This window comes from Trachurus trachurus (assembly GCF_905171665.1).
Source record: "Trachurus trachurus genome assembly, chromosome: 9".
Classification (NCBI taxonomy): Eukaryota; Metazoa; Chordata; class Actinopteri; order Carangiformes; family Carangidae; genus Trachurus; species Trachurus trachurus.
In genome coordinates this window covers 10,098,852-10,243,030 of record NC_139895.1, presented here as the reverse complement: position 1 = coordinate 10,243,030, position 144,179 = coordinate 10,098,852, and the positions used below count along the sequence as shown (strand labels likewise).

Here is a 144,179-nt window from a genome sequence, read left to right as displayed (position 1 = left end):
AGTTCATTTAGCAATTTAATGTTTCTCCATTGAAAGGTGGAGAAAATCAATGACACGCTAATTACATACACTCCTTTTTTATTGTTTTTGATGTGCTTTTTCTTTCTTTCTTTTCATTTAGAAAGACAAATCCTTTCACACACACACACACACACACACACACACACACACACACACACACACACACACACACACACACACACACACACACACACACACACACACACACACACACAGAAATCTCTTTGGTGCAATCTTTTGATGAATAATTAGCCGGTAATTGTAATTGACAAACACATCTGCAAGAATGCAACGTCAAATTAACCAAATCCACGCTTATGTGCAATAAAGCGTCATGGCACATTTGCCAGCGGTTAACACTTTGAACGCTCACGGGCTCATCACGCCTCTGTCAATAATAGCAGGTGGTGGCTTCGGGGCTTGTAATGAGCTTCCATTGTGTATGGATGGCTGGAGGCTATTAGCACTGTACTGTACCACGTTAGTGCCGCGTAGCCGAGCTATAGCCGAGCAAGAGCCCACCGCGGGGGAGCTACAGTACGACACGCTAACATGCATAATCTGCCTGTATACGGGGAAGGACAGGCACGTATGACGCGTGCCACATGTGTGCTTGTCGAGGCTGAATGGGTGCAGTGGAGGACGCAGGGACCACATGGGGAGCAGGGAACATGCCAAGAGAGCGGACAGCCTGCCAGAGATGAACAATGAAGATGCAAAGGCTCCATCTGCCGAGAGCATAAGTTGGAATTTTTAATTTGTAAGCCTGAAAGTAGCTTCTAATTTTCCTTCTCTGATTTATTTTTTTTCTTCTTTTTTTTTGGCGCCATGATAGCCATTAATTACATGGACAGCTCGCCACGTATGAAAGAGTCCAGTAAAGAATTATTGTTCTAATGTTTCTTGACTTAATATCTCATGCATAACACATGTCAGTATTGGATGCAAGGATGGAAGGTCACCAGATTGAGGCAATCACTGTGGAAATGTGTTTTCTCCTCTTCACGTTCTGTCCACCCGGTCCAGGATGTTGCTCTCTGTTGTCGGGCAGATATATATGGAGAGATAACTGTTTGCATGACTGAGTGGCAGTGTTCATGCGTGTCTGTCTCCACATGCGCGGGATGAGCAGACTGATGATTAATGGCGTTTATATTATTCCAAGCTGCCAAATTGTTCCCACCAGCTCCTAAGCAGACAGAGGTTAGCACAATTTAACCTCTGTTCGGTCTCCTCCCCTCTGGACCAAGTCTGGCCACCAGAAGACTGATTACGCTAAGAAACATGCATAAATCATACTTTGTCAATTGTTAGGCCAACTCATTATATTCCACACCCCACTTGGCACAGCAGATACACTACATTGATTCACCAAGGCAAAGTACAATGCACAATGGGTCTATTTACCCTCAATATTGTCCGAGCAGGTGCCAATTACCGTACCTGGTAGTTTTAACACTTTTCTCTGGTGTGTGTGTATATGTGGAGAGAAAATCCCAGTACTAATACATACTGTATGGATCACAGGGTCATCTTCGCATGGAGGTCTTTACACTTGTATTTGTGTGTCTCCAGACTTAAACACCACTTTGCAGCGCTAACGTCACACTAATGACACAATACACCTCCGCACTTTCTTCTTCCTCCTCCACGCGCCCCTCCTCCTCCTCCTCCTCCTCCTCCTCCTCCTCCGGAGAGGACCAACAAGGGCTGAGATTCCACATCGAGCCAATTAAGCTGATGGGTAGCTGCTGCGCTGGCATGAGCATATGTTTACGATCTCATTATAAACACACTTCCTTGTCCTGATAGAGGCCGCCTCATCATTATTCCACGGCGAGTGTAATTCCCAGGTCCTTAATTTGGCATAGGCAACGCGCTGCAAACAGCCAGCCTCCGCCACCGGTGGAAAAAAAGGTAAATTGAGATTGTTGGAACCTGTGACTCAGAGGTATTGGAAGCAGGTCGTGCTCTCTGGTGGTGGGTGGGGACTGCAGCACTGCAGCATTGTGGGAGATGATTGCTGACTGGCCATCGCTAATTAAAGACGCTTAAAGGTGTGAAATGTGGTGTGAAATAGCTCCACACCTGGATCATGATTCACTTCCCCCGTCTGCCTGCATGTACAGGTATGCATGGTGACTGCCACTCATTGTTTTTGCTCAAATTGGGCCAAAAAAAAAAAAAAAGTGTTGCTATTGCTCTCCTAAAAGTAACAAGGTTCTGCGATTAAATTTAGCCTCACTCCAACATATAGAAAAAATGATAAATAACTAACTGTCGAGAAGAACGGATGAAGAAAAGCTGTGGAGGATGCTGCGATTTTAATATGATGCCAGAACGTTGAATTTATTGTACAGTTCACATAAATCAAAAATGACCACAGCTGCTGTTATTAGTGAATAACAAAAAGATTAAAATAAAAATGTGGAGCTACTGAAAGCAAGTGCAGATCTGCCTTTACTCAAAAGATAGGGGTGGAGTATGACTTTGAGCAACCCTAGGGTTTTATATTAATGCATTTGCCATGTCTCGATGGAGTCACATAATCTGTGACGATGACAGCTATAGCTGCCACCTGGTTCCAATGGTTAGAAGGGAAATGAATGAAAAGAAATTAATTTTCAACAGACAATATGCAGAAGAGAAAAATGTGCTTTTTGGTTCCACAACCTCATAATGTGTTTTTGAGAAACACTTCTAGTGTCTATAAAACTCTGAAACCACAGAGCAGGTATGGCTGTGGGACACGAATAAAACTAAAATTAAAAGACAAATTAGTATAATCGCACAGAAGTTTCTACTTACAGCATACTATAATGTGAAGTGATATCCACAGAGGTGCAGCACAAAGTTCTCTACAGGCGTATAGGATTAAGAAGTCGAAGAAAAAAACAGCACGAGACAAACGAACAAAATTAAGACAATGTTCAATTTTTAATACTTTAGCTGTCCAGCCACAGCAAGAGGTTTCCAAATGGCCGCTATAAGAACTTTGGTCAGCAGGTGGTTGTTATTTAAAGGCTCAATATCTAGAGATTCCCATGTCTTTTCTACATTAATACGGTGCTCAGTCCACAGAGACATACAGTACAGTACACACAGCCTGTTACACAAACGGTGACTCTCTGACTGACCCATGTTCAACAGCTGGGCTTCAAAGATTATTTTGAATATTTGCTACAACCACCAAGATAGTGACTGGACGCTGTCAAGCCAGGAGAAATGGCAGATATACACTTACCTGTGAATAAAAGGAAATCTAGTCCAGGTGAAGCCTATGGGCCCGCACCCTGTGCTTCTATGCTCACCACGACCGGCTCCCATTGCCGGCAGGGGCTGGGAATGGCCCCGATGCTCCAGCGCTTCACTCGGACTGTATTTCCTTTTTTGTACTGGTAGGACTGTAAGTGTGTATCTGCCATTTTCTCCTGGCTTGATGGTATCTACTGTAGTTGCTATCTTGGTGGTAGTTATTGGACAAGCCCACAGCACCACACGTCCCAACTTCACCTGCTCTCTATCATTGGCTCAGGAAGCCCATAGGTGATGATGATTAAGCAGGATTTATTTTGTGTGCTATATTTTGTTTGTTAGGAAAATCCTACAGACTCTACCTTTAAATTGGAGTTTTTTTTTAAATTGTGGTACTGAGTAAAACTTTGGTTAAAGATGGAAAGAACATGTGATGTGCCTGTCAAAAAGAGTGCCCTCTAATAAGAAACAATTCAGGTGCTTTGCATCTAAATAGAACCAAACATTTGTTGTCCCTGCATTTAATCCAAATTCATTGCAACCTTATACTTATTTTCAATAACGTGAAATTTAAAGAGAAAAATGATTAGATGGGTTGGAACAACATAAACAATATGCATTAGAATGAATGAGGTTGTGATTAAAGGAAGTATTGGAATTGAAATAGGTCTGGACCATCTCATATGATGAAAATGTAGCTTTATTTATCTAAATCTGTCCATGTTTACAACCACTAGGAATGGATCTTGTGTTCAGCTCTGGATGAATTAAAATGTTAGAAGTAGACATACACACACACACACACACAGTATATCTGCCAGATCTCCATCTCTCTCTGTCTGTCTCTCACGCACAAACCTGTTCCCACCTTGCATCATTTTTCTCTACGTCCTTCAGGTCGGCTCGCGTCTCTCTCTCTCTCTCTATGCAGCTCTTTTCTCACATACAGTCCTCCTTCCTGCCCGTCAGCCTCCCCTCCCTCCTCAACGTTCAGTGTTCTCCCTCACACACAAACACACACATTCTCCCTCTGTCTGTCTCTTTCTGTTTCTCTCTCTGATCTCTATCCTCCTGAGCGCGTCTTGGAGGCGGATTGGCCGCGGCCAGCCAGCCAGGCAGCTGTGTGTTGTTGGTCTTGTGCCACCGCAGCGGCGCTTTGGTTAACCCGCTATCTATTTGTCGAGGGGAATTACAGGATGCACTTTCTCCTGAGACCTCTGGCCTCCGAGTCACCAGAAGGGGCCCATATCAGAGATTGCACTTTGGTAAAAAAACACATACACACGCATACACATGTGTACACACAGATGTAGACAGAGAGACAGAGTCGGCCCCACGTGGAGGAAAAAAACTGATAATCCATCACTGATCTTTGGAATGATCATCACATTTGATTCCCCATCACTGACCACTGATGGGACGGGGCGTAGGGGGTTACAGATGTAGAGAGGGTGGGGGGCTTTTGGTAGGTAGTTCTCACGGGTGCCATTATACTTGCTACATGACTGCTTTCATTTTTCCCTCTCTGTGCTCGTGGGGGGAACACAGGAATGATTCAATATCCATTCTACCACGCAGTGTGCGCTGCACGTTAATGCAATCCATTTTCTATTTTCTCTGAACGCTTTTAGTTACGGTGCGCTGGGGGAAATTGGTTTCCCCTTCCTTCCAGCTGAATCGCAGGCCGCATATGCATATGTATAACATGGCGCGACGTAAATATGATTTGTGCAAACTTAAGTGTGTGGAGAAAAAGTAGTTTTGCACCATATCTGTGGCTAAATGAGAAAAATGAAAGTGGCAATCACATGCCTAATATGCGTTGACGAGGCTATTGGCTTGGAAATTGCCTCACTGCCTATTTTTTTGCTTTCCCCGAGCTTAACTTGGACGGCTCTTTTGAAGCTGTGCAATGTTTGTTTGCTATTTTCAGCGTATGGACTGAAGCCTCCTGCATCCATAATGGGAGGTATGTAACTAGCTCAGTGGGAGGGGGGAAAACCTAATTTTCCCCGGTCCGTTCACCTTGACAATCACAGTCAATGAGCTCAGCGTACAGGCATGTTATGTTGCTGCTCCCACGCTGAGAGCCATGTATGCATAGCCTGCTCTGCTACTGGTGGGCAATGAGCTGAGAGCACACAAGGCTGCATATCTGCTCGCCTGCCAGCAGCTCCTCGGGGAATTGCATCACTCCGGAGGCTAGCAAAAAGGTGAAGATTTAATTCTGACAAAAGACTTCGCGGAAACAACTGCTGCTGTATTCTCAGGAGCTCTGCAGAATTTGGCCCGGCAAGCGTGGGAAAAAAAATTATTAAATAAAAAGGAAAACATGCTGGGAAATAAAGCAGCATTTTGCATGAAGAGCAGAGGGTAATAGGAAACACAGCCACTACTAATTAGCTGCTATTGTGTTCATTCCCGAAACAAAAAAAAAGAATAGCATTCAATACGTGATCCTGCACTTCGCTACCAGAGGCTCAAGTGAAGTTGGCTAAAACGCTGAAACTTTCTTTTCTCCACTTGACAGTCCACCAGAAGTAATTATGTTGTATATTGGTGGAAAAAGAAACAACCATCTATATCCATACAGCTGGAGAGAAAGGGTGAGACAAAGTGCATGGCACCCACTAATCATTATTGATGGAGATTCACTTTCACTTAGCAACCGGATGGCTGGCTGACTGCTGATGCTTGGAAAAAAAGGGGGATGGTGGTGGTGGTGTGGTGTGGTGTGGTGTGGGGGGGTGGACTGTACTGCACTCACGTGAACTGCCACCGGCTGGTTTTCACGGCCTATTGAGCCAATCAAGGTGACAGTATTAAACCCTGCTGTTGGGTGCCACTGCAACCTCTTTCTGTGGAGTTTCGGCTGGATTTTGGTCCAGCTCCGCGGACCTCATATACACCCCCCCACCCCAAAAAAAAGAAAAAAAAAACAAACTTCAAAGCAAAGAGTTTGACTAAAGCATCGAGATTAAACTCTCTGTCATATCAGCATTAGACCACTCCCGGGGTGAAATGACTGCCTCTCCCAGCACCGGACATGGCTCATTTTTAGGTTAATTCCTCGGGATTTCCATTGTGTTGCCAAACTTTTTTTTTTTTTTTTTTTACCTTTCGACATCAATTTTTTTTTTTTTATAACTTCCAAGTTCTACAAGTTTGTCTCCACTTGCTGCGGAAAGGAGGAAGGAAAAGCCAATCTCTGTTGAGCAAAGCTTGTGCATAAACCATGTGGATGTATTTACAATGTACTCTCTCACTCGTATTGTTATGTTTTCACGCTTCACAGGATTTCAGGGCGCTGTAAACTCATGAATATTCATGTTTCAGTCTATATTTGATCTTTATTAACCCTGTTAGTTGTATATACAGCGTTAGAAAATTCATCCTCTTCACCCGGTCTTTCTCACAAACAAGCGCGATGTTCATATATTTCGACTTGTTCATTTTTATGTATTCACGTGTGCTCCCGTCATACCGTGCTCTCATTCTTGACTCCCTGTCACTTTTGTTTGCCTATAGTCTGCGTATGCTTTGTTGCCATCAGCATATCATTGGTGTGTGTGTGTGTGTGTGTGCGTGTGTGCAGGCCTGTGTGTCCTCCTGTGCTCCGGAGCATGAAAGCATGTACCAGTTCCTAGTCATGCTTCATTCAAAAGGAACATCCCCACCGAGAGCTGTCCATACAGGTGAGAGACCCACTGTGGCAGGTGCAGATGACTGTAAACGGAAAATGCTCCTCAGGCTTCCTGCACGCAAAGGACTCCACGGCGCTGTACACAAGCATGTTGCATGCAGTTATCCGATTCTTCCACACAATATAATATTCAGCCCAGTGTCAGCATCTTTAATGTGTGTGAGGGAGAAAAAAAGAGAGATGTTGTGACATCTTCTATTCATTGGAATACAAAGGTCCTATATTTTACACATTGTGTTGAAATACTGGAGATGATCTATTTGTGGTTAGAGAACTTAATGTGGTTTTATGTCTCCTCTCTCTCAGGTTTCTCTGTGGAGCTCTAGCAACAACAGGTCAATGAGATCTCAGGTGAACACTTAGAGAAACCCAATCCTGCATGGTCGGGTCGTGTCAATAGATAAGTAATAATATATGATCTATATAATCTAAAAGAAGATCCATTGTACATGAATAAGTGTTTGAGTTCTTACTTACTTTTATTTACACTAAGGCCTAATCCACACGTATCTCTGTCGGTATGTAAACGCAACAACACAAAAAAAGCACTGTGCATTGCACCAGTAAACACCAGCAGGTTGCAACCAACTACCAAAGCGTACTTCCGGTCCGATCTTTGTTTACTATCTCTTACATAGATTATGTTGTAAGGGGCCGTTCAGATGTCACATCTTTTCTGCGCACAAATCCATTACTTTCAAAGTAGAAACGGGTCAACTCACAACCCAAAGTGACACGGTAGTGGCATGCATTTGGTGCAGCACACATGTCATGTGATAAGTTCAAGTTTATTAAAAAGTACAGTGTACAGCCAATGCAATGAAATGTAGTCTGTCCTGGCTCTCTCTCAGCCCTTAAAACATATAATGGTGCAATAAAAACCAATAACAACAGTAACAACATATCATAAAAAAGAGTGACAAAATAAAAACAGTAGCGATATACAATAAAAAGCACCAATAAATCAATCAATCAATAAATTGTCCACAGCATTCACAGTCATTTAAAAGCTGTTCAGTAGTCTTGAACTTGCGTTAACCAATCAGCGCCCAGAGCTTGCTGGCATCTCAGCAAGCAGCAGGTCACTCCCCCCCGGTCCGGCCCCCTGTGCAACTCCGTATTTGTTCTCCACATGTAATTGCAAAAACTGCATTTTGAAAAGTCTACTGCCCAGAAGGAGTTTTTGAAAATATCTGTTTTTAAGAACCAAAAACGCCATTAAGATATGGCTGATAGGCCCAAACACATAGACCACGGATGCTTCTCTAACACAGGAAATCCATATCTAATCAACCTGTGCAGACTCCAAACATTCCCCCTACTTATGTCATGCTGTTTACACTACACATGGAGATTGCCACAGTTAATATCAATCTGTTGCCAGAACAGTAGCGTTCAGCCTGTATTTACTGTATGTCAAAGCATCGAGCCGAGTCATTGAATATGACTGCAGCTTTATCGTTGCTGAAACAGATGGAGCCAACGTCTCTTTGCTTCTTGCTGGGTAGGTCACCAAGCTCACCAAAACAGTTTTAATTAACCCAGATCTCTGTAGGGTGAGTTTCTCCTAATCCTTATGCGCTCTCGGCTGGGCACCACCACCTGCTTGTGTTGGTGTTACGCAACTGCTCCTGCCAAGCAAGACACACACACACACACTCATGGGCACACACAAATTGGCACAGCTATGTGTGTTGGGACATTTCAGCCTAAAAAAGAAAAAAAGAAAAAAACTTGACCTTAACCAGGACCTCAAAAATAATGTTTTGCCTAATGAGGACCTGAGCTTTGATCCTCATGAGGATTACTGGTCCTGAAAAGGTTCAAAAGAGGTAACAAACACACACATACACACGTAGAACTCATCTATCCTCTTCTCTTGTTATTTAAAAACAATGCCGTAAAATACAGCTTATGGCAATGCAGCTTAAATTTCTTTGTTTATCCTAGTACTTGGAGCTTTATGATTTATCTTATTACTAGGAATAACCAAACATAAAGCAATGTCCTGTAAATATAACTTTCATACAGTTTTTAAAATATTACAAATAATTTTAATATTTAAAGGGACAACGAGGAGTTTCTATTTGGTTATAAAAAAGTCTCACGTTAATGTGGATGAATCTACGCTACCAACACTTTGGCTCCATTTTCGATAAATATATTGTTTTGTCTCTATCGTTATTTTGTTATTTTAATTAGTGGCGGAAACGCTGGGCGAGCCACCAGCGTTTCCTTACTTTCGGTTTCCCGGACGCTGCCCGGCGGGTCATGAGAATAACACTGCCAAATCGCCGTTCATGGTCGGAACTATGACGGTATCTGATCGTCTTCGAACCTCTGACTTTCATTGTTGATGAATGAAAACATTCTTGGCAAGACGTCCGTCTTGCGCCGGTCCAAGAATTTCACCATGCGCGCGGAGGCTGTATGAAAACACTTCGCTTTCCAAAACTCCTCGTTGTCCCTTTAACAGGGCCTTTTTTCAAAAGTGGGGGGAATTTCCTCCCTAAGGGCTTCACATGGGGGTGGGATTTCACTTTATTTGGGGGGGGGGGGGGGGGGGGGGGGGGGTACAGGTCTTACGTCTGAAAACTTAAAACAGTATTTTCTGCAGTATATACATTGATGTTCTTGTCTCTTTCTCCTTATTTTGGAGCTGTGTCTGTGTCTTCAGTCTTTGTTGTAGTGGCTTCCTTTTCTCTCTAGTCTCCTCGCTTTATTCCTTTCAGAACCTAAATATCTATACTATATTTTATGCTTCAGATATAAATGATGCTGCAACTACACAGCAGTTCAAAGTTGTATTTGTCACATGCTGAGGTATACCCAGTTAGCAAACTCAGTTTTACCCCAAACTGTCAGAGGAGCTCTGCCCTCTTTAGCCTTTGTATAAAAAGAGCTTAACATTGGAAGATCTAATCTCCATCTGAGCACTGATCACCTGAGACAGAGCGCAACGGATGTGGCGCTGCACAGCTGTACCAGCATGTGTGTTTTATAACATCGGCAAGTAAAAAAACATCTAACTGTATTCAGTAGGCTACCTAAACGACAGCATCCTGTTGTGTGTTGGCTGGTTTGAAATGTGTGCGGGGTTATGAGTGCTATAGATATGCAGGAATCAGTTAAATGATGCACAATACCTGCAATCCTGCAGCAAATTTCAGGCCCTGTTTAATAATTTCCATCCATACCACTAACAACAAATGTAAAGCTTTGGTGTCCTTCCCTCAGTATCCAGTATTTTTCCAGGGACATACTTTGACTTTCCATTCAACTTGCAAAGAAGGGAGTGCATCATGACGCTGCAGAAGCTACAATCTCTAGAAAAATAATACAGCCTAAAATGCCTCAAAAGTATGCAAGAAGAACTTTTAGTTTTAAATCTTAGTCCCATCATGAAGTTATTTGATATCACTGCCCCAACCACCACTGGACTCCCCGGCTCTGATATCTTGAAAAATTGGAAGTTATTATCTGATATACATTTCTCACAAAAAGTTAGGGATATTGGGCTTTGGAATTAAATTTCACAATGCACCTAAAATGTACCAAATACAAGTGAACTTAATTTGACCTTCTCTAAACTTTTGGATGCATGTCCAGCAGCAATGTTTCAGTACTTATAACATAACATGCTGTTCTCCAACAAGGTGATTAATGGCAAAAATTACAGCAACAAGTGTCTGATCCATGAATGGACCACTAAATGATCTGGTTCAATGACATTTTTTATTGAAACAGTCCTCTTCATCATGCTGTTCACATTCTGACAGCATGGAGACCAAGACAAAACCTAACAATCCACCTGTCCATGTCGAGGCTTCAGACGATGGGATGTTGTCAGATGGAAATGTCCACTGATCTCAGAGTGTCACAGAGTGTCATCAGCAGGTTGGACAGAGACACAGAGAGACTGGCAGAAAGGCAGAGAAGTGGACGTCCTTTGGTCACATATTATTGACACACTGACATGTTTTGTTGTGGTATACCCACCACTGCTGTTAGCTTTTGTTTCAATCAATTGTTTGAGATGAAGGAATTACCATTCCATACTTCTACTGAAATGCCCTATTTTAATGATAGAATATCACTGTAGCATGAATTTAATGCATTTTCCATTTTCACCCAAAAGTCAAATATCCCTAACTTTTTATGAGGAGTGAATGTGGGTGTCAAAGGTAATAAACCTCTCTATAAAGGAACTGTGGTATCACAAAAGGCTGTTGGTTAAAAGCCTGATACTGTACATGGCTGTATTGGAGTCACTGTATCCAATTTCCACAGAGCATGTCTGTGTCTATTTTTGGACCAATTTTGCTGACTGCAAAGATTGTGGTTTAAGGTAGAATGTAAAAAGTCTATAGAAATGCTACCAAGGTAAAAATCAGATTTTTTTTTCTTTTAATTCAGCTTTATGGATGTCTGGACATCTGCTCTTTGCCTGCTCAAGTTCCTGAGAGAAGAAGCTCTAAACTTTTCACCTCAGCCAACTGCACAACTGAGCAAAAACTGTTGTATACAAGCTGTGCACAATTAGAGCTGTTCACGGTGCCTTACCTCTAAGTCAGTTTGCCCAAATCAATCAATCAATCAATAGATCAATCTGTATTTAGCAGTTATGGGTTAGTGCAATCCAAAGTCCTTCACAGATGACTGATAAGAGAAGAGAAAGGACGAACACATAAAAAAAAGCTGACAAAGTCATACAATGACATGGTTTTGAAAAACTTAAAAAACACGAACAAACCCATAATATTAGTGAAATAAAATACAGGTCTGACCATGGGGATAGGTGTAACATTTCAGGCTGCAGACTGGGGTAAAAGCTATTTGTAGTGTAGAATATTTCTCTGCCCGGGGAATCAAACAACTTTGATATTTTATTTTATAAGTTTCAATTTCCTCTCAGTCCAGAGAAAAACACATTAATTCTTACACTACAAACATTTTGACATTTCACTGAGGCAAAAGAACGGAATGTAGTTAAATTGTTAATGATGGCTTGTGGTTCAACATTAGCAGTTAAAGGAAATGCAGTCATGTTTATTAGTCTTATCTCATCTACCTCATGCATCAGAAGATTAAGATTATTAAAACAAGGTTAAAACCTAGTATGAGGCTGGACTGCCTATGGTCAAATCCTGATTTTATACAGAAATTACCAAAACACGCAAATTAAAGACAAAGACTAAGCCTTGATTGTGGCTGAATGTACTTACGGAATTATCTAAAAAGAGAAGGTTAGGGGGGACAGCCTTTTTTAATGATTATTTTTCATGCTTTTGCCTTTATTTCAGCCATAGTGAGACAGAGAGGAGACACACGGAGAGGGGCCTCAAGCCAGACTCACACCTGGAGCCCTACAATAGTCTAAATTTCTTATTTTCCAGTTCCACAACAGATCAGACTTGTTTTTTTTTTTGATGATGTGCTAGATAAGTTTTTAATATGTACATGTGGTGAAAGTAGTTTGCTGTAAAGGATGCAAGGCTCAGTGTACTGGAAGTGCACCTCTGCTTCCCTGCAGTTCCCAAACAGCTTGGAAGACAGAGTGACTTGTGGACTATACAGCTCAGTAGTTTGCTGACCAGTGTTGAAAATGTGTCAGTTAGTCATTTTATATGAGATTAGAGGGGCTGTCCTGCTGTTGTGATGCAGAAAAAGTGACCAGACAGAATGAAACTTATCAGGATGACATGTATGTGGCCTTTGTGAAACACGTGTCGCTTGGCAGGTTGCAGCTGTGATGATATGTGATGATACTTCCAGTGACCCATTACATGCTACATTTACTATAGGCCATGGTGTAAGTGATGGTTCAGGAGTCGTAGAAAACAGGGTCGAGGGAAACATGACAGCTGGTTGAAAAAAAAAAAAAAAAAGCGGCAGCAGCTCTGTCTATCAATGAGGAGACATGAGAGCAGGTGGTGTAGCATCAAAGTAGCTTGGACAGGTGGGAGATATTGTGAAAGATGCCATGCACTGATACGAAGCAGTGCAGGGGATATTGACATCAAAGTGATGTATGTAATAAGAACCGTGGATAATCGTATTATTGATGCATGGATACAGATCTGCAGCAATTAAATTGTAGCACATCCATTTCTTTAATTATACATGGACAGGGCACGCAGCTTGTAAGACCTTTTGTTTTTCACCATCTCACCGCTGCTGTCTCCCTAATGCGAGCAAAACTGCCAATTAAGATTCAGGATGCATTTTCTCACTTTATTTCAGCAATGCATTACATTCAAGTGGTTTTAGTTTTGCTATTCTATTCTGCGGGCACATTTAAATGGTGATTTTCACCACTTGGCTCGGGTTCAGCGCTCATCCACAGGCACAGACGACCGTGCTGCAGCTCTGAGAAACCCCTCTAAATGACACAGCGGCTTAATTCACTCAAGTTTGTGAGCCATATTCACTATGTCTCACCGTGTTTAAGCACAACAAGAAGTGATTTGCAAAACCCCTGTGAGTGTTTAACAGTGACAACCACTGCGAACACTTTATGGGCTTAGCAAAAGCAGCAAACAAACTGCAGCCCTCCCCACGTCACCCCTGCAAGGAAGCCATTTTAGTTAATCCTGGTTCCTTAGACATTGGTAAAAGGGTGGGGGGTAGAGGGGGGTGGGATCCTGAAATTAATTTAACCACATTAAAACTCCCGTTGCTACAATACCTGATCCTTTTTCTCACTAGAAATCTTCTCTAAACCATTAATCCTTTTATCCTGAATATCTAATAGCAAGTCAGGGGGGCTTGAAACATAGCTTCTCCCTTTTTAAAAGGCAGAGAGTAATGTCACATTTTCTTCATTAGACCTTGGCTACAGCAAGGATAGCAGTCTTTTAATCTGGTGGTTTGGTACTGTAATCTTCCTCACATATGGTCTTCTGGATAAATCAGACAAGCCCTGCTGCTCTCTGCTCTGCACAGCGCTGCCCCACTGGAGTCGACAGCGTCAGTGTCTCTCCTCCAGCAGTTACCGTGCAGCCGTAGAGCTGCAATAAACCAAAGTTAACACTCATCTATAGTCTCTACACCGTTGTCATTTCTGTCTGACACCTTCACACTAAAGTCACAGTCTGTCTGTCACCTGCTGCTGCTAACACACAGAAACTAGCTCTCACTTTATTTGAATTGGGTTGTTGTGAGTGTGGGTCTTTGTGTTATTACAATTCCCTCTAACACCATGCACACGTAAAACGCACACACTCAAAAAAACACTTCTTTGTGCTGTTAGAATAATTTAGAGGTGTTAGCTTGCAACTTCTGCGCTGTATTAATCTTTTGTGAAAATGACACACCTACAAATTTCGAGTTTGGCATGGATTTGAGGTGAGGAATGGTTTTGCCGCATCTCGATAACAGCTGAGATTGCTCAAGTGTTTTTGTAGTAACACACAAGAGGAAAAAATGCAAAACCTGGCGCTGAGCTTTGTATCTGCCCAAAATATCCTAATTTTCTCAAAGTTGTAACACTGACAAAAAAAACTAACATAGTACTACTATACTTCACAATATACATACTACTGCAAATTAAAACTGTTTCAACAGGAGTTTGGGATGAGTGTGATCGTGCTTTTGGTAGCTGAGCTGAGCAACGTGATCGTCGTGCAAAGTTGAACTTCTTGGGTATTTTCGGCCTCTTAAAATTTGCATCTGATTTTTTTTTTGTATTACTGAGTCACAGTCCGACCACTGTGGGTGTTTGCTTGGAGGGTTTCCTCGTCAGTGATCACGAGTTTGTTCTTTTTTGTTGTAATTTGAATCCACTGGCCAGTAAAACATCTGTCCTCTCGTCTGGCGGGTGCATCATTAACCAGAGAGCAGAAGAAAATTTCACAACTCTTGTTTGACCCAGATGTGCTGTCACACTGTAACAATGTGCAGACTTTGGCCCAGCTATCTAATGAACAGTACTCCTCTATGTTAGATAGATTGCCCCTCTGTATTGGATATATAGTACTCCTTTTAAACCCAGACAAGTCTCCTCTGTCAAATCCACACAATGGATTAATGAGTCACTGCGGTTTTAGGAAGGGTGGAGTATGAAGACAGAACGCTTATGGAAAACCGTCCAACTTGAGGTCTATCATCAGCTGCATCTTAAAGAGCTTTTAATCAGCTTGAATGGAAGAGCGAGGGATGTGAAAACGGCTTATTCTGCCAACCTCATTCATCTTACAACAAAAATCCTAAAGTTCTCCTTCAAAGTGTAAACACCATTGTCTCTCCCATTGCTTACCAAGTGTCTTCTTGAACACTGATTACAGTAACCTTCTCATGTTTTGTTGACAAAGTCATTGACATCGTAGCACACACACACACCCCTATTATCTAACCAGCATCAACGATATTCACAATCCTTTCAATCAGGCCTTTGTGAACTCCTCTCAACAGAAACTCCTCATGTAGGCTACTGACATTTTGAGTACTTAAAATGATGGGGACTGCTCATTACAAGTGTTGCTTGACCTCAATGGGTAGGATACTGTGATCGATTGTATCAAATCAGAGCTAAGTTAAACTAGTTGGTGTCCCACAAGGCTTTGTTCTAGGCCCTATGTGGTTCTCTGTATATAACCTACTTCTTGAGCAGATTATCAGCCATTATTACAACATTGTGTCGAAAACATCTTGGCATTTGTTAGGCTGTCATAAAGTTTTAGATGCCTGAGGCTTATATAAATAGCTCTGAAAATCTTACCCCAGACATCAAGCAATATACAAGGTTATTTAGTGTCTATTTAATCTTAATGCATGAGATTGTTGGTAGGAATTTCATAACACCTACATTTCAGTTTTTCCAGTTGAGAAACCTCGCCAAATTAAGAACAAGGTTGATTGCGGTCACGATTAATCATGATATACTGTATGTCTACTCATTTAATTCATTGCAGCGCTCCTCACTGTTTGATCAAACATCTTTGAACTGTCTCCAAACTCACCAAAATGCAGCTACTCAGCTTTTAACCAGAGATAACAAATGATCATGCATTACGCCAGTTTAATCCCCACTGCACTGGCTTCCAATCAAATTCAATAAACAGGGGTGTATGACCACACAAGGTTGTTGTACAGCTCTGTTTATTGTCAACCTAATCATCCGACTCTTAGATATGCTGACCAAAAAAAATTATAAAAAGAAATACTGGCTGCACCTCAAACCTGAGGCACCCAATCTATGGTTTACCCCCCCTCCGTTATCAGCTCAAACTCCTGTGAAGTCTTTGTGAAACAGACAAAATGTTTTTTATTCAGGGAGTGTTTTGGTTACTTTATCTGTATACCTGTTCTATTTTGTTTTATTGCTTTTTATTTGCCTTTTCCCTGAAACTTTTGTACTTTTCTATTGATATGATTTTGTTTCTGTAAAAGGTGCTATAGCAAAAATAAACTTCACTTCCAGATGTAAGACAATCTCATACCTCAATTCAACAAAAACAACTGCACAACTTTATAAAAGAGCATACGGGGAATGGCTTCTGTTGGACACTGACTTCCAATATTTCTCTTTTTTGCAACATTTAATAAACACAATTTCCCATAAGACAAATCAACCCTGGCTCAGCAAAATGGGAAGTTTAGGGGGCAGTTTGTCTGGGCAGGTCTGTAATCACAGCAATCAGAGAGGAGCTAATGGTGTTGATCTTATGGACAGCAAATACTACAGCAAAAATATTGGAAAACTAAAGAGCATTGGTGAATTTAATGGGTAAACACACAACCACACAACAATGACATAAGCAATCATGGTATCCTGTTTTTCTGTAGGGACATGTAGTTCTATGCTGCTTAAACTACAGCAAAGCCTTTCTAGATGTGACATCAAGACATATTCTTTACAATGCTGCTTTAAGCTAATGTGATTGAAAATGTAGTGCTGTCTTGCTAAAATCTAATCTTAATGTATGTTTACAGGAATCTGGCCCAGAATCCTTGTTGACACTAAATCTATTGAGGAGACTGACTCAGATTACGTAATAAAACCAGTTTGGTTTGGTATGGCATTTGCTACGGCATGTATGAAGACAAATTAAGTGATGGTGAAACAAGCTAACAACCCATAGCCACGGTGTATCCATGATGTGTCTGATGGAGCCTCAGTCCAGGAAACTGTTACATTGATGTATCTAATTCTAAATTACTGTGGAAAAGTCCAAAACCAACCCTTGTTTCAAGATCAAAATGGCACAGCATCTGCATCTGTGAAACTTAATCTAAGACGTGTCACTTCGGCTCATGGAATTCTCAGCACGATGGACTCCATATGTCACGAGTCAGTACCATTAACTCAAATATTTCCCCCAAAGAGGGTTTCCTCTCCCAAGACACTGCAAAGGCATCGCATCATCAATCATGCAATTCTGTTGTGCTCCTCTCATTTGATGTGCCTTATTGTTCCTGGGCATACTAATTTGAAGGTTCCCCAGTGAGATGATTATGGCAGGGGCTCCACGGACGTCCTCAGCAATTTGTATATGTGGACGTGGCAATTATTCGGATGTTTAAATGCCACGATAATTATCCACAAAAAAACATTTGTCATACAAATTTGGAGATAATTAAAATATCAGTACGATTTTAAAGTAGCTGGGTGTGGCAAAGCTGTTTTGGTAACTTCCCAAAATAACCCCAGTAAATCAAATCTTGGTATCTGGGTCATAATAGAAAATTTTGGAATATTTCACAAATATGACACAAGTTTATATAAAATGGTTTTACTCTCATTGCAATCAGTGGAAAGTGATTCGTTTTGACTCAGAGGCCGACTTCTCTGAATGGATGTTGTGAGGATTAAGCAGCATGATGAGGGTTTTTTCGGTTAAAAGGTGGGCTGGATTTCCTCTCTGTTGGCATATATTCTCCGACATGATAGATGTAGTAGGTACACTGAGGGGAGAACAGTGTCGAGATTTTTTTTTTTTTCATTCCCCTTCTAAAAGCAGGGATTAACCTCCATTGGTTGTAATTAGACGGAGCAGTCACTGCCACTCCACTACAATGGATTTGTGTACCGGTGCCTCTAACATGCTGGTGCTCCATTTTCTCTGTGATTCATTTGTCTGTGTTTAGAGCTTGCCTTGGACAAAGAGCTCAAGGAGGTAAATGGGCTCTATATGCCAGGGAGTTCAGGATTTGGCACTGATCTGCCATTAGGCCCTAACTCCCCCCTCCACACACACACACACACACCTTCAATCCCTCTTGGAAAAGGCAGCCCAGCCATACATAATGATGTGTCCCGTCACTCCAATTTTTTTGTTGCAAATGACATTTTAATTACTTTTAATTAAAATATTCCTTGCAGATAAAACACACAGTATAATCAGGCATAAAGGTGGTGATCTACACACAGCTCTGCATGTTGTTATTGTTGTTCCCTTTGATTGAATTTTCCAATCATTTGTTCTTGTGCCTATATGCTTCTGTTAAAACCACAAGCCCACAGAGCCTCTGCTTTTCAAGTTTGAGTTATTTCACAAAGTTTAAGAGAGAAACATCTTCTCGCATGAGCAAGCGTAGACCTATTTATTCAACAAAATTTTTAATGTGGGTGGTGGTTCAGACATCTGGAACCTGGCTAGATGAGTCGAGACGAGACGAGACTGGCCTGCAGCGTGTTGGCCAGTGGCTGCACCGCTGTTCGAATGCCATGCTTAACTTTCCTGCCACCATCTGCTTTCCTGCCTCTCCTCAAAACCCTCTGTTACACGTTTGCTTGGAAATTATTCCGTGAACATATTCATACACCTCAGAAAGAACAGTGAAGCATTTTGTTTTTTATCCGCCCATGCAGCATCTGTTTGCCTAATCAGCAAATCCGCCCTGAGAAAGAAAACCACAAGCAACGGCTGATGCGTTTTTAGTAACACATCTTATCACCGGACTCAGACCATACTGATAACACAATTTCTGGATATGAGACTGATAAAAATCATAACTGTCAGATGTGGCTGCTTTGTAGGGAGAAATATTGAATAATCACCCCCTATCAGTATGTGATATTTATTCTAAATTCATCTTATCTTTATTACATGCATCTTTACTCTTGGCTGTGTTATGCTTTTCAGAAATTTTGGACTGAAAGACCTGATGACCTGATAAAGCCACAGTCCTCACCACTGCCTTTACTGTAAGACCTGGGATAAGTTTGAATTCTTTGTCCTCCTCTTTCCATCCTTTCCCCAACAGCCTGCACTTATTTAATGGCAGAGCATTTAGTGGTATGTCCTACTGTTTTAGTTAACTTTTTGGACTTGATGTTACGTCAGGGTCAAGGCCAGGGGTACTATAAGCGAAAGAAGAGATTAACCTCCACGGGCTGCAATTATATGGAGCAGCAACTTTCACTTCTGTAAAATGGATTTATTTACCAACAGTGTTGACATGCTGGTGTGCTCCATTCTCTCTCAGAGTCATTTGTCTTCTGTCTGCATTGAGCGTTCAGCTTGGACAAAGAGCTCAAGAAGGTAAATTGGTTCTGTATAAGGCACTTTAGGATTTGGCAGTGATGTGTCATTAGACCCCCTGTTCCTCCGTACACACACACACACACACACACACACACAGTTTTCATACATCTTGGAAAGCTAGTAAATCATTATCCACATGACACGGCAGAGGGTGAATGGCACACCAGCACTTCTAATTCTATTATAAATCATTATGCAGATGACACAACTCTGTATAAATGGAACAGCGAAGCATCACATCCAGCTTTCTTAAACTGCAGAGTACCTACTCTATCAATGTAAATGTTAAATTATTGCAGATTAAAAATTGGGCTAATGCCATTAGCTGTTCAAAAAAGTGATTGACAGATTTGCTGTACACTCAGAACAATGAGGCGAAGATGGTTTGACTAGTTCTTCTCATGGATCCAAATAACTGCCCCGCTATGACAGCAGGGATCTGAGTGTACGATCTCCATGCATGATCAAAGAGTTGAACACTACGACCACCTCCATGCCGCCGCTCCACGCCCGCCAGCTGTTGAGGTAGAGGACAGTGCTTAACGGAATCAAAATCCATACTTCTATCGAAGACAAAAAAAACCCAACGTGGAGGATTATCTGTTCAGCAAATTAGGCCAAAGAAAAACAACTAATGTGTTAAAATGGGAGGGGAAAAAGGAAGCAAGAAAAATCTTTATGGGTGTAACAAGATACAAACAGGCTGATAATCCGCTTTTAACAAGATGAGTGATCATGGCCTTTTGTCAGTGAGCTGAAGCTGCACAATCAATGGTGGTGATTTAGCCCCCCGTGAGCTCCAGGGCCTCCTCTGTAGCAGAAGTCTGGATCTTCATTTATCAGGCACATGTCTTGCACAAGACAGCGCCCTCGCCTGCCGTGCGACTGATCAGTAGTAGTGGCAGAGGGGTGGAGAGGATGAAGGTGGGGGCAATTAGCACAGACAGAAAAGGAAAGACAAAGAGGACAAGGAGGAGGAGGGGGGGGAAGGGATGGAGATTCGAAGAGAGGAGAAGGCGTTGTGCTCATCCACTGCCCCGCTGTCAGGTAAATGCCATTCGGGTGTTTTACAGATGAGACTGTAGCTGTTGGCATTTTGAATGCACCTCCTACACTTTATCCTGCTCTCCTCCTCACTTACTTATGCTCTACACTCCGTCTCATTTTATACAGGCTCCGCTGAGAATATCTGAGATTATCCGAGTCCGGTATACTTTCAGAAATACCAATACATTAATATTCATGTTGGACATGTTGGAACAAGTAAAGAAGATCAAGAAAAATCAAATCCAGTGGTTTTGTTCACTGAAGAAACCAATATTACTTTAACTTCAGGAGTACTGTGGTATTTCACAGTTCCTTGCAGTAGGTTCGTGCACAACAAATCTTGATTGAACAACATGTATCGTCAGGTTGAAGTGGTGCCATCTAACTTCCCTCCCTCCTCTCAGTCCAAACAACAGACACTGTGTGGACATGACGCACACATGCTGCGTGAATCATTCAGATGTACTGGCTCACTTTGTTTGAATACTGTTGAATTTTATTATATATATACTGTTTATATATATCGCTCTTTCTTACCATACGGGTCAATGACAGGATGCAACCCAGTGTCAAGTGTTGTAACTGTATTTTTTCATAAAAATCTGACTATAAGTCTGAACTCAAATGTGGAATAAATGTAATTCACTTTTGAAATGCAACACTATGATTCTTCACAAATTTTACATCATTTGTCACACAGTATTTAGGAATATGTCCTGCTTGGTGTTGCCAAAATGCATCATATTTTAAATATAGAAATACAGCAAAACATTTCAATTTAATGTTTACAGAGGAAATTATATTTTTTATAAGTACACTCAAATCCACTGGTGGATTAATATTTATCATTCTATAGTGGTTTCTCCATTTGGCATTTGCAGGGGAAGTCTGACTTTTGTTAAAAAATCTGATGCATGCTTTCAAAACATCTCTGAATGGCTCATCTTGCCAACCATGATTTGTCACTGACCCATATAACAAGTGGGTGCAGCCTATTTGAAATGTACTGTTGTAGCAGTTAGAACTGATTCTTTACAAGCTATAGACTGCTGTACATGCTCATAGATAATCATCAGTGCAGACTGCAGAAAAGTGGCCTTTCTTATTTGTATGAATCTCCCTCCAACATCGTTTGCATATCCTTCTTTCTGTTAAAACATAACCACAGTCCCAAGGCTGCCATACAGATCTATATCGTTCTCCATGAGAGGAAAACCCCATTGTGATTTAATTTGGTTTTGTTTGCAGTAGCTATTGATCATTGATGGTCATACTATTACTAAAATATTGGCTTATCGAATACTATCGGCCGTTGCTCACAGCAAATTCTAGTTGCCAGTTTTTGTAGAAAATATTTCATTTTTCAAATCAAAGGACTCAGGCTGTGGGTTTTCAAGAATATGTGAAAGGCAACTCTTCCTTTCTACGCTTTCAACTGCAAGTGAATGTACTAAACATATTTTTGCAAGAATAACCATAATATCCACTTTCAATTTTGAACCATGGTGTTGACGATCACGCACTGACTTTATTAGCCATTACTCCAGTTTTTTTTCCCTTCATGTGCAATTTAGATTTTATCCTGAGGCTTCAAAAATATTTTGAACATTTGTGTCCTACTAAAATGAACACTACCTCCATAGCAGTTTTCTCTGAAGGCCACGCAGCTCATGAAAAATTGATTTTGAAAGCCTTGAATTTTTTTTTTTTTTTTTTACTCTGCCTCCAAACCTCACCGCTCATAGAATAACAAAAAAATAACAATAGATGTATTATTGAGACAGGAAACGCCTGACAAAAATCACCCTCTGCCTCCAGTAATATGAATGATTGTCCTGGGAGATTTGGAAGAACTGCGAGCACACCCGCAGCCTGGGCGTCCTGATAAAATTGCCCTGCTTGCTCTTAATTCCACAATATTCTGTCTGCTGTTATTGTCCGTCTTGGAGAATGTAGGTCAGAGGGAAGCGGTTGACGTTGTGCTGAAAGGTAGATTTACACCGCCGCCCGGCCAGTCACAGCTCCTGACTCACTGACTGGATGTCGAGTTCACACCCATCCTCAGAGGTAAAGCCTGAAATTTTATTTGTCCTCTTTATTCTGCTTTTCTGATTTCCCTGTGAGCACAAACACGCACGACTTGGCTCTTTGCCTCTGCCTCAGCCATTATTATTACATTAAAGCTAACAGGGCACATCTCCTGTTGCTCACGTTCATTTTCATACCAACCGTTCCTACTGTGAAGAAAAACACTGATTACAACAATACACGCAGCTCTGTATTAGATACACTCCAAGTTCTCATCCATTTAATTGATGTCCATTCTGTGGGAAACACTGCCACCCATCTATAAGGTGTTAACTTCTATTTGTTCTCTATGTGACTATGTGGGTATAATAAAAGGTAGGGAGTCAAATTAACCAAGATTACCCGATTTGATTTGACTAAAACTGTGTTCATAATGACTCAAATCCCTGTGTAGTTAAGAAACTAAGATGAGCCACAAACAAAAAACAACAAAACTTTTAATGACAATTCTTTTTTGCTTTCTTAGTGTCTGATGAAACCGTCAACTACATGACCGCTATCTTTCTCAGCAATTGACCTGCTGCTGTGAGATACATGCTGGCGGAAATATATCTGCAGTGTCTGGGTGTCATCTGACATACAAGCAGATAGAGGGCAGATTGTGTAGCTGTAACCATAATGCGCGGTAGAGGGGATGCTGAAAAACCATGAGCCATGTTCAGGAGAATTTCAAGAGGGTCAGATTTATAACAAAGCATAAAAAGCAAAACAATATTGCTTAATTAGTCTTTCAACATAACAAATGACTGAGAACTGGTAATTATTTCCAACTAGTATTTTACAATTAATAGAGGAGATGATTATATTTAAAATGTTGAATAGAAAAGTGTTGGCACAATAGCTGTATTTGAGGCAGGCATGGTGTGGATATTGAAATCCAACACATTTCATTTATCTATTTTAAATGTGAATAGTGCTTTTGTAAACCAGAGGAGAAACAGAATAGCAGACGCACACATCTGAATCATCAAGTGTAACGCTGCTTGTGCATCACTCTCCATCCTCAAGAGAAGCTGTGAACACTGAACCATATTCTGTGTTCCTATTGCTCAGTGATGATGACGATGATAAGATCCTGGCTGTCAAACTTGCACAACATGGGGGATATTTTAATCTCCCACTATGTATAAACTGATTTCCGATTTTATTGCTTGATTTAACTCATGAAGTGACTCTCAAGAAGACGTCACTGGAAAAAAAAAAGATATAGATTTAAATTTATTGATGAAAAAGCGCCGATCCATCACACCCGCCACACCTTCACTATTTCATTAGCCCGGCTCCAGACCTCTGAATCGGCAGCGATTGAATGAAATAGCCATTTACTCTGAATATCAGGCTACTATTACATTGCTCCAGCAGCCAAAATGTCAATGGCTAATTACTAATAGTTGCCTTACTGCGGTTCCCAAGGTCCCAGCTAATTGGCTATTTAGACCCAGGGAAATGGCACTGCCTTAAGGCCAGTCACCCCTGGATACCGGGGGAATGAGCAACCAGGCTTTTCTTGAGTGGGAGACAGAGGAGGATTAATCAGTCAAGTGCAAGTAGACAACGGTGTAATGGGCTTGAAGACTTGGTACAACATCTTTCAAGGTTAGAGCGCAAATCTAATGACCCGTGTGAAAACCGTATAAAGGGTTAATGGAGCCTGGCCTCATGAAATTCGGCGAAATTACCACTGCATGTTTTAAAAAGGAAATAACATGGTCCGTGCATGTAATTAAAGAGAAGAGCATGGTTGAAGAGGAAGGGTTAACTACAAACAGGGTGTGGACTGAAATTGGCTGGAGGATGGCAGATTGGTGGGAGAGACGTATTTTATTTCCAACATCCCAATTAATGCAGAGTGGAGGTTTTTAACCTAACCCAGTGACTACCGACCTCAATATCATGACATTAAACCTAATTTAGCCTCACAGTAGTTCTCATTCCCGGTGGTGACAAAAAAAGAAATAATCCCTAATCTCACTGAAATGACATTGTTGGCAGAACCTTCCTTTTTTTTATATATATTTGACAAACAATAACATCAGATTTCCAAGGGCAATACATAACATAACATCAGTTTTGACAGCAAGAAGCATGTGATGTAATCGCTTCCTGCTCTGTAACGTGGATTATGGGTCGCTATCCGACAAGAAGCAAACCGCTGGCAGACACCTTCACAAGTCGGCTGTGATGAAATGAGCAGAACACATTTCTTCATTTGTATTAAATGTCTGATGCTGTGGCTCCCCCTGTTCTTTCCTGAAGACACATTTTACTTTAAAAAAAAAGAAGAAAGAAATACAAGGGAGCCACTTTGGAAGGCTTGCATGACGACACTGAATCATCCTTCTCTTATAATCCCAAATCCTCAGCAGATATGATTGAGTGCAGATATTACAGCTAAATTTAGATGTAAATTTGCACACGAGCACAAAAAACGGCCTTGCACTGATACAGTATGTGCATAGGCTACATTAATCTGCATGTATGAGGACAATGACGTGTCTCATTATACCTTGGTTTATAAAACTGCATAGCTCTGTATGGATAAAGAGTATAAAGGCCTTTCAAGAAATAAACCCATCAGAAAAAAATTACTAGAGCTCTTGTTATTCCTGGGTTCATATTCATTACACTGTCTGTGGACAAAGTCATATTTGTGGTTAGAAGAAATGCTGCATTTTTAAGCTAAATCCACTTATTATCATGCAAAAATGTTATATATATTTATATTTAAGATCAAAATTAATATTTGAAATCCAAACTAACATGCAAAAGGAATGTATAGTTGGGGAGGAAATCCTGGTGTTTCACTGTCAACATTAGCGGTGTAAGGCTACAGATAACATAAGCTGACATAAGCCAGTATACACAGACGAAATTATCTTTACATAATGAAAGAAGTAATAAAAAGGTTCAGGCTGAGGATTAAGAAACATTTATTCTGTGTTTTTTTCACCCTCTCGTATCCAAAGGGAGGGTGGATGTGTTGCGCATGATCTTTTGATCTTCTCCTCATGCTCAAAACGTTCACTTCTGGGAATTACTCACTTCTAAACTAGAGCTGTGGACATGAAAACACTTTAAAATAGATCACAAGGTACAGTAGAGCAGCACTGGCTTCTATTGGGTCTGCAAGGCCTCGCTGTAGGGCGCTTTCATGGAAAGAGGAAGAAAAAAACAAACAAACGAAAAAGTCCGGGTCAGAGTCAGGCAACCACGCGAGACCATCTGCATCAATAGGCCACTACTGGGCGGCTAAATTTAAGGAAGGCCAGCTGAAACGGGGCACTCGGTGTGAGTTTGCGGTAAATTATGAATTACCTGATCGCAGCTGCAGCACACATGACAAAAGCATCAAAAAATGATCACAAGCCCAGTGGACATGAGATCCCTGTCCTCTGCTGCAGCTGTGTTAGATCAAAGAGGTAAGCAGGTTTTTAAATCCCCCCTTAAATGTTTCCGTTTAATATTAAAAACAAGTAATGGAATTAAACATGGACATTTAGGGTTTTTTTTGTTTTTTTTGGTCCTCCCCGCTCCAAATTCCTACTCCTGATTCAAACCATCTGTTGGGTGCCTTATTCCCTTTTATGTTGCATAACTACATAAAGCAGACCAAATAATAGATTAATTATTCATTCCCCTAACTCCAAATATCAGAGGTGTTTTTTTTTTCTCTCGGTAGCATGAAAAAAAAAAAAAGATGGCAGTAGCAGTCAGCATTATGGGCTCTCACACTGAGGGCACAGAGCACATAGACAGTTCTATTTCCAGCCACATCCACTCTGCACTCTCCTGAGATGTAGACTAAGTTTTATCCTGGTGCAACAGAATGTCAGCAAAAAAAAAAAAAAAAAGAAAAGAAAGAAAAAGAAGAAGAAGAAGAAGTGTGCATCCTCCCTTGTGACAATGGAAAGGAAATGAAATGGCGAAAAAGAGCCATACAGGCACATTGTGTTCGTTTGTAATTGGAACAATGACCCTCACCTGCCCACTGTAGCTTCCTAAAACAAGAGATTACATACTGCTGAATGGTTAATCAGACTGTTGAATAAATTCATGCTCCAGTACGCGACTATGTGTGCGTATGTGTGTGTGTGTGTGTGTGTGTCGTGTGCTATTGGCTTCAGTACAATGGGGTTTAACACAAACCCCCAAACTATTTGCAGTCTGTACGGAGATGACAAATCTTTCAGACGAATTGTACCAAGGAGAGGTCAGACTGCCGACAAAAGCAATTTCCCCTCAGAAACGCACTCCATAGACACACGCGCACACACAATCGCACACACACACACACACAAACGACTTGGTTATTCAACAATGAAAATCCACCCATTCTAAGCACATGTATTAAATGTGTTTGTTAGTCTGTGCTGTGGGGTTGCCAGATTTGTCTGGTACTCATTGAAAATGGTTCACTAGCAAACAAGCAAGAGTTTATTCAGCTACTTCGTTCACATAATCCAGACCAGCTTCATGAAACATATTCATTTACTCTAATTAGTTTAGCAATGTAATGATTTTTAGGTTATGGGAATACTGTTGAAATTCAAAAGGTGGATGCACATTGGTCTCCATGTGAACATTTGAACAACACAGGCCACATCTCAGTGACTTAAAGGGATAGTTCACCCAAAATTCAAATTGTTTATCATTATCTACTCACCCTCATGTGGACTAAGGGCTGGGAGAAGTTTCAGAGTCCTCCGTGGCTTCTCTGAGTTACAGGGGGTCTCGGCGTAGCAGTGCATGTCCATATAACGGTTGCAAATGGATACCAACTGTCTTCGTAACAAAAAGACACAGCAAAAAACATCCAAATACCTCCATGCTGCTCGTATGTAATGTCCGTCTTGTATTGAAGCCCCGAAATGCGAAACTGTTCGAAAAAAAAATAAATAAGTCTATATTTCAAGCTTGTTTGTAGCGGAAGCTCCTCTTCCTGGTTTGTCAAATTTGGATGAACCAGGGTCTGTCCTCTTCCCAGTTCGCCCAAATTTGACGAACCGGGAAGAGGAGCTTCGCGAAGCTTCCGCTACAAAACAAGCTTGAAATATAGACTTATTTAATTTTTTTCGGGACAATTTCGCATTTCGGGGCTTCAATACAAGACGGGCATTACATAGGAGCAGCATGGAGGTATTTGGATGTTTTTTGGTGTGTCTTTTTGTTACGAAGACAGTTGGTATCCATTTGCAACCGTTATATGACATGCACTGCTACGCCGAGACCCCCTGTAACTCAGAGAAGCCACGGAGGACTCTGAAACTTCTGAAATTTCCCTTTTAGGCCGCTTGGTTTGGAATAAAAAGAAACCTCAGTGTGACAAAACCTGGTGCAGCCGTTAGAAACTCCTCCACTGGTCTGAGCCTCTTTTACCTCTCACCACTGACGAGGTGAATCTGCTGCACCTGCTTGCAATTTAGCGATAAGTGAAACCTCCCTGTGGGTTAATCGATCAACAGAAACTCCTTCTGGACAAAGGACAAAGAGAGAGGAGTCGGTGGAGGGGAAAGGGCAGCAAAGAGAAAAGGTGGAGAAGAGAAAGAGAAAAGAAGAAGAAGAAAAAAAAACACTGTCCAAAGCCAGAGGCTGAAGTTTGGTATTTGTATAACAAATCTGTCATAAAGCTGCAGAGGGCCACACCACATTTTTTAAAAAGCCCCTGCAAACACTGCAGCTGACAATCACCATCAGTTCAGGAAATGTACTGTGTATGTAGTTATACTTAAAGATTATTCAGTAAATTATATGTATCAATTCATAAGGAGCACCACACTAATACTGCACAGGGCTCCCTTTACTTTGCCTTTAAAGTAGCTTCACTTTATTCTAGAAGATGTAATGTTTTTAACAAGGGTGCGAGTTGACGGTATTCTATAAAACTTGCACATTTTGTGATCTTTATCAAAACGATTAGTGCAACTAACAACAAGACATGATCGTGGCTCTTGCTGCTCTCTTTCTGCAGCCGACACGCGCAGTAGAACGCCGTTGGGTGACATAGACTGATAATCCCTCTATACAGTGTGTCAAAGAGAAAGCAAGAAGATGGGAAAAAGTTTTAGGAAACTGAGCCTTTTTCTCTTTTTTTTTGTAAAATCTTTTTTTTTTTTTTTGTAACACTTTTTATTCAATTTCCTTCAGTCAAACATCCCTTTATTCCAAAATACAACCATTTTCTGCCAGAGTAAATGGAGCTGAGCAGTTGATGTGGTTCCTCAGTCGACTTTTTTTTAATTATTATTTTACTTTAGCCAGAATCCATTGAAACTCAGTCTGTCTGACTCAAGATTATCAAGTACACTACCTCTTGCAACAGATTCATTTAGCCATTTGAGTATTTGTTATATTCAGCACAGTCTGTTTTTGTGAAACTGGAGAGGCCACAGAAGTTCACTGTCTTGTTCGTGAAACCAGCTTGAGACGACTTTCACTTCATGACACGGTGCATTATGAAGCTGGAAGTAGACATTAGAAGAAGGTGAACTGTGACCATGAACAACAACAACAACACTCAGAAAGGCTGTGACATGACTGATTGATATAAAGGGGACCTGAGAAAACATTTTCCACAACATTACAGTATACCACTACCACCGCCACCAGCAGCAGCCTGGACTGGTGAAACAAACCAGGTTTTGGCCCCATGTAGATTAGCATAGTGCCTGTATTGGCGAGTCTGTGTCCACTACAGGATTATATTTATGTTCTTGGCTGAGATGAGTGAAACCTCTCATGATCTCCTGCTGTCGTGGCTCATCCATCTCATAGTTTGACGTATACTGGGATGATTTGTCTGCTTCTACTGTAGGCTTTTCTGTCATCTCCAGCATGCCTCATCAGTCTCCTCTGACCTCTCTCATCAACAAGGTGTTTCCATCCACAGAAGTGCTGCTCGCTGGAATTTTTTTTTGTGATTCACACCACTCCGAGTCGAAACTCCAGAGACTGTTGTGTGTGAAAATCGCAGGAGATCAGCGGCTCCAGAAATACTCCGCCAACACACAGTCAAATAATAGAAACTTTTACTGTTTGCAGTTGCCTGAGTTAATCCCTTATTTGGATTATATATTTACACTTAACCTGGCATGTCATCGTTTTACATCATTTCATGTCAGTTCTCATATTGTAAGGGATCCATTTCACACTAGATTTTATACTTTGTCAGCAATTTACAGGCCACATGTTGGCGATAAACTCGGAGAGTAAAGTTGACAAAGGCCCACAGAACACAACATTAGTTACGGTCTAATTTCAGGAGGAGTTGCAGGCTCAGCTGGCCTCCAGGTCCTCTGAAGTCCTTCAGAGGCTCCCTGAACTGGGACACAGAGACACAACTAAAACTGTTATTATAACTTTAAATATAAATGATGAATCCCAAGGTCCATTACCATTTTAGAAAGACAAGTCTAACCTTGGCTTCATGTTGGTATTTAAATTAAGTCAAGTAAATAGAAATAAAACGGCAGCACCATGGAGATTATTGAATTAGTATTTGATTATTCAAATGAGGATGTACAGTAACAAGAGGGAGACAAACCACAACTTCATTAAAATCTAGTTAATTATGTTAACCAGAGAACCCAAACCCTCTTTCCCCATTCAAGATTTTTTTTATTAATGATCAATTTATCTGAATTTGGTTGCAAATCAGTTGTAGCTGACTCAGTTTAAACTCACTCAGTCCCAACCTTTTGAGTTTTTATTGAGTTACTGGACTGACTCCACCACACACGATCCACCACGAAGGTTCATTAGAGCATTAACTTTAAACAATCAATTTTAAATTAATTAAAAACAGAGGAGTGTAAACAGGTTAAAGCTGAAAAAGCCAGCAGCTACATTTCTGAGGGCAAATTATATATATTTTTAGAACTGATTCTGTTTATGTTTATTGAAACGTGTTGGCGACGGCTTCGGTGTGAAATGATGCGATACGGTATGAAAATCTATACTGCATTAACACTCAATTAAGGTCTCATGCTCACCACACCTCAGTCCGTATTGGTTGTCCCACATCCCAGGCATGGATCTGCCGTCTCATGCTACACCACGACCCGCAGCTATGGCGCCAGGATGAACACCACAGCCCAGTGGAGAGAGAGAGAGGGGGGGGGGGGAAGAAGAGAAGAGAGAGCTCAGCATTTCAACCGGCTGAGCAGAACCCGAGCCCTGGAATCTGGTGGAGCCTTGTGCAGGGGAAGAGTGACAACGGATCGATACCTGTGATTAATTAACTTCTAATGAGTTCAACTGAGCGTTGAGAGACACAGAAAGTTGGACATGTCCCATCATCTCTCTCTCTTTATCTCTCTGTCTCTGTCTCTCTGACCTATCCTGTCCCTCACCCTTCCTTCTCTGCTCTTCTGTATCCCATCGATCTGATTTGGAGGCAAATGAAGATCATCTCTTTGGTTTTATCCCCGATGTGACTCTAACCCCTAACCCTGCTCTTTTGGGATCTTTTGTTATTGAATTGTTAAATAGAAACATTTGAAATTATAAGGAGTGCAATAACCAGGAATTGATTATTGGTTTCCAATCTGAGGTCGATAGTTTCTCTGAGGTTGTAGCACGTTGCAGGTACCTCATTGTTAACCGTTCTTATTAATTGTGCATCAATAACACAAAGCAGACGTGAAGATCGAATGCTATTCTGACTTGAATTTCTGTAGCTACTAAAGTTAGAGCTACATAATTCGTGCTAAAGTCGGTGCGGCGATGGCAGACACACAGGTTCCCACATGTGATTACCCCAGCAGTCATTAAGAGACTTCAGAGAGTGAGAGTGAAAGCTAGGAGTGCAGAAGCAATGGAGATGAATGGTCATGTGAATAGGGAAGTGGATTGGGGAGCCGAGGCTCCCCTTGTAGCTTGGTCTGCCATTTTCTCTCTCCATTTCTCAGCTCTGAGGACCCGGCACAGAGTTATTTGTCTTGCAGTGAAATTAGTAATCGCGCCGCCATCCATCATTGGCTGACCTGCTATTGATCGCCAGTGCACCCTCTCTTTTCAACTAAATTATATTACGAAAAAAGAATAACAAATGTCTGCACAGTCTGAGCGGCTCACACTTTTGCCTGCCTCAGCAAAAGACTGAGAAAAAGAAAAAGAAAAAAAAAACCGTAAAGACTTTTTTTCGTGTAACGTTACTGAGACGTGTCAAGCAATTCTATTCAGAGGGATTAGAGATGTTGTTTTGAAGATGACAAGTATGGAACGGGTTTAAACATAGACTTTGAAACAGGGGAATTTCAGCTAGCAAGGCTTGTTATACACCAGTGACACCTCAGTGACAAATGCTGTATGCTGTTCCCTTGTCCTAAACAATATACAGAGTGGAACATGCTGATACAAGCATCGACTTGTAAATGTTTCAGAGGTGAGGTACATGCCCTCTCCTGTACTGAGATTTTGCACAACATTCTGGATCTAAATATAAACTCTCAATTTTAACTTCAGCGATCAAAATGCACTGCAGTGCACCAAAATGAGGTCAAGAGCGGCTTTTTTTTGTCTAGACTTTTTCCATTACACAGTCAATAAAATAACAAAGACAGCCATTGCGCTCACGATTGGCCCCGTTATTGATCACTGATGATGCGTGACAACCAAAAAACACAGTACACAGAGGTCACTTGTCACTGCCTATTTGCCTGTGTCCCTCACAATTGTATGACTACAATAGGATTTGCTGCTGCGAGTTAGATTATGAGCTTAGTGGCTTGCAGTCGGTGATACAAATACTGACATGATACAGAGACGGGCTGTTGGAGGCTGGCGTGTGTGGGAGAGAGCTTCACAGGGCAACCAAACGCAGAGAGAGGGAGATGTCACTGTGACAGAGAGGCACATTAAAGCAGTATCAATTACATTACAGCTTTCTAATTGCAGAAAGCGAAAGGGATTGTGGGAACATATTGGTGATAGCTGGTCGCGGCCTCCAAAACCTGCAAAGAGGCAGATTAGAGAAAGTGAGATTACCATAAAGTACCGTTTACCAGGAAAGGGCTGGGGGAGTGGTGGGGTAGGGGGAGCAAAACCTAGCAATGCATGACACACAAGCGCTGCATTAACTCATGTGTTTGTATACGTGTGTGTGCGAAATGACAGGATGGGATGGCAAGGTTCATGTACTAAATCCCCTTAGGAGCAGATCAACACCAGGGCAAAGCGCTGAGGTACACGGCCCTCTTCACAGAGCCCACTGTTTCGCATCTGACCAACAGGCTTCACTCACATTTTCCCATTTACAAATCCCTAATCCCTAACCCCAGAAGTGGGACACTTTAGTGGAATCCTCCGCCATATAATCACAGTACAAGCAAGCTGTAATCCCACGGGCTCCATGTTCTCTCAAATGTACTGTACATGTTGTATAAGAAAAATGTTTGTCACACATCACAACTGATAAACCTTGATGAAAAGATACATACAGCGCTCTGCTTACTTTTTTTAGCTGGGTCCTCCGACTGCCTGAGCTCTCCACCAGAAACATGAACTTCCCATACCGTTATCTCCCTCTCTATCCTTATCTTACTTCTTCCCTTTCCCTCTCACTGTCCCAGCCTCATATCCCTGTGGATTTCTTTCACACACATTAGATAGCCTTTCACTCATCAAGCATTGTGTCTTTCTTCAAATGTCTTTGCGCGGTGGACTTTGAACTGTGGATGCCCCAGGCGCCCAGCAGAGACCTGAGAGGGCCTGCGGTTTGGCCTCCAATCTATCATGCCCCCGCCTGCAGCCATGAAGGGACAGACTCCATCCATCCAGCACAATGTTAGACTCGCTGCACACTAACACACATCACAAGTATCGATCCCATCAACATGCTATTGAAGCCCAGTGCTTCTCAGATTGCTGTCACATTGAGCTTATGTGTGGAGAAAAAAAAAGATAATGTGACACCACTTTAAAAAAAAGGGGGGTGTTTTGGCTGCGTGGCAAATCTGAGGCAGCATTTATCAGTGCTGGAAGTTGAACAAGATACTGCTGAAACTACTATGGAGTCCTCTGAATTACAAGTAGGATTTGCCAGTTTTTCTTCAAGTTTCACCATTTCAGTGGTTTCTTATAAAGAGCTTTAAATAGCAAAGTGGTTATTTGTAAGATTTCTCTACTGCTGAACAAGGTTTCTTGTTTGGGAGCGTGTGGTGGTTATTATCAGCTGACAAGAGCTTCAGGCATTGTTGCATTAACAAGACATGAGGTTACACTTTGCCCTCTGTGCAATGCTATGTCTTGAAGGCAGCCTGGAGGCTACCATACATCATATGGCAAAATGACGAGGCAATCCGGCCCTATAGCTGTTAGCGTGCTAACTTCAATAGAAGAAAATACGGGATAGAGACAAGAAAGAGACGGCCCTTGGTGTGTAGTGCAATGAAGTCTGATGCTGAACTCATAACTTTTCTTCTTGACTGGTCAGCAAAAAGTTGTTAATGCTAACACTGGCCGTGTAGCTAACACTAGCAAAATAGCACCTGTTAGGTTCAGTCCAGGGCCGTTGCTAGGAATTCTGGGCCCCCTGAAAGAATACTCAAGTGGGCCCCTACCCCCTGACTTTTCCACTTTTCTTTCTTAGACTATGTATGTATTATCATTTTTTACTTAGCCTACTTTGTTTTGATGCTAATGCAGCATTACTATGAGTATTAGTCAGGGTCTTATGCAGAATAATTCAGTCATACAAAGATTAGACTACTGGGGTTGTTTTTGGGCCCTACAGGGCGCTGGGCCCCTAGAATTATCATCACCTTTCTCCCCTATACAACTGCCCTGGTTCAGTCATATGGACACACTGCTAATTTCTGTCTACACAGTTTTGCTTTGAGCATTTACACAAATTCAAATTAAGCAAAAATAACAAATTTAGAGGATTAGCCTACACAGCCGCTTTATGAATCAAATCTCAACTTTTTTTCCTCCTGAGAGCTGCTTTAGCTCAGGAAGCTTTATTAGCTCTTCTGATAATGAGCAGGTTTGCTAACTAACCCTGAGGTTCCACATTACATCTGTGCGTTTGTTACAATTATCAAACTTCCCTAAGCAAATGATCTCTCTTCTAATGGCGACACAGCTCCCTTTCTCCCAGCACAAAAGAAGGGGCCTTTGTGAGATTGAATCATTTCTTTTTCAAAACTTTTCTTTTGGCAAATTCCCAGTTCTCCACAAGCGGTGCCAAGTTGGCCACTTTGCTCTCAATTGCACTAAAAATCTCTTTTTGGGCCTGAAAACAAAGCCGTCGTGAACAGGCACCATCCTTTTCCACTTTTGCCCCTGCCAGAGGATGGCTTATAAATGGTCTGAAGACATCCATTAGTATCTGCATGCGTGATTTATTGAGGCCGACGAGACTTCCGCCGAGGTCTAATGTAACAACTGGACAGTCAAGGCCGTATTTAGCCTGAGTATAATGGATAACTACACAGAACAGCAGGCAGAACTCTGCGCAAAAGCCAGAGATTAAAATGCAAAAAGAAGAAGACAGTGTTCTCCAGAAGAAACAGCTTTTTCACGTCAAGTATTGTGCTCCAAGACTTACAACTTTCTCTCGTTTTATCCCCAGCCAATAATTGATATTGTTACATTAAAGTGTAATTGCCAAGTGAGCAATGTTTTTTGGGTGCGAGTGTCACCTTGACATTTTGCACCCCCAATCTATCACCTGCTAATTAACATAATGCTCTAGTTTTATGCCTCTGTGAAGGTTGGCCTGCCCTCATCACAAACTCCCACAACTCTGCACTGCTATTCTGATCATCCATTCTGGGGCCAGTGCTGGGCATTTGAACATCAACTGCCTGTAAACCTTGCTGACAGGAGAATGAAGACATATTTCCCTCGTCTGTCCATGTATCCCCGGTGATTGTCTGGGAGGATGAGAACATCATCAATAACCTAACGTTAGAGAGCGGGTGGGTGGCTGTCGCATCAGCTACACCAGCCTCCCACTGACACCTCCTCGGGATGCGGTGAAATTAAATCGAATAAAAAGGAATCACTTTGCCCCTCGTGCTGGTGCACATACAGTCCCTGTCTCCACAAGCAAAGTATTATAATATTAACACACGAAAACAGAGGGTGGGAAAGATCTTTCTGCAGCTTTTCTTTTTTTATATACTATATACCTACACTATCCAGCCAAAACGGCACCCTTCAAGTTTCTGAATTCATCAACACAAAAGGAGCAGCATGCTTCTGTTTCTGGTCTCCATAGGTGGCTCGGTGTGTACGTTTACCTTTTGAAGGTATCCTCCAAGTCAATGCCGGCAAATTGCAAAGAAAGAGAGAGAGAGACAGCAATTGGAGGCTCAAACCATTAATTTCCCTGGAGAAAGTGTGCACTCTGCTTGGAGGGCCAGAGTGACCTTTCACTGACAAGACGGGAGCAGCGGAGACGGGAGCGGTGGACAAATGAGATATTAGAATACAGCAGTAAGAGGGGATGGAGGAGAATACAGACAGGTGGGGATGGATCATTAAAATATGCTATACCATGTTTTGATGTTTTGACTTTATCCATACTTATTTTCTTTTTTTTTTCTTTTTTACATTCCCAATATGTTAATGTGTCATTTCATCACATGCACCCACTCTGTATTTTGGTTTGTGTGTGGAGAGATGAACCTTGGAATAAATATCTGCTTGCAGACGAAACGCCTTTGATGCTGGTCTTTCACTCAAAAGCATCTGATAGAGAACAAAACATCTTTATACACTATCTCTCTGCAAACAAAAAAGAAAAAAAAAAATCAAATAACAATCCAGAGCAAGTTTCTGTTGTTTGCATCCTAGCTCACACATCAGGTGTCAATCACAAAGCCACTGAGGGTGCTCAGGCTGCTTTACGGCTTTGAACAGTGCAATTTAAAATAGCAGCAGATTGAGTGTATGCTTGCACTATTTTCTGGTGCAGAGACAAAAAAAAAGGTTTTGTAAAAGTCACTTAAAATATGTATCCAGCAGTAATGATGGTTTGTCAGTCAGTGTGATGCAGATGAAGTTGAATATGAATTGTCAGCTTAGGTCTCTGCCAAACTTTCCTGTATTAATAAAACTGCAATTGCACTGCGTCTTGGTAGTGATTCGGTTTCATTATATTCTTTTATTAAACTGGTGGCTGTTTTCAAAATTTTCCTCAAGCTAATTGTCAGAGGATCACTTCACTGAATGTGTTTTGAAATATAAGATTTCTTTTTTTTAAATATAGCATTTGCTTTTTAGAGAAGTGAATTTATTTTCCCAGCTGCAGAGTGACTCCCCTTTTGAGATGACTGTTTACTGCTCCCTAAGAAATCGTGACTATTTTGTCACAGTCTTGGTCAACTATGTTCCAACTGTGGAGCTTTATCCAGCTCTCAAGTGTGTTGAGAATTGAACTTTTATTTATGTGCACATGTGGAGAAAGATAAAACAGAGTGAAAAAAGTACAGATTGTGCGGATAAGATAAAACAAAAGATGAGGAGGACCCGAGGGGGATATAAAAATTCCAATCTCAAAATAAACAACGATTTAAACCCATAAAAAGCAGACGAGAATAAACAAAACTACAGTTAAGTTGGAGTATGACCCCTGTATGGCTCACATTAGAAAAATAATAAAAGTAAAGACAATAGAACAAAATTCCCAGCTTATATCAGGTTCTTGGACCATAAGGCATTTATAATGGACAAGGTCATCCAAAAAAAAAAAAAAAGAAAAGAAAAAAAAAAGACCAGTCTGTTGTAACTTTCCCTCAGTTTTCTCTTGCTATGAAATGTATGTGTATTGTTTGCTTTGAGACCATACTTACTTGGCAGGGCTGCAGCTGAGAAAAGTAATAAAGGTAAGAGGCAAGGAGCCATTGTGAAAGATATAACCGACCTGCGAGTGTAGGCAGAGCTGCAGCTCTGGAGAATGTCTCGGAGGTGGTGTCTAAGAAGCCTGATTACATTTGGACATTTCTTGATCTCGGTAAATTTTGTAAACAGGCTCCTATGCTTGCACAGAAGAGGGAAATCCCAGTTTTATATCTAGGTATTATTTCCATACCGTTATTCCTGCTGGCAATAAAAAAAACACTGTCCTCAAAGAGATGATTTAAAATGCAGAGGTTCCAAACAAACCCTAGAAAGAAAGCAAAACTCATTTGAAGAAGAAAATAAATGCCAAGGATAAAGATTTCCCGTTTCAACTTCGACCTCTTCTGCATGTGCAAAGTTTCTGTGTGCACAATGAATAAAGAAAAAAACTATTTTAATTTGGAAAATACATTTGTTTCTTGTTGAACAGCTCACTTCAACACCCAGGCAGGGGTGAGGGGTCACATGCAGACACTGAGCTGTTTGGAGGGGTCACAACAACCCCAAAAAAGGTTGCAAACCTCCAGATAATGTTGGCTTGTTAACAGCATGTAAGGTTGTTTGACACCTTGTGTTTACCACCCAGTCTGGCTTGTTGCTGTTCTCAAATCTCAGCAACTCCTTTGGAGAGCACAGTGTTATCATAAGCAGGAGGAACATTGGCCAAATAAACTGAAAATAAGGCCCAGATGGTAATGATGAAGATTTTTTGATTGCTTACAGTACATCTGTCTCAGTCTTCAAAGCCAAACTTCCCCCTATTTTGGGATTAGTTGCATCAGCATACCAGAATAGTCAGTTGCATAATGATGAGGATATTTATGTTTTTGACACGTGACGGGCCTAAACGCACGGTGAAAGTATGTGCATGTCTCACTTCACTCCTTTTTCAGTGTTTATTGCTAACTTGTTAATTAAAATGCTGATGGAGGTCCGTGCCCACAGCAGATCCCTCTGTAATAACCACCGCACTGACGGTGCACAAAAGCCCGCTACAGTACATCCCTTTAAAGACGGTAAATCACAAAACTTTAGGAGGCTAATCAGACAAAGACCCAACATAATAAAGTGGCCTGTTCAAGGGTACATTAGAGAGTTTTCATGGACTAAAAATCAGCAAGCTTTCAGCCAACCTGCAGCCCTGCATTAATTATAACAGTGAGGATGTGAGGATCAGTGCAGTAATCTCATAATATACATCCCCTACCCACACACAGAGAAAATCAACAGCAACCCCAGCAGTGACTAATGACTAATAACACCCACTTGCTTGGTCTAAAGAACACAGTAGCCACTTCAGTTCAGTGGACAAGGTGCATTAATGCACATTGCTGTGTTGTGTAGCTACTGGAAATACAGTATGTGACAGGTACGGGCACTGGGAACGGGTATATAGGCCGGAAAGTGTAAGGCTGTATAATATAAAAGTCAACTGGAACACAAACACACAGCAGAGTGGGAAATAATGTTTTTAGTCAAGTAGGCACAGTGGCTGGCTGTTACCCCAGATAAACCAGCCACTTTTGTTTTTTACCCTTACATTGATTTCGTTTGGCAGATGTTTTTGACCAAAGCACACGCTTATACTGTGAGCAATTTAGTGTTTATTGTCTGAAGGACACTTGAACGTATAGACTGGAGGAGCCAGGTATCGAACCGCTGACCTTGTCGAATAATAAAATCTGACCTGCTTCCATTTGAGCTACGGTCACCTCGGTGCTGTGAAAACAAGTTACGTCTATTTTATTTAAAACAAAGGACAGCTGCATTTATAGTGTGACTACCGCATGAACTCCCACAGTGAGGGGTTCCTTTATGCTAATGAGTGTTTTCTATCAGAGGTTAGATAATTGTGCTAGAAGGTCACTGGCTTGATTCCGGGCTGTACATCAGTGGTGTCATTGCTGCAAGTGCAGTGAAGAGCAATACTTGTCATTGGACACATGTCATTAGCATCAAATCTAAATTGAACAGCCACTCATGTTTTTGTAATCTTGTCATTACCGGCACCGAGGTGCACATGAGCATGAGCCCCTAACCTCTGGATGCTCCAGCCGAGCTGCACAGTGGTCAGTAAATTCACCCGTGTTTGTAGTGTAGAGAGCAGCTTCCAGTCTCCTGGCGTGAACATGTGTAACTGAGCGTGATCAACATGTACCTGCATAATAAAGAACTAGCTGCTACTGAGACTGTCCAGAGTAAATACATTTTCAAAAAGAGACCTTGACTCAGTTACTCTGTTCTGAAACATTTATTAAAAAGACAAAGAAAAAAACAAAAAACACACACACAATGAGAACATTGAAGGTTATGTAAGCAAAGCGGGGAGATATTCTGTATGTGCCAGAGTTGGTCCAGATGTGCCAGTGGTGTCTGACATCCCTGCTGTACATGGGCCAGATTAGGGCCATGGAACTGAGCATTTCCTAGGCCAGAAATAGACAAGCATGTGTCCAAGTATGGGCCAAATATATTTTGCCACCTGTGATACAGATGGGATGTGACATTGTCCTCTGCTGAGGATGCCATAACGCCACACTATCTGTACAGAAAATAGCTGTTTACTGCAATATTATGCTTAAAATGTCATTTTCAGAACCTTTAGAAAATATCTACAGTATACCAGAAAAAATAACTAAGTGAATGAACACAAACACATGTATCACGTAGTATTGTATGTAGCTAGGCTATGTTTGTACACGCCAACTGGTTGAACTAATAATGTAATCCCCATTATTTGCACCCGTGTTTACATTATACATTTTATATTATATTACATTATTGATTAGAGCTGTAAGGCTTTAGAGTAATTGATGTAGTTTCTTATGTTCACCAGCAGGTTGCGCATCCATTCCAAGCACACACTTAGCATGAATGCCGCTGCCGTTACCTTGCTTTTTCTTTTCTCATTACACTCCATGCACCGGAGCAGACGAGCCACAGAAGACAGATCTTTTTAAGTTTGACAACTTAATGTGAAGGGGATAAATTAGCATCGTATTAAGAGTTGAGTTTGACGAACACCTTCTTGGTCTGTTATTTTGACGGACTAAATCTCAGGTGAGTACAATATTATTAGCTTCCATAACATGCTAGCTGACAAAGAAAGATAAACTTCGACTGCTGCTCTCTGCAGGGACGTTTTGGAGAGAGGATTTTGAAGACGGCGAGCCCAAACTTTGGGGAGTGCAGGCCTACAGGAGGGTGTGACACTTCACTTAGATTGGTTTCATTTTGTGGATTTACATACTGCAATGCAGATTGTTTTTGTTATTGCCTTTTTAAATCCGTGTTTGGGTCCAATCTATCCTCCTTGAGCGTATTTACTTTTTCTGATTCGCTCAAGGAGAGAGTGAATAAGCGTAACCATTCCATATGCGCCATACGTTGCATACTGTAAGTTTTACATTTGCAGGAAATACTCTAATAGTAATCCAAGAAGGCAATGCAATTACACCTCTGTTCTGTTGAGGAAGAAGCCAGTAGCTGGGTCTCAGTGTATTGACCACTGTCTGTGTTATGTGTTCGCTCAATACGCTGCGGGTAGCGGTCAAAGGCGAGAAAAGCCGCCCCCCTGCTTACATTCTTGGTTTCATGTTTCTGCCTTCAGGTCATTGGTGAGCCTGTCCATCATGAGCAAGGGCGAGGAGAGGAGTCCAGTGAGTTTCCCTGTGGAGTGAGCTCACGTGTGTGTTCAGGTGAGAAGGTTGAACTTAAAAGCAATTCCTGCAGCATTAACCACCGCAGAGTTACATTTTAATGCAAGCGGTGACCTAAAGGTTAGAAGAATGTGACTGGAAGGTCTTAGATTCTTGGACAGGTAAGAGAAAAAGCAGCACTTTAGTCACCATGCAATTTCTGAAGGCTTCAACTGCTCTGGTGGAGCTCCTCAGTGGGCCTCAGACTGTCGTTGTACTGGGCAGCTCCCTGGTGACCATGGGTGTAACTGTGAAGATTATCAGGGTGTGCACATACACATTTATCTGACTTGCTTGTAGTTACAGCAAACTTGAATATACAATTGCAAACAAGCCAATTTATTTCCCCAGATTTCCCACTATTCTATTCTAAACTTCAGAGACTGTATTTTGTGCAGGTTAATTGATGAGCAAAGGAACATAATCCATCTGCAGTGTCTCTTGAATCCTCCCAAATTGTTCTAATACAAAAATTTGTATTCATTCATCACAATTAATTAATTACAAGAGAAAATGATCCGGTAAAAACAAGACAGAAATTCTACCTTAACAAGCTGCTGGATTAGGCTGCACAAATTAAATTCAGTGACAGGAATATAATTCACAACCAATGTAATTTTCTGTGCCATGCTGTGTACAAACATTCAAGAAGTCGCAGACATACCTGTGAAAATCTCAGCATGTGTTAACATACTTAAGTCTTTGATGTCTAACCAACACTGCTGTGCACTGTCCCTAACAACCTGAAGGAGACGTGCCTCTACCTCGTGTTCAAAGGGGATGTGTAACTTGTCGTTTTGCATAGTATCACAGGGAAAAATCCTGCTTCCATGAATATAAACTAAAACCATTATTTTACATAAAAAAAACAAACACAATCATGCGATCGGTGGCATGTCGTCAAAAAAAAAAGCCAAAACATCTCATGTGAAACGACTGTCATGACACGCTGTGAGTCGCTGCCGTGCTCTGCGTCAGCTTGTTTCTGATTATGTGCAAAAGGCTGCCAATAGAGGATCATGGTGTTATGTCAGATTTTATGTATGGTCACATTTAAGCCATGCATTTCTTTGTTCAGCTGCTGCAAATCATGCCTGAAATAACCTGTTTCATTATCACAGCTTAATTGCAGTCAGCAACATGGCATGGTATTTATTTATTTTTTCCCCAAAGAAGCTGGAATTGCCTCTGTCTCGTTTAAGGGAGCACATCCAATCATGACATCACAGGCACATCACAACAAATTAGACGGGGCAGTTTCCATCTAATGATGTTTATCGCTTGATGTGTAGATATAGGGACTTAATCACATTTCCTTCACTTGGTGTGAAACCAAGTGTTTATCCTTGAGCCGGGCTAACACGTTTGTGTTTAGTGATGCTATAAGTGCATCATGACTGGAAAGTTATCTACAGAGGACGCTCAATTACATCCTGACAAGAAGGGAGGTTTTTCAAACTCCACGCAAATGCTTTTTTCCTTTAAGCCAATTAAGGGCTTTTGACGAAAACACTTCTTTCATTATTCATCATAAAGCATGTCGGCCTTGTCAAGAAAGACTGCTCTCGTCCTGATCTAAGTTCTGTTTAACACAACACCACTGTGAATAGTGAAACTTGTCAGAAACACAAATACAGGCTCCGGGTGTTGCCAGTCTGTTTCCGCCAGCCCCTGCCAAGGATTTAGTCCTGTGAAGATGGCCTGCCGAGCTGACGGTAATTAAACTCCACATTTCCATTGATCTCCTTTATCTCTTCCTACATCCTCCCTGCCTCCTCCCTCATTCCCATTCTCGTCCTAAGGAGGGATCTTGAATAAATAATGCTGGTTTCCAAGTGTGGATCAGTTAATGGGCCTGTCTTTATGAGCCTACAGGGTTCCTACTGACCTTTCATGGAGATAGCCAGTAGCCCGGGGCCAGACGCTCGCAGAGAGACAAAGTGGGAACTGTTGGCCGTGGGACTGTGTTGAGGCAGCTGCCCAGATCTTCTACACTAGCAGGATTAACTCAGGCATTTGAGCTCATTACACCAAGTCTAATACCGCCTTACCTGTCATCATCCCATGATATACTATATGATCACTCCAGGTCCAATTGGCAGCCATAATTGTTTCGTTTGTACTCAGCAAACATCAAACAACTAATGATACAGAAGTTCACAACACGGGGGTTTCCCGTACAAGACTGTGCATCACAGGAGCATCACAGTGTGAATGAAAGAAGGGCGTTACTCATAAAGAGCTCCCACCCACTGTTTCCCACTTCAATCCACACACACTACAAACCATTAGGCTTCTACAGCCCATAAATCAGTGTGCAGTGCACTCCATATAGAATTGAATCCCACTTCAACCAGTCATCATGTTTATTGGATTAATTCAACAAATGATCAGTGACGTTATTCAAAACAGATTTTTGACGGAAGTGATACCCATTCAGTTATATTTGCGTGTTTTTTCCCCCCACACATGCTGATGTCCTACTTCTCCAAACCTTACCTCTCGTTACTGGTGATTAATACCCACTCAGTCCAAGATGCTGCAAAGAATGGCCAACTACAGTAGAGCTAAAGATATTCTAACAAATGGTCCACCCCCCGTGCATGCTGCCTGGCTCTCAGATGGACGGTTCAAGAGTCAAATCTGTGACTGCAGGGACACGTGACAGGATGCATGTCGAACACTGACGTGTGAGCCAACCATCATTGAAATATTTTGGACATGGAAGAAAAAGGGAAAAAAAGAAGAAAAAAAAGGCTGAAGCTCCAGAACATTTGGATTTGTCATTTTCTTTGTGTGCGTCTGTGTGTTAAATTGGCACCAGTCTGTCCATACATGCTCCCTTGGTGCCTGTTATAAGTAATGTAATGGATTCAAGCCATTGTTCATTAATTTCTGCACTAAGCACTAAGCTCATAAGGGCCTTGTGTTCAGATGATAGAGCACCGTTTCTCCTTTAGAGATCACGCTAACATGGGTTGGAGTCATTATTTCCCTTAGAGTGGATCGTGTATTGGTTTTAATGTGATAGCCATATGAGTCTTTGGATAGATGCTTATACCCACTGGGAAAGACATTAGTGCTGCATTTTGTGAAATGCAAACTAGAGTCAGCGATATTAGTAGGCTTCTACTTTATACCAAAGATGAATTTGAAAGAAGACCTTGGATTTAGCGTCATCTAGTTTTGGGGATATCGAAGGGGAGAATCCTTTGGCTATAGACCCCTTGTGATTTTTCATCAATTTCATAGGCAAAGTAAGCAGATGCATCCTGCCAGGCTCAGGGCTACACAGCTTCCTCTTTTACTTTGTGCTTGGGGCTACTTTGAAGCCCCTTAACATGGGCAAGTTTTCTAAATCAAATGCACTGCCTCATCTGTAATTCATTCGGGCAGTGTACCTGTGAAATGGATAAGGAAGATTTACACGGTATTTCTAGGAAAACGATGTATATTTATGTGTTCTGCTAAGAGGCTTTTATAGAGTTTTTTTTCCTGGTAAGCAGAGAACATTTCTAAAGGAAATGAACAGTTGTTGTACAAACCAGACCAACAGATTACTGATGATCTGAGAAATATGGCACGTTCTTTCCTTTTTTCTTTTTTTTTTTGCGGTTAATCATCGTGCAAAGGGTCATTCTCTCAGTGGCGATGGGGCGGCAATCTTGATGCTCGCGTCTTATCGTCTTTTGTGAGCTTAGAGGAAAAGATTTAGATTCTGTGTGAGATTGATTGTACATTCCCACAGAATCCCAATATCTCACAGGAAACCACATTATTCTGAAAGCTTTAACCACATTTGAATTCGAACCCGGACATGCCATCAGACTGTATCAGTCTGGCGCCATCGTGCAGTACATGTACACCTCACATTGCCGTTGTCGTCCTTATGATACCATCAATATATCAGGGGAGTTAGAAGATCTCATTATGTGATTTTCACATCATAAACTCAGTAACTGCGAGCCGGGGACTGCATTTGAATTTTAATATTGAACTCCAGTGGATTGAAAGATCATCAATTGATAAAGCCCTGTGAAATAACTCTGTGGCATATCATGTAACATTTACTGAGAAGGAAAGACTTCAGATGATAATTGTCATGAGGAACAACAAATCTGATTGTGCTGGGGAAAAGCGCTGCATCATTGCACTTCCTTGTGATGCTTTTTCCCCAAGACTAATACAATCACAGAACAGAAAAAAATAGACTAAGCTCATAATCCAATCTGATTCAGAACTACAATGAGATCTGTCTTCACTCAGCTTGTGAGCAACACGAGCCCTCCCCCCCCCAAAAAAGCTTGGAATTTGATGGCAAAGCTTTGACTCTGTGAATAATTTGATAGGTGTAGCTGAGGCCACCGTTGTATTATAACATTTTTCTGTTTAGAGACTTCTGCTCAGCTACTGTGTCTCAATTAACACTCTTTGGGTATTTCTGAAAAACCATCGGATTTCAGGTTCTGGATTATGTGGAAAAGGGAAAAAAATAGATTAAAGATCGGTTGAAGTGAGGTTAGTGGTGGAGTTTACACCGAATAAAGTGAGGCAAATTACCTAATGCCATTGAGAGCCGGTGTGTAATCGGCTTTATCTGCTGTGAAGATGGAATTAGACCCCCAAATAATCTGGACTGAGATGGTCTTAAGAAATAAGACACTGAGAGAGTAGTGTCTCAGCTGGTGCCTCTCAGCTCACCTTGTAGACTCTTTAATCCGACCTGCATCAAACTGGAATCAGAGGGAGCGCAATAAGGTCCCTTTATGTAAGACTCCATTGTTCTGGGTTGTTTTGTATTCAGGGCAAGTCTGGGCCAATTGTTCTAATGTATGACAGTTACACAAAGCAGACCACATAGGAGTCAAGTGTTGAGAGGTTGAGCCTGTTGCGCCTGTGTTTTTTTTTTAAATGCAGTGACCACACACTCTGAAATAAAAACCAATAAATCCTTGTCCTTTATGAATAAATAATGTGGAATTTAGGAGAGCCTTTCAAGTGACAAAATGCTCAGAGACTCGCAGAGAGAGAAAGAAGTGTGAAAAATGGAGCTGTGGAAAAAATGCCTTTACAAACTGGCGTTTAATTATTGCCTTACTAAAAAAGGGACTTAATGATGATTACCTTGCATGTGTCTATGTCTGTCAGTTAAGATAGAAGTTGTCACGACATGTCAGTTTTTTTAATGCCTCCATTGGGCCAATGCTTCAATTTTGAACTAAACTACCACTACCAGACATAAATATATCAAAAACCATAGGATGAAATGCTGCAAAACCTTTGCACAGACACTCATATTGCCATTAAAATGAACTGTAATCTAATTTTTCACAAGGCGCTATAGGTGACCTTTGTGGGTTCGAGTGCAGTGTCTCAAACTTAATTTTACAAACATTCATGATCCCAAGAGGATGAATCTTAATCAGTTTGTTCATTGGATCATGGTTTTAATTCATCCAATACTTTGATTCATGGCCAAATAATGATGATATGGTCAGTTTTTGTTCTACTTTGTGCTTAGCGCCTATTAGGAAATGTTAAGTGAAGATAATTAAAGGTTTGAAGAATCAAAATCAATCTCAGTGTAGTTAGATCTCCTCTCAGACTTCTCTCTGGACATTAAATAGCAACAGGTTTACTGACTAGAGATACCTGTAATCTTCTTTTAAAAAGAAAGTGTTACGACCCCCCTTGAGTCTAGTTAAACCAAATTATTTAAAAAATGGTAGGTCTAGGTGGGAGGGGCTTATCACAAAGTTAAGAATGTCCTAATGTCTCGTTTTAAGGAACAGTTTCTGTGTCATATCCCAAGTATGATCTACAGAATAATAATGATGGTATAACGTCTTAGCAGTTTGTAGGAAAGAGAATCAACCTAATAACCATTTAATACCAGCAGGAAATGATGCCAAACACATTTTAGATGTCAGACTTTGAAATGCCACAGCCAATTAAAGTCAAGAAATCCAAAACAAAATATCTCAAGATGAAAAATTTAATACTTGTTTTTTTGTTTTTTTTCTGGAGATGTCTCAAAAACAAACCATCATTTATTAAAATGCCTCACAAATTTGAGCAGCCTCTCTGTTTCTTTTGTGCGTTGCATTGTGGGAGAACAACATCTATTGACAGCACCCTCAGAAAATCGATTGTTGTTAGTATTCACACAGCGAAGTAATAATATACCTCATTTTGTCACTTTTTTTCCTGTTTAAACACGCAACATACTGAAAACCAGCCTGGAATTAGTATGTAGCTTGCATTTGTGACACACCATTACTCTTGTTCAACCGCACAACTCGTGTCTTGTAAACCACTGCTATGCTACTTACTGATTACATTCAAGCTCCCAAGGGAACAGACTCTGATGTCTCGCTGACCCCATGGCCTCCTCTCCCCGGGAAACCTCAAGGAAAATGTCATATTTTCTGTCCTAAGGCAAGAGTAGATTAGCAAAATCATGAGTGTGTCCTTCCAACCTCCTAACACTTTCCCACAAGGTGCAAAGAATGATGCAACCCTGTGGAAGCTGCTCGACCTTTAAGCCCTTTTTTTAATCTAATAAAATGTGGCCAAACTGTGTGTACTTGCCATATAAGTTATAAGTTCTGCAAATGTTATTCCAGCAACATAAATATTCCACATTAAGTAACTTTTTTTTAACAAATCTAAAGCCACTCAGGGACAGAAAATGTCTTACCAACAGTGAATTATACTGAACTGGACTGCTGGAGATTTGATTTAAAATTTAAAAAGCGTCTGCTTTTCATTAGATTAGATGGAGAGGGGGCCGGTGGGCGGGGTGGTGGGGGTGGGGTAGTTTCAATGAAGCCCTATGAATCCTAGAAAATCCACCCCTGCATGCAGATGTTTAGATGCTGCAATTCCGAATGTTTACTAACTACCTCACATGCAGACTGATGGTAGATACTACAGTTTACAGATGTTCCCTAAACACCTAATATGCAAATGGTTGGTAGATATTACAGTTTACAGATGTTCCCTAAACACCACACAAGCAGATTATCAGTATAAACACTACAATATACAGATGTTTCTGAAGCATGCAGCCTATCAGGAGACTCCACAGTTTACAGATGCTCCCTGAATGCCTCACATGCAGGTCAATGGGTAGATTTCAGCTACAGCACCCATCACCAGGCTCCCCAGTCATGGTGGATTAATGTCTTCATGGGGAGTTTAAGGGGGATTTATACTTGTCATTGCAAAATGTGCCTGTATGAGGGGCCATTGGGGGCCACATTTTCCCCTGGGAGCCCTGCTTGCCCTTTCCTGGTTGTCTACCTCAGTGTCCAAGGCCTTAACTTGCTGGCCAATATAGGTTTTTGAGATTTCTTTCTCTCAGAACAGAAGGTATTATCATCTTTCTTTCTTTCTTTTTTTGCTCTGGGTAATGAGAGGACCATTTAGATACAAACACATATATCTCAATCAGCCAAGATGTCCCCTAAATTACTTGAATTAACTCTGAGGTAAATTGGGCATTTTGTTAATTGTTGACAAGTTCCCATTTCCCCCGTGGGGACATTTTGAATGGTGACACTGCTGCGGAGTGTAAAATGCAGCAGGAAGAAGTCCTGGCTGACGCCTGCTATCTGTAACCCCTATCACCCAGTGGACAAGACCGAGTCAAATCCACATGAGACAGATGCACAAAGCCTGTGTTCATCCAAGCATCACTCTCTCTCTCCCTCTGTCTCTCTATCTTTCTCTTTTTTCCCCTCTGTAGCTCTCACTTGAAAAGAAAGTAGGAAAGAAAAAAATCAAGGTCAGCCCACCGAGCACGTGAAATTGCAGGAGAATAAATTTCCACATACTTGTCCTTTCCGACCCACTGACAGTCTCAAGAAACGTAGCCTTGTCAAGCCAGGTAATATATGACTAGTGAAGACGTATGTTTGCATGTGGCGCTTTATTACCGTCCACCTTTTCCTCTCTCTCTCTCTCCCTCTCCCTCTTTTTGCTCTCTGCTCACATATGACGCTCAAATCCATACAGGAAGTGATGGGTGGGTGGGCGCTTTAGTCATGAGTCAAAAGCAGCTCCACGTCGTCGCTGTGTGAGTTGAGGAGAATCTAATTAAAATGGCAAATAGAAAGAGAAAAGAGAGTGAGCGAGAGAGGGGGAAAAGTGAGTGAATCAGCATAATTACATCTTAATGCAAACAACTTCACATTGTCTTTATTCCAATGAGTTAATGAGGTTACAGACTGGAAAAAACAATTCCATCACTGCTATTGTCTTCTGCAGGCCACCAAGGAAAATGAGCTGTCACCCGATCTTAATGGCAACAGGGTTTTCACCCAGGCCAGAATTAATATCTGACTCCAAGGCCTAATGAGCAAGAGCAGGGAGAGCAGAGCGAACTCTTTGTCCTGGAACTTTGGCAAGAAAAGGAAGGGAAAAGAAAGACGGAGAGAGAGAGAGAGAAAAAACAGAAAACAAAAATAAGAAATGGATGGTTCAGAGAGTAACGGCACTTGTGAGGGAATGCATCTCTCTGATTGGATTCTGGTCCTCGGGGGCAATTTCAATTCAAAGCCGTCTTATCAGTGTGACGATCGGAGAATTGGCCATATTCTCAAAGTGTTTCACTTAACGCTGCGAAACTATACGCACAAAAGACAGAATTAGGTAGCAGTAATAATAAAGCTAATTACAGCTAATTTCACTGTTGGTGTTCAGCACATGCCCTTAACGTCCCACATCCAGGTGGAAAATACGCTTTAACCTTGTTTTCATTGGATAGTTACCCACATATACAACCAGAACGTAAAACATTAGTTTAAATATGCTCTATTAGCATGGATGGATAGTTAGCTTGTATGTGCTCACTGACTTTATAGGGGTACCATCAGGCCGATGTGTTCTTTGCAGCTGGAGGAAGTGCAGATGTAATTTTTTTTCTCTTTTTTTATATATCCTCACTTACCAGACACAGACTTGCCTTTGTAGCTTTATCTTTTGTGTTGTTTTGCGTTCAGGTAATTTTTGCCCCCGATGAGCAGCATCCTAACAGACGCTGTATTCCATTGCTCGCCGCTCCATCCATTAAGCGTCAATTCTGATGTGTTTATATCTTAAACAGGAGACTAAAAAATGCTTCTTGTCGTTAATGCATCTTCAACTTAATGCTCTGTTTGGTCTCCTGCACATTCTTTAACAGCTGGAAAACATACTTAATGTTTTTTTTCACCTTGCTACTTAATGATATTTCTTAATTCTATAGTGATTGAAGTTACCTTTTTAACTCTAGCCGATGGCTAAGTGTTTTTTAAATGCATTTAACATTTTACTTGTGCGTTTATCCCCCTTTTTTATGCTCTTTTTTCCTGTAGCACTTTGAGATTTGCTTTCAAATAAAGTGCATTATAAAATGTATTATTATTATTATAAAGTACAATTTAAAACATTTATTTCGAGAGAATTACATCTTTTTGGGCTCCCAGAGGCTGTGGGTGGGTGTAATCATGGTATATATATAACTGCTGTGTATATGGTTGACAGTAGTTTTGAAAGTTAAAAAGAAATGTAAATTACTGTAAGATATGATTCTGCACATACTTGGCAAATGTAATGCATAATGCATGCATATTAGACAAATAACTATTTCTTCACCTTTTAAAACGGTTTTAAAACTTTTAAAATGGTGTATTTTGTCACATTCATCAAATTAAAAAAAAAGTCCACTTTGTGTTTAAGTTAATAATAACCACTTTCATTCTCAAATTGGATTTTTTTCAATTGTTATGTTTTACACAGTTCAGTGGGTCTGGTAAAATGCCTATAGAGTAACTCAGTTCTATTAATTTCAAAAACACTCCCCACTGGTGTAATTACTCTGTGAAAAGGTGTTTTTAAATGTGTTTTGTCGTTTTTCTTTGTACCTTCAGATGCATTTTTAATACCACTTGTTTGTGTCTGTATGCATGTTTGTTTATTAAATGTGACCTACAGGAACAATCCAACAATTTCTTAATGTTTTGCCGAGTCACAAGACCAATAAAAATAGTTCTTACTCCAGCGATTAGTGTTAAAAAACAACAACAACAGAACAGCATTGCTCTGAAATGGTTCCAGCTATCATCATATTTCACAAACCAACCAGCAGGGGTTTCTCTCCTGAGGAGGATTTGCATTTTTTTTCTTTCATTGATTTCTTGATTTTCTTTCTTTTTTAATAAAATTCAAGCATATATATGTATATATTATCAATCTTGAATATTTAGAAACTTTGCAGGCCATTAAAAAAGATCAGATGAAAAAATGAACATGCTTTATGGATGGGTGGCCTGAAGGAACCTACATGACCATGACTTATACATGACATGAACCTTGAGTTTGACACTCTGCCTCTCTGTTCCATAATCTGAACTAAGCTTTAAGTTCATATAGTGTAATTTACACTGGTCCTATACTGGAGCTCCTGTGGCAGTAGGACTACTAACTTTTCCTATTACCAAAGGAAGTCATTTATGCCCTCGTTCTCCTTTTGATCCGACAGACTTGTGATGAAAAGAATAGTAGAGCCTCAGCCTGTGGATCTGTTGCCTTTGAGACTCAACAGCTTGACTCATTTCATTACTGTCATGAATTAAAGATCCCCAATCTCCCCTTTTCTCTCTCTCTCTCTCTCTCCTTCCATTCACATGGCAATGATCCGCCCTTAGTTAATTTACAGTCTCTCGTTGTGGAAGGCCTCCAGCCTCCAAGCTCCCATGACAATTTACCTGTGTCCTTTTCACTTGCTGGCGCATATCATTGTGATATACTATAATGGAATGAGCGGAGGACTCAGGAGTGAGTGGGCATGTTGTATAATGAGCTGGGGGAGGTATAGTAATCAGCTACATACACCCTTCACTTCCTGGCACAGGGAGACATCTTAACCGGTGGAGCCAAATGAGTGTTTTTCAAGCCGGCGATATATTTAGACATGCAGGGTTACACTCAGGGAATGCCTTGTTGTGGCCAATTTCTGTGATCATGTCAACACTGTACACTGTGACTTAATTAAGATCCCTTTTATATGCAACTCATGCTGTTGTCTGATTAATGATGGTTCTGTTTTAAGCGGAGTTACTTGCTACTTGGATTTAAAAAAAGAAAAGAAAAAAAAAGTTCTATGTAAACATGTCTGTAGAACTGGGTTGTTGCATAATACATTTTCTCTGTGAGGTAGCCATATAACAGTCTGGCAAGAAAACACAACATTTAAATGTATACTACAGTACGCTGTCCCTTATTAGCAGCGGTGATAAGTGCTCATCATTATTTTTCTTCCTCTCTCTCTCTCTTTGTGAAGCAACAGAACAGGAAACGTTGCTTTCCTGCTCACAGTGCACTCCAGGACACACAAACAAGCAGCATGCATGACAGGATTATGCCGACACATGTGTTTTGTCCTCATGGATGCGTTCGGATAAAGCAGGAGAGGCCGAGACAACTGCGAAAGGTGACAGCATTTCCTTTTTTCTCTCGGGGTGACCTCGTTCTCAGCGGGTTGCTGCGGCGGCTTTGGACTGTGTCTCTACTGGCCATCTGGCCCTGCCCGGCCTTCACCGTAAGCAAACAACCAGCCCAGTGGCTCACTGACACATACTGATGGTGTGATTCAATATTGGTGGTATAGTTGTAAGCTCGGGATTAGCCTGCTGCACGGAGCCTACCTCCATTTCACTCAGCCACCACCAACGCCACCCACCTGGCTGTGTGGTTTTTCATTCACCTGCTCCCTATGGTAATCTCATGGCTGTTTTTTTCTCCTTCCCTCCTCCTGTCTCAGTGTACAGACTACATAGTGATGAATGCAAGCATTTTGATCGTGTGCCAGTGTGCCTGAAAATACACACAAGCGAGTACTGTGTGTATGCGTCGCTATGCAGCAGCTGAACTTTTATTTTCTAACCGAAGGGAAAGAATTAGGAGGAAACTTTCTTGGATTTCATTATGTATTTAACGCCAACAGATGGAAGTATTTCAGATAAATAAATACATACAACATGTTCTCCACTGTGTTTTTTCTTTGTTTTTTTTCCCTGCCTGGGCTCACAAACCCACACAGCCCTATACAGCATGAGTCCTTGCTTGTCTCTCAGGACGAGCAGGGGAATCATCATCCACAGATGAGGCCTCTCTGTCTCTGTCCATGGTGCTGAAAATGTATTCTCGCGTTGGCCGGTAGGGGGCGTGTGGCACCTAGAGATAAAAACACTAATGCACTGCTGCTGCTGCTGCTGCTGTGAGTCCGGTCCTCCTGGGTGGCTGCAGACCACCAGACCCCACAGTAAATTTTTCCACGGTCCAGTCGGCATTGCATTTAGTGTGTCTTTGCTGCTCAATAGTCTGATAACTTTTTTAATTAAGTGTTATCTCTGCAAGGAAATGCTATATCATTGCAGGGGATTTGATTTTTCCACATGTTAAAGATACACAAACACTACAGCAAGAATGATATTACTGGTATACAAATATCAGGCTAAAATACAAAGTTGTTTAATGGATCATTTCAAATAGAAGCCATATTATGTAAAGGGGGGAACAACTGTCAAGAGAAGCATTTTAATAACAGTCCCATGTCTCGTGTTAGTGTGAGGCTTTGGGATTGTTCCTCTGTCTGCGCTGTTAACCAAGCAGAACTGAGATTTCTGTTATTCCTGCCGTGTTTTTAACAACTCCGCCTACGACATCAGAGTGGCCAAATTGTCCATTCCCCGGGAGGAAGCGCGGGTCCCACCAGCAGGCCTGGCTCTGCGCCTGTCTTTTTGTTGGGTGGTGGTGGTGGTGGTGGTGTGTGTGGGGTATATTTTCGTATGCATGTGCGTGCCTGGTAGTGTCCGATCCAAATAGATTCGCCTCACGTCACCTTCCTACCCACCCACAACCACCACCTCCACCTCTTCCACCAACCCACCACCCCTCCTGCACATAAAACATTCATTAGAGTGCAGCCCTGCGCTGCAAGAAATGTCTGTCTGGGTGAAGCAGCGGAGTCTCACTTTCACTCTTCAAAGTCCATCAGTTATGTAAAAAAAAAAAACGACGGATTTCTCTCCCCTCGGCGTGTTTTTGTTTTGTTTGTGTCGGGGATGCTCTATAAATAACCGCAGGTATCCCGCCGCGTGAAGCCGTGCAGGCAGAAACCGCGACACATGGAAATAAATAAACACAATTTGCTTCGCCTTGAAAAAAAATCCCACTTTGAGATTTGAAAGGAATATTTCTTGCAGCGTGATCGAGAGCCATAAAACATTCATCTCTGAACTCTCTCTCTTTTTCTCTCTCTCTCCCTCTCTCCTTTCCGCCAAACGCACCTCGCTGCCCCGCCCTCCCTTTCCACCTCCCCGTGGCAAACGCACACTGACGCGCACCAGTGCGGCCGACATCCGTGCGCATCCACCACCACACACTTTTTCCTCTGTGTTACTTGGGAAATATACAGCGGGGGCAAGTGATCGGACTGGATATGTGCAGCGATTTTCAAAAGATGGATCAAATCCTGGCTTTTCGCCCGTGTCGTTGATTCTCCTACTTTCTGCGTTCACACTTTGAGCTCTTCTCCGGAGCTGTTTGCGCGTCCTATATTTTTCTGTGGGGAGGTGTCGACTGGTGTGTCGAGTCGAGTTCTTCTTGATCCCAATTTGGATGTTTATTGCTGACTATCTTCTCTCTTTTTTTTTTTGAATCCCTTCGTCCAAATGACTGAGCTCGGGTGCAGCCGGAGACGTGGCTCCCCACTCGGGAAGACCTACGGCTAAAGTTTGAAGGGTGCCGGGGTTTGCTTCAGGCTGTCCGTCTCCCACCCGTGCAGTGGATTTGCAATTACCCACAAATTGCAATAAACAGCGGATATCCTATCTGTCCGCGCGCGCTTGGGATTCATTCCTCTTGGAATTTATACAGCTACTGGATTTCACCCCCATCAAAATCATGAAGACCGTCACAATTGATGGTGAGTATAGGCTATAGACGCCAGACAATAGGACATATTTGTAAAGTTTTCACATAAAGCAGACAGGAGGATTCTGCGGGGTTACTGCGCAGAGTAAAAAAAAAATCTACATCGGGCAGAGTCTGTGCTCTGTGGAGAACAGACACAGCTAAAGATAAATCACATGTCCTAATTGGAGTTACTCTGCCGACTCCTCCAGGATTTGGTTAAACTGGTACATGCCCGACAATATGCGCCAAAGACCTCCATCTAATCTGCTCAGTAACAAAGTATTCTTAGATTATTCAGGAGCGGACCAACAAGCAGAGTCAGGATCAGTTATGGATATTGCGCCTGTAAACGACCTTGACTCAGTGGCTCTTAATTGAGTCATAATTCTGAGCAGATTTTGCGTGTGCCCACCCCTCATTTTCTTTCTCTCTTTGTGTGCCTCTGCGTGTGTGTGTGTGTGTGTGTGTGTGTGTGTGTGTGTGTGTGTGTGCGTGCGTGCGTGAGAGGCCATGGAAGTGTTTGTGCTGGTCAATATGCTCTGCGTAATATCAGAACTTAACCCGGGCATCCGCTTCAGCCCGTCTGGAGGCTGGGGGCTGAGCGTTTGATGTCTGCAGATGGTCCGCTTGGCGGCCCAACGGTACCGATTAACTCTCCATCTCCTTGGCTTGTAATTGTTGTTCTTGTGGCATCGTCCCACTCAGGGTGCCGCCGAAGTTACGGGGGAAATTGGGCCCTGTAGCTTCCACTGACTTGACTTGGACTTGCTATTCTAATGAGGACAGAGCTGCTCTTCCCATTCCCGCTGGTTAAAAAAAAGGGGTGAAGAGTTTTTTTTTCATTTCTTGGTGGGAGGAGGCTGTGCCTTAGGCTGTGTGAGTGCGTGCGTGTGCACTGCGAGCGCGCGCAAGCGTGCCCTAATTGGTGGCTCTAAGAGAGGAAGCACCTGGCATGTCAGTGCGCGTGTTGCCTCCCTGCAGCCCTGATCTGTACATGTTGGTGTTTTGTATCAGCAGTGCGGAGCGGATAACAGGGACATGGCGTCTGGTGCTTGATAAGCGGCACCGTGATTAGATAAGTGCATGTATGCAACATCCAATTTATTCCATCAAGAGCTGGTGGAAAGCTCTCATCACCTCACCCCACCCCGCCCCTGCACACGCTGCCTCAGCACACACTCAAGTTCGTGCAGCTATCTTTATTAGGACATTGCCATTGACATCCATCCGTTTTGCACCTCCCTAATCCCTCGACCCCCCACCCTTCACATCTAACCCCCTCCAAACCACCGTTTCATGTCTGTCCCTAACCTTAACCTAACCTCCAGTCACACCTTGCCCTTAACCTGCCTCATTAGGATCAGGCTCTGGTCCCCTCGAGGCTAACTGGTCCCAACAAGGTCAGTATATACACCAAAAAAGGTCCCAGAGAGGTGACAAAGGCATATTCACACACCCACACACATACACACAAACACGGATACACACACACACACAGCCCTTATGCAACATGCTGCACTCGCTCCCCTCTTCCTCACGTTGTTCATTACTTGGCTAAAACTGCAGGATTATGGTAAGAAAAGCTGCAGATTATTGTGGGCCTACAGAGTAACTTTGATTTTCCTGGTTGTGAAATGCAAAGAGGCACATCTACTTGTGCATTCTCTTTGATATGTCAAAGAGTGATGCAAATTCAAGTGCACACCCCTTCATTGGCACAGAATGGCTCTGGGTCCCACAGACCCTACAGGCAGGTTTTCATCATCCAACTGCTGGTGTGATTTAGCACCAGGCTCCTGACACACACCTATGTCTGATTTTTTCTTCTTTTTTTTTTTTTCCCTCCGCTGCAATTATAATTGGTATCCATCTCTCAGGCTCCTGATTTGCCGGAGAAAATATGACCTGTCGTGTCTTGTGTTTAAAGTGTCAGAGTGAGGTGGGACTTTAATTTACACTCTTTTTCAGCCAGTCAGCATATGATCAAATGCCTCTGTGGGAAAGCTGTTGCTCGGGGGTGCCGTTGCTCCCTGTATACTGCCAAGCAAAGCCAATAAAGCCCAAATGAATGGATAAAACCATTATGGTGGAACTGAATGCTTTCTCTTCGGGAGTTTTAAACCACTACACAATGAGGGCTTTTTTTTTCAATTAGTTAACTTTGTTATTGTTTTGGCGGTACCCTGCCAAAAAAAAAAAAAAAACTCCTGCCCTATTTTCAAAAATAGGTTACAAGATGCAGCATCTGAGGTGGCGAGATAATTGTTTATAACAATATAAAGTCATAAAGGAAAAAAGAAGTTGGCACACAAAAAAAGAACAACAATAGCTGATTTGCATAGCAGCATTAGTGGAATCAGACATCATGCCATAAACTGACAATGAGACATGGCATCTTCCGCATCCTGAAAGGGAATGTGAAATTGATCCATCTTTGTGTTTGTATGGGTGTGTATATATAAGCGCAGACGGAGGGATGTGAGGGATAATGAGTGTGTGGGTGTATTGTTGTGCGAGTATATGGGGAGGTCTGAGGAAGGGAGAGGCAGTGAAGGGAAAGAAAGAAAGAAAGAAAGAAAGAAAGAAAGGAAAGAGTGAAAGAGAGCATGCAAAATTGAGAAGTGTGAAGGTTATGCAACTTATCGTGCCTGCTGTTTGTCAGACTTGCCACCCATGCGTCCTCCAGTCAGTGTCTTTCATCACATGTCAGAGTGTCAACCGCATGAAAGCTGCAGCAAAATGAGAGAGGGTTGGGAGAAAAATGAATTAGCAGCTCTGCATTGAGGGATATTTACATTCTTGTCAGCTAATTTCGAGGTTTGTTTAAGTCAGCAATGAGCACTCTTCTCCTGAGGTATCCAAGGGAAAATGTTTAAGATTTTTTACATCCTTTATAGCACAACATGAAATCATATATATCTGTAGCTGGGCTGGTTGCTGGTCAATAAAACATACTCATTGCTCACTCTGTCAGGTGAACAGATGTCTAGTATTCAGCCTTAATTTCAACAGACTCATCATCTCTCCAGTCTCATTTACAGATTTATTTTTGGTCCCAAGTCTTAGACAATTGAGGACGGTGCTTTGAGCAAGACCTTTCAACTATGAAGACTAATAAGCCTCATTATCAGCACCAGAGATTTGCGCAGCACCAGGAGGAGGAAGATGATACATTTTGGTTAATAATGTTGCAATCCCTTCTGGTCACCAACAGAGGTCGATAAAGGTCACGGATGGGTTCTCGCAGCCTGTTTTGATTTTTGTAGAGGGTGGGGAAGGGTCAGCGGGGGTCAGCACTGTCATCCAGAGCTCAAAATATTTGACTGTAAAAGTTTTTGCTTGGCAGTTCAGTTATGCATGGCTTCACATAAAGCAATGTGTTGTGGGTAGCCACTGGCATCAGCAGACAATGAGGAGAGATACAAAAAGATAGTTTAATGTAGCTTCAGTGTGGTCCAGCGCAGTGCAGGCATTCAGCCTTGGTAACATTTGTCTTTGTGCTACCTGCACGACAATGCATTTTTTTGTTCCATAACAACAGAATCTGTTTTTGTCTTGTCTCCCACAAGTCAATAGCATTCTGTCCAATTACACGTTCACCGTGATTCATCGTTAAAATTTCTTAGCAACAGATTGTGTAATATGTGGGGTAATGGTGTTTAAAACATTTCCCAAAAAGCACTCTAAATACATCCACAGTATAACTGTGTAACTAGATTTTTTAAAAATTTGTCGAGCATTATTGTTTAAAAATTCAAATGAGCTGATTTTTTTTCTTTTCTATGTAATTATTAAATCTGAATCAGGATACTTAATTAATCCCCCACGGGAAAATCTTATTGAAATTGTTGTGCATTTTTTTTGCAGCAAATCATCAACATAAAGTTTCATTTTCTTACAGTCTAATTACCCCTTTTATGGACTTTTGATCACACTGTTTAATTTTATATCGGAAAATTATTTTAATTTGGTTGGTTTTAAATATATACCGTTGTATTTGAAGTGTTGATATAAGGATGCCAGTGTACTTCAGGGATCTTTATGGAGCTCTAGAGAGTGAACCAATCAGAAGAGTGGAGCCACTGAGGCTCTCTTCTGATTGGCTGGCTGTTTTCTTAGCAATCCATCAAAAATATTGCAGATTTCAGGCAAACACTCAGAAAAAAAAGAAAAGAAAAGATAGTTGGTCTGAGTGGGTTTGGCTTCAGGCATGGCTGCTTTGTTGTGACATCACAATGTTACAGAACTCCTGATGATTTGTTTTGAAGGCTCATCTGACTGAATACAGGTTGTGTGTACTTCTTTTTGGACTGAGGCTTTGATACTTTCACAGCATTTATATAGACCCTAGACCTGATTTATAATCAAACAACACACAAAAGTCTTACTTGATACAATATGGGACCTTTAAACCATTATCATTATAAGTCACAACACACACAAGAAACAAGAGCTGAAGTACAAAAAATAGTAAAATATTTTGGAGCCCACTAAATGTGATACTGTGGGGTCTCATTGTATCCACATTTCTTGTTAAATGCTCAGACTCTTAAAGGATGAAGATGTCAATATTTTATGCTACAGAGCTGTGACGGTATTAATGCCTTAGTTACAGTGACAGACTGCAGTAGGCTATCTGAGAGTGGATCTGCTGTGTTCACTGCATCCTGATGAGCACACTCCTTCAGGGGCTTCTTTTAATTGGCCGCGCCCTTCAAGTAGCACTGCATTTGTTTATACAGTATGTGCACACACACTCACACACACACACACAAAGATTCCCACTGATACATAGGCAGGCATGCTGGCCTCAGATATCCTTGTAACCATCCGCTCTAGGTTATCCCAGTCTCCCAGCCCTTCACTGCTAATCAGCAAGACAGAGGAACTAAGTGGATAAACGAGTAAAATTCTATTTGTTTATACAGAGGAAGCTAAGGGGCAAAAAAAAAATTACAGAAAGCAGTAGAAATGGAATACACCATTCCCCCAGATTACCAGTCCTTAATCCTCTTTGTGGGTTATTATTGTACTGTCAGAATATTTGGAGGGACAACGAGCAGAAAACATGCTGTAGATGCTAACCCCCTTTTCCATTCCTGCTCCCTACACTCTTCTCCTAAAATAAAAAAATAAAAATAAAGATAGAAAATGCTGGTTCTTGTCTTAAAGAGGATACGGGGGAAGAATCAGGACCAGATGAATTGTTGTTATGCAACTTTATGGTATAGCGAGGCGGGGGATGTCTTTATGGGGGGATTTATTTATGTCTTTTTACAAAAATCCCCTGACACTGTATCATAATCTCTTAAAGGTGCCTACACATGACAGAGCAGAGCAAACCCTTAAATGTGCCTCTAAGCCCAACTTTTAAAAATGTTGCACACTGAATGCAGCTGCATGTTCACTAAAGAGTTGTGATGCATGCCAGCGAGTGACACGAACACCCCCACCCACCACCACTACCACCTCCCACCCATCACTCCCAGGGGAGTGCATCTGCATCTGTTGATTCCTTCAACATGGCAATAACATTACACGCCTACAGCTCCTAACATGTTCATACAGAGCCGGCTAATCTGTCAAACACACTGCCCATCTCGCTGCACTGTCATCTATCAGTCCGAGGGGGAGGGAGCGGAGGTGCATGGGGGTTGTTGCGGTTGCTGTTTCTGTTTCTGTTGTGTCCTTGATATATCAGGATGCCCAATTTTGTGTCCATGTATCCATGAAAGTTGCATGGTTGTTCTAATCCTGTTGCAGATGCGGAAAGAGTGTGCAGCGAGCTGCCTGAACACTGATGACGCTGATTACACCACAATGGGGAGGCTGACTGATGGCCTGGTAAATTATTAATTAGACAGAGCAGAAGCCGCTCTTAAATTAGACGCCTGAATGGAGCCGTTGTCATCCTTATAAGTCAACCCTATGCTCGGCTCCTCTTCTCGCAGGCTGTAGTGTCACTCAGAGAGATAAAGTGGCTGACTGATCCAAGACGTGAGCACAAGTACAATGTCACTGATCACACGTAAGGAGGCGGGTTAAACACCAGAACTCAGACACAGATGGAGCTTGGGTGTAGACCTTTTATTATTTACTGGATTGGTATGATATATGGTGTAAGGTCCTTTTTTTTATTCATACATGTACATCACAGCAGGCTGACCATCTCAGAAGCTGTTGGTTTCTTTTAACTCTTAACTTCTCTGGACTCTGTAGAGCTCTAGTAAAAACACGTTTGTGCAGGATCAGACATTGTGATTAGACAAAAAAGTCAGGTAAAATCCTACAAGGCTGGTTAATGGATGTGTATGGTCCGGGCTTAATGTATGGTACTTTGTTGTGTCATCACAAAGTTACAAAAGTCTGGACACCTTGTTTTAAGGCTCAATCTCTGAAGACAGGCTTTTCATCCTAAACTGAGCATTTGATACTTTTAACAATATTGATATAGAACCTAGACTTCCAGACATCTACACTTATACTTCATGGTTTTAGAATTTTAGCATCAGTGCAGATTCAGAGAATCAAAGCCATAGAAGTCATACTTGGAGTGTGATTTTAAAGATATAAAAAAAGATCTAGTTGTCTATAGCACATACAGAATGTAGTGCAAAAATTCCTGTTTGTAAATGTAGTGCAACAGAGAACCTGATGATAGCTAAGATGGCATCAATAAACACTGAAGAGCCACATTATTCTGATATGTAACCTGATTTGAGGTCTGTTTCAGCTGCTGTGCGTTCAACAGCAGGACAATGTCAAATATTTAACCGAGTTCTTCAGAGGGAGGAAATCCTGAAGAAGAGGAAGAATCTCCCATATTTTTCCCCACGGATGCATAAATATTCTGTGGTATTTTTAGCAGCGTCGATCTCATTAGTGATAGTGACGCAAAATGGACTCCCTACCAATCCCTCTGATCATCTTGTGTGTGTCTGTCCGTTGTTGTGATTAGTTTGCAAACGCGGCAGATGGGATTTGGTGTTTTGATGCGCCATCTTGCTCAATCCCTGGTTTCACTGATGTTGAGACACTTAAGCCACAGAAAGGGGGGGGGGGGTCACCTTTCTGTACTATATACAGTATATGTTGTTGGATCCTATATTTCTTGTTATACATCTTCACTGAAGGCGAAGTTCTGAAGGAACACTTCAGAAGGACTCTGTGACTTGCATAAATAGCTGCTGCTATGCCATTTTTTTTTCCATGTGAAGGACAACTAGTATATGTTGAATATTTTAGCAGGCTTTCTAAAGGTGGTTCTGCAGTATGGGGTGAGAGGGGGGAAAAAGCCTTGAGACCTTGAGATGATACAGTAAGGAACACTTTAACCTCACCCAAAGAAAGGCTACCCAAACTAAAGAGTAGATGCTGAATAGCATGCTGAATTACCATTGTATGTATCCATCTTTAAAGCAGCACCAACTCAACTCCATTGTAAAATTGACTTAAAATTTCCATATTGCATAAAAATAAGATTTACATGTCTTGTTTGATTATATAAAAACAAGGGTCTGGGTTTTATATTCATACAGCAGTTCTGTAGACAGACTGTGTCCAGGCACTGAGCCTTAAAATAAGTAATTTAGGACTTCTGTAACTTTGTGATGTCACAACTGTCTGAAATGACAACAAAATAACACTCTTGGCCACACCCACAACTCGACCAGCTGTGGTCAATTTGGTTTCTCTGAATGTTGACATGAAATATGACTTATTTTTGTTTGATAGCTAGAAAACAGTCAGCCAATCAGAGGACGGTCTCTGATTCTGTCTTCTAATTGGCTCACACATATCGCCATCTATTGAAACTTAAAGAAGATATGGGACCTTTAAAAACTAGGAAACTAGATAGATAGATAGATAGATAGATAGATAGATAGATAGATAGATAGATAGATAGATAGATAGATAGATAGATAGATAGATAGATAGATAGATAGATAGATAGATAGATAGATAGATAGATAGATTTATAGACAGACAGCCACTCCTATCTTACATTGTGTCGTATTTCCATCAGACAGAGGAGGAACAAAGCCTTTCACAAAGTCGGTGACAAATTGCATTTTGGTACAGTCACATTGCCATACATCCACAACAGTGATGTGTCGCTCCTTGTGAGCTCGGCTGGTAGTTCACAGCTGAAATATGTATGGGGAGCCCTTCAAAGGAAATGGGTCGTCACTCCGCGGCTCAGGTGAAATTGATCTGTTGTAGATGTGAAAGCTCGTTCCCTTTGTGCTTAACGTATATCATATATACCCGTTCTGGTGACCCCATACAAGAATTCCAAAAATTTCAGGTGGGGGGACACAACTTCCTTTCCATACACAAATCGATATCCTCAATTGCAGGTAGGGGTAAAAGGATTTGTCGGGCAGGAAATGCATAATCCTGTAACTGCTGCAGAAGGCAAGTAAGACTTTCTAAACATACCCACGAGCATAAAAAGTGGAATCAATGGCGATCCCACTTGTCTGCTACAATCAGAGTGCCCTACAACCTTCACTTTTAAAAGAACACCATCGGTGATTTGCATGTAATTGGACAATGCTGCCTTGCCTGCAAAGTGAAATACTGAATGAAGGAAATGCATGTCTTTCCAAGCTAAAATGTAACATCTGTGCTCAGGGATGTCCATGCGAATCAGGTTTTGCTCTCAGTCATCTCAGGGGCCCAAAGTAGGTTATTCTTATTAAAATGCAAATCTGACAAGTGTGCTTCATTGGTCCTCTCCTTTTGTCCCTGTGGATTGTGTGTGTCTGAATACATATCCCCTCTGATTCTTTACAATCTTCCCTTCACTCTTGCTTTCTCTTAGTCCTTTCACAACGTGTTGCTCGCTCCCTTCTAATTCTATCACTGTCTCAACCACAGACACACACTGTCGCTCATCTTTCTGTCTTCACTCTCAGGTGTAAATGCTGATTATCTTGTGTAGATATCAGACCACGGCAAATTAAATGTGACCGCAGCTAGCCTGCCAGGACGTCCATTATAATGATATCTGTAATCTGCTGGCTCAGGGGAAGCAGCAGGGGAGGGATGGGAAGATAGAGGGAGGGATGATGATGGAGGTGGTGGAAGGCGGGGTGGGCACGGATCCCGTGGTTATAGCGGGGCGAGTGCCCGACATGGATTTTCCCCTCTCTGATGAGGTTCACATGGAACGCTGGACCATATGTCAACCGTTGGGTTTAACTTCTCATGAACCACAATGTCATCCGGGTCTGTCACAGCATCCGCAGCTCAGGTCATGAACCTCTGAGTACAGCACGACGGCTTATAGCTTTCCCCTTATTTCGGCTCGGCTTTTCTAATGTTTCTGTATCTTAACGGGCGATTTGACATCTTAATCTTTGCCCTTTATTTTTTAAAGCATCACTTTCAGTAGCGTGTAACGACCCTTGTCTGCCTCAGCCATATGGTGGCAAATAAGTGATCATGATAACTGCCCTGTTTTTGTTCTATATTCCCATCAGCGCCGCTGCTAGACTCACAAAATGCATCACTTCCTGTTCCCTTGATGATTTTTCCCAAGAAAGATTTACAGTGGGTGTTCAGCAAAGCAAACAGAGATGTGTCTTTTTTCACTTCCTAATATGCTACATCAATCAGTGGTAGAGTCTCTGAATGGAAATGTACCCATCTGAAAATATGGTGGATGACTATATCTGGGCACAGTGCAGGATTGAAGCAACAGCAAGTAGCTCCTGCAGTGCAGCATTTCGACACAGCTCTCAGCACATTAGAGCAGGTGGAAGACCTCGGTTAAAAAAAAAAAAAAAAAAATCCCATTGAATCCCTTTGACATTCAGGAATTGAAGCGCACAAAGGTTGAACATGATCTGATGATGACTGAAAAAAAAGATTGCACTTGGGTGTATGTCGTCGGCCGTGGACAAAACCAAATTGGCTCGGTTTCCGAAACCTGCAGAAAATCAGAAATAGTGCTTGTTTTCACATGCCTGTACGTGTTCCCGGCAAAGCCTGTCATCACAGCAATTATTCCAGTGAGGAAGATGAGCACTGCCAACACTCCATCTCCGAGCTGTAAACAAATTACGCTGAGGAGGTCTTGATGATGTCTGTGTGAGAAACGAAATAGTCTGATACCAGTTCTGATGGTCCCGCTGTGCCAGCGCCGGGTCCTCAGCCAACAGACACTCACACGGGGGTGACAATTTTGCCGCCACCGGAAAGAAGCAGGCAGATTACAGTGGTGCCTTCCAGATGCAAAGTGTATCTGTGGTTTTTTTTACTCCTCCTTCCATCTCTCATCAGAAATACTGTAGCTACACACCGTGCTACACTTGTTGGGATAAAGAGTTTTGACAGATGAAGCTTTTTCTCTGTTTGCGTAAATCAAAGCAGCCAAATATCCACCTGGGATTTTTAAGAATTAATTGCATACAGGTGCACGCCGTATGCTTCCCCCTTTTTTCCCTTTTTTTTAAGCGATGATGGAGTTCAACTTGATGGCATTAAGTCAGAGGAGGTTAATTTTGCTGACATGATTTTCTAATCAGTCAAACGACTTGTGGCTTTTGTGTTTTTGATCCATTGCACGTTTCAGCTCTTTTGTCTTGTAGAAATTTCTGGTGGTTTTCAATAAATCTTTCCGTGGTTTTTGCTGCGGGTAATTGACAGGTTATGTTTTCTCCCCCCCCTCCATCGCTCCCTTGGAAGGCATTAGCATATTGAGTTTCGTATGCCTGACTGTGAAGCGATTCCCACCATGCCTTTAAAAGGCATCGCATGAATAGGCGGCACATTACACCGCAGAGAAATATGAGACAGGAGAGAGAGAGAGAGTGTGTGTGTGCTCTTCCTCCACTTTTTTTTCTCAGCTCATACACACTTCAGCGGGATGAGCCAGACATGCATGCACACACACAAACACACACATTTTTGCTGGCTGCTAGAACCCCACTCCCCTCCCCTCACCTCTCCCTCACACCTTCACTACCACCCTCCCGCTGCTTGCTGACTCACACAAGGTTTAAGAGGCGGGTCTGATTTTCAGGAGGGGGTGAGTGTAATGTAACATCCCCATCTCCCACAGTTAACTCCGGAGAAAGAGCCATGAAATAGGTAAACCTTCCCCTCCAAGCGAAAGACACCTGAGCCTCTCCAGCTCTTCCCTCCTTGCTTATTGTTGCCTACTCCAGCATGACGCCGAAATTAGGGCTAAAAACTCTGCAGAATCTGATCAGCAGTTCAGAAATCACACAGAGGGTTTTCTACTGTAGCGAGGACACGGCGCTCTCCTCTCGTAAGTCAATAAATCTATTGTCAACAGCCCAGCGTACCATAAAATGCCTTTCTGAGACAACTGATGAATGATCTGTAATCTCACGCAGTGTTTATCTCATTAACAATCTTGATTTTCTGGGGCTTTCACTCATAAATTAATGAAGATTAAATGAAGGAAAGGAGGTGAAACCCTAAATGCAGTCCTTTTCTTTTGCAAACCACCAGTGGTACGGTAGCCTATGTAGTCTACAAGAGGTGCTGTTGAAATCAATTACACCAGCAACCATCCAGTTCACAAGGAAGCACCTCAGAGTTTTGAAGCTGATTCAGATTCAGGTATTTTATTCATGTACTAAGAAAAAAACGGAAAAAAACCTTGCTGTATATAAATAGAAACTATAAAGAGAAGCCTCTGACATACATTTGTTGAGGTATTCAAGGAACCAACATAAGAATAAAGATTAAAAATGAAAAAGTAAAATAGATTAAATAAATGGGAGCACACATGGAGGGACGCATCACAGTCATCACTGTGGATGTATTGTTCAATATATAGCCTAAAGTTAAATACACCATTCACTTTAATTGTCCTTTTATTAAATGTAGGAATCCATTAGAAAAGATCATGCTACAAGCAGAATTAAAAGCAGAATATCTCCATGTTTTCTTTTGAAATATAGAAATGTCAAGGGAATGCAATTATGTTTTTTTTCCCAGTGAGGCTGCACACACTGTACTTGCATGCGGTGGAAATGTTTGAGATATTCTCATCACAATAAAATACAGCTGAAGACATATTTTTGTCCTTCCACAAACAAAGTCGCTGATACCCAGGTTCAAAGACCTCAACAACTGTTTTCAGTCGTTTCTTATTCTGAAGGTTGAACACTGACAGCAGAGACATGGTTTAGATGCTTAAAATTTATTCCACATTTCAAAATGCTTTGAATTCTTCTTCTTCTTAATTCTTATCTTGAAAAATCGACATTGTCTCTAAAGAGCTGGTACAATATGTTGTCAAGATATTAATGGTGTAGGATTGATCTTTGGATTGATCTGCCATTGGAAACACAACACACCTCTTGGAAGCAAACGGTTTATTAACATGTAAGATTTACGTTTAAATAAAACAGGGTATATACAGGAATCTTGAAGTTAATTCTAATACCTTTTTAAGACTTTTTCAAGACCTTCTCAATATTTTTCAATACCTCACCGCCACTTCAAGCTGTAACTACGTATTTACATCAATGACACTTTTAACTTAACAGTTCTAGTTTGTGATAAAGACTATAGACCACTATGATACAACAGTATTCAAAATAGGCTAGGATAATAAATAAAAGGCAAAGTTTATAATAAAAAAAAACAAAAAAAAACATTGCTTCACTCTAAAAAAAACCAAAACAACAATCTTCTTTTCTTTTTTCTGTACCGGTTCATCTTTGTTTTTTAATAAAATAAATAAATTCACACACTTTCACAATGTTTTTAGGACTCAAACTCTTGGACAGCTAATTCAGAAAAAATACCTTCAAAATGTAAGACTTTATAAAGTCATGTAAAAACGTTTTAATACTTTTTAAGGGTCTTAATTTCCCCAAAATTGATTTATCACCTTTTAATACTTTTCAAGACCCCGCGGATACCCTGTAAAAGCAACACACAATAACAGATCAAAGACTAAAAGAGAAGGAACTTTAGGGCAATTATTTTTACTTGTTTAAAGAAAAGACAGAATGGTAAAGGGCTGCTGCTAATCCAGTGATGCGTCTGTATTAACAATCTACTGTAATAATGTAAAGCCGGTGACGTTAGGTCACACACAACATTTCCGTTTAAGTTAGTTTAAGCTCCTTCCGTGATATCTTCAAAGTACCAAACATGTTGGTGTGGGCAAAAGGAAGTTGTGTATTTGTGCTTTGCAGTTCAGGCAGCAGGGAAAAATGCTCCACTTTCATCCATGCTTGAGGTCCGGACTGACAGCGCTGATAACCCGGCGTTGTCAGTACACCGATCCACTCTGGGCTTCATGTCCCCTTCGGCCAGTCAGGTGCTAGCATGGCTAAATTGGTTGTCTTGGAGACGTAGCCTCTGGGAGGAGGGGGATTATTTTGTCCCAAACATGGTGTGAACCACTTCACTCCAAATTTTGGTGAGGACAATTCTGTCCCCGCACATACAAACCCACAGTACAGTACACCCTGTTATATTCCAGTTGAAACCAGCTGCTGTGATGGAGGAGCCTCTCGATTCCTCCTCCTTGATCGAAGAGGTTTTAAGAGCTTCTGATTGACCAGCGTTGTCTCAGGTTGCCAGATTTCATGTAGAAGCATTGTTCCATTAACGACCGCTGGTTAATGGGTTAAGATAAATACATTCAGACACTCTGGGAGGTCACTTATGGTGTCACAGTACTTCCTGTCAGCAGGCTCCATCCAGCACATGTCGTAATAGAGACCTGTTATTTCGAAAAAAAAAAAAAAAAACCTACTGTATATAGCATCATGCATTAGAAACCATAAACAGCCATTAGCTTCTTCCAGAGTGAGCAGCTCTGCCCCCTTTCACCGATGCCAGCCAAGGCATTACTCAGCAAATGGAGAGACTAGAGACTGGAAAGTTTATTGCAGAGGAGCGGATGAAAGCAGATATGGTTTACTGACACGGGCTTTATGGGCCTCTCTTCCTCAAAGTGGCCTCATTTACGGATTCTGCAGGGTTTCTTTTTTCGTTTTATTGAGGAAGCGTTTATTGGGCAAACATTGTCAACTAAAAGTGAAATAACAGTGACGTGTTTGTGTTGGTGATATCATGTCAGACGGAGGCTTATTGAAGCATTTGTTGTTTTATTTCCCCCACTAGTTTTTGCTGTTGATTTCTTCACACTCACTCTCCGGATATGTTGACTTTATTATGATAGGAAGATGACTTCCTTTCCATGCGCAGACTGTAGAGTTAGACCTTGACGATGTTTCATCTGCTCCGGCGGAAACTTTCTTTCAACATTATGTAACTGACATTGAAACAACTCCTGTATAAGGATTCCTGTGTCGCTACAGCAGCGCTCTAATTATGTCCTTTTCATATCAGAGTGAGAGAGTGAGTGCTGTCTGATTTAGCTCAGGAGAGTGTGTGATACCCTCTTTTATTACTGAATGGGTTCATCCAGCCCGCCCTTTGTCATTGCTGTGCAAACTATCCTCCTGTGCGCCTCCTTCTCATTGAGATAGAGTTAGAGCATATTGAGACTGTATTACAGTATCGAATCCTCATCCACTTAACAGGAGAATCGGCTCCGTTCACGACTAATTAAAGCCATTAAAGGGGGCACGCACGCTAATGCATTTTTTGCACCGATAACAGAAACATGGGCGGCAGTGGCAGCCGGGCTCATTTTACCGGCAGGTCAAGATGAGAGTAATTAACTGGGTATTAACGTCGCAGCGTGACATGTTCGCCTTGCTCTCACACAAGACAAGATGGAGGCTTGGGTGCAGAGTGCTGATATGGGTGTCATCAAAACTCGGGCGAATTGCTTCTCACACTTCACACTTTTTTAGTGGAAAAACCACCCTCGAGGATCGGGAAAAAAAGAAAAAAAATCCATGTCTGTATAATGAAACAAAGAGATGCACAAACTGAATGAGAGCAAAGCATTAGAAGAAGCAGAGAAATCAAAGTCAACGCACTTGGATTTGTGCAGCATTTCTTACTTTATTTACAGAGAGCATGTTTAGATAGAAATACAGAACCTGCAGCAGGTATCAGGTTTAGAAAAGCAGCAGAATTAGACATTTGAGGAAGTCGATAGGAAGCAGTACAGACGTAGCATTTGTTGAAACTCTGCTGTGCTTTTGGAGCAGCCCCTCAAGAGTAACTCTTGGTGGGAAAATGATAGGTTGCATCATCAGAATTTACATAAAACTGTCTGCCGATTAACTGAGTTTTGCACCACAATCCACCAGGTTGTTTCTACTTTATAACGTTTTCATTATCTGCAATGCTAATGGAGGATTATGCAGGTTAAATGCATGAAGGACTCGCATAATGGCTGTGACTGCACACACGAAGGCGTTATTACTGTGCAGCCATTATTCCAGAAACAGCGGTCGACAACAGCCTGCAGCCCGTGAGCAGAAAGTGTTTTTACTTACCCCCCTTACTTGATATTACACACCACAATGTAAACTGTGGTGGAGGTTAATCTATACCTTTGAACATCCAGCCAGACAGGTGCAGCCTGTGTCTCTCAGCAGGGAAGGATGTCGGAATAAGCAGAAATTACATAGATAAATATTCAGTGTCCAGATGTAGATGAAAAAAAAGGCAAAACAAAAGCCCGATTCCTGCCAAAAGGAGCAGGATGAAAGCGGAGGGCTTTAAGAGTTCCTCCACCTAAGGTAAGCTGTTGCTAAGCTGAGTCTGCAGTTATCTCTTATCCACTGTGCTCAATACAGGAAGAAGGGAACGGGAAGGGAAAATAAGGGCTAGGCATTCTGTTGCCAGATTGACTCCATCTTCAAAGAGATATTAACATAGCGCCAGTTTCCCTTTTATCTTCCTTTAATTTCAAGGATGCCAGCCCAAATTAAAATGCAATGCGACTGAAATGAACCTAAAATATCAGAGACACAAAGAAAGGAGCGAAGGAAGAGTGGGGGGAAAAAGAAAGGAAGATGACACTGATGTATATGAAAGACAACATCTCTCATCGTCAGGTCATGTTTTACCACTAATTTATTCTGCTCCTGTCTATTTGATTGCATTAAACCAAATCAGGTGAATCCATAATAAATCACACACACGCAGATGTCAAATGCTGATAGACCCTTATAAATCCTGAGTGATTATGGGGGAAAACAAGTGACACACATCTTTTGAATGGTACAAGCCAGTTGCAGGTTTAATAATTCAGTCACGGTGCCGTCAGGTTCATTAACATTCAGCTGGAATGAGATAAGATGTGCAAGAAATTTGAGCCATGCAAAACGGGACACTCTGAGCCGTATTGTTATTTACCTGCTTGTTTAGAGAAATTGTTATTTAAATGGTGGGTGATTTCTACAGGAATTAAACCTAATAACACTTTAATAACAGTGAATTTCAATATTTACCGGGGTGAGCAGGTTTCAGTGAATTTGCCGGATTCCCAGGTGACAATGCGATTTCACTGCCACGCAAAATGGGGCACCACACAAACACGCCACAAGTAACTGCCTTAATGACTGTTTTCCATGTCGGCAACAAAAACTCCAGACTTGCAGCTGTTCCCCTGCTCAGTTTGTTAAAAAAAATGAGCCTCTGATGAGGCAACGCTGCCTCCCAAATGTGGTGTGGAAATTAGAAAGAGTCAAGCCAAGTGCAGCTCGTCCTGAATACCAAATAGGGGGGTTTATAGAAAAAAAAAGTCCATATGAGTCAATACTGGCTTCCTATAGCCCGTTTAGATCAGCAGGGAGATGGATACGCTTTGTTCTGGATTGACTGGCAGCACACAACAAAACATACATCTGGTGCTGTGACTGAAAGACAAAACCCCGTCTCTCTCTGTCACCCCGGCGCCGTATATTTTTCATCGGCCTGGCGTCTCTTTGAAAGTTTCTTCGCCTGCCGCGCGTTTGCATCTCAAAAAAACTTGTAGTAAATTTTAACCATGTCCCCTCGGCGGGAGAATACAATCCTTCTTCCCCTCTCCTTGCGGAGCCAGCCGGCAGCACAAATGTTAAGAGATCGAGTGTCACATCAGCGTCCTCGGATCCTCAGAAGAAGATTTCAGCTGCTCTTTTTTTTTTACACCACCCGCCTTATGCGGCATCACTGTCACTGGCATAGCATGTTTAAGATAAAACAGGGAATGAGGGATCTTGGAAGATGATGTAGCAGGGCTGGTGATGGCACAGAAGATCAAACTGCTGTAGAGAAACTCCTGGAACTGAGAGCGACAGAGGAGGAGAGGGGGAGCATGCATACTAATGCTGTTCTTTCTGCTTTTCTTCTGTGCATAAGGGGGCTCTTTACTTCAACTTTAGATTGAACTATCCTCATGTCATGACGCCTCCTATACAGCATACTTTTTTTCCATATAGCATTCCCACTGAAGCACTCACCTAACTGAGGCTGTCAATCCGTCATCCTGATTCCCATCCAGCTGCCTTGACCTTGGTGTCAAGCTGATAGAGGTGTCTGCACTGCATAGAAGTAATTTACCTATGGTATAATGTGGGTAATAACTGACACAGCATATTGACTAGGCTAATTGACTTGATGATAGCGGTGAGAAGATGAATGGCCGGGTGCCTGTAGTATATTTGTGCCATTAGCTGCATACTGTAACACAGTGAATACCTGAGGAGACACTCCGATGAGTTATCTGTCTGCAGGAAGGTGATGAAAACAGATGAAAGTGACTGATGCTGGCATTCTCCCGGCGAGGAGGAGAGGCAGAGATATGAGAGGTGATTTTCAAAGGGCCCATATGGCCATACATAACCATGGTCATATGCTGAGATACACTGAAAAAAAAGAAGATTGAACTGACTGCAGTGGAACTAATTGCTCAAATTTTCCTGCAAACATCCATCCACAGTTTACAGATCCGTTCAGTTGTCGTATGCATGCACATGTCTTTCCTGTGCACTGAGGGGTGAATACTGGCATTTCCGGTTATGTGCACACACTTTTATGGGTTTATGTCCAAATGAATGGATGACTTGTTTGCAGCTAGTTTGATCAGATGACCTCTTCTGCCCCGCGAGTCTATTGTTATGTTAATGTTGCCACGCTCCCAGTATCTTAGCAGTTAACTATGATGAGTTAATTACGTTTGTTTCATTGAGGGCTGCACCTGTTATTTCCATAATCCGTTAATCTGACATTATTTTCTCAATTAATTAATCACTCATTTGTATGTAAAACATCAGAAAACAAGCAATAACAAAAAAACAAAGATATTTAATTTATAGTCATTTTCAAGACAAGGCAAGCAGAAACATTTTTGCTTTTAAAAAATGACTCGATTTGATTTCTTGTTTATCAGAATAATGGCCCTTTTCCACTACACAGTTACAGCACCACTCTATAATCAACTTGGTTTTGGTCATTTTCCATTACAACTGAGAATTTTATAGTACGTCAACGTGGGTGGGGTCATGACTCTGTTCACATCAAGTATTAGTATCGGTTCAACTTGCTTGGATGTGAGACGTTACCAGAAAAAGTAGCAGGTACCAGGTTTCCCTAGTGGAAAAGCAAAAAAAACAAAAAACAAGTCAAGCCGAGTAGTGCGAATGGGAAAGGACCATATGTGTTGATTAATCTCATGCTGATCGAGCTGACGACATCACTGTTACATAATCATCACAATTACTTCCTCACACTCCCATCAGAGCCACAGAAAACATGAGCTGTGTCCCACTTTAGGGGCAGTATCCTTCGGATCGGCTCTGTCCCATTTCGAAGGTTCCTCGAGACATGCAGCTGAGAAATTTTATTATTATTCTCCCAAACAAGGCCACTATCCCAAGATTCACTGCATGCTGGTAATAAAAAAAAATACAGCACTAAATATTCCCGACAGAGAACCACAAGCTTGTTGCACATATTCTCCTTAAAATGCTTCTTCTTATCTTGGTCTTAAAGGGATAGTTCAACATTTTGGCAAATTGGCCCATTGCCATAATTGCTATAGTCATAGCAGTAGGTTCGTTACCTTTAATTGTAGGTGTAAGCTATTTTTAGTACAGCGGAGCGCAGCAGCAGGCTGCTCAGAGCTACGCTATGGAGGCTAAGGGAATTTCTTGGTTTCCCTCATCAAACTCATCAAATACAAAATCCCAAAACTCCACAGCGCTTTTGTAGACAAGTTGTGAGCTGCACAACCACCACGCTATGAGATAATGACGGAACGATACGAAACGGAGCCGTTTTCGAGGTAAATTCATACAAAATTGCTGATGCGCGTTGCGTTCAGGGACAGTTTTTCAGCAAGCAGTCTCCGTATTTACCCTGTATTTACCTTGAAAACGGCTCCGTTTCGTATCGTTCCGTCATTATCTCATAGCGTGGTGGTTGTGCAGGTCACAACTTGTCTACAAAAGCGCTGTGGAGTTTTGGGATGTTGAATTTGATGAGTTTAATGAGGGAAACCAAGAAATTCCATTAGCCTCCATAGTGTAGCTCTGAGCAGCCAGCTGCTGCGCTCCGCCGTGCTGAAAATAGCTTACACCTACAATTAAAGGTAATGAACCTACTGCTATGACTATAGCGATTATGGCAATGGGCCAATTTGCCAAAATGTTGAACTATCCCTTTAAACTTAAGGAATCACTTCATTGTTGCACCAAAGCAAAGTTCATCGTGGTAAAGTCTCCATCTAAACAGCAGGAGTGTGTTTCTTTGATGCTCGCTAAAAGTGATAACATGGTACAACAAGTGCTAATGGCAGCAAATCTGTGAACACAGGAGAATATGCTGCAAGTTAGTAGAAAACAAGTAGAAAACTTAAGGTGTTTTGTGCAAATGCAAGAGTTGGGTTTCAGCAAGTAAACAACAAAAGTTTTAGAAAAATAAAAAATGTCAAGGTTGCTAGGTGACAGGAGCAATACGTCGTGATGCCACAATGAGGGTGGGCACAGATGAGGATGCAAGGCGGTAACCCTAGGCTAGACCATCTCATTTCAGCTCAGTCTGTGTTTGGCCTTCGCCCTCCGAAGGACGCAGCCCCTGAATTGGGATCCACTGTTTTGACAGGCTGTATAGTGCGAGTGCACCTCATGGCGAGGACTAAAACAAACCATGATAAAGTTGAATTAGCGGCGCACACCACCTCAGCCTACAGGTTCAGTTTCCTTTGACACAGGTTCTTTAGAGCTAACAAGAGGTAACGACCTTGAATCCAGTTTGCCTTACATTTGGTCACGTTGGTCACGTTTCTCAATCTTGAACTCCAGTGGAAAGATTTTGACTCAAACAAATTAGGAATCTTTAAAGGAAATGTGCGGGGTGAAATAATCTGACTTGACTTGTGAAAAATACCGAATGGCAGTGTTTAACCGCAGGGTTTTGATGTTGGACAGAAAATGTCAAAATATGGTTCTGAAAGGGAAAATAGGTCAGAAGCCGGCATGGGACCTCTGTCTGAATACATTCACACCAACAACAAAACACCTCAAAAACTGTCTTCCTGGGTTCCCCAGTAATATAAAGGGCGGTGCGCTTCTAAGCCACTCACAGACACGTGTTCGTATTTCGGGTGACATCCCCAGTCAACAGGTGCCAGAACACAACAGCTGCTGCTGCTGTTACTTGCCTGCTCTGAAGTTGCCCTGGGGAGCCTGTGCCAGAGCTGGTTTGGGTTCATCACGCATCTCGTTTTGCATTTCTGCAAAGGTTGTTTTGGCAGAAATGAGACGTGACAATGAAAAAGGCTGAGGAGAAGTCGAAGTTACCTCGGGAGGAGGGAAGGGTGAACTAGTCTTTTAATCTCTTCCTTTTTATTCTGCAATGTGCATGGCATTTGGTTTCTTTCCTGGAGGTATGGGCCAAAAAAAAAAAAATCTGTTTGATTTTAGTGAAAGTGATTACAAAAAGGAAAAAAAAGAAGAATTTGAGCCCATTTTGGCACCCAGAAAGTGTTTGGTTCTCAATCAAAACAGCAGCAAAGAGCTCAAAAGTTCTTGAGAGTGTAACAACCTCTTGACCTTTCTCCAAATAAGAGGAATGGAGAAGGTCTCCAGTTGGCTCCTTTGGTGCCTATTTAAGGAGCCGCCAGTCTTCATGCCCCATTTTATCTGAGCCGCAGAGTGGCTATTGGAGTCCACATGATTGATGTGGTCTCATCTCTCAGGCTGTCACGCTCTCCTGATGAGCAGATACTTTATTGACTCCGTTTTGGGGAGTGTGTCTAGTCGGTACAGCTCACAAGAAAAGTATAAGCTCTTTAAGGGAATAGACTCCTAAATAGTGACCTCGGTCCCGATCTTCAAAGTGTCGATTTAAGCGCAAGGTCCCATCAGATAAGTTAGATATTAGTCTCCGAGAGAGGGGAAGGAATCAGCAAACTGATGGTGCTCGGTGCCAGATCCGATTGACAGAACTCGAAATACTGGAGTTTAAAGTAATGGCATTAGCGAAGGTGACAACAGTCCATTGATGTCTGCGTTTTATCTGGAGTCTCTTTTTTTTCGCCCCCAAAATATCGGCTCCATCCTGTTGCCAATAATGTCTTGTTGGTCAGGCTGCAGTGAGCATCAATCCTGCAGCAAGCCTCTTTAGAGGCATAAATCCCTTTTACGTATGCATGCATGGAAATGCCAAAGAGGAAACTTATATAAAGCACAAACAGGTCTGATAGCACATTTAAAAGGTACAAGCGGATTTCTAGCCGTTGTTTGCTTATCCCTGCTTTGTGCTATGATATTCCGTTTGAGAAAAAAATTATATATTTAAAAAAATCTGTAATCCATAAAGTCTCTCTCTTCCCTTTGCCACAAGGTGATGGCTTTGCATTTTCCCTCCTTAAGCTCTGCTGGCACTATCAGAGGGCGGCCTTCACAGACGAGCTTGTACAACCTTATGTAATAGGCCACTCCAGCTATAAAGGCCCAGGTGTTTATCTTGTCCGTTTAGGATCCTTCGGTCATACCGATCCAGCGAGGAGACATCAGGTCATATAACCTTCATGTCTACGTCTGCATGGCACGCACCCACCATCGAGAACGAGCTCTTGAGTGAAATAGAAGAGGAAGAATCCACTCAATGAGGTTTTGCAGTCGTGAGAATCGTGTGCTTTTCTTCCCATGACCCTTTCCCCTTTTGTATCTCGCACTGTGTGAGGGAGTCGTGCTTAAGACAACCAATTTGTTCCACTAGGAAGCAGAAATGCTTAGATAATAGGTCTAAATATCAGGGGGTTGTCAGTGTTGTTTTTCTATGCCCTGTTAAATCATAATGAGAAGACAAGAGACGAGACTAAAAGTTAAAAGAGTGCGATAGGAATCAGTCGGCGACTCTTGATTAGGATTTTGCTGAAACACGGCCCTCTATTACACCACAAACCAAACAAAAGCTGTCTGTGTTTTATGGCCGTCTCTCTGCGGACCTCTCTGCATTATGATGCCACTTGTCGACCAGACTCATTAACCAACATCTTTCACTCCAGTATTTAACCCAACACAACTTTGATGGCAGAATTTTTAATTGCGAAATGGAACAAACCAAAAACAAAACAACAGGTTTCAACAGAAAAACTCTTGTTGTGTGTGGGCGTTTCCTGCCCCCGACCGAGCATCAGCCCTCGGCGCCGCACAAAGACGTTTGACTGGGAGCCAGGATTGTAAACCGGCGGCATTGATGTTAGTGGGCTTCTAGTGTCGAGACTCGCAGACTGCAAAGCAAAGCCTGAGAAAAAAGAATAATAAATGTATACACCACAGAGTAATAGTTATAGTTATATAAAGTGCATATGTAATGATAGTATATACTGAGACGAGATTGTGATGGATGACTGTGCATTATCAAAGAAATACTCCACACCATCTAGGTCCACCTTTTCAAATGTGTGGATTCCATTGATAAATTTGATGTCTTTAAAATTTTCAGACATTTGGTCAAACAGAACAAACCTGTCAGAGTCATTATCACTATTTGTTATTCTTTTAGACAGACTCATTAGCAAATATCAGTAATTCAGAAACTCTCGTTGCATGTAGGAGTTTCCCGTCCAAAACAAGAATCTGCCCCCAGCACAAAGAGAGGCTTGACTGGGAGCCAGGAGTGTAAACAGTCGAGGGTTTCCAGTGCAACGATTCCCAGAGCGCAAAGCAAAGTCTGGCCAAGTGAAGAAGATGAAATAAAAAACAGCAGATGTGATGATTTTCTCCTTTTCTCAATTAATAAACTGGACATCTTTCAGTTTTGGACACGTGGTCTAAACTATTATTATTTTTGAGACAGTTTGGACACAGGAGGAGCGACGGGGGGTGGGCAGTAGGTGGGGTGGAGATGGGGCAGTTTAGAGGGCTCCAGCCCCCAGTGTTTTCCCAAAAGCACTGAATCTTTCATAACGTTTATAATATAATAAACCTTGGTGTCATTTCCCCACAGTCTCTCTGACTTGGCCAGAAAAATCAATGGAGCTGTTTTTTTTTTTTTTTTAGCTACTGGGGAAATATCGGCATCTACAGGTTGCCTGGCAACTAGCGGGACCTTAGTGATAGTGTCTAGTTTCTTAAGTCTGAACCCTTCAATATCTGGCTCTGCCCATAAATTCATGTCAAAAAGAAAAGTGTAAAAATCTGTTATAATGAAGTTTGATTTATTTGCTACTAGTACATTGCTGGCAAACATGTTTTTAGCATCATTGTTCATGTTTTTTTTTTGGTCATTAATAAGCAGAATGGGTGAACACAGGTTTGTCTGAAAAACAATTAAAACCCATGTGATCCCACAGCTTGGCTTACCACTTCAAGTGATCATTTTGTTTTCAAACGGACTATTGATCAGAGGCTTTGTCGTCTGATTTGCTAATACAATCACAGAACCGGAGGATAAATCCTTGCTGATTGCTAGAATTTACTTTCATTAGGACTATTGACACTGTCCACTGATATTCTTAAAAACACCATTGACGGCCATGTTAAGCTGATAAACAGCTGAGCTGCTTCACTCACTTTGGTGTGATTTGCCTTTTATACCAGCGGCTACTGGGATTTGAGCCGTCAAACTGTGAAGCTTACCTCAAAACAAAGAGATGCAAGAGCCAAAAAAAAAAAAAAAAAACTGTTTACAACATCTCTCTGGTGTACTGTGTGGACACAGGGGCAGTACTTCCTATGAATACGCCTTTTCACGCACACATACACATGAATGCACACTCGCACACAGCTGCAAGAGATTAACAAAGCAGGATATGAGCCGCATGAGGTCTTGATCTTGTCTCTCAATGGGACCTTCCTGGATCAGTAACGGATAAAGAGTGGTCAACTAATCCTGCTTATTTGTTTTATTTATTCATTTTGATACCCCACCTGTACCTGACCATGCAGGATTGTGCCATACCTGACCTTTGTCGTCATGTTTACAGTAATAAATCTGTGTATAAGGTCACAGTTAAAGCAGAAGTGAGTGATATATTTGTGTTAATATAAGTCTTAAATAGTTATATCTTCCGACAGCAATCACTTACATAGAGTGTTTGGTCTGAAACACGGGTCTGTCAGTCCCTCTGCTCTGCTCTGAGCCGAAGAGAAAACATTTATCGTATCCTACAGTTTTTATCCAATGAGGAGAGAGAACGGCATGCAGGGCTGTGTGTGCAGCCAAGGAACGCCGTGAATGTGGTGACGTAGCGACGAGGACTGTTATGGTGCGTTCAAGGAAACTCGTATTTTTCCGACCGTGAAGTGGTACCAGTTCGATCTGGTACGAGTTCACCGGTCGGAAGTTACGAGTGGCCGTTATAGTGACTTTCACCGGTAAAACAGGTCGGAAAAACACGAGTGGGTTGCCTGAAACGCTACAAAGTCGTAAGTTGTGACTTGAAGCTGTAATTTACGATTTCAAAAGCCTGCCTGGAACGCAGCATTAGCGAAAACGACCGGACCACTCACTTCTGCTTTAAGGCACAAAATATACCTCCTTCGTTTTAGGAAACGTTCCTACAGGTTGGGGCAGTGGTTCCCAAAACCACCAGGGCGTTTTAGGTGGCGTCTTGAGACTGCCCAGAAAAAAAGTGGAATATTTTTTTGTTCATTATAATTCTATAAGTAACACAATGGTATAAAGGGTGAATATTTTGGTCAAGGCTTTCACTTTCTATAATAAAATATGTAAAAGGAAGCCAAATCTGAGGCAGTTGAGGCAGTTGATGTGAAAAACTTAGAGAAGCACAAGGTTAGAGGACCTTTGTTGTCATGGTTATAATCACAAAGCATGCGGTTAATATTGCAGATCACAATGGTTAAAAAAAAAGGAAAAAGAACAAAACAAAACAAAACAGAAAAGACTGTTGGCTTTATGTCTAAAAAGAAAACACAGTCTTCTTCAGCATCAAAGCTGTTTTTGTTTTGGACCCGTACATCCATCTAAAGCCTGTGTCTGTGGAAAACATAACTGTAGGCTATAATAATCTGCTCCCACACACGACCTGTGAGGCTCCTTTTCTTTCCACACACGAAGATATTCTGGCTGATGTGTTGTGGGTTACTAGTTCTTGTTGAATTAACTTCATTCAGTGTTTTTCCCACCGACTTTATGATTTCAACCCCAGCAATCCCACAGTGTCTCCATCCAATTTAATTTTCATTAAGTAACTTTATGTGATTTCCTTAGTTCAAACATGTTGAATGTAAATGATTTTATTTTTTTATTTTCTTGCGTGTGTTTTCTCTCCTTTGGCTTGCCTGGTGCTGGCATTTCACTGTTGAATCATTGCACATTATTAAATCAAATCTGCTGCTGGCAATACAAAATGGAGAATTTCCAGAGCCGAGCGGAAAAAGGTCTGGTTAATGGATCGCATTCCTTTTTATCTTTCAAATAATGAATCTTTCTATTAATGTAGTGCTGACTTTGATGTCGATCCACAGGCGTATAAACCATTAGTCATGAAGCTGTCTACTCTTATTTTGTCTTTTTTTTTCTCTCCCTCCGTTGTCGGACATACTTTCTTCATGGCCTTTGATGCCAGGCTGCTTTATTATTCATCAACATACTTATACACCACTTCCAGAAAATATTCATATCTATCTATCTATCTATCTATCTATCTATCTATCTATCTATCTATCTATCTATCTATCTATCTATCTATCTATCTATCTATCTATCATAAAAATATCAAAACGTAGAAATTATTCTATTAAAACCAGTGAAAAAACTTCAGCATCATTAGTGATAGTTTCAGAAAACGACCCCACACAGGCTGTAACCCTCTAATGAGGCTTTAACTGAGCTCCCATTGTTCCCAGTGCATCACATCGTTTCAAGAAACCAGAGCACCACTATCCTGGTAAACAAGGCAGGGAGCTGCACTAAAAATAAGGAACACGACACTCTGCTGAAGGAAAAAATATCGGAAGTGTGTGTGTGTGTTTGTTGAAAATAGGTCAAATGTTAATACCACCCTACAGACGCTTTTTAAAAATTATTATTATTTTTTTTTATGTGCGCTTGTGTGAAGAAAATGAGATTTGAGGATGTAATAACAGACATAATACCTTGTTAAGATGGAGACTTCTCTGCACTGTGCTGCTCTGGTGCCATCAGGGACTGGGATGAACACTAGGGGGCAGCTTAAGCCTTCCTCTCCTGTCCATAGCATATTTAAGAGCAATTAGATCTTCTCTCTCTTCAACCCCCCCCACCATCCACTTCCACATTCTCTTCCATCTTTCAACACTTTACATGGTGCCGTATGTGTTTGCTTCTGCAGCACTATACATATACAGTCTGAACTCACACGATGTTTGTATTTGTTTGGGTGTGGGCTCGCATGTGGCGAAACGCCCACATTCATCTTAATCCTAAAAATAACGTTCACGACGCTGCTTAGCATTCAGACTGAGGCGAGCTGTGTAGACACCTGGCATCTTGGATTTAACATTGGATTGCATCCTTAAGTCTTCCCCCTCCTCTCTTTCTTTTCCCCCTGCCTCTTTCCATCTCTCTCCCTGTGCCCCCCCCTCCCCCTCCCTTACACACCCTGTCAGGTCTCTTGTTGTTGCAGCCTGTCTCTTTAGATACACTAGCCTTTCTTTCTTTCTCTATTCCACCCTGCTTTTACACTCTTGTGTGTCGAAGCTCCCTCCTCATTGTATGGCCGCTACGTTCTCTCCGTCTCTTCTTCATCTCTTTGCCCCCAACCCATCGTCTCCCTTTCCCCATTGAGTGGCTCTCTCTCTCTCTCTCATCGCGAGGCGGCTCCTTTGCAGTGTCTGCCTCAATTTGCATCATTCCTGGGAGAGCAGTGTCAGCTCAGGCCTCCTGATCAAATCCTAGCAGCTGATGACTGCTTTCATCCCACATTTATAGCTGCCTTTGCGTCTGTGGCGTAGCTGCCTCCCTGTTTCCCACAATTCTTTGCTGGTGCGGGAGTGGTGCCTGCCTGTGTCTACTGGTCTGTCTGCTGCTTGCGTTGGTCTGTCTGTTGTTTGTTGCCGGGGATCGGGAGAACAGATGGTGCGCTACGTTTCCCCCTGCAGAGGGTGAGCGCTACAAAGTGCAGCATCATGCACAATGGGCTTTTTAAAGCACAACCACTAACACTATAGATATCTGCTATTGTTAGTCTTACGAGCACATACACATATCCTCTCTTTTTACTGTACAGTTGCATTCCTCGCTTCTTTGACAGCTTTATCCTTGCGTGCCTTTTTTTAAATATTTAATCAAGGATCCTCATAATGCCTCGCTAAAAGTTTGCAAACCAAATTAAAACTGCAAGATTGAAAGGATTGTCCTTGGCTGCTTCCAATGGGAAACTGGTGAAATATTAAGAGCATTGTTCTGGGACCTTTTTTGTACCGTATTCGTCTGAAATCCACAGCCATTTGACAGTTGCCGAGTTCTGTAGAGATTATGGGCTTCAGCAAAAACTCCCTGGGCATTGCAGCTGTAGCTGGAAATATATTTGTAGGGGAAGTAGCATCAGTGCAAGCATGTGAAGGCGAAACGCACACCCGCCTGGGAGGATGAGTGGGCTTAGCATGGATGATAACTCTCAAGAGGCCTCTTCTTTCTAAAATATTAACAAGGTGGATGAATTCATTTCACTTAAAAAAAGATTTAATTTAATTTACTGCCAATGGGTGTCGCCTCTGATGTTGCCAAAGCGCCGTGAATGGCGAGAGATTGGCAGATTACGCGACATAAACGCCATCGAGCGGGCGTTGAATTGTGCGACTTGCAGCAGTGAAGTGCAGTCTTTATTTTTTTTTATTTATTTATTTTTTAACTGCTAATGAATCTGTTGTGTTTGGGCCAACGCCAGGCACTCAAGACGCCAAGATTAAAACTTTGCTCTTGCTGATCATAACAAAAGCCACAGGATTAGTCATTGGAGATAGAGTCAAGGTCCGTGCCCACACAGCTAATTGAGCTCTTATCTTACGCCAGCCGGTAATGCCATTAATCATAAATGGCATGTCATGTTCATAAGGAAGTGTTGAAGCTCCCGGTGTGCTCGGAAAGTGCATCTTCGCTCTTTGTTATTCAAGAAACCCACGTAGGGGTTTATGGATACGGCATCAGGATTAGCCCATTAAGAGTTTTCCATTTGGACTCATATGAGCACACTGTGATTTACTGCTCGCCTTTATGACCAAATCTTTGTTCAATTCATCGAGCCGCAAGACTCTTGTCGTACTTTCTGCTGGCTATACGGAGACTAATGATAATCTGTGGGAGCGTGATTTGTTGCTCAGAGAAGACACGGCCCCTCTATTTTCTTGTTTACTCGACTTTACCGGAGGCAGTTTACCATGGATAGAGCCAACAAAAGTGGAAGAGCAAACATGATCTATTGTTAACCACTGCAGTTGTTGCACAGCTGCTATTTCTAGATGCCCCCTAGAAATGCACTGGTGTATACCTGTGAAGCTACGTGTACTTACAGTAGCTCTCCCTGCGTTTTATGTTATCTACCTCTGAGCTATTTTCTTCCTCGGAAAACCTTGTGTGTATATAGCGAAGCACTGTTGTCTTATGACCTTTGATTGAGCCGATTTCCCCCCGGGAGAGTGTAAAATTATCGTCTTTTGTGCTCCGGTTTCAAATCATGCATAACTTTAATTGCCAGCCCATGATGGAGGTCTATGAGAAAAGCCCTAAAACCTGAGTGCTCACATCAGTGTGCGCTAGTAAATTAGCATGACAGAGGCGGGTGGCTGCGTTGGGTGGGGGGAGTGAAGGAGGAGGTGGCGGCGGGGACAGGGTTACGAGCTCAGCAGAATGATTGAAATCCCTGCTGTCAGGTGATGGCTGCTCAGGTGATGCGCCGCAACGCTAGCGCCTCTCTAAGCAGAATGCAGACGAAGGAAGGAGGGGGGGGGTTTGGCGGTGGAGAGGGGGACTTGAGATGTTTTCATATGAGAGGGGATCAAGAGGGATTTGGTTCTGCACTGTCTGTTTCTTTCTTGTTTCTTGTCAGGGCTGCGTGTCAAATGCAAAGCACCGCAATCATATGTACATAACCTGAAAAAAAAAAGGCGACGCACAAAATAAGCAAACCCTTGCATGGACAGGAGCGTATACATCCCCGCCGTACGACATGTCACCACACACAATCAATCAGAGGGACGTTAACACAGACTGTGGGAGTGTGACAGAAAAGAGGATATTCATTTGACAGACTTGATGGTTTTTCACAACCGGTGGCTCGGATGTGTCCATTCCAACCAAGCAATATGTTGGATGTGAGGAATATGAGGACAACTGAGGTGACAGTGACTGAAAAGCTTTAACAAAGTGGAAGTTGATAGAGGAACCAGAACAAAGTGTAGAAAGGTTTTTTTTTCTTCTTCTGACGGCTATTAATTCATTCCCATTCATTTCAGCATCAAAGATCTTCTATGAAGCCAGTTAATGATTTCACCATCAAGTACGTTCACGATGTTGTACCACATTTGTGTGGTACCTCTATTATGTGCTGCTCTATTATATTTCATAGGGCTCCTTCAGAGAGCTGCTGTCACTAGTTACTTTGCAAATTCAGATTTTAAGTCCTTATCTTAATTTATCTTCTCTTGACTTTTGGATCAAACCACAGATTTAATATTGAACAGATCTCCACTTTAACCCCAAACAATAAAGTGCCACTTAGATTATCAGTTGTAATAGTGCAATAATGACTTTACAATCATTGCAATCAGTGACTAATTTAGCTTTGTCCTAAGATTATGAAAAATATAGTACAGCAGCTCTGGTGGCGGTGGCACTGGCTCATAGAACATGTTTGACTGTAAATTGTCCAAAAACAGTTTTGATGCTTGATTAGTGTGGCAGTGAGAGGTTTCTACTTAGACACAAAGGAAAATATTGCAAAGAAACATCAACAAAGTTAGAACAGTAGAGCCACATTAAAGACTGAATTACTAAAGTAAATCAGGTCATTATTATTCTTTCCTCATAACTTTATATGTCCACCATTTTGGTACAAATACACAGATGAATACAGTATGTTGAAAATTGTAATTTTACTTATCCCACTGTTCATTCCACTTTACTTACTCCTCAAATGCAGACCTCAGGGTGGCTGAGACAGACGCTCACTCACACTTCAGTAATACTGATAGCATTGGCCGTTTTTCTCTATTTAAAACACTTTAATGATGTAACTTGACAGCACACGAATGTCACCAGTCTTATGGCTAAAGAGTCTGTAGTCACACATATAATGTATTTAGTTGAATTGTGTGGTGCATTAAGTCATAATCAGCAGGCCGCGGATGGACCAGGAGCAGCATTATGTAAAAGCACCGTAATGCGTTTGTATTATTCAGATATATCAGGGACCATTAGCACGCGGGGCCAGGAATGGCGTTCTTACTACAATCCACCGAGAGCTTACCGACTGGAGCTCCGGGGAGAAAGGAACAGCTGAAGGATGCAGTTTAAAAATACCAGATTGTTTTTCTCCAGGGCTGGAATGACTCATTACCCAGGCAGCAAAGCAGGAAGTCTTGTCAGTTGGGTCGTCCCACAGTACAGTGACACGCAAATTGCGCCAGCGCATCACTTACAGTGCTACAGTCGTTTTGGGACTGTGACAACAGCAGCGGTGCACACATACAATTGTAGACAATTTAGCATAAACACACACACATACACCTGCGCTGGATTCAGGGGAAGTGATTTGTGCAGATTGCAGGCGATTTTCGGTTTTCCAGCTGGTAGAAAAGGAGAGTCTCAGGTGGCTGCCATGTGCTGACGCGTTTATCCCCGCTTCTCATCTCTCGGCTCGCTTGTTCAGGAGCGAGAGGTGCTGGGAGATAGCCTGACCAACCCATCGCTCAGATACCGCACCGCCACCGTGACAACTTGCCACTGTTGGATCTTTACTCTGGCGTTATCTGATGGCCGCTTTGCCGTGAGGTGTTGTGGAACCGCTGCTCATACGTCACCGGCTCCCTTTCTCACTATCTCTCTCGGATGCAGCCCCGAGGAGGTGTGAGGGGTATTGGAGGGGAGGGTTAGGGGCCATATTGGGGGCAGGCTTGCATGGCACTCAGCCCTTGGATCATCCCTCACCTGGGAGATAAAGAGCAGGAATGATGACTCCCCAGCATGAACTGAGCTCTAGGCCAGAGCTCGACCTTTCCAGTAAAAAAGGTGACTGATCCGTGGAGGCCTCTGATGTAAAGAACTGCCCTTATCAGGCCAACAGGGAGGAAGAGGAGCCGATAGCAGACAGGCTGCTGCAAAGAAATGTAACTGATTTTTGGGGATTGGCTGGGTGGGGATGATACTAATGTCTCTCTGTATTCATCCCCTCCTTTTCTGTTTTCTATCCTTTCATCCCTCTATCCTTCTTATCAGAGCTCCTCTGCAGAAAAATCCATTTTCCTGCAGTAGCCCGCTTTGTCTGCGCACGGAGCCGCGGTACTGAGGCAGGTGGTAAATAATGCACAAGTCATTCTCCTTTCATTCTTCCAAAGGAACGAGCGCTCGCTATAAGACGCTCTCTGAAGTGGGCTTATTAAACCAACCAGGCTGCAGCCTCAGTCTCCTCCATCTTTTTGGGGGCTGGGTGGTGGTGGTGGTGGTGGTTGTGGTGGGGACGACAAGAACAGAAAGTGGGAATGCCCCCGAAAAAATCATCATCTCCGTGCAAAAGGTCCATTATTCCACCCTTTCAACCAAAGGCAAAGAAAAAATTCACATGGGAAATATAAGAAACCCTCAAAGTCCCTAAAGTGAGTCTTTGCTGTGGTGCACTGCAGAGATCCTGCAGTTTAACTGTGCCTGATCCCTCGCCGAAAGATAAGATGGCCGACTTGCTCGTGGGTTCTCTCGCCTCGTAAGTTTTCGGTTTATGACATTTACACCAGATAGCTATGAAAAAGAAGAGCAGATGGCCATCGTCTCCTGGATGGGATTCAAAGCTCTGGTTGATGAAATCCAAGTTTGCCCCCCTCCCTCTCCTGACAAGTGCCGTAACCTTTACATGAAAGTGCCTCCACTTTCTTTGGCGTGTTTGGTTTTGGCTTTTACCTCCACCCCTCTGAGTGTCATCTTTTATCGTATTTCAGATCGGGTCCAGTTTTTCTTTTCCACTTTGCAAAGATAAGTGGGTTTTTTTTTTGTTGTTGTTGTTGTTATTCACCTCCTATTTCCATCCGATCCTGTAATAACACTCAGTGGTGTTTCAGTCAAGATGCTGCAAGGTTGTCATTTCTGTTTAAAGCATCGCAGAGAATAGAGACCTACTAGTGCACTTGAAGATCTTGATTCTGCACTGCGTGCTTTAAAATATACAGTAAACACTTTTTTGAGTCAGAGGCTGGGGCCAAATTCAGTTTCAGAGCTGCAGCTTCCACATGGTTTGGGTGTAAGTGGAAGAAGGTCTAGGGGAGCGAATGAATCAGATGTTATGTGGAGGCAGAGGAAGATATGAGATCCTATACCTCACTAATGTCAGGAATCCACCTACATACCGTACGCTCGCAGAGAGTATTGCAGCCTCCACAAATATTTATCCCTCTGACAACTATTTTGGAAAGAGAGTCCTACTGGAGAAAAAAAAAACAATGTGATGGGAGAAAAAAAGAAGAAAAAAAGGAAAAACACTGCTGAGAAGAACACTGCTCTCATTACAGCAGAGGGAGGCCTCGTGTTACTGGCCTTAATACATTTGCTTGCAGGAACTGACTCAAAAGATGAAAGGAAGGGAGAGGTTTGTCTTTTTCAGGTCATGATGCCTCCAAGGCTGCCTACACATCCAAAATAGATGGATCTACAAGAAAGCTGGCCAGAATTAGTTAAAGCTTGCACCATGATCTGCCTGATTTATTTATTTATTTATTATTTCATTTATCTCATTCTTTTCATTTGCTGCTGGTCTTTTTTTCCCTTCTTCTTCTACATGCCCGTTGGCGCGTCGAGTCTCTGTACCCCTTCCTTTGCGCGTCTGACGATGAGTCATGCATGGGGAATGAAAAAAAAAAGAAAAAAGAAATTACACAGTCATTGTTTGAGATAATGGATAACTAATCGCTACCTTATAAGATGGCACTCGAGAGCGTATACGTGTCGTGTGAGATGCGGTAATTGAATGTGCTGCAAATGAGTTGAGAGATTAAGCAGGCTGACATTCTGTTGTGTCGTGATACACCGTTTAAATGTCCCCCTCCACCCCTCCCACCCCCTGCAACAAGCAACAAGCCAGTCAATGACTACAAACTGCACAACTCCGCACAGCCTGCCCACCTTCTCCCGGTTATTTGCCCCATTCATCTTCTTCCAGCTGATTGACTTCCTCTTCTTGGACAGCACTCCGGTCCCTCTCTGCCATTCACACTTGGTTAAAATGCCTTGTTTTCGTCGGCGGAGCTGTTTGTCCCACGTGATTTCCCTTTTCATCCTCTCCAAATGAAAACAACCCTCCCATATGTCAGTGTGTAGTTGTGGCTATGGCACCACAGATAACAGCTTGCTGAGCGCCGTACCACATGACATGACATCTCATGGTGAGCTATGTCATTCTGTCTGTCTGCATTTTTACTGTGAAATATAACTCTGCAGCACTTTCTTATTCTGGTGGAGGCTGTGCTTTGTTCAACCACTGGGTTTTTCTCAGAAACAGAGAGGTTTTAAGATCCATGATTGACACATAACATGTGGACTAAATTTGGTTTTCTTGTAACATAAGCCTCCATCTACTGATATTCAATGCACTTGCAGGTGATCTCCCATAGTTTTATCTTTATTCCCACAAAGGTCCCATATTTTACACTTTACTTGCATTTTTACTTGGTTTTATTGTGGTTTTACTATCCATTGTGTTTTTAAGAACCAAAAACCATCTCAATATAGTTTTTACATCTCCTTTCTTGTGGTTCTCTCTGCAGCTCTTGCAGCAACAGGTTGCTGGGCCAATCAGGAGAGAGGAGGCTCTGAGCCTGTCTTCTGATTGGATGGATGAATGAAATATAGCAGACTTCATGTAAATACTCAGAAACTAAATCCTGCAAGGCAAGAGAGTGAGTCAGGGTGGGCGGGGCTTGGGGCATGTTTGAGAGTACTGCTTTGTTGTGACATCACAAAGTTACAGAAGTCCTGACTGCTCATGTTACATGACTGACTGCTCTGTGGACAGAGCACTTTGATACGTTACCCTGCTCTCAATAATAAAACAACATGGAAATGTCACCTTTCCAAATGGTACCTTTAAACTACGTCATGTTAAAGCAGAAGTAAGCGATCCGGTCGTTTTGGCTAACTTCCTGTCAGCCGATGGAGTTAGCAGTCCCCGCCCTCGTCCCTACGTCACCACATTCACGCGCATCCCTTGGCTGCACACACAGAGAGGACCGCCCCTTTATGCCGTTCTCTCTCCTCATTGGATAAAGGTTGTAGGATACAAGGAAAGTTTTCTCCTCGGCTTATAGCAGAGCAGAGTGACTGACAGACCCGTGTTTCAGACCACTCTATGTAAGTGATTGCTGTCGGAAGATATAACTATTTAAGACTTATATTAACACATACATTCCACTTACTTCTGCTTTAAGGACTACAGTATAGGAAAATCTCTCAATTAGCACAAGTAATTGTACATGTGTAATTGTACATATTGTGATAAAGGAGAGAAATGAATCCTGAACTTTGAACATATGGATTTGTGTGTGTGTGTGTGTGTCTGTGCTTGTGCGTGACATGTGGGCATAGTAAGCATTGTATCCACTTCAGTGAGGATGAGTTCAGTGATGCTCTTTGAAGCCGTACCTCTGGTTAAAGCATGTCTTTCTGGACTCAGTCTCACTCAGGTCTTCTGGTTTGAGGTGATTGCAGATGACACATTTGCAGTCTGTCTGCACAGTCAGCTGGCCGGTCCAGCAGAGTGCAATACTGCGAAACTGGAGACGACTGAGGAAGGTTAGATGACACATTATGACAGTAAAGAAAAGAGGAAAAAAAAGCGTGTCAGTAATGGTTTGTCATGTCAAGTATTCCCAGGCTCGGTTTCACTGCCTCTGGCTTCAGGCTGTAGATATACCTGTATCATTTATTGCATCTTCACACGAATGACTACATCTACCTCCTCCAAACACCCCTCCATGCTGTACAGTACATTCACCTATGCATAACCTTGGGGAATGACTAATGTGTGTGCTTGCAGCTTTTTCTATCCTAAGGACAAAAAGCTACTGCAAGGTTAAGTTTGGTGTCCATGTCAAGAACAAAGCAGCCATTTAGAAATCCTTCTGGTTTCCCCCCTCAGCCACTCTCTACCTCCATAGCAATTTTCCAAACCAACTAAATGGATCACTCACAGAATGACTTTGGTTTAGTCCGCACCAGTCAAAGATTAAGTGCTTGTTTGATGTATTTTTCTCCCCTAAATTGTAATTCAGACAAACACAACACTTCAGCTGCTGCTATAGTTTCTCTTCAACAAGCACAACAAGTCCGGAGTTTAAGGGAGCTGCTGCCAAATTTTGTCATAATGAAGCTGTCAGAGAGATGAGGGGCTGGATAATGTTTGCACTGGCTCTACTTCCAGGTCTTGGAAAAAAAAAATTGGAGTTGATGGCTTTTTGAAAGCTCAACTACAATGGCATCAAACTAGCATCAAAACGGTGTAACCGCCCATTACAGCGTGTTCTCTGCCTCCTGACCACCTCAATGTGTTTTCTCATCTTCACATGCCCAGATCTGCGAGGCTGCCTGTGGGTGCTGTCACCGCTCGCTCTCCCTCGCCAGCTGACACTTCACATGAGGAGGTGTTAGCTTTATATGAAGCTATCATCCAATATTTACTGGGGCTGTTATCCCTTTTAGATAATACAGCAGTGATTCATTAGGCCTTCATGCCAGTGCAATGCATTAACTGTGAGGACTTGTGCGATCCTTGCCCATTTCAAAATTGATGATGAGAGCCCCACGACTGCATGAGAGCATGATTCAGTTTTGGGAATGGTGAATCATATCTTTTTTTTTTTTTGCTAATTTAACATGTTAGAACCTCATTCAAAATATGATCCACTCGCTATGCTAAACACAGTCAAATGGGAATTGATATGTACATAAATTGAACTTTCATATATGAAATGTGTTTACATATAGTCCAGATGATATATGAGACCTATTTACATTAGGTAATGATTGATTTTATATATTTAAATATTTAGCAGGTACAAATGTATATGTGTATGTATGTTTAACAATATTACCATATATACATAAATATAGCCTATATACACATCAAAAAACCTGTCAATTTATGTTGATATTATATACAGTGGGCTCCAAAAGTCTGAGTTGCTGGCTAGATTTTTCTTTTTTTTTTTTAATTATTAACATACTACATTTCCAAAAAGTAGCAGAGTTGCCAGGAGTTGGTTTGGTTGTAATTGATGTGTTTTTTTCTGTATAAAACTAGACCACAATCTTTCCTGTAACCAAGCGCTGCAAGTGTCAACGAGTTCATTAAAATGTTAGATAACGTTGTAGTCACTACGTGGATATTGTCCTGCAAGAGCAGAGATTTTTTTGGCAGAAAACAAATATCTCTCAACTTGCCAAATACATAAATGAACAACATGTCCTCATTACATTTATAGGAAACATAATTTGGTTAAATTAAAAGGTGGATTTATGGAGATGGGGGTATGTATAACTCCAAGTATCCAGTGATTACAGGGAAAACAAGAAATGGCATAACTAATGCAGATTTGCACATAGATGAAGTAAAGGCAAAGAAAGGGATCAGGTGCGGTGATTTCAAGACAATTGTGTACTTTATGTTTACATTTCCCAAAGCATGGATAATGTCAACTGTAGTGACTAAAGTCAATAATACTGAGCCACCGGTAGCACCATTCACATGCCAAACAATGTGGCCCAACCCAGTGGTGTAGTCAGGTATACCCACTTAAAATACATCAATATTTTCAGTATACCCACTACTATCTAATATGTGATACAGGTATGAACACTGTACCAACTTCAAAAACACATTAAGATTTCAGTATACACAATACAACAAATTAGACTACACCACTGGCCGAACCCTGTCCTGAAAATATCCATATGTGACACAACTCTGCCAAAGATATGACAAAGCTCCAGACTATAATAATGGACTAAAAACTGGAAATATAATCCAATTAAATCAGAATGCTTTTGGTGCTTTTCTGAGCTCTTTGTGCACGTAAATGTTCTACAGAGTCAGAAGGCTCAAAGTTTACACAGGGAATTAACTCTCTCAGGAATAAAACCCGATTTGTTCATTTGTATGAATCACCTCATTGCCCACCTGCATGCTGGACACCCTCCCCCCTTCAAGCTCAGCACACAGATGCACCCACACAAACCACAGCACATAACAACTTATAATGAAGAGTCTTCTTGCCAAACAGACACCATGTTCCCAATGGCCAGGAGAAATCTACCCCATTTTTTGTTATTATTATTATTTTTCACGATTCCCTCCACTGCTCCAAACACTGTATTGTGGGTCTGGCACTTCAAGGCAGCCTGCTTCAGAAACAATGCAAACATTGTTATTTGTGTAGTTCACATTTAATGTGGCCAAACGGGGGAACCCGGGGCTCACAGCCTTTCAGTCGCCATTATTATTATTGTGGATTTGTGATGTTCAACTGTGTTGAACTGAGCAGCATAACAAAGATATAAATGTGAAACGTTTTTCAATATTGTAACGCAATAGGCCACTTTGGTAGCTCAGATGAATTATCCATGATTTCAGATTCACCAGCATCATAAACCAGCAGGAAAGTGAATCTCTATTATTCAGGACTGGGCTCAGGCCGATAAGGCAGAACATTATAGCCACAGAGTTGGTTTATAGCAAGACATTTAGAACATGTTGCCATGGTAGTAGCCTGACCAATCAGAGCACACCGGGCTATGTAAATCTATTTTAACATCAAGAATAAAATGATAAAGACTAAATATGGCCATAGTAGGTCCTCTTTGAAGCAGTTAGTTCAGATTTGATATTTACAGGTTCCAGACTGAACCAATTGTTCATGCCTCCTCTTGTGTTTTTTCTTTGCAACTTAGATTTCAAACAATCCTCTGAAGAGGAGGATGACACGCTCTGTTTAAAAGAAAAAGAAAAAAAAGAATGTCTGCTAAAATGTTTTTAACACCTGTGCCAAAGTCTGCTTGAGAGCTAAGTGTGACGACTGCACACGTGGGGCATGTAGCGTATACGCCACACTCGTTTATTTTCTCTGCAGCCATGTGTAGATAAGATAAAGTCTTATACACTCTGTTAAACAAAAACACTTGGCTGCACGGCTGGCAGCCCGAACAGCACAAAAACGCAAAGTAGGGCATCCCGAAATTTTTTGCACTTCTTTGGCTTGAGGAGTACATCTGGACACCCCCACACACTCACGCTCGGTGGATGCTGAATTATTTTCAGCTTACATTACTTGAATTATGCATTTTACATGGTTTCACATGGGAAAATCGCCCATGTCTGTGACATGTGGAGGCGGGCACGGAGCTGGATTTCAGCCATTCTGCAAAACCTCACGGGTAGACTTGACTCCCAGTGCACTTCTGTGGAGCATTTCATAGTGAGCTGTAGCAGCACTGAGGGCAACTTGGTGTGCTGCCAACTATACAATAGAGTTGTGAGGAATGTGCCATTTTTGCCCTCTAATCCAGTGGCACTATGCCACCGCACTACAATTAATCCACTGTAGTGGCATTTAAGCATACCTAACTCTCTTTCAGCTACGTTTAAACGCAATTTACAAGAAAAACCATGGCCATTGTAGCAACTAAGTGTATTGATAGTAGCAGAAACACTGCTCATATATACAGCCGGCTGTGCAGGAAGCATTTATCCCTTTCTTAAAGGGACATTTAACCAATTGTATATATCATAGGCTCTTTAAAAGTCAGAAGTAGACCTATAGCTATAGCCTAAACAGAACAGAATACAGGATTATATTTTCTATTGAGAAGCTCTGTGAAGTTGGAGAAAATGACTCTGGGTGACAGTGCTGGAGTGTTTCAACCTCAGTTTCTAACATATAGACCTTTCCTGCTTCTGCTTTTCAAATCGTGTCAATTTGTTTTCTAATAAGGAATAGTTACCGATTTGCAGTAGGAGATGCATTGTTTGTGGAGCTTGACACTATAGGGACTAAAGAAATCAGCTCTTTTCTCACTGCAAATTTAAGTGTTGAAATGCAACACTAAAGCACCAATGTAAGAAATGATATTATTATAACAATGTAAAATACTTACACTACATATTGAATGAATCCTGTAACACAAATCTTACTTAAAGTGTATTAACTGCACTGAAAGTATCAAAAGTAACAGGAGCCAATATACAGGTAAAGTGTAAATGTACTACTGAAGAATTTATGTGCAATTAAGGTGGAACTAAATCGGACTGTTAGCCATATTTTACCATGTATTATTCGGTTCTTTCTCTTCTACAGTATTAGCTGATGATACAGTTTGCATGAAGAAACCATAACAGAGCAGTACACAAGTTCAACTACATGAATTTACAGAATTTTCCTTTCACCACTATACTCAGCAACAACAGTTTAGTAAATGTTGAGCACAACGCAGCCTTGAGTGGATGACAGTTTGAGCAGCTGGGAGGTCAGTGCATCACTCAGGGGTCGATGGTAATTTGATGGCAGTTGTTGCAAGGGAGAACTCTTCACTTCCACTTTCGTGTCCAATTGCTCACCAGTCGAGCAGGGATTCGATCCGACAGCCCTCTGATTGCGAGCTCATTCTCTCACTGTCAGGATATCACCAGCCCACTGCCTATTGTTACCGCTGTCACTTCTCAGTAGCATGACATGACAACTATCTGCCTACCGCAGCTATGCCAAGCCAGAGTTATTTACTGTATTGGTATTGATTTGATTTCTCCCCACAAAACAAGAGGAGACCTCTTCTACACTCTCACAGACACACACACAAGCATAGGTCTATGAAGACCCGTCTTTTTCCACATGCAGACTGTGTTTTACCTTCTGCCAGTCGACCTCCAGTTCCCTCAGTTATTCATGAGCCATCTGCTTGGGCAAGTGCTGTGTCAGATGTGTGTCAAACAGAACCTCATCTGTCCCACCCCCTCACCAACCAACACCCCCAACCCCACCGGTTCATCTTCTAATTGTGTCCTCGTCTACATCTTGGAGCCACCGTTGAACCCTTCCATGGTTAGCCGAGGGGACTCCAGCTCGACTCGCTGGTCCATCACGTCCTAAATAACCTGTTTGATCTGATGTCTACATCTTTATTTAAGATCATGGCATCTGGTTCATCAATGTTGTACAAGCCAAGCAAAAGTCTGTCTTTGTGTGCTCGACTGCGTGCGCGCCTTCTTCCGGGGCAGTGGGTTGAAGATGAAACAGAAATATTGGTAACTTTTTCGATCAAGACCATTAAAGCCGCATCAGAGTAGAGACGACACAGAGTGGAAGTGAAATTAGACAGCATCAAGGTGGAAACTGTAGGTGAAGGAAGGTTACATGCCCCTGAAATAAGAATAATTTTGCTGAAAATCTAAGCAAAAGATGGAAAGTAGCTCCTTTCAACACCATACTCTCAGTGACAGGGTAAATATGGCTGCCGTAAAAGGTCCAGTGTGGCTTTCTGATCCCAACCTCTTCCATATGAATATGCCCTATACCAACCAATCCCTCTGCAATTCAGTGACGCTCTTGAAAGTGAAGACCATTTCCTCTCTATAATAAAACTTTTTCATAGGCTTATGAGTGAAAAGAGGTTCAAAGCAAACTTAAATGGAATATTTTCCTGGTCTGCCATGACAGTGTAACTGTAGGCTACTCTGTAATTCTCGCCTTTCAAATGCTCGACATAAGTGAAAGTAGAGGAAGTGATTTTTAGGATATGCTTGAAAAAGTTGAAGTACAGGAAAAGGGACTCATCTACTCTGACAAGAGCAACAATTAGATACGTTACATCCACGACGGAGTCACTCAAGCCCCGTCGGAGCAAAAAGGCGAAGGTTTGTTGGGTTGCCTCAGGAGTTGAGGACTTGAACCTGTGCTCGTTTTGGCTGTTTTTCCAACTTTGTAGCAGTATAGAATTTTTTAAGAGCATTTTAGAGTCTCTCTGCATCAGTTTTCACAATAGATGAAGCCTGACGAGAAATCTCTATATTTCTTCACCAACGCCTCATAAGACAGTCTGAATTATTTGTCATACACTAGAGAAAGAACAATCACCACGGGTGGGCCTTGATTTAGCCCTAGATAAAATTGCTGGCATTTTATGCAAGTGATTGAGGAACATTTTTGCATAAATACTTACTTTATGCACAGTTTAAAAGCTTTTCAGTATTAGCATGTAGTTTGATTCATGTCATAGGCTCTACTTGTTTGGAGAATGGTAATGAGCCCCTGATGGGAGCAAACACAGGAACAGAACAGTCAGTCACTGGTGATAGAAAACAAGGAAAACAAACAAAAACAGTGTTATTATAGCTGACATGAAAAATAAAAGTGGTGGAGACCAACATAGATATACAGTAAATACCAGGTTGGAAGTCAAACAGCAGTTTGAAAAGACCTTAAAACAAGATTAAAAGTTGTTTCTTTCCAGAGGTAAAATATCTGTTCTTCGTACCAGAGTGTAATCTTCCCATTTTTGTGTTCTTACTCATAACAACTTCTGTGTAACTTTAGAGTTTTTCATGCTGCACTGAGATATTGCCATTTATTACTCTGAGCTTGCCAAGCCGTTTACAGCTGCACAGGCTGCTCTAAAATTGGGCTTCATACAACTGTCATATCCCATACAGTTTCTCGGAGTTATCCATTTCAACACGGTATAAAAACAATTTATGTATGCATGGATGAATTCACACAAGCTACATGACCTTACAGAAAGGGGATCATGACTATATTAAATGCAGGCCCGCCTCTGAGCAACACAATAATGTATGATTTCAGAAAAGAGGCCAGGAGGTCCCTGTGGAGAAGTGCTGTGATTCATCTCTGACAGAGACATCACTTCCACTCTGGGCCAAGGGGATAAGACTGTCATGTTAGCCATCCCTGCCCAATCCCCCAGCCCTTCAAAGTAAAGCCACCGTGATGAATCGGAGGCCCCTCTGAATGTGCTGTCCCGACATGCCCTCTTTGTTCATTGCGGGTTTCGGTGCACGAGGAAGGGTTTTGAAAATGCACGTTGTACTTTCATAATAAGACAAAGTGCCGAGCTCTGAGCGGATGTTCTGAGCTCCAAACATGCCAGGGACACATGCAAATGAGCAAAAGGAGTCTGGTTAAGTGATTCGCTCACATGATAAGTAAACAGAAGCTGTCTGCACCCACTCATACCAACCCTGTGGGCATCCTTTTTGTTTTTCCAACTGAATGTAGTGTCCTCTACTACGAGAGCCCTGGATTTTTTTTTCCTTTCCTTTTTGGCTGAAGTTACAGTTAACTGCTATTGTTTGTCTACAACACTGACATCTCTCATGTCCGGATAGTTTTTCTTCTTCTTAGAATACTCTATTTAATTCTGCTTTTTGACCACGAGGCAAAAACTTTCCTGAAATCATTGGTGATGAAATTCTTTTTAGGTGGGTTGTTAACAGGTTTCACTGCAGGTGCTACAGATCGTCACGCCCGAAGCTGCCTGAATGAAATCATATCTTCACCGTCTTGGCGCCGGCAAAGGGACACAGAGAGGCCAATATCCAATAGACAAATCTCAGCCCCATTTAACGCCCTAACCAGACCGTCCTCAGCTACATCACATGATTTTTGGAGAATTTGTTTTGACAGGCAATTTAATTAGTCAAGCAAGGAAGCCGCACCACCCAAGAATAGTGGTCGTCTGCAATCCCCTAACCTGCCATATATTGTCAGGCTCTCATTGTAAATAGAAGTGCTTGTCTTGGAGGAGAGGCAGGGAGAGGGAGGAGGGGGAGGTTAAATGATGTACTTTACTCAAAGCTGAAGGGGCCACGGTGTCAGTCAGGAGGAAACAAAGAGGCTTGTCTGCTGTTAAACAGAGTGATGATTGCTTTTGTACAATAATATAGCTCTCAGAAGAGAGGCCACTGGCAGGGTCTGAAACAGGAAGGCAGTGCTCGGAGCGATGTTTTGACACAGCAGATAGGGGAAGATTAAGCGTTGAAACCGAAGCTGGCATAAGACGATAAGGAATGGATTTCTTTTCCCCTCTCTCCACATCCTTGTTGTATTTTCTTAAGATATTAAAGTTTAGTGACAATAACTCAACAAACCACGAGGACACACAGCCAAACATTAGATGGCACAATCTTTGTTGTGATTTTCAGATCGGAGGCAAAGACAACAAAAGTGGTGAGAAAAATGTAAGTGGATAGAGGCGCCTTGTCAGTTGACTGATCAATAGTGTGAAAACAACTCTTACACCAGTTGTATACAGTATAGTGATAGTCTCCTGAGTGAAAGATAAGAGCTTATACCGCGAAGTCATGCAGAGGTTAGTCAGAAATGTGATTATGAAAGAGTGAAATGGTCCAAAGGTGTCAGGAAGCCAAGAAAGCCAAGACTCCTAGACTTATGTTTGTAGCATATGGTAATGTAATCAGCGTGGTGCAGATGTGAAGATGCTGTTAGTGAGTGAAAAATAATTGGGATAGAGTTGATGACATTGCAGGGCTTATGCTGTCATTCAACAGATGCTAACAAAGACAAGACATATTATGCCGAGAGCAGAGGAAACCAGGCTTTGACATGCAACGCGTGGGTGGAAATAGCCTGTTAATGAATAGACAGCAGACAGCAGGAAAAAAAAAAAGGGGGAAAAAAATGAAGACGGCAGAGCAGATACATGAAGCGTGCTGTGCGATAAAATATTGCTATTGTTAGGGAGTGCTGAGGGAAAAGTGCTGCGATGCAGAAAGAGTGGAAAGTCTTGACAGCTTTCCGGTGGCAGTCTGACGGCTGAGCAGGGAGATTGGAGGGAAAGTGCAGCAGAGGGCTGCTGTCAGGCCACACCAGAGCTCCGTTTAACAAGGTCCAGAGATGAGCTGCACCAAAACACATTGCAGGGGGAATGAGGGGAGGGGAGAGAGCGAGGATGGAGGAAGGGCTGAGTAAGGGCTCATGCATTTTTCCGAGAGCCTCGCTACCTGTCATGCCTGCGAGCCTGGGATTCCTCACATGTGCATGGGAGCAGAGATTGGAAATCCTCAGTCAGGACACGGGTAGAATAGGATTCAGAAATTCGGAGGAGGACCTGCCGTTATGTGCTGATACCAAGACATTCCTGTGACACTTTGACACTTTCATGTCTACATGAATGAGTGTGAGCCACATTGGATGCACAGCATTTTTTTTTTAAAACTTATTTATTGTTACCACAGCTGTACCTACAACAGTGTGATGTCCGAAATGATCACTCTCATGTGGTAATCTAGCCCATTTCACTCATCATGGTGCTGCACATCGAGCTGATCTGAACCATGGCAGTGGACGAGCAGAAATAATTAATGTGAGCAAATGCGGAATACGCCTTACTTTAAACATGGATGCCTTCAGGGCAAACACATACAAGAATCTTACAAGCTTCGCTCTGAGTGCTACCTCACCTCTTGTATATCTCATCTTCATGCTGCACTTAGGGGGAAAAAAACGCTTCAGTCATGGCTCCACAGTGGAAACTCTAGCAGGACCTCTGTAGCCCTCTTTCCACCTTGGCCTCAAGCATCAATCTCTTACCCTGGCATGAAAGCTTATCCCCCCAACGTCAGGCTAAATGTCAACCTCAGGAAGGCTGAAAACACCATTAGTTATGTCCACCGTATTAGACCAAGCTAATTCCACATAAAAGCCATCCACCCAACTGTAATGAGTTTGCTTTCACCATGCTCGTTTCAGCTACTTAAGTCTTCACATCAGCAGAGACAGCGGGGAGGCGGTGTGTCCCCAGATCCCCAAACCCCTGCTGTCAAAATACCTGCTGAATCACTGTTATCAAGAGGATTCCCTAATCTGTACATAAAGTTGATGTATGAGAGTGTGTTTGATTTTGTCAGTTTATTTGATTTGAAGGTGTGTGCAGTGTCTCTGACTGAAAATGAGCAAATTGTATTTAGGATATAATGACATTCTTGATGGTTTTGACATGATAAGGAGTGAACAGTCCTACTGGGTGATTTCAGGGGAATATCATGTGGGCGGAGATGACCTGAGGAGTGAGTCCTTGGTTTGATGTGTCATTCTCTCAAACTCTCTATCCACGCATTTCCTGTCAATCTTCCTGATGCCAACCAAAAAAAACGACAAATCTGTCGCATCCATAGTTTGATACTGTACCCACATGCTTTATCTAATTTTCGGTTACATTACCTCCTTAATTCATCTCTTTCTACAGGTTTTACTACACATTAGAAACCTGACTTGATATTTGCATACATTATGTACTAATCATCTGTCTTGCTCTCTGTTTCCATAGGGGGGCGACTCCTGTTTCTGGTGATGTGGCTGAACCTCGTGCCTCAAACTGACAGCTGCCCTGCCAAGTGTGTGTGCTACAGTGAGCCCAGGCCGACCGTGGCCTGCCAACAACAAGGACTGTTTTCCATCCCGACTGAGATCCCTGTGCGGAGCCAGCGGATATTCCTCCAGTCCAACAAGCTAACGGTGGTGAGGTCCACCAGCTTCAGCTCCTGCCACAATCTCACTGTTCTGTGGCTCTACTCCAATAACATCAGCTACATTGAGGCAGGAGCCTTCTACGGCTTGGAGAAACTGGAGGAACTGGACATTGGGGACAACAGCAACCTCCGCACCATCAGCCCTACAGCCTTCAGGGGCTTAACTAAGCTGCACACCCTCCACCTGCACAGGTGTGGCCTGTCAGAGCTACCCATTGGGGTTTTTCGAGGAATGTTCTCTCTACAGTACCTTTACCTGCAGGACAATAATATTCTATCGCTGCATGATGACACCTTCATGGACCTTGCCAACCTCACCTATCTCTACCTGCACAATAACAAGATCAAGATAGTAACAGACAACATGTTTCGAGGCTTAATCAATCTGGACCGGCTACTGCTACATGAGAACCGGGTTATCTTTGTCCAACCTAGGGCTTTCAATGAACTTGGTAAACTGAAGTCCCTGTTCTTGTTCTTCAACAACCTCACCGTCTTGTCAGGGGAGACCATGGACCCGCTTGTGTCCCTCCAGTATTTGCGTTTAAATGGAAACCAGTGGATCTGTGACTGCCGGGCAAGAACCTTGTGGGACTGGTTCAAGCGTTTCAAAGGCTCCAGCTCTGAATTGGAGTGCAATATTCCCGAGTTCCTGGCAGGAAAGGACCTGAAACGTCTGAAAAGTGAAGACCTGGAGGGGTGTGTGGAAACACCTCAAATCCAGACCAATCTCTTCAGCTCCAAGGGACAGTCCGGGAAATTTCCTTCTACCGAAAATCCTCTCGGGGACACCATTCCCAGGTGTTGCCTTGGAGACAATGACAAGTCTTCTATCCTGTCTGGCAAGAGCCGCCAAATCACTAACAACCCTCTTAAGGAAAGAGGGCACATGTCCAAGACTAAATACAAGGAGACGGAACGAACAAAAAATGAGACCCAGAACAAGCAGAATGACGGGCCACTGGGAACCTTGTCCAACTCTCTGGACAAGTCTTTGGAAAATCTAAACCCCGACCTTATAGACAATCTGGAATCATCTACAGCCTCAAACAAAAAGAAAAAGAAGTGCTCCAAAAAGCCCAAATCAGACACCCACTGCATCAAAGGCCGGGGATCTACTTTGCAAGTGCTTATCTTTCTCTTCATTCCCATGATCTGGATATCTCTAGCCATGTCTTAGGACTCCTGATCTCACGCTGAATACAGGACTCAAGATTGTTGATGCTCATGACAATGATACAGAAGATGCAGTGACATCTACAACAACAGGCAGTGACTGAAAAGCAAGGTGTCTCATTGACCCAACGTGGGCGAGGACAAACAATAATGAAGATGTTAGAGCACATTTAACAAAATGGATGCCTTTACAGAACACTACAGATCTAATGTATATAATGAATTGGTGCCCAGAATTGTTTGTTCTCTATGTACTTAACTGTACTGTGTCTAAGCTACACATTGGGGACTCCTCCCTTTTTCCCTCCCAAAAGCTTTTACTGCTTAGACCACTGGACGACTAAAAAAATAAAAAGAACAAAAACAAAAAACAAAAAAGAAAGAAAAAAAGAAATATAGGAAATCCAAGAAAGAGCGCACACAAAGAATGTTGGATCAGTTTCATGATGATAAAAGATCTACCCCCCATTATTTATTCAAAGTGATGCATTTGTTGGGTAATGTTATGTTTTTTTTATGTTTCTAAAAACAAATGTTTTACCTCCCCCCTTCAGTTTTCAGTTATATTTTCATGACAGAAAGGGTATATGGCAGCATTTACCAAAAGAATGCTGTCAGTTTGTTTATGGAGATTGCAAAGGAACCATAGATATGCATTTTATTTTACTTGTGTACAAGTATGAATATATTATGAATAAAAGTTCTTATTTCGTAGATCTTGTCGAAGTAGTGTGGTATTTTCCCCCAAGATAATGCAACACATGGACTTCTGATTTTTCTGAAAGGTGATGTTTTGCTGCTTTTCTTTTTTATATCGACTGGAAATGTTATGTTTATTTGAGGTTTAGGGGAAAAAAAACTAAAAAGAAATTGAAAACTTTCCTTTGGGTTATATCAAATTTTAATCACAATTTTTTTTCTGACTAAATAATCCCACAAAACAATTGGTATAACTGATTAATGAAAATAATCACGCATTGCTGCATCAATGCCTCAAGCAAAACTAGTGAAGAGGACCACCTCAATACTTGCAGCTCATGAAAATCTATTCTGCTCTGCTGCTGGTGCACTGCTTTAATGAGGTGAAGAAAAACTAAATTAGAGGGGACTTTGTTTTAAGACAAGTCAGCAAAACTGTTCTAAGTGAGGACCAAAAAATGCATCTGAATTTACAAAATGCATTTGAATTGAACAGTTACATCAACTCATATTGCTTCATGTCCCAACTAATCACATTGAAAGCCAAACAGCATTCCTCCTTCTAAACAGATGGCGGACCCAGTGTGGCGTGTTCATTGTTTTTTCAGAATTGTTAGGAGAGTGATGGCCGACTGTTTCTGTCTAATCTGGCTTCATCCCAAACCTCAGGCTTCCAGATTTTGTTTGTTTTCTCCTCAGCCTCTTCAGGACATTGGCATCGCGGCGCTTGAGGACACTGCAGTGGAGGACTCGCATGAGCTCAGCAGAAGTGAAACAAAGAATGCATCATGTATTACCCTTTCACTGATACTCATTTTGAACTTTTCACCTCTGTATTCTCAACTGATGTAGTCACCTTTAAAAAAAAACTTTGATCTTAAATTGGTCAAGGAATCTCTGGTATAAGAATATCTCATGTGGGGAATTAAATTCTCAGGCATCTTTTTGATCTCCTGTAGTTACAACCTCTGTTGGCAGCACAACCTCCTAAGGCTTTGTAACAGATCAAATAAATCAATGATTATGCGATAATATGTAATTTAAAACAAGGTCAACACCCAACATCAACATCCATCCATGCAGAATATTTACAAGGCTTAAGTGACTGCTGCACATGCAGTATGATGATGTTGAATGAAGCGCCTCGGGCATCTTAACAAAATTCAGCATACGATTAGACCTAGTCATGTATATTACAAACACTGCCAGATTCCTCATAATTTTGAGTGAATTATTAAACAGAGTATGAAAATGCTGAGGGAATATTGAAAAAACTGACTATTCAGATCACAACCTTGACTTTGAGAGCTTTAAAAGACCCCCAAGGCATCACAGTGAACACTGTTTTGCTTTCCTGACATGAAAAATACAGTATAACACTCTTGAATTCAAAATAATTTCACCTTTGAGATGTCACCTTGTCATGCTGCGATGTGTCCACAGGCCAGGATAATGTAAGACTTATATTCTGCACCAAATTAAGTCAAGATCTTGTCAACAGCCTTCAATTTATCTGGCGCAAAGTGAAAGGATTAGAAAGAAGGGTCTCCACAAATCCCCAGTGCTTTCCATTGCCGTCGATTAACCTGGGGAAAGTAAGAGGACTGAAGGGGACCTGAGAAGATATTGATCTGGGGTATAGGAATCAACAAAAAAAAAACAAGGCTCCTTCAACAGAGTCCTGCAATCATCTAATGGTACACAGGCAGCTGCAGGCTGAGAGGATGCTAGTAATTGTATCTGATTCAGTCAGACCTCTCATGAAATATCTGCTCAGGCAATCATCAAATGACACTTCCTATCATAGTCCCATTCATATGTTAAAAAGACTATCATGTGGATAAGGGCCTGCTGCTCTTCAAGTGCAGTGCAACTGTGATGTGCAAAAGAGATCAGCAAATCTACAGCTAGATTTTCCATTTTCACGTGAAAAAAAGATTACAACCATAACTGTCACCACAAGCTTGTTTTTTTTCTTGTCATGTGAGAAGGCTTGTAAGTAAACCTTGAGCTGTAAACTACATGCAGGTACAACATATTGGCACGCTTTCCAGTGTAATTTCACATATGGTTATCACCACTTTGGTCCAGTTTGCTTTTAAATTTGTTATTTACCTAATATTCAGCTCAAAAACATGAATGAAAATACATAATTTGGTGAAAGGCCACCAAAAAAGTAGATCCATCAACTATGTCACCTTTTCTTTCTAAAGTTCTGTAATTCAATGAGAAACGTCTGTCCCTACGTATCTGTGTCAGATGCGGACAGACATGAATTCAATTCAACTTTTCTATTTATTTTCTGTTGTTACAATCAGCTTTGTTTTTCCACAGGAACTTATTGGTCGGTCATTTCTTCTGTGCCATAAAATCTTCTACAACATTTTCATTTTCGCCTGCCATCTCTGTTTATGCCATTACGCTATGCAAATAGTTGACTGCAGCTGTGTTTCATCAAACACAAATCAATGTTTATGCTGTTGCAAACATAAAACCACTGGACTGGAAGGGATCACTGTTGTGATCTGTTAAGGAGTATTATGCACACAGGAATGTTATTGAGTGATGTCATGAGCACACCTCTTATCAAGCATCATCATGGTGTCTCATGCCGAGAGAAAGCCTCTAACGTAAAATGTGGAACTTCACGAGTACATCTCATTCAGACCACGGAGGCTATGTACTTTCTCAGCACAGTCTCACATACATACAGTAATAATTAAATTTCATGGTCCCTCTCCACCTCCCCTTTATCTCTTTATTCTCTCAGCAGATTCCTGGTTCTCATGCAGATCTCTGTGGATTTTCCTGGGTGATTGCTTTCAACATTTTTTTTTTAATATTCTGGAAACAGAAATGTTCACTGTGTTAACAGGAGGTCTGAATCAAATGTAAATATATAAAAGCTGGTGGTACAGTACATAGAAAAAACAAAATCTCACAAATGTAGAGAGCTAACCCGCTGGCAGGCATGGGGTGATGTTTCATGATATGGTTGCAAGTCGTGACTCCCTTAACATCAAATCAAGACACAACAGGGAGCATTTGTGGAAATATTCAATTAGAGGACTTCAAAATGTTATTTGTCATTGTTCCAAAACTCCACTCTCTGGATGGCTCTCATACCCATTAAACTCACTCATCAACTTTACCCACTCAAGTGTGTTAAATTTCATCAGACTGTATACTCCGACAAACACGTCTGAACACGTCCACCTACGCAGATACGCAGTGTTGTATGAGCCAGAACGAGCGCATCCATTGTCTGTGCTCATGTCCATGTAGAAGAACACTACCCATTAAGGGCGTCAAAAGCCGTAGGGAGCGAAGACTCACTCACTGCTCTTCACCTGATGATCAATGTGAAGCTGTGTTAAGATCAGTATTTGTAGTGTTTCAGAAAACAGAGACCACTGTGTTGCCATGGTTGTGTTATTTGACCCGTAATCTCACAAGATGGAGGTTAAAGCGATTTTGGCTGAAATACTTAAATGTTTTTACATGTGACAAACAGGGCTGTGATAGAAACAAGCCAATATGTTTGCTATTTTGCTCCAGATACAATATCTCTCCTCACTCCTCACAGGTGCTCTGCCTAGCTGTATGGAATCACTATGGTGCAGTGACATGGATGTGATCCCTCACTGGCTTCCCACCAGTGAACAGTCCCAATTGTGTTAGTTGGAAAGGCCCAACTAAACCAGATGGAGGTCTATATATGTATACGTCCTTATTTCTCGACTTTCAGAGTTGGTAGGTCTTGTTGTCAGATATACTTTCACACCACATATAGTCCTCGCACACGCACACACATGCACGCACGCACGCACCATGGGATCATTCCAATTTTCTTCCAGCTGGCTGCCCAAGGAGACTAAAAAACCCATCAGCTCTGGCCTCTTTACAAGCCCCTAAAGTTACTGACGGAGGCTGTGAACTCTAACTGCAGCGCCACGCTGGGGCCACAGCTCCATTTAACAGTGCCCAGAAACATGATGACCTGCAGCCTGCAGGCTCCTGCCGGACGTCAAGAACTTTTCTCATCAGATGGTGCAACAACTGAAACCCACCGCTAAGTCGGAGTGGATTTCTCCTTCTCAGTAACAGTCTTACCCTCCTTTTGCACTGATAAAGGGAAATGAAGTTAATTATGGGAGCTCCATCTGCAGCGAGGGGCCGGATGCAACATGGATTAGCATCTTGGCAAGTAATCAAAATAACTACAGGATATGGAAGTAAACTGTGGTAAAGGAAAAAAATCAGCATAGAAAATGGTGTATTTTGTTGCTATTCTGCTTTCTGCAGCTGACATCCATGTGAATCACTCTTTCAACATATGTTCTAGTTTTTATTTATTATGCCTCAGTGGTGTCAGGGTTAGGTCTAACTTTTAGGTTGACATTTACAGGTTAAGATGTGAACATTTTTGGATTAAAGAAAACCAGTATTCAATCTCACTTCAAATTTTCCATCACTGCATTTGTAGGGGGTAATGTTTTAGAAAAGGAACGATGGACCTTGTGGCATGCTAAAGCTCTTATTGTGTCATGAGAGCTTTAAATCCTTACATATTTTTAAGCAGAGGTGAAGCAGGTGTTACAAACTGACATAACTGAAGGAGGCTGACTGTCTGATTTTAAATGGAAAAGTCAAGGATATGTGAACCAGGCAGAGAAGTTATGTGCTTACTGCTTTAAGTTGTTCAGAAACCATATGTGGTAATATTTCCAGAGTGCACAGCTGAAAATCCCAAATAGCAAATATTAAATGCATGAATAAAACATAATGAAATAATCATATTAATACAGAAATATATTTATAAATCAGCCAATGCATTATGAACTAATTCAATGAATTATTAACATGCAGCCCACATGATGTTTCTTTTGTAGCAGGGAAGGAAAGAAAAGGCAGTGGTGTGTCTTTCTCTTTCTTTGGTTGCTCCAGTTAATATTAGCTTTGCCGACAGCTCGCTGACAGTTCAGGGTCACGTGATTGGCTGAAGTGCGAGGGTGTGGTGACAAGACACTCATGACAAGTCACATGAATAAAAAAAAGAAAAAAAATTTCACCTCCCAAATATGTCACTGAGAAATAACAGTGCACCACCTCAGAGCATCTCATATTTAGATGGGTGGTGGGTGGGACTTGGACGTGGCAGTGGGAGGATAAGGGGCACTGATCAGATCTCGATGGAGCTGACAGTATGGGGTAGGTGGGGGGAGCTGACAAGAGCCCAGCTCCTTTTCACAGCAAATATTTGACAAAATATATTGAAAAGATTAACAAAATAATAACGGTAAATATAATTTTTACTGAAAATGATTAGATTAACTCTTCATTCCCAATACTCACATTCAGATTTCATGTATCTCTGTATACGCGTGTAAACTTTCTTCAAAGGAAGCGGGTTTAAAAAGCGGAGAAAAGAACGAATCCCCGCCCGTTTCTGGATGTCTCTCTATTCACTGAAAAAATGTCCCGCCTTCAACTCCTAATGCAAATTCTCGCAGACACTCCATGTCTCCTCCAGAAAACACCAACCTTTGATCATAAGTAATAAGGCATTTTTTCCTTAGCTTCAGCGAATGTGACTGAAATATTTGAGTTCATGGCTCGAGGCGAAGGCTTATGTGAGAAAGTTTAGACCGCTCATTGCAGAGGAGTCCCAGACTTCGACGGAGGGGCTAAAAGTGTTTGCCTTCCACTGTGCATACTAAATGCTCTGACGCTATCACGCTCTCTTTCTATCAAACCTCACACCGATTCCGCCTCTATCTCTCTCTATTTATTTCCCTCACTCTCAACCACTCACACTCTTGCTCGCCTTTTTTCACCTGCACGCTCATGCTTATAATTCATGCTTGGAAAATCTCTTTGAATAATATCTAAAAGGAGAACACAGCTTTAGCTATGCTAGCTGTTCTTAATCCAGTTATTTAAGTAACTGCTGATTCAGTGCATACATAAAAAGTCGAGGTAAACCCGTTTGCTCGCGCACTGTTTGATGTTAAAATGTTAACCATTTGATATGTAAGACAGTATGGCTCACATTTCTCACATGGCATGATTCATAGTGTATTTATTTGCCTTGGAGAGAAAGGGGTTAGCCGCAAGCTTGCTAGCAATTTAAAGGGGAACTCGTCAAGATTTTTTTGTTTACCTTAAAATAAGTTTGACATTTTTAAGAAGTTTTTAATAAAACAGCTTCATTTTTGTGAAGTAATTGTGATGGTTAAATGACTTGTTACAGGGAGAATGGAGGCTCTCTGCCTTACCCTAGCGTCTCTTGGCCAAAAAACAAATGCACATGGTCACCACAGTGAAAATATGCACTCCAAAACTGTAGGGGGAGTTCCATAGAGAAAATAGGGGCCAGACTTGCATAGTTCCCCTTTAATAGCTAGGTTATAACGAAGACTATATGAACAGGTTCTAACGCTAAACTATAGAGATTAACATAGCCTCTGTCTCGTCACTCATAGGTTTCTGAAGAGCAGTTTTGAAGCTCAAAGTTGGCTGCTCTGCTGTCACTATCTTGGCATTGCTCAACTCCTCCCAGCTGATCCAAAAATGAGAAAAGAGATATGGGCTTGTATGGAATTGATACAAGATACGATCATCCCCCTGTCACTCAAAGAAGCCGTTATGCAGAACTTATGCCTTAATAAATTGTTAATAGGTGAGTTTTATAAAAATGTACCTAGTAAAACTGTCATGAAGGAGGAAGTTGGCATAAGAGACAAGTACCAGTTGGCAAACATGTTAAATTCAGTGGTAAGGTTGGGCAGTTTAACTACGGAGACTACGAAGATTGACTTGTTTGTTTTTTTTTAGAGCCAGCCTCAAGTGGTCTTTTGTGTTTGCTTCATTTTTCAGCCCAGGTTGGTTGACAGCCCAGCCTTTTACTGGCCTGATGAAATAAGTGCTGTTTTTTGTTCTTTTTTTTTTTTTTCAAAATTCGACTTCAGCTCAAACAGTTTTGTCGTATCTTCCTTGGACTAAAATTGACTTCATTCACTTTTCGAGATATAACGTTTTATTTGACCAGAAAATCAGAAAAGCACTGAGATAAACAGTAAATAAATGATGGCCAAAGTCTGTGTTGCTTTTGTATTGTTCATATTGGCTCACTGTCCTTCACTAATTTCATTGGTCTCTTGAGCCAGCACCATAATAGTGACTGTATTGGCTTTAGCCCCCAGAGCCCACTCCAAAGGTCATATCAGCAAGACCTTCCCACTGATCCTCTATTAAACAATAAGGATCATGATTCTGTTTTTGCCATTAGAGCCATCATAGCATGAAATGCTATCATGGGATCATGTTGAAGCGTTTTAAATGAAGGTGAACTTAAAAATGTGGCTTTCATCATCCAGCGAAGGTCAAAGTCTATGTGGCTGTCACAGTATCTGCACCACACTGAAAATGATGCACTGGACACAAGGATGGAAAACATTGTCCAGAATATGATTTGTTATTGAGTGGAAGTGGAATTATGGTCAGATTGACATCAATACTAACGACCTTTGCCTGATGAGGACGACCCTATCTGACTCACTGAGGGTTTATCTGGGCTTGTTTTTCCATGATAAGTCTGTGTAGGTTGTGAAACTATTGGAATTCCTGGCCAGGAAAGAGGTGAGCTGTATAATTCAGAGGGGGATAATCTCGTGAACCATTTATGTGGGCTGAGCCACTCATTATTTCTGAATCATGCTTGGATTTGGGAATGAAGAGTGGCAATTTGTTCTCAATCCCAAATCAGTCAAATTAATGCTCCACGTATGTTCATAACCAGGCCGGCACCGAGGGACACACAGTCCCCACTAAAGCCGCAACTGGAAGCTGCAGAGCTTTTGCAGTAGATTAGGCCGATATCCAATAGGATTTGGTCCCATACCACATAAAAGCAAATGGGTAAATGGGTCCATCTAATGATCCAACTTAATATGATTAAAAAGAATAAAGCTACCCATATACACATGCCCTCTCTCTCTCTCTCTCTATTGGTCTGTTGCTCACAAATGCACAAACACGCCCACAAAAACACATTTATTCCCCCCTCACTGCCAGTGGACAGTCTAGGTGTGGGCCAATAGTGTTTCTCTAGTCATTTTGAGTAAGAAAAAAAAAGGAAAAAGAAAACTTTTTATTGTTTTATCCAAGATCAAATGTGACGCAGTGGCAGCTTTAATCCAAGCACCTTTCAGTCTTCACTTTGGATGCTGAACTTTAGAGACCTCTAACACACAGTCATTCAGTCAGACAGACACATAAGCTCTTAACCGCAAGTCCTTTATCTGGACGCTTGGACCTTTAAGTTCACTAAGGTTTGGACTCATGACCTTAGAACATTGGGTAAGTAAATATATATAGCTAAACTGTGAATTGATCTGTTTGATCTGCTAACATACAGATATTGCTAGCATTGCTCAGTGGCTGGCAATTCACCATTACCAAACTAGTCTACTGGGAGTGCATTCATTTACCATTGTTAACTACATTATTTTGTTTTAAATGAATGATATACAGTAATTTCCATCAGTCCAGTCTGTCCTTTGAATTGCTTGCGACCATAACATCACTGAGTTTCGAAGATGATCCAGTTGAGGGTTATTTTTTGCATTACTGTTCTGACATCCAATGGCATCCTTATTCTGGAAATCTCACTTTTTTCACCGTACTTGTTTCTTCTTTTTTGTCACCACAATATACATATGTCAACTAAGGTGACATCCACTCCACCCCTGCCTGTTGTTGGTGCTTTGGGTTTGGATTTGTAAGGTGCATTAAGTTCTGAAGTCCACTGTCCAAAAAAGAAATAGTCAAAGTCTGTGAGACACAGAGCTCACATATCCCTGTTCCAATATCTTGGGGGGTTAGAGGACAACTCTGGAGTATTGAGGTCTTGTGTTTGAGCCTCAGAATCTGCAGTGAAAGTAAAAAAAGAAAAGTCTGAAATTTTGATTTTTATGGGGTGAATTTTGGAATCCAACTCCCTGGAGACGAAGAAGTGCTCAGAGAAAGGCTCTCTGAAGTGGGGCTTGGTGATGTGGATTTGTTTGCAATTATACAGCACCAGTGGTGCAGTGTCTGGCCTCAATGCCACCCTTTGTCTGTACCTGGAGCATCAAAACCAATCCCACTGCAAAGGATGGGAGACCACAGCCTCCTCCAGAGAAGCATTAGGGATTATGGGGGGAAAAAACAACCTGAAAACCCACTGGCACCAAATTGAAGGTGGGAGAAATTTAAAATATATAATAATTCCGTGTCCCCAAACCACTGCTGTAGGCTTGGGCCTGTGTTGGCCCTGAGCTGTATCTATAATCCCTACTCCTGCTGCAGAGCTGGGCCTTGCATTGGCCCTGCGCTGTGGACCTCCAAAATGTGCCTTGGTGGACCACTGTCCCTCCACTGGTGAATGTGTAATGAAGGGGAGAACCACTGCTGGATAGATACTGTATGCAGGTGCACACACCCACACACACACAGCATTACCCAGGGTGCTTCACACTATGCAGTGTGCACAGCGATCTGTGCTGATGTGTGGTTATCCTCCCAAGGCCAACAGCGGAGACACACGCACACACACACATAATCTGCTACAAACTAAATGTCCACAATCCAAGAGCAGGACTCACACCACGCCTACTGAAAAAAAACAACAAAAAAAAAAAAACACCCACTAGCACTCCAAGCAGCTAATCCACTGTGATGTAACACACAAACACACACCAAAGGGGATGAATGTAAAATAATAATCTTCAAATGCATGTACTTATTCATGAATTCATAATTTCCTTTTCTTTAAAAAAAAAAAATAATTTCCTTTTGCAGTAGCGTTAGTGTTAAATTGTATTGTTGGGAGGGGTTCGCATTGCAAATAAAATGAATGACGCCTTTTCCTTGTAGTGAGTGTTGACACAGCCTCAGTTCCTGGAAGTGGTGGTGCTTCTCTTCTCGTCTGATATGGAATTAAATTCAACATATACGTCTGTGATCATGCATGTCTCTGCAGCAGGACACACTGAGGATAATCACATCTTACACAAGAGCCAGAATTTGTGCCCATTTTCCTCTTGATCATAACATTAGTCTTAACATTTTTCTTTCATTCGTTTGCATCCACAGCAAACAAAAGCAGCTGTAAACCAAACCGGGGGAGGATGGATGGAAGTGCATAGGATATGGTGCCGCTGATAAAGTCATGAAACCTTACTAAATCTTACTAAAGAGAACAAAAACCCACATGTGCGCCGCTGACATTTACAAGGTGGCAGGAACAAGAAGTCAGCCACTTAAATGGAGGGCAAGTGATTGACATTAACAGACTGCTAATGAGTCATTGATTTCCCCAGATTTTAGACTGAAGTTAAAGCATATAAACATATGTTCAGATTTTTATTTTGGCTACACAGCCTTTTTTGACTACTTGCTAAACTCTAAGAATGAAGAATAAATCAGGCGCATGAGGCCCGTCGGTGATCTATGCAGGCAGATCATTTTACGTTTTTGTTTTCTCCGCGACTCTAGTGGCCATAATACTTACTTACATAATAAAAACTATAAACTGTTTTCTAACTATAAACTGTTCTCTTGTCTGTAACAACATCTATTGCGCGTCTGTCCGTCCTGGGTGAGGGATCCCTCCTCTGTTGCTCACCCTGAGGTTTCTCAAATTTTTCCCTGTTAAAAGGGTTTTCCATGGAGTTTTTCCTCAGTGGATGTGAGGGTCTAAGGGCAGAGGATGTTGTTATGATGCCGTGTAAAGCCCTTTGAGACAAACTGTTTGTAAAAACGGGCTATACAAATAAAATTGCCTTGCCCTGCCTTGCCTTAATAACACGGACAAAAGAGGAAGTCAGGTAACAGAACGTAGAGAAAGAGTTGCTGTGTCTCAAACAAGTCAGTACACATAATACACAGTGTTTTTTCTTCAAACACCGTGACAGTGCAATAATCGGAAATGACGATCATACAGCCTATGACCCTGATTGTCAACCACCAACTGCTTTTTTCTTCTATAGTTTGATTTGAAGCCCTGTATCGCGCAACATGGAAAGTACAGCACCGTTACTATCCACAGCGGTTCTTCTTCTTCACTCATGTGTTCAAGTTTTAAAAAACCTCAGTGGTCCTTCCTCTTCCTCTACATAGCCAATATGGCGACTGTTGGAGAGTGAGTAGCATTGACAGTTTCCCACTCCACCTTTTCCCTGCTTCGAGTGCACCATCCAGGTACTTAGAGTGCACTGCACTGCATGATACTGTACTTATCAGTGTGCTCACACTTATACTGTTGAAATGGTAGGTGTCAGAATGGAAGTACGCAAATTGTGACACAGTGTGCGTCTGTTCTGAGGGGTTTGAGGTGAATGGAGGGTCAAAAAAAAAGGTCCTCACTCTGGAGACCACTGTTCATTTCACAGATGAAACGGGTCAAATGTAACCAGATAGTTTTTGTTTCAAAAGCTCCTCCAAACTGTGGCAATCCCACGACCTTAACTGGTTTGCGGAGCCCTGATGTTCATAAAAGCCGAGCTCCAGCAGTTATAAACTATAGATATCTTTTGAACCACTAAGCGTCATCACTCTTTAGAGAGGACTACTGGATGTGACTTGAAAATGTGCGAGTCTATTCATTAAAACCAGCCTCCATCCAAACCCTGTACGTTACTGGATGAAATGTAACCGCGGGACTCAGCCGGCATGGAGTAACATGTTGCATTAATGTACTCGACTGCAAAGCCATCTTCACGGGCAGAACATGCTCTTTACTGGGAGAGCTTGGTGAGCCAACATTTCTTGATGTACCTCAGGGGCTTAGGGGGACTGATGTCCAATTCTTTACACTTCCATGGCTCCAATTTTCACTCTCTAATGGAGTGAAACATGCTTCAGTACTAAGGAGTTCAGAAAAAAAAAGAAAGGAGAGCTTCTGTTCCCAGCACTGCAGGGCTGTAGAGTCGCAAAACAGTAGATAAATGGATGTATTTTTTTCTGTTGATTTACTATGAATAATTCTATGAATAAATGACAATGTTCTTTTAAAGCCATTTGACCAGCGCTTTGCATTATTATTTTTCTCTCTCCTAAATGCTGTTGATGTCATTAATATTTATTTATTTGCAGGGCACCGTAAACAAAGACCTCTTTCTGTCAAAAGGAGTCAGAGCATATTTGCAACTGTATTTTTTCCTCCACCTCTCATCAGTATGGGTCATAAATTCTAGCCCCTCCAATGCCAATAACCTGCTAGCGTTTCACACCAGGGTGAATCTGTCCTGCTGTTCAAGTCCTGTAAATATGACTGATTCCTTTTAATCTGCACCATTGTGTACTCATTCGTCGCTCTGGTTCTCTGCAATCTCTTCATTCATTGTTTAGACAGAGAGAGAAATGGAGTAAAAAAAAAAAAAAGAAATCAGAAAGAAAAATAGAGAAAGAGAGAAATGGAGTGTGTGAGGCAGGCAGGGAGAGAAAGCAGTGACTTGTGATGCTGTTTATTGCTGGAGTAACTCCAGCCCAACCTATCTCATTAGTCTGTTCGTGATTAAAAACTACTCTCAAGCTGATATCATTAACCTGCCCACACAACCATACACTCTCAATGGGGCCTTACAAACTAGCAAGAAGGAATGAGCCTGTGCTTTGTGTGAGCTCTAAATTCACTCACGTTATTCACAGCTGCAGCAACATAATCATGAGGCTTTTTTTTTCTCTTTTTTGAATAAACAGGCATGTTTAACAGATATCGAGTCAGTGTACACGCTGTCTGACTGCCCTGTGTTGGGGGGAAAAGAGGACAGTCACCATCCATCAGCGATTATGGTGGAATCTATAGCCTCCACTGTCACCATTTATAATCCCTTCCTATATTCCCTTATCTGATTGCAACCACAGTCGCAAGCTTCTCGGTGTGAGATTAAAAACATCTGGCAGGTCATCGACTCTCAAGCTGTTATGATAAACTCGGCAGCAGAGAGGTCTTCTGGACAGCAACGGGGGGAAATGGAGCGATGGAATATCCCACACAACCCAAGCCCTAATATAATGCCTCGTCATTGCAATGAGATCCACCACCTAATGCCCTGCTGGTGCAAATATGTGATTAAAGAGCAGAATATGAGAAGTTTGTATGGACTGATGTGCAGTGGATCACTTCACAGCCAGAGTTTCCTCCTCTTAGACGCCGAAGGAAAAAAAAATACAGCTAATAGGGTGTCAAATGTTTTATATACAGTAGATAGCATTAGTGGGAAAAATAAAGAAATATGATAAATTGCCAACGGGATGTAAAAAGAAAACAATGCAGCCATGATGTGAGGAAGAATTACATGCTCCGCCTGAATTTTCAAGTCTATATACAGTTGTTGCCATCTTCAGATCAAAAAGGTTGTTGAATCCGATCCAAAAAACATCTGACACACAGGGTCTGGCAAAAGATCAAACCAAGCACCAAATGGAGAATTGCAGCTTGACGTCTCTTAGAAAGTTCTTGCAGGCATGGGCTGTTGTTGAAAGTTAAAGAGAGCATTAGTAGGAGTTTACATCGCAGCTTGCATGCTAAATAGTAACATTTTAATCTTAATCCTACACCCTGTGACTGAGTGTTCGCAAAGTCTTTTTAAAACATGCTAGGGACATGGATTTAGAGCTGGCAGCGTTGTTAAGTCTGGCTGTCTGCCGCTTTAGTACAGACTTGTATCTTAACAATCAGTAGAGTTTGATACACATATTGATGCTCAGTCCTGAATTAATTGTAATGATTTGACGCCTTAACTTTCATGCCGTCAGGTTCAAATCTGTTCAACACTTTTGTTTTGTAGGTATTTAATCATAAATTAATGACATTCTCAAATGAACTATGCATTTATTACTAAGCAAATGTATGCTAATGTGCTAAATATTACACCTGCTTTGCATCAATTTGTTAGCATTTCATTCATTTCAGCTCAAAGCACAGTTGCACAGCAGCACGGAGCATGGCTCTAGGCTCTTTATCATGTTTTCTCCATTGGAGTCGAATAAACATTTCAAGTCTGGAGAATTGATTTCTTTCTTTCTCTGTATTAAAATGCAGATCATAATCAAGCTACATGTCCAGCAAAAAGATATTCTTGCATTGCTCCCAAAATCCAACGAGATGCAAATTTGCATCACTAATTGTTTTTCATTTTAATTAGAGACAATAACAAGCAAGCAGATGTCCACATAACAACTGTGGCTTTGAGCAATTAATCACTTCCCGAGTGCTACATCTGATTCTTTTTGAATTCTAGTTTCTAAGTTGAAGAAAGAATAAAAAAAAACAGGGCAGATGCACCGGAAACAGAGGTTTTATACTTCTGGCAACGTTGCAACTCCAGCCAAGCGAATGTACTTCACTGAGCACCTGAGATAGAAATTATGCAGCCGTGTTCTCAACCCACACTGCTCCGTCTCCTTCCTTACAACAACTTCATAGACAGCCAGGAAACAGAATTTTACTAACACCAAATATAACTCTTGAGAGTGGCAGGAGACTCAGACGAGGAAGCTTTCAAATTAATCCACCTGCTAAGGCACCCTGCAAGGTCTCTATCAAAATTTTACTGTTCCCTCACAGTTGGCACAAGCACTGCAGTGCAGATGCAAAGATTTTTTTTTCAGGAGGGAGGGAGACAGAGACGGGGTTAGAAGGGAAGAGACATTAATAAACAAAGTGTGAATCCTCCATGTCTCTATCATCCAGCCCTTTCTTTCGACTATTCTCAGCTGGTGGCACAAAAAGGGAGAGAGTTTGTTTTGATGTTTGTGCAGAGTTGAGGCAATTTATTGGACAGGGATTTAGCAAATCAGAATTCATTGCAGAAACTTTCTGATCCTGGAGGTTCAAGGGCTCTGGATAAACAAGACTGATTGTTTCTGAGGCATGCATATATTACCCATATTTGTGCCCGAGCTATTACACACAGACAGCTATGGGACTATAAGCCTGACTCATATCAGAGGGATTTTGCAGAACAACATGACTTAGATCAGTGGATTTCTTTATGCAAGTGAAGCGGGCATTGATATATGTATATATATATATATTTTTCCAAACACTCAAACCTTAATACATGATGGATGTGATGTTAATGTCTCGAGTCCTGCAAAAAAAAAAGAAAACAAAAAAAAGACACATATGCATGATAGTATAGTTTGTCAGGGGCCAAAACAAAAAGCCACTTACTGTTACTGACAACAGCCGACAGCAAAATACAGAAAATATTAAGAATGGACAGAGCTCAGCAGGGGGGAAGCATCTTTAATAATAGGCCGCATGAGGTGTTGGCAGGTCTGAACTCACAACATTTTGCAACACACTTCTGAAAACAAGGAAGGAACTTCATATTTATGCAGTTCACATCAGGAGCAGCAGGTAAGTTCGGCATTTCCCCCCCCACTTAGACTAAAGCCGGCATTTGAGCTCATTTTCCAGAGAGTATACTAGTCTCAGTGAAGGTGTTATTTAAGCTGCAAAGTTTGTCACCGGTAGAAGTCCCCATTTCGGACAAGTGGGAACTCCTTTAAGCGGCAATAAAAACGATTTTCACTGCTCTGCTGCACCAAATGTTTGTAGCATATGTTGAAGAGGGACACTGTTAATGAGGTTGTTGATCAATACCAACAACTCTGTGATAACCAGGTGCTGAGATATCAGTCCTTCAAATGTTGGAATGAAAAGTCGGTGCCCAGGGGGACTTCAGGTCTCACACAGACAGACACACACAGAGACACACACACACACACACACACACACCTATCTTTGTGAGGACCATGATTTGACAGGACCTTAGCTCTACCCCAACCTTTTAGAGGAGGAATACGAATTTGAAAGATATTCTAGTTCACACAACCATGAAAACTGAACATAAATCAAATTAAAATATCTGGAAAAAAAAACATACTCAGCGAGGCTCCCCAATGTGGGTGAAACGGGGAACACTTTGTTGGTGTCTCTGTGCTGGTAAGTGTGTTGATACATAATGGACGCTCAAACTCACAGACTTGCAGGAACACTTAAAGCAGATATCAGCTTCACGGCCGTTTCGGCTAATGCTGCGTTCAAGGCAGGCTTTTGAAACCGTAAGTTACAGCTTCAAGTCACAACTACGACTTGGTAGCGTTCCAGGTAACCCGTAGCTCGTGTTTTTACCATCCTGTTGTCTGTGAAAGTTCCCTATAACGGCCACTCGTAACTTCCGACCCGTGAACTCGTACCAGATCGAACTGGTATGACTTCACAGGAAGGAAAAACACAAAGTACGAGTTTCTTTGAACGCACCATGAGTTAGCAGCCCCCGCCCTTGTCAGGCATCAATTGGTCCTCGTGCTACGTCACCACATTCACGCGCATCCCTTGGCTGCACACACAGCCCTTCATGCCGTTCTCTCTCCTCATTGGATAACACTTGTATCCCACAAGGAAAATTTTCTCCTCGGGTTACAGCAGAGCAGAGTGACGGAGAGACTCGTGTTTAGGCTGAAATACTTCATGTAAGTGATTGCTGACGGAAAATAGGACTATTTAGGACTTATATTAACAAAAACATTCCACTGATATCTGCTTTAAAAAATATGAATCTATTTTGAATGAACTCGTATTTTTGATCTAAATGTATGAAAACCAGTCATTAAAAATATTTGCTCCAGTGTATTAAAGTGTGCTTTTTCCTAGATTCATCACCTGAATGAAATCCAGTGTGATTTAATTATTGATCTATGTATTTTTTCATCTAATCATTTATGCTCTTTTTTCAGGAATTGCATGGATGTTTCAAATATTCTTCAATAACCTAGAGAAAAAGAAAATTATCCAGTTGTGTCATTAATATATTGACTTTTTTAAATCTATAGTAATTTTACAAACTTTTAACTTGTCACATATATTTTATTGGTTTTAATCATTTTGTTTGATTTTTATCATTCTTGTAATCATTTTTTTAAATTAAAAATCTCTGTAGAATTTTTAAATTGTATTTGTTTTTATATAAACAATTGGGGTCACACTAATTAATCAAATAATTAACCCGTGCCAGTACTTTAACATCACCCCCATATGAGAGTACCCAGGGTGGCTGTGGAAAACTAGGAGGGTCAGAGACTTGTGTAGGAGTAGATTAGTTGTATTGATATGGTAAATCCCACTGGTTGTTAAGTAGGTTAATAAAGAAGGTCCAAGATTACTCAATACCCATTTAGGTTGTAATTTTGTACCACAGTGAGAGAAATGTGGAGGATCTAGAGTTTGGAGAAAAGCAAGAAGACACTTTGAAGACATACGGAGGTATTAGGAACCAATACCTCCGTATGTCACTCAGTAGTTGAACAAAGTGTGCATCTTTTACCAAACAAACAGAATAATTTCAAAGTGGTTACAGGAAACTTTCGAAGCGCAGGTGCTGCCTAAAGAGCCGTTTTCTCTGTGTCTCATGCACTCACTTGTCCATATGTAGTAACCATAGAAACAGCTGCAGCCACAGCTGCCGCATGCCAGCGGTCTGTAACGATAGCCAGCACACTAATCTTGTTTTTAGTTTTTATTTCATGAATTTATTGGAGGAGATAGCAAAAGGGCAAGTTATCTCTACCTGCAAAAACAGACAGTAATGGGAGTAGACTGACAAGATGCACAGGCTATTCTGTGACTTTTAAAACTGACTTGTCTTCGGGATGCGAGGGGGTTGGTGGAGGAGTTCAAAGTTTTGACAAGACCTCATCACTAAACATGACAATCTCTGAGGTAACTTAATCATTGCGACCAACTCTGCCACAGAAAAAGGTGGGTAATGTGCTGCCAAATGCAAAACAGGAACCCTGCTCATCCATAAAAGGAGCTCCGGGAGTGAACGGGATGATATTACATTTTTCACAGTGGCATTTTAAAACTGCGAAACCTCCAAAGAAGTGACATAAGCTGTCTCTAAACTACAGATGCATCATTAAGAAAAAAATGAAGAAAAAACGTGTTTGGGGAGTTTGGTGTACATCAATGTGTGTGTGTACATGAAAAGAATAAAAGTGGATCCTGTAAAAACACTGATGCATAGCACATATTCATCTCTGCTAGTACAAAAACCTGACCAATAGGGACATGATAGATGTGCAGGGACTGATCGATGCTGCTAATTAGCACATAATCTTTATCATCCACTTTTGTCAATCTTTGAAATGGTGCTTTAACAACTTTCTCACTCAGTTATTTCCCATTAAATCTTTAGGGGTCTTTCTAAAATATGTACAGTAACTTATTAGTTCTCACATGATTAGTGAGTGAAACATTGGCTCTCAGATATGGCATTTTGCTGCTTTTTTTATTCAGATTCATCACTGGAAATTAAATATCTCTGGATCCCTACAACTCTGATCGGCATTTTTCATGAAACACAATTAGATAAGATTAATTAGGAAAAGAATATGTAATCATATTGATAAAGTTTCTACAGTATGATGATTTCTTATGTCAGCCCCAACTTTTGTTCTGGTTTTTACCTTTTCAACAATAGTGCCGTGGAACTGTACAGCCTCCACTTGTTTCCTCCTCATCTGTGCTGCCAGCTCTATATTGAATCTATGAGTGCATTGTGCAACATAAGCAACTCTTCTCCTCCATGTCTCACTGAAGTACATCTATTTTCTGATGCAGCTGCTGATTAATCGGCTTGAGAGCAAAATGTCATTATTAATAGCATCAGGCAGATCTCAACCCCTGGGATGATGGGGGTACAGTGGGAGTTCCATTACACTCTGCCAAGCTCCATCTACCACCTCAGTACACTGATAGAAACAAACCATGTGGATGCATGCGCAACATCATCGCCATGCATGCCACATCAGATTGGGCTCGGTGTTCCTCATGAATGACTTGCAGTAGCGTATATACCTGCTGAAGCCTCCGACAGTGTGTCTGTCAGAGTGTCAGACACTGGAAAATTCCATTTCATAGGCATCCAGGTAAGCCTGCATCCCTGAGCCTCTGTAAGTCTACGTGTTTGCTACATCCCGTATGCTTTGTGCAAAGCTTGTGTGAAAGTTATTTTTCCGGGTGCCCTGCTGCATATGATGCACACCAGAGGAGGCAGAGGAGGTTGGGCCTCCTTTGCCGTTGAGAGGCAAGATGGAGACAGAATGTACAAATGAGTAGTTGGTAGAAATAACCCAATACAAAATCTTTCTTGGTTGATTAAAATGCTTCAACAGTGACACCAGTGTGTACCTAAAGAGAAACTATGCAATTTGCACCTCTATTAAAACAGCTTCACAGTGATTGTGATGGTTAAATGACTTGCTAGCATCTCTTGGCTGAAAATCAACCTTGGCAGATCAGCGCCTCCGACCTGGTGCCCAATATCTCGCCTCGCAGGAAACATGGACTGTTTTAGTATGGCAGCATGTAGTATGGCGTTGTGTGGGTGAGCCGTTTGCTTGTGTCAATGTTGTGGATCAAGTGGCCCATGGTGGCGGTGGGGTTATGGTATGGGCAAGCATATGTTATAGACAATGAATACAGGTGCATTTTAGTGATGGGATTTTGAATGCACAGAGATACAATGATGAGATCCCAAGGCCCATTGTTGTGCTATTCATCCCCGACCATCACCTCATGTTGCAGCATAATAATGCATGGCCCCATGTTGCAAGGATCTGTACACAATTCCTGGAAGCTGAAAACATCCCAGTTCTTGCATGGTCAGCATACTCACTGGACGTGTCACCCATTGAGCATGTTTGGGATGCTTTGGATCGGCGTATACAACATCATGTTCCAGTTCCTGCCAATATCCAGCAACTTCGCACAGCCATTAGCCATATTCACAGCGTCGCCATCTTTGCTTACGTCGTCGTTACCATTAACGTTAGCAGTTGCAGCTATTACAGTTAATGTCGGCTAACTTAATAATCAGTTTAACCCGAATGTCGTTTAACTTATATGGCCCAATGGACCTTTGGACGTTAACAACCCATGCCTTCTTTAAATCTATCAACTGGGAAGCAATAAAAGGAAAGCAGTTTATCAGACGGCTTTCAGCTTGGGATGCATCAGTTACTGGTTTGTTTATCTACCCCGAGTGATGATGACGTAAGGAAAGATGACGACGCTGTGAATATGGTCAGTTGTGGCCGGTGGAATGTTTGGTCCACTCCTCTTCAATCAACAACCTGATCAACTCTATGTGAAGGACATGTGTTGCACTGCGTGAAGCAAATGGGGGACACACCAGATACTGACTGCACTGTTATCTGTATCCAGGCTCCCACACCATCTGAGTGAAGGGACTAAATATGATGAGAAAACAGCTGCAGGAATGTCAACTATAGATAACGATGACCAGGACAGAGATCAGTGTTGCTTCATCCAATGTTCTAGGACGAGAGCCAGTTATTGGGGAAACAGTTACTGGAATAAGAGGACTCTTGGCAGACTGTTCATGAGACATAGCCAAGTCCAACTTTGGTCATATCTGCGGATTCTCAAGAGAGTGAAGTGTTTGTGAGACATCAATATCACCTATAAAAAAAACAAGAAAAAAAAGGTAAGAGTCTGGGAGATATCAATGTCTTTGTCTGCAGATTTCCTCCTGTCAACATCAGTTGCCCTTAACACTTGTGAACTGCCTTAAAGTGTGATTATAATAAAACACTTCTGTTAAATTGGCATACTTGACTCTGAGACCCTGTCTGTCACTACATCATCTTCAAGTCTTTACCATTGTATTATAAATGAATGATGTCTGGCGGTAAATGATTCATACAGAAGTTGCAAATTAGCTTACATAATGTGCAGCCTCCTCAATTACTGCACAGCACATCACTGAAAATTATCATTCAACTCAAAATGATTTTTTTCTATTTTGATGTCTCTTTTGTGGCAAACAGTAGCTATAGACATTTGTGTTAGCCAGCAAAATGGTTAGCTTAACAGTGCGTCAGGGCTGCTGCAATAAGCTAATTATGCAAAAGGACACAACAGACTTTAGCTTCATAGCTTCTCTGAGGCCTAGTATTGTATCCCGTCTCAGAGCAACAGAGAATGAATCTATTGTACTCCAATAAATTCAATAAAACTCCCTACAGACAGAAAAAGACATTTCATTTAATGTAACAAACTTAATGTTAGCTTTGTTTTGAATTCCCTTTTTTGATTTTGTTTTTCCAACTGGAACAGACTGGGTGTTGCATATGAAATGCTAATTGTTTAACTGCTTATTAGTCACTGTATCACTGTAAACTAACATTGTTGTTTGTTTTCCTTGTGTTTTCTGTGCATTAATGGTGACTCATGAAATTGCACAGTGTAAATGATGGTGGCCCTTTAAACACCAGTCACACACTGAAAAGGAAAGGGATCAACAAAATACTTGGACGGAGAGAAAGCATCATGTTGGTGCAGATCCTTTTTAAACCGAAGACAGAAAGGTCGTTTTTTTTTATAACAAAACAAACGGATGATAGCTTGACTTGCACCTGACAGAACATGACTTTTCCATATTATTGCTCTAAGTGCCTCAGCAATACCACAGGGTGTTTTTTTTTTTTTTTTTTTTTTTGTGGATGAATTCATCAGCTGGGGAAGGCTATCCATGAGGCATTCTCCCCACAAGCCTTTCTTGGAATAGAACACATTAAAGAGGGATGAGCCGCCACTCAGGGAGGAGATTTGCCGTTTTCATACTGTAGGCTGAAATATCCCCACATGTCAGCACAATTGTGATTGGTCACCGTTTCACCCAGCAGTGACAAAAGAAAACAGCTTAACGAGTAAAAAAAAAACCTTGCCTTCAAAAAAAAAAAACACTTCCCTTCAGTCAGTAAACAACTAAATGTCATCACTTGAACAACCAGTGTTGCCCAACAGCATTAATTAGGTGGTAATGCCAGATCGCGCTCTGTGGGCTCTATTCAGCTTTTAACAGCTTTTTCACATTCTGGTGTAATCAGTGGCCCTGCCAACGATGGCCTGGACTTATGGGAAAATACTTGTAACATATTTCACAACTTCATAAAAATGTGTAAGTGATATGATTCACTATTACTAGGCATTGTATTTTTTTTTTTTTTCAATTTCCATGTAACATAATATCAGTTATTAGGAATGACATTATAACCACCAAGCGAAAACACGTGCCAGGAATTGTGTTGGAAGATTTTTCTGGCACATAAAATTGGAGAGCACAGAATTGGGTTAAAACTTTGCAGGGATAAGACTATACACTGGTTCAAATACATGTTATACTGTTGAAGAGGGGTGTAGTATATACTGTTTTTCCATACAGATACAGATGTATCATCTGTATAGAATAAAAAACTACAGTTCATGTTACATGACATTTTTACCCTTAGATCTATCACCACATCATAGAAGAGTAAGACACTTTGACCGCCTTATTTTTTTAAATATAGTAGTATCTCTTCTTCTCCCGCTTCTACCATATCACACAATTTCCCATTTTTGCAATTTCAGCAGCTTCACTCAGCATTTATAATGTATCCTGATCACTGGTACATTGAGAAGCAGCATTTTGAAGCCTCCAAATGATTTCTTTTGGGGGAGCCTGATGAAAGTCCTCTCCTGTAAACTCCCAGCGATGACAGGCAGAATACTGATATCGAACCGTGGCTCAGTGCATTTAAAACTCATTAGGTGGCTATTGTATTGGAACATTACCCAATGACAAAACTTCATACTTCTTTCTGCTGTGTGCTCACAGAGAGAGTGTGTATGTGTGTGTTTTGTGTGGTAAAAAGCCATTCTTGGTACACAATGTGAAGATTAACATTGTGTTTAACGTCATTTTGTTTTGGCTCATCCAGGATTGCAAGGTGTGTTGCCAGGAACGCCACCTGGAACAGGGAGCCTTGTGTGATTATGGAGAAAGCTGCGAGAGCTGCCAGGTACTGCAGCTACCATCTCCCTCAGCATATTGTTATGAAGCCTTATTATGCCGCTTTCAAAGGAAGTGTCTCCAACTTGTACTGCAGCACTGTCTCCTTCGGTATATTGGTTCAGAACTAAGTGTTTTCCTACATTTATTTGCATTTCCTTGGCAATTTGATCAGGCAACTGAGATTTGAATTGAATTAATTTCATCAGTAAAGAAGACAAAGTCAGATTGTCACAGTATTTGTACATGTTTTTACTGAAACCACACATAAGGAAATCAAATGACACACTAGCAAACATCTATCAGATGGATTAAAAGCCAAGTTTGAGATTTGTAAATGTTTTTATGCTATTCACTACCCCCTTCTCCTCCACCACCACCACCACCACCATTACTTCCACTACCACCCACTTATGTGCTAAGTGAAAAAGTCAGCATGCAGTCCAGAGCTAACACCATGCCTTGTTGTCATAAGAATAGTAATATCTATTAATGGAAAGGGAAAGATTGAAAGCAAAAATAAACTCAATCTCATCTGTAAGGTAACAAAACAAAAATGACCTGATACTGAAATGTTGAAAAGATGGATAGGTCTCTTACAGGAAGTAACAGGAAGTAGGATAAGCTCTGCTGTTTAACCATTCTTCAAAAACCACACACTAAAAACCCTGCGGCGTTGCACTCCTGCACATTTCTGTCCAACAACCGTGTGCTCATCCCACTTACAGTTACTCTCAGCAGTCCCAGATTCGGCTCAGATTTCAGAGAGAAAAGTTGGCCTGTGATGAATGAATTCACAACAGTATTGACATTCCTGTAAGGACAACAACAAATGTGAGTTTCAGTGAAGTGTCGTTTGTCATGTCTATGTGTTTACTGTTAGAACAGCATCAGTGAACAACAGCATTCACCACAGATGAAGGCTGAAGACATTGCTCTTAAGGGACAAAGATCCTGCCTGCACAGATGTTTCCACATACAGCAGTGTGGAGACAGTGGCATGGTGACTTGCACATGCTGGTCATATAAAAGATGGAGAAGGAACTAATACATCTTTAAGAAGAAAAGAACAAAGACACAGTGTCTCCATCCATCACCATTTCATTTTATTGAATTATGTTTCCAAGTTATGCTGCTAATTGACAAATGAGAAAAAAACAAAGAAGAAACATTCAGAGGGCATACCTCTACAAAAGCTGAACAATCACTTTTCTTTTTTCATAAACGAAAAAAAATGTTGGGAATTGTTTTCAACTGTGTCCAGATATGCAATAAAAATAAGAAGAAGAAAAAGAAAAAGAAATCCTTGGATTCCTGCCATATTTTATTCCATTCAACAGAGTAGTAAAATATCTAAAAAATGCCATATGCCTCACTCTGTTAACAATCCTGAACTCACCACTAAATGTAATCACTTGTTCGCCAGCCCAAGGCCAAGATTTTCACATTGCTATAATAGAAATGTACTTAGTATTTTGAGAAACCCTTACGAATCATGGAAACAGTTATACAAAATGGAGGGAATAAATATACATATCCAGTATCCCACCAATTCCTTCCAAACACATCACCATAATTGTGATGTCCATACCACAGTCCCTCCCCTCTTCTTCCTGGAAAGCCCAACAAAAAAAGCTTGGGTGAAAAGTGTTTCCCTGGCTTGTGAGAATGGCCGGGGTATTTGATTTTAGCCACAGTAACTGAGGTAATCAGAGGGTGGTGAGGAGTGCACAGCAGCAATTTCCGGAAAGGTCACCTTTCTAATGAGGAGCATTAGCCCACTCACCAGCCACAAAGGAGCTGAGAACCATTTTGTGGCACACAAGCAAGTGGTGGCTTGGAGCCGAGGTGCCTCCAGAAAGGGAGCGTTTCAGGTGATTTCCGCCTGTGGGTAAACCATAGGCTGGGCTTCAGCAACAAAACAGATAATGATGGGGTTGTTTTTGAAGCAGCTAATGTTCCTCTGCCTAATGTCGGCTCTGTTCAAGTTGAACGTACGACTCCACTGATGGAATGAACTTGGCTATATATGAGTAGGTCTTTTATGTTACAACTATCTACAACTGTGAGACAAATCAATGCACTCATGGAGCAACGCTAAGATGTTGGTCAGTAGAAGACTACACCGTTAGGCGCTGCTGTAAGCTTTTGGTCGTCGACATTCCAACTGACCCACATTGGTTTTAGAGATCATGTAAAACAACGTATCCTCTATGCACTTGTTTAGTTTCCATGTTGCCAGATTTACGTTTACTTTTTTTTTTCGTCATAAAAATATATTTTGTGGATTTTGAATGCCTTAATTGTAAAAGACATGCGGCTAGGACTGTGCCAACATCGGCCATGTTCTACAGGGTGAAGCACTGGAGCAACCCAATTTATGCTTAATAGTTAAAGAGGTTCTATATTGATACTGTAAAAATATCAATGTGCTTAATGTGGAAAAATACCCACTGCCTGAATCCAGAAACAGCCTGAAAACAAACTTTTTTGTTGCTTTTGGTGTTTAAAACCACCATAATTCTGTGTCTTCTTCGAAATAAAAAAAACTGGAACCGTGTTAAACATGGTACCTTTAAAAACAGCTTCGCAATTTAATTATCAATAATTAAAAAGATAAGGGCTTATGTGCACTTTAACATCACTCCAGTCATTTTCTGTGGGCTGGTATGGGTTCACACTCAACAGAAGAATAGTAGTGTCAGTGGGGATAGGACCGCTCTGTTTGCTGCAGATTTACGCTTATAAGACAGAGAGGTACTATTTCAACAAATTCTTTTCAGCTCAGCAAATATTCTTTACCAAACACACACATACACACAAAGATGGGACACATTATTTAGGCTTCTTTCTGTCAGAATCAAACACATCAATCAGAAGACACTGCCAAGGATGAGACTCCTTTCAAGAATCTGCGACAATCAACGGAAAGGTGAGCCATTTGGGCTGGTATCATTAATGTCAAGAGATTTAACCCAGAGTCAGCCGCTCAAACTTGAGTGGCAATCGGAGTGTAAACATTGCACCTGTCAGCTCATTACTGGGGCTTCAGTGTGGCAGCAAAGCCGTTTGCAGGATGGACGGCAGTTACCTTGCAGCCAGGGTAAATACCTTGCCCTTCTGCTGTATTCCCAGGATTCATTATACTGCAAACCAACACACAAGGAGCTGTCAGGAGTTACCAGTTCCATTACACACTAAATCCTTTAACAGGAGCTTTAACTTGTTGAATAAGACCAATATTGATTTGGGGCGGGTGGTGAGGTTCAGGCGCAGTAGATTGGTTGATTTGAACGCTGAAGTTCTTGAAACGGACCTTTGAAAAACCAGTTTCCAGCGAATTATCCACAACTGATATAGTAATTTCTGCTTTGCAACCATAACTGTAGGTGTTTTTCATAAATTTCTATTAATCCAAATCACTCCTCCAGTGGTACTTCAAAGTTTCTTACAAACAGTGTTAAATAATGCGGCCCAATAAAAAGAAAATCCCTTTAATTGCGAGGCAGATAAGCTGCTTACCTCATCTGCAACAGAGCTGAGCTCAACCTGATGCAAGACTTTGTTTTCTTTTATTTACTATCCAGCTAATGAAGTGATTTACCCCAAGAGTGCAGTCACCCCCAGCCTAAACTGAGCCGTGTGTACTTTATATTAATTTAGCTTTTCTCTGTGTGTTTTGGAAATTCATCATCATTTGATGTGTGGGAAACAGCAGCCATTTGATGAACAGTGAGGGTGGAGTGTGTTGTGACTTGTTTATCGGGGTCATCAAGTCAACGGAACAGTGGAGGATGTGAAACACAAGCGGTGTCCGAAAATCACTTCACTCTCTAAAATTGCTCAGTATTTCAGTGTTTAAAGTAGCACTATCGCAAATACAGCAGTAGGCCTAATAGCAATACAAAAAAAATGAAATATGCAATAAGGTCCAGGGGAGCCATAACTATATAGTCAACGGTGTAGTGCCTGTGAAACAAATGTAGAATTTATTTTTGTTATGAGACACGAGGATGTTTCTGATACGCTGCACCACTGGCCCCATCTAGTGGCCGAACAAAGAATTGGAATTTGCGATAGTGCTACTTTAAGAGGGACGGTCACATTTCAGATTCTTCTACATTACAATATGACGTCTCTGGGTAAGGCCAAATAAAAAAAGGTAGTGTTAATGTGCTGTGTGAAATACTTTCAGATATATAAAATAAATGCAATGGCAGAGGTATTTTCTAACTCAGGTGGCCTAAACTACCAAGCTAACAGCCTTCAAGCTAGCAGGGGCTTTGTGGAGGCTGTTGTTAAAAAGAAGAAATCTTACAACTTACAGTAAGTTATATTTTTTAACTGTTTTCGAAGCTGGCTTTCTAATACTAGCCACTTCTTTGGGTATGAGTATGAACTGCACTGCTAGATTTAAGCAGTGCCCAGCTAGACAAGGCTTACATTAAGCTAGCTGTTGTGGGCCAGAAATTGGCTTCAAAGAGTTAAACCACAATGTTTCTGCAAGTTAATATCTCAACAACAAAAAATTGCAAAGTGGCACAATTACTTTATCAGTGTATTTTAACTACTGTTAACCATTGTAGCCATATTAATATAGGCTACATAGATCAGCCTAACATACATTCAGGCGCCACCCAGGGTTAAGTGAAACCAAAAGCAGATTTAAGGGTTTTGTGTAATGTATTTTTTGAAAATCTATTTCAGTTGTGAAATATTAGACCTCACCTTTCCCTGAGGGAAGGCTATATGCCTTTTTTTTTAAAATAACTATCTCCCTGTTTGCATGGTGTGATATTTTCACAGAATCGTCAGGTTTTTCCCCAATGAACACTTAAGTACATTTGCCGGAGTCTAATGCACAAAAAGAAAAACAAAGTTGTATAATGATTTTTATGGAGAGCAATAAGCACAGCTGTAGCTGCTCTGTTGACAAACAGGCAACTCCAATGACAAAGGGCTCCTTAAAACCATAAACCTTTTTTATATATCTATTCATATTCACATAAATGTTATATAAATTCCATTTTCTTCTGTGTGCAAGAGTTGAACAGTAGCAGTGTGTTGTTCCTCCTGGAGGCATGTCTTTATATCACCGAAGAGCCATTTCCCCCGTCCTAAGTGCGGCTCTCCCAGGGGAATAAGGGAATCTTTTGTGTGTCTGTGATTTATGATCCTACAATGTCTTGCCTTGAAGGAAAACTGACAAATTTCTGCAATAATTGAGGTAAATGATGGTTTTGTCTCTTTTTAATTGATCATTTTTACCCATAGTTCTTTGAGTGCACAAAGTATATTATGTGAGTGTCAGCAGGATATGCCACAGGAAGGTGTGTTTATGGCGTTTGCTTTGTGTGAATGGGAACTGCTGATGCGTGCAGATGTCTGTGTGTAAATTGTCCATGGCGATGTTATGAAGATCTGGGTGTTATATAAATGCAATTTAGAATTAGACATGCATTGATTTTAAATATGCTTTGCTCTTATTGACAATTATTCATCAATGAAAAAACAAAACAAATGTAGGACCTTGAGAACTAATATTCAGCTCTCTAGCTTGGGTTTTTTTTTTTGCAGAAGGGCATCTGTCATCTCTACAAGCAGTGAAAATTCACCCAGTGTGGTGGCCATAAGGGGCACTATTCTGATTAGGAAATGATCAATGCCATAAGAGAAATTCACCATATGCCACAGATCATTAGTCGACTCTCCCAGTGCGCATAAATGTGCCAGGACCTGTCTTTGAATCCATCACTCTCGACGTTCCCGATGATCACCGCTCAGGTCTGTGACGTTCTTCCTGCCTCTGGCCTTTGGAATGGAAATATACACAGTAGCACGGGATATGAGAAAGCTCATGGGATGCACTTGATGGCGTTGGTTGATTCACGTCTTTGTCAAACCTACAAATATTGTTGTGTTACCTCTAACACATTACATCAGGTGCTCGCTCGCAGCGTGTGCGTGTCATATTTCTGCCACACACTTTAGACCACAATACCTTTCTCTGTCAAGCAACTGCATCAAAATGATAAACACACTTCATCTGTTCTTAACATTCACATAAGATAAATGCTGTGCAGTTATAGCCGGGGGAAGAAAAGATTTAAAATTCATAGATGCTGCCAGTGGTGCACATTTTAAGGGCAAGGCGGCACTTATTCCGTAAATTACGGATGAGGTTTACAGCTTGTCTGCTAGTTTACAGATGAAGAGGGTCATGTTGAGTTCAGGGGGTGCCAAGGTGATGCCGTGTTAGATTGTTTGGAGAGCTAAGGTACGACAGTGTTGGGAGTAGTGACAAGCACTGACCAGTGAAACCCCGGTATTAATTTTTTCAAGATCAACCAGCAGCAGCCACCGGTTGCTCCATGAATGTAGCTCAGCATTTTAATCAGTAATCATGCCTCTGGGATGGAGGAAAGTGTCCCAGATTCAGAGGGCCTCTGGCTGACAGATCAATTTGACATTATATTATTAGTGGAGGCCTCACAGGATTTTGAAAGCAGTCTTTTAATCCAATGTGCTACAAGGAGGGAGAGTGCAATGAGAAGCACAGCGAAAAGGTCCCCTTACCAAAGAGGAAGGAGGGAATCAAAACATTTAAGCCAGTCAGTGGGTTCCCTCTGAGAGAATTAGGCCGTTCTGTGATGCACCGTATAAAATACAGGCACATCAAATTGGCCTGGACCAGGAAAGTGAATGCATAAGTTAGTGAAGTTGCTTTCTTATGCAAACTACTTCCTGTTGTAATTGTAATTTAACAGATAAGCATTATAAAGTGCTTTCATTTACAATATAGTTGACTCCTTTATGCCACAACAAGAATTGCTGTTTGGAACTAATCTATTTTGTACCTTAAAAACACTATATCATAGAGGAGGGATTAAACCTGTCATGTTGACTATAATGGAAACTCTTTGTAAACACTAAATTAAGTCCTTCCATTATAAGTAAAGGCAGAGTTGTTTAAATACATACCCTGGCTGCTTTAATTATTTTCTGTCATTATTTGATGCGTCAGTGGCTGTCAGCCTGTGAGGAGCCATTTGCTCTCTTCTCCTGATTTGCTCGAGTACACCTGGAAGTGCAAACGAGGGCAATGCAGCAAAGCTGTAAACTTCCAAGGAGGTACATGGCAACTGAAATGTTTCCACCCTTCACTCATTTTTTGGATTACTACCCTTCAAATATCAGTTACATTTGACACAAGTGACAAAAAGACGAGAAGTAGATTCTTCACGAAAAAAGATTCTCCCTGCTAGTGAAGGGCCATGGATCCGTCTTTTAAATCTTAGTCACTGTAGGCTTCACGTTGCACTAAATCAGTATTTTTATATGAACAATGGATCGAATGACTGTGTGTAAGATGAAAGGAGACACTCATATGGAGATTTATCATCCAACTCTGCAGCGTTTTGAGCTGCAACCCTCTTATAGCTGTTTTTAGTTGAAAGCTTTGAAAACACATCACCAGCAGACAACCTTGGTGATTAACTTGGCCAAAAGCACATTATTCTTTAAATAATATGATCTACTTTAACAGACTCAACTAAATGCATCTTTAATAAATAAATAGAAATATATTTTATATGGTGTTTTTTACAGCATTATCTGGTGTATAAAAGTTTACTTTATTTGTTCTTGATGTTAATGCAGCATTTAACACGGCAGTACTGTGGAGTTGTGCACTGGGTTGGCATTTAACGGAGAGTCTCGTATTAAACCGGTTCATCTTTTTTTAAACAACAGCAGTTGTTTATGTGGAGAGCACATTACATCCAGCTTGCAGGGTCATTATACAGTACTTGGGTCCAGTCAGTGTCTTGGACTCTGCCACCATCAGATGGTGACTCATATTTTTTATGCCTACGAGTAACTTTCTCCAACTGATCTGAATTGGAATTAGCTGTGTGCAGCCTATTAGGAAGTTGTTGATTGAATGTGCTGATGAAATGGTGGGAACATTTTAGAGAAAATATTCATAAGTTAAAAAAGTTAAACTTTTTCCTCTGAGGACACTGGACCACAGCTGATGATAAATACTTATAGAAAAACACAGATCCTTGCAATTTTTTATTAGTTTTCAGATGGCTACACCGTGATTTATGATCAGGCCATTAAAAACGAAGTGCAGTAAATTAAACTCAAAGGTTTGCTTATGTATTCACTCTCAAATCAGATGAGGATTTCAAATCATTCAGGCAGATATCTAGACATGATCCTGCTGGTGGAGAGATGCTGTTCATGTTTCCACATGCAAACAGAGGAAGCGAGTGAGCAGCTGTTTTATATGTTGAATCCTCATTGTGGGCCTTTTAGCCACACCCACCTGGCGGATGAGTTAAATGAAGACACACTCTGGCTCTCATTTACCATCCTCTTGATTGCTCAGTGCCGATTGCCTGGTCGCCTTTATAAGCCTGTGAAGTCACATGGGCTGTAAGTCAGAGGAAATGGTCACATTCACCCTCAGCATATGGCCAAAGATTCACTCTTATTGTACCTTAACAGTCCCCTCGCTTGCTGTTTGGGAAACAGGATTCATGATAATGCCTGGTTGCGGACTGCAAATTGCGAGTTCAAACTACGCTTTGCAAGTGTGTCATCACAAGCTGCTGTTTGGTTTATTCAAAAAGGAGCTTCCAGTTGGGAGAACCTGTCTCTTTCACCTCTGCAGTTTACTCACACCTTGATGTTACACGAGTCATTAACCAAGGTTTGATGACTGATGTTGGTATTAAACTTGAGCTGTTGCATTTTTTAAATCAACATCCAGGCCCATCCTGAGCAGGAAACTGTGAGCCTCCCAAATGTTCCAGTTACAACCTCGAAGGAATTGGTCTCAGATGTCCTCTACTTGCTACAGACTTTTAATTATGATTTTTATCTCAATATTTTTATCAACTTTGGCAGCTCACATAACACTAAATCCACTTTTATCTTGAATTTCCTCCATTTCCTTACAACCTGTAACATCTGCTGATACCTTTTCTCTAATAAATACTCCCTCTGCACTTTAACAAATGCACCACTCCGGTCTAAATAAATGTGATACAACTCTGTGGCAAAGTAATAAAATAAGTGTTTCAGCTTCATGTTGATAAAAATCTATAACAGTTGTTGTTTTTAAAGTCTGGCGCTCTGTTGTGGAGCATCTTCTTCCAGGAAAAAAAATTCTCTGGTGCAGAAGGAGTGAAGCGTTTTATGACTGGCTGCTGCAGCAACAAACTTAATTAAACTCAGCTGTGACATCATAAAACGTTCATGTCACATTGTGTAATCGTAACCGACGTGGTAATAGGAAAAATATATACTATAAAACGGTAAAATGGACACAGATGTGCAACATGTATCGCAAAGAGCTGTCGTAAACATTAATGTGTTTTTAGTGTCAATCTTTTAGGTTTGTCTCCAGATATATATATTTATCTTTTTTGGAAACACATTGAGATGAAAAGATGCTTTCTCATGGTCCACGTGCACATGAGTCGAATGAAATGTCTCTGCCAAAAATCTGGATTATGTCGTTAATGTTGGTGGTTGTTGGCTTTGCTGGAAAATACAACTTGTGTTGCCGACTGCGAACAGACTGTTCACTATTTCTGTGTTTTCTGCTGTATTCATTTTTCAACACACTTTCACTCCTCTTCAAGGACTTGCACCAGAAAAAGCATCCCCCATGGCATGATATTTTCCTCAACACATTTTGTTTGGTATCTAGCCTGCAATTGGCAAAAACAGCATTCATTTACAGTAATATACATTCCTAACAGTTGTAATCTATCATAGTTGATATCATCATGATTTTTACATGGGGATTTTTTAAAGTGTAATATCATAGGGTGTATTTTTTTAAATTGGGAGAAAAGTAGCACTTCATGGATGAAAATGTTTTTTTCAATCTTCCAGCAAATTAAATACCTGGCAAATCAAGGTCGTTCAACACACTGATGGAAAAAACAAAACAAAACAAAAACATCCCGAGCAATGTTTAGTATTGCCTATATAATAATAATAATAATAATAATGCATTTTATTTATAGGCGCCTTTCAAGACTCTCAAGGTCGCCTTACAATAAAAACAATTAAAAGTACAAATAGTAAAACAATGAGACAAGCAATAAAACAACAAAACAACAACAATAATAAAATAGCAACAATACAGCAACAGTGAACATTGTGTTAGGGGGGGTAGGCCAGTCTGAACAGGTGAGTTTTGAGATGTGATTTGAAAGTTGACAGTGTAGTTATAGTTCGGATGTGCTGTGGGAGTGTGTTCCAGAGCCGGGGGGCAGTGCAACTGAAAGATCTTAGTCCCATTGTGGTTAAGTGGGCAGAAGGGGTGGAGAGGAGTGAAGCAGAGGAGGTCCTGAGTGAGCGGGAAGGTGTGTAGGTGCGGAGGAGATCGGTGAGGTATGGAGGTGCAAGGTTATGGAGGGCCTTAAATGTGAGGAGCAAGATCTTGTAGTCGATGCGGAGGTGGACCGGAAGCCAGTGAAGCTGTTTAAGGACAGGAGTGATGTGCTGTGTGGATGGGGTTCGGGAGATGACACGTGCGGCTGAATTCTGGACTAATTGCAGTTTATTGAGGGATTTATGTGGCAGACCATGTAGAAGAGCGTTACAATAATCAAGACGGGATGTGACAAGGGCATTGACCAGTGTGGAAGTGCTGTTAGAGGAGAGAGATGGGCGGAGGCGATTGATGTTGCGGAGATGAAAGTATGCAGACCGGGTGATGTTATTGATATGGGCAGTGAAGGAGAGGGTGCTATCCAGGATGACGCCTAGACTCTTGACCTGAGGGGAGGGGTAGACAGTGGTGTTATCGATGAGTAGTGGAAAACTGTTAGATTTAGATAGTGTGGATTTAGTGCCAACCAGGAGGATTTCTGTTTTATTTCCATTGAGCTTGAGAAAGTTGTGAGAAAACCAGGTTTTGACATCGTCCAGACAGTCCAAGAGGGGGGGTGGAGGAAGTGAGGAGCCAGGATTACAGGAAAGATAGAGCTGGGTGTCATCTGCATAACAATGAAAATTGAGTCCGTGATTTCTGAAGATGTTGCCGAGGGGGAGTAGATAGATAATGAAGAGGAGGGGGCCAAGGACAGAGCCCTGTGGCACACCACAAGTGACTGGGGAGGGTTGAGATTGATACTTATTTAGCTGTACATATTGTGTGCGACCGGAGAGGTAGGAGGTGAACCAGGAAAGAGTGGAGTGAGTTAAACCAATGGAGATGAGGCGGTTGAGGAGGATGCTATGAGAGATTGTGTCAAAAGCTGCGGTGAGGTCAAGGAGGATGAGTATAGTGAGATGTCCAGAATCTGCTGCCATGAGAAGGTCATTTGTGATTTTTGCCAGAGCTGTTTCAGTGCTGTGATGAGGACGGAAACCAGATTGAAACTGTTCATAGAGGGTGTTGTGGGTAAGGTGATTATGGACCTGTGCAGCAACTACTTTCTCCAGGATTTTTGACAGAAAGGGAAGGTTTGATATTGGTCGGAAGTTGTTAAGATCGTTGGGGTCCAAGCCAGGTTTTTTGAGTATGGGAGTGATTATTGCTGTTTTGAGGGGAGCTGGAATGGAGCCAGAGGAGAGGGAGGAGTGGATGATGTCAGTAATGAGTGGGAAAAGAGAAGGGAGACAGAGTTTAACAAGGTTTGTAGGCAGAGGGTCAAGACTACAGGTGGAGGACTTGGATTTCTGTATGAGGGAGGATATTTCTGTGGTGGTTGGAAGATCAAAATTAGAGAGTGGGGATATGAGAGGTGGGCCAGGAATATGGCAGTCGTTGCAGTCGGTGCTATTGCATGGAGGAGGTAGTTGATCATGAATACTGTATATTTTGCCAGTGAAAAAGTCCATAAATTTGTTGCAGAGGGCGGTGGAGTACAAGTTAGAGGACAGAGTGTCAGGGGGGTGTAGCATGTTGTTAAGTGTGGAGAACAGGGTGCGTGAGTTTCCTACAGCAGTTCCAATGATAGAGGTATAGTGGTCCGTTTTAGCCTTGGCGATGGCATCTTTATATTTCAGCAGGTGGTTGTGGTACATGTTACTGTGAATGGTGAGACCGGTTTTCCTTGAGAGGCGTTCCAGACGGCGTCCTTCAGTTTTGAGATCATGAAGTTCAGGGGTATACCAGGGGGCAGAGCGTGTGAAGGTGACAGACCGTGTTTTTAATGGTGCCAGTGTATCCAGGAGGTTTTTGAGTTCGTAGTTATAGTGGAATGTCAGATCCTCGGGTGTGGTTAAGTGGTCGGTACTTGGGAGAGAGTTTATAGCGGCTGAGAGAGTTGGCGGATTGATGTTCTTGATGTTTCTGAAAGTAATGTAGCGGGGTGCTTTAATTTTGAATAAAGGTAAGTTAACAGTAAATGAAATAAGCTTATGATCTGACAGGGGGAAATCCGATATGATGTGGTTCAGTGGTGAAACTCCAGTGCAGCAGATGAGATCCAGAATGTGTCCTCTTGAATGGGTGGGAGTGCTGATAAACTGATGTAGACCGAAGCTGTCCAGGCAGGATATGAAGTCTTTTGTTAGAGAAGAGTCTATGTTGTCCATGTGAATATTAAAGTCCCCTAGCAGTATAATGTTGGGTGACAGAGAGCACAGAGTGGCAACAAAGATCGAGAATTCATTTATAAAACTGGGGTTATGTTTAGGTGGACGGTAGATGGCAGCTAAAATAGTAGGAGTGGATCCATGGATTTTCAGTGCAGTAGATTCAAATGATGTGTGGGGAGTGGCAGGGAGAGGGGAAACCTTGTACTTATCATTATATATTATCGCTAGACCACCACCACGCCCGAAGGCACGAGCTTGACAGGAATACACAAAGCCGCATGGGGTACACAAGTTGAGTTCAGCATAATCATTGGGCTGCTGCCACGTCTCAGTCAAGCAGAAAAAGTCGAATTTAAGGTCATTCACTAAATCATAGATGAGCTGACCCTTGTTGGTGAGTGAGCGGACATTAAGCAGCCCCATAGAAATTCTGCATTCACTGGGACAAGTGCTAGACGCCGAGGCTAGGTTAGCCAGAAGAGAGTTGTCTCTGCTTCTGCCACTAATGGCTTTGGAGCGATGGAGTCTATTTGTGACACGAACAGGAATAGGAATAGGAAGAGTCAGACCAGCAGCATGTTCACCCCAAAAGGGGAAGGGGGGGGTGGCCAGCTGCCTGGTCGTCTTAAAAGGAGTGGGTAGGACTGAGAAGAGAACTAGATCAGCATCAGCTTCAGCTTCAGCATCAGCATCAGCATCAGCATCAGCATCAGCATCAGCATCAGCAGGGCCCGCATCATCAGGGACAGGGCTGTCGGGGATGAAGCCCGTGGTCTGGGCAGGGCCCTGCTGGAGAGACCATCAATTGGTGTTAAAAGCAATAAAGTTAATGAGGTTGTGGGTCAGTATACCGGTTCCGTTTCTGTTAAGATGCAGCCCATCATGCCTAAACAGGTCCCACCTAGTCCAAAAGGAGTCAAAGTGACTGATAAAACCAAGACCTGTGGCGGTAGTAAAGTTTTCCATCCACCGGTGCAGACTAAAAAGACGGCTAAAACGCTCTGAGCTCTTTGACAGGGAGGGGGTGGGGCCAGATAAAATGAACCTCCTCCCCAGACTTTCAACTGTGATGGCAAGGGACTCCAGGTCATAGTGAAGCTGAGTTGATTGCCTTGACATGACGTCATTTGTGCCAGAGTGCGAGATTACAGTGTGTACAGAGGGATGGAAATCCAGGAGGGCTGGGATCAATTCAATGAAATCAGACGTTTTACCTCCAGAGAGACAGTAAGTTATTGCACCTGGGAGCTTTACAAATCTAACAATTGAGTCACCTACAATTAAGATCTCCGGGCGGACTGTATGGAGGTTATCAATGTAAACGGCCAGCTTTGATCTCATGCGGTGACCAATAGGAAGCGAGTTGGTCGCGGTCAGGGAGGCTGCGTGATTGCGCACCTGGTCAGAAGCCTGCGCGACAACAGGTGACTTTCGTGAGGGAGCAGAAGATCTTGGTGCAGACACGGAGGGCTCCGAGTTAGTGAGTGATAGGCGAGGTCGTTTCCCGTCGGGGGTCGTCGGGGAAGGGGAGCCCGACGGAGAGGTGGAAGCAACAGGTGTGCGGCGCTTCCTAGATGCAGGCTGGGGCACAGTCATTCTGTCAGCCGGCTGAGGGGGGGAGTGAACGGGCAGCTCAGGCTCGGCGAGCGGGGAGAAAAAGTTACTGAGCGGGATGTCAACATCAGGGGGGTCGTAGAGGGGAAGGGAAAGACGGTTGGTGCCCTTTGCTATCGTGGCCCAGGTGGGGGACTGGGGTGAAGACGGGCCGGGGACATCAGGAGGAGCAGCAGATGGAGCAGCGGTCCAAGGCGTCTGGTCAGCCGAGGGCTCGAGGCGCGCCAGCTGGGAACACAGGTCAGATTGCCGCTGAAGAAGTTCCTCGATGAGCCGCTGTATGGACCTGAGCTCGGACTTCAGCTCCGCAGTCTCCGCACTTTCCGTAATCTCGGATGGAGCCATCGGTGGAGCTGAAAGCAGGAAAGACACACAGCCAGCAAGACGTGGACAGACAGTGGCGGAGTATTGCGGGAAGTATCGGTAGAAGAGTGCAGGGCACCGGAGCGGGGACGTACATGCCAGGGCTCCGTAGGAGCCCGCAGCGGAGAAATCAACTCGGATATGTGGATAAGGTAGGCTGAGTATTGGGAAACTTACGGACAGGGGCCTGAGACAGGCCCGCTGCGGTGTAATCGGCTCAGTAGATTCCGGTTTTTGGTGAAGGATTAAGCCGCTGCAGGTTGAATGACAGCTGACAGGTATTTCCCACGCTGTCAGGTGAGGTGGTCGGCTGGAGCAGGACGTGAATCTGTTAAAATCCTCGCCCGATGGCTAAAAATCATTCACCCGGTAAAACAGTGTGGTTAAGACGTGCGGTCTGGAGAACTGTATCGTATATGGCCTAATAAACCCCACAAAAAGTCTCTCCAATCTTGCTTATTGTCAAGCCTAATGACCACATAACATTTTTGGTCTTTTCATTTCTCCCCTCAGCAGCTCTCTCTTAAATCTGCACATGGTGAAGCACTTACATAATAGTTGTCCTTACAGTCTGTGCTCTCCTCAGACATGGAACAGTTTGACTTGTCATGGTGGGAAGAACACAGGTGTTGCTAACAGCATTAACCATGGCTCTGTTTTTAAAAATCCCAGTGAGCCTTGACAGCAAAATGGCACAACACAACACTTGGACCCTGAAGCCGAAGCAGCTAAATTGAGATTAGTCATCTTTTAATTTAGCTCTTTACATTGGTACTTTTCTAAACATGCCCATGTCTCCTGTGTGGGAAAATTGGCCTATTGGATTTTATGGTAGGAAATTGCCCAACCAGCATTTAGACCTGTCAAATACTGGTAAATGATAAATGTTGTATAAATATAGGACCATGTCATAATCTCTCTCTCTTGCTAATGAAGCAGCTTCATGTTCTATATCCAGGGGCGCCGCTATGGATTTAGGACCCCATGAAAAGAACTCTCACTGGATGCCGACGAAATGTTTTGATGCTATTTCACATAAAAATATGCATTTTGATGATTGATTTGATTTTTTATCCATGACAGCTGACAGGTAAGGCCGCACTGAGCACTCTAAATACAATGGATTTCATTTAATGTATTTGCTACAACACTGATACTCTATTAAAAAAGAAATATGCCAAAGGAACTTTAGTTAACTTCTTGAATATAAAATAATCTTTAGATAAATTAGGCTACCTGGAAAAATACAAAACTTAAAAGAAACTCTTAAAAATAAATATAATTTATTAAAGAAAATGCAATTTTCACTAACAATCCCCCACTGCTCACTGTCTCCTTCTTGTAGGTCTAATATAATATAATTTATATGCTTTTTAAACCATTAAAATTGTTCGGAAAAAAAATTATTTCATTTATTTTAATTAATCTTTTTTATATCTTTTGTGTGTATTATTTTCTGTTCTTATCTGACATTTGAGACTGTAATAAAGTTTATCATTATTATTAATTCAACACACAGCTGCTCACCTCCTTCCTCATGTGGGGGCACTGAGGCTGCTGTTGCTGCTTTCAATGATTCCAAAACAAATAAAGTTATTGTTACCAGTACATTGCATTGTAAATAAGATATATTTGTGAGTTAATAACTTAGTGTCATTATTTTTTGTCAGTATTATAATTTTATTAGGAGCATCTTTGGGCCCCTAGAATCCTTCTCCTTTTCCCCCCCTTTCCGGCATACTGTGAACGTGTCAACATGCTCAATCTGAACGGAAATACAGACTCTAAAACAAGCAGTCAGGAATTACTTATCTTTGGGATGAGTATAATTTGGTCCTATTTTAGTGTTTGCACCATCAGGCAATGGGAAAATCATTTGTCAATTCATTGAAAAGGTATATGCCATTTTCTTTTGTTATTCTCTAGATTAAAAACGACAACAAAACTTTTGCTTTCTACAATATGCTCGAAGGGATTGAAAAGTCGTGTCACATTTTCAGCACTCCTCACAAAGTATGACAAACATGTGACAAGCGGAGTCACGCATCATTCCCTCAACACGCTTGAGAGATGTGACAAAAGTGCTCTGTTTTTATTTAGCTCAGCATGAACACAGTTGGGACTCATGTTGAAAATTTTGTCAGAATATTCAAACTGTGATGCTGAGCTTGTGATACCAAATGGCTCCGTTCGGAAAAAAAGCAGCAGAGCAATTGAAGGCAGGACACCACCAAGCATAAAACATGAAGTCCTGTGTTGCTGGCGAAACATGCTACTTTGTTTTCAAATGATTGGATGCAAAGCAGGTGACTTTAAGGTTTGTTAAAAGAGAGGTATTATGTGCACGGTGTGCTCCTCTGACTGAAGTGATGCAGTGTGGCCAATTAATCAGACATCAACATGTGCACATTCAGTGACAGGGAACAGCTCCAACACCTTGTTAGCGGTCTCAGAGTGCACATGCCCACTTGTCATAATTACCACCTTGAGTGTCACTGATTGGAAACCATCGAAACTCCACTGCACCCCCTTTTCTTTCTTTCTTTCTTTCTTTTCTGCTGCAGTGTATATTCACCTCAATCTTTTTCCTTTTAAATTTCTTTTCATCATCAAATTAATGGGGAAGGTACACGCCAGACCTGTGACTGAAGCTAAGCAGCTGTGCTAATCACAAAGCATATGCAATGTGATTAGTGTGAGTTATGTTTATATTTGTGCACAATGAGTGCCAAACCACATCTCTGACACAACTCCAAGATGTTATGTGCTTCCTCCGCAATTCATGAGCCTTTGAAAAACTGGCTTCTTTTATAAGTTGGAGGGAGAAAATCAGAGGAAAACATGTTTTATGGACAATCTGGAACAGGCCCATACTTTGCCACTGATGCCTTAAACACAATTGCTATAATTTGTTATATTAGATTTTTGTTCTATAATTGTGAACAGTGAGATTTGTATTACAGGTTTGAAAACGTGTAATTTTCAATCTGAAGGACCCAAACAAATATCCTTGTTTTTTTTCTTTAAGCTAAATATTCTTGTCACAAGTCCACCTGTCTGACTGTGGACAGAAAAGTCCAACAGTTCGGCCATCTGTGTCCTCCTCCTTATATACCAGACAGGAAGTAGGAAAATACATCAGTAATCTCCCATATTAGCTTCACTGCATCAACTCCCTGTAAAATCCTGAATATTATGTTTTTCAAGCCTCCCCCCCTCACCTGCAAAGCCTTCAATGGTCAGGCACCATCATATCCTACTGAACCCTAATGCACTACTAGAGCGCTGCACAAGTAAAATTAAGGTTTACTTGCGGTTCCTTAAGTCTCCACAAGAAGGAGAGAAGGCAGATGGATCACAGCTACCATGGTGAGAGACATCAAAAACAAGCAAATGTGCAAGATTGAAGAGAGAAGAATCTGCAATTATTAGTCCCACATGGGGAAAATTTGCAGTATTACAAATATGTTATGCGTGTCATGTTTCAGTGAGCTTCACCAAACAGTTGTTGTTTGAAGCCCTGATTAAAATGAGCTGGCAGTCTCAGCAGACCCATGTGTTCAAGAAGCTTGTTCCACAGGTGAGGAGCACTAAAACTAAAAGCCACTTCACCTTGTT

The 144,179-nt window shown here is 41.7% G+C and overlaps 1 protein-coding gene across 1 annotated transcript; it reads left to right on the top strand.

Moving 5' to 3' along the window:
* Positions 1-54,928: 54,928 nt before the first annotated feature.
* Positions 54,929-102,400, top strand: rtn4r (reticulon 4 receptor; the record flags this gene model as incomplete). The annotated part of the gene is made up of 2 exons (XM_083979203.1): positions 54,929-55,119; positions 101,019-102,400. The coding sequence occupies exons 1-2, from the start codon at positions 55,098-55,100 to the stop codon at positions 102,398-102,400; spliced, it is 1,404 nt and encodes a 467-aa protein (XP_083835329.1). The 5' UTR covers positions 54,929-55,097.
* Positions 102,401-144,179: the final 41,779 nt, after the last annotated feature.